At 54.7% G+C, this 139,655-nt stretch overlaps 4 protein-coding genes across 14 annotated transcripts in view; all 4 read right to left on the reverse strand.

Annotated features, from left to right (window-relative positions):
• Positions 1-1,602: 1,602 nt before the first annotated feature.
• On the reverse strand, positions 1,603-40,312 carry FUBP3 (far upstream element binding protein 3). Of its 7 annotated transcripts, none has more exons than XM_054283961.1 (19): positions 40,214-40,312; positions 33,160-33,265; positions 27,109-27,159; positions 26,600-26,630; positions 24,992-25,041; positions 23,422-23,493; positions 22,662-22,719; positions 19,935-20,097; positions 18,981-19,079; positions 17,000-17,104; positions 16,507-16,609; positions 15,785-15,885; positions 14,439-14,580; positions 9,784-9,944; positions 9,025-9,098; positions 8,444-8,520; positions 4,845-4,916; positions 4,033-4,160; positions 1,603-2,942 (listed from the first exon to the last, which is right to left on the reverse strand). In XM_054283961.1, the coding sequence occupies exons 1-19, from the start codon at positions 40,304-40,306 to the stop codon at positions 2,934-2,936; spliced, it is 1,695 nt and encodes a 564-aa protein (XP_054139936.1). In that variant the 5' UTR covers positions 40,307-40,312; the 3' UTR covers positions 1,603-2,933. The 7 variants fall into 7 exon arrangements, with proteins under 7 accessions (XP_054139936.1, XP_054139935.1, XP_054139938.1 ...); XM_054283960.1 differs by having other exon boundaries at positions 26,600-26,633; XM_054283963.1 differs by lacking the exon at positions 27,109-27,159.
• A 13,108-nt stretch (positions 40,313-53,420) lies between these two features.
• On the reverse strand, positions 53,421-81,492 carry ASS1 (argininosuccinate synthase 1). Of its 5 annotated transcripts, none has more exons than XM_054284145.1 (15): positions 81,330-81,486; positions 78,785-78,896; positions 78,285-78,353; positions 77,875-78,063; positions 75,802-75,858; positions 75,318-75,392; positions 72,347-72,417; positions 71,936-71,966; positions 67,644-67,734; positions 65,741-65,825; positions 64,489-64,553; positions 59,703-59,834; positions 55,713-55,869; positions 54,163-54,228; positions 53,421-53,677 (listed from the first exon to the last, which is right to left on the reverse strand). In XM_054284145.1, exons 1-15 carry the CDS (start codon positions 81,383-81,385, stop codon positions 53,623-53,625), a joined length of 1,311 nt encoding a protein of 436 aa, XP_054140120.1. In that variant the 5' UTR covers positions 81,386-81,486; the 3' UTR covers positions 53,421-53,622. The 5 variants fall into 5 exon arrangements, with proteins under 5 accessions (XP_054140120.1, XP_054140122.1, XP_054140123.1 ...); XM_054284147.1 differs by having other exon boundaries at positions 81,334-81,390; XM_054284148.1 differs by lacking the exon at positions 81,330-81,486 and adding an exon at positions 79,463-79,711.
• A 940-nt stretch (positions 81,493-82,432) lies between these two features.
• On the reverse strand, positions 82,433-119,067 carry HMCN2 (hemicentin 2). The gene is made up of 79 exons (XM_054284116.1): positions 118,814-119,067; positions 117,866-117,936; positions 116,902-117,060; positions 116,640-116,762; positions 116,376-116,547; positions 115,940-116,046; positions 115,597-115,717; positions 115,235-115,507; positions 114,965-115,109; positions 114,577-114,698; positions 114,217-114,489; positions 113,998-114,139; positions 113,304-113,431; positions 112,504-112,617; positions 112,242-112,391; positions 111,456-111,650; positions 111,162-111,257; positions 110,694-110,818; positions 110,225-110,369; positions 109,991-110,103; positions 109,621-109,777; positions 109,285-109,447; positions 107,506-107,633; positions 107,289-107,397; positions 106,903-107,072; positions 106,267-106,362; positions 106,003-106,179; positions 104,919-105,038; positions 104,594-104,755; positions 104,109-104,384; positions 103,434-103,601; positions 103,176-103,289; positions 102,914-103,000; positions 102,219-102,404; positions 101,667-101,834; positions 101,175-101,288; positions 100,920-101,062; positions 100,577-100,727; positions 100,135-100,353; positions 99,137-99,250; positions 98,882-99,072; positions 98,596-98,692; positions 98,195-98,356; positions 97,698-97,811; positions 97,461-97,592; positions 96,855-96,992; positions 96,604-96,763; positions 96,190-96,314; positions 95,913-96,099; positions 95,674-95,771; positions 94,726-94,998; positions 94,437-94,627; positions 94,280-94,361; positions 93,919-94,055; positions 93,667-93,802; positions 93,323-93,470; positions 92,952-93,079; positions 92,712-92,868; positions 92,503-92,624; positions 91,724-91,888; positions 91,228-91,335; positions 91,017-91,151; positions 90,320-90,454; positions 89,491-89,678; positions 89,002-89,215; positions 88,713-88,847; positions 87,851-88,041; positions 87,684-87,765; positions 87,286-87,555; positions 86,469-86,618; positions 85,720-85,857; positions 85,489-85,610; positions 85,158-85,395; positions 84,976-85,038; positions 84,760-84,888; positions 84,340-84,660; positions 83,616-83,735; positions 83,271-83,397; positions 82,433-83,151 (listed from the first exon to the last, which is right to left on the reverse strand). The coding sequence occupies exons 1-79, from the start codon at positions 119,040-119,042 to the stop codon at positions 82,809-82,811; spliced, it is 12,177 nt and encodes a 4,058-aa protein (XP_054140091.1). The 5' UTR covers positions 119,043-119,067; the 3' UTR covers positions 82,433-82,808.
• A 5,953-nt stretch (positions 119,068-125,020) lies between these two features.
• Positions 125,021-139,655, reverse strand: part of NCS1 (neuronal calcium sensor 1) — an 18,116-nt gene continuing 3,481 nt past the window's right edge. The window contains exons 2-8 of the mRNA XM_054283887.1: positions 129,823-129,847; positions 127,776-127,914; positions 127,202-127,280; positions 127,001-127,089; positions 126,629-126,706; positions 125,743-125,859; positions 125,021-125,109 (exon numbers count right to left, since the gene is read on the reverse strand). Coding sequence (XP_054139862.1) covers positions 125,761-125,859; positions 126,629-126,706; positions 127,001-127,089; positions 127,202-127,280; positions 127,776-127,914; positions 129,823-129,847 — 509 coding nt within the window. The 3' untranslated portion in view covers positions 125,021-125,109; positions 125,743-125,760. The remainder of the gene's footprint in view (positions 125,110-125,742; positions 125,860-126,628; positions 126,707-127,000; positions 127,090-127,201; positions 127,281-127,775; positions 127,915-129,822; positions 129,848-139,655) is intronic.

The following is a 139,655-nucleotide window of genomic DNA, read 5'->3' on the forward strand; positions in this document are numbered from 1 at the left end:
TTGCAGGCACCATCTTAATGACAGGCCAAATTTCAAAGGCTTGCAAACTATTTCTTGTGCTGCTGCCCCACCCCCTCAATAAAAGGTTGCATCAGAAAGAGATATTTCCATAATTTATAGTAGGGGCATTTCACTGGGGAGACTCACTCATCTGTACTTACAGATACATTTAAGAAAATGCATCCTCCCACAATCCTACGCCATTTACGACTATTGGCACAATCTGTAATCCTCAGTCTTCAATTAAGGGACACCTTAGGGTTCATTATCACACAATTGCTCCCTGTGAACCATGCCAAATGCTGTTTTGGCACAGAGCTTGGAAGATGAATTAGAAGGAAGTCTTCTCGGTAATGCCCGCTCCCAATTCCCATCAGCAGCCTTTATGCCCTCCTCTAGCCATTTTTTCCCCCCTCTCCCCTCTTTCCAAGTGGCTTTTACTATCCCATCTTTCAATGTCTCTCTTGATTCTCTGGAGGTATATTTAGAGATGCTACATCTCCTTTTCTTCCGGCTCTCAATGCGCCTCCCGCTCCCAGCTCTGCAGATGGGATCTTCTTTCCTCCCTTCCCCCGTCACAAAGCCCCACGGCTGCCTGGGAGCAGGGGATGGAGCTGCCTTAGGCTGGAGGAGCTCAAAACTCACATTTTACAAGAAAAAGATCCCTGAAGGAGCTGCAGTTATTGCCAAACTTGGCCTGGGCACAATTAATGCCCTCCATACCTGATAAGGTCGGAGCCACATCCCTCCCATCAGTGCTGCTCCAGCAACCCCCGTGCAGGGACGGATCCTGATGGATTCGGCCACGAAGTTGGGGAAGAGCAACAAGTCCAGAGCCTTAAAAACAGGGGCTGCCAACTCCTAAGCAGTAAAACCTTACAGGGCTGCAGAGGAAACCTCCTGGTGTTAACACAGACCCTTCTGGCCCAAACAGCAGTAAACACAGAAACTTCTCTGGGAATCCTCGGTGTCACAGCACCAGGGCGATGTGACAGTGACAAAGTATTACAGCGACTTGAGGTGGTCGCTGGGGTGAGAGAAAGATGAGAATCTTGTTTCTTGATCAGAAGGCTGGATTTATTGATATATGATATATAATACATTATAACTATACTAAATAGAAATAAAGAGAGAAGTTGCAGAGGCTGCTAAGCTAAGAATAGAAAGAAAGAATTTATAACAAAGTTCTGTATCTTGGGAATCTTTCCCCGAGCTTGCTCTTGTGATTGGCCCTTAACTAAAAACATGAAACATGAACTAATCACAGGTGCATCTTATTGCATTCTACAGCAGCTGATAGCAATTGTTTACATTTTCTTCTGGGGCCTCTACTTCTTAGAAAATGCAGAAATCTGAAAGAAAAGATTTCTGTGAAAAACGTCTGCGACAACAAAGTTTCTCCAGAACAGCACCAGAGTGATGTAACAGTGAGAGTTTCCCCAGAACAGCATCACGGGGATGTGACAGTGAGAGTTTCTCCAAAATCAAAGCTGATCCTGCCCTCAGTGACCACCCCAAACTCCCCGGGACGCGGCGCGATGAGCGAGGAACAACGGAGTCCAAGAGACGGGAAATACTTGGCCCACAAGACACCTTGTGGAGATTTTATTATATAGAGTGTAAAATGCAACTGTCAGTCAAATAAAAAGAACACTTTTTTTTTTTTTTTAACACCATGCTCAACATTATCCAATCGCGGTTCTTTATAGTTAGACATTTCAAGCATAAGGAAAAATAAGGAAAGAACCCAAGAACAGTAAATTCAGTACATTTAAAAACGGAATGTCCCGGAGAGCAATTAAAAATGCAAGAAAAAATAGCTTCAATTCCGTTTTTCCTTTAAAAATACACTGTTATCTGTACAAGAAACACTACAGTAAACATCAGAAATCATATTATCCCTTTTATTAAATCAAAATTATTTAGCGCATACTGTGGTTAATACTAGATTCATTTATTTCTCTAGGTAATTTGACAAATATTAGATAAGAAAATATTTAAAAGAAACGAAAAAGCAGAAAACACCTTGGAATTAAAAAATAGTTACTACCTTTTATACGGTTTTAAGTTCCACAGTGTTTGTTAAAGGTACTAATAGCAGATTCATTTTAATATTAAAAATAACAGTATTTATATTTCTGAGAGCATAGAAGAAGTTTTTTTTCTTTTTTTTTTTTTGTTTTTCTTTTTTTAAACAAGCTTGGAGGTCTTAGATACATAAATGCAACTACCAATGGAGACATGAAAACATGTATTGCTAAAAAAATTAACACGTTCTTATATTACCCCTTTAGACTCTAGAAATTATACAAACCCTACAAAATGCCCCCCCAACTTGCAAACAGTAACTGTTTCAAATACAGAAATCATATCATTAATTACAATACATATCATAGTTCAGTTTTTTAAAAATGCAATAAAATCAAAGACAGCCAAGATACAAGAAATTAGAAGTAAAACATTTAATGAATTTACATATTTAAGAATATTTAAATACTGTTTAAATTTTTTTTTTTCTTTTTAAGATTTGTTACATACCACCTAAGACTTCCAAGCCACTCTTTCTGTTCCAACAGAAAAGATCGAAAATTAAAAGGAAAAAAAAAAAACACACAAAAAACCCACATGTTGAAATGTCACAGCTCTGGGGTGCGTTTTGGTGCCTGCAAATTCTCTGGCTTCTCTCCAAAAAGAATCCCGGAGGTTTTTTTTAATATAAATTTGGAAACAAAATTACCACCATGTCCATACGTTTAGTACATTACTAATTGTTCCTGATTCTTAGGAAAGTTCAGTATAGATTATCCTACAGCTAGTGTTTCACAAACAGAAAAAATCTTCATCAAAATGTTGCAAATCTAGAAACCTCTGTTACAAAAAGGTTTTCTTCCACAACGATTCCAAGGAAAAAAAATTGCCACGAGGACCTTGTTCTACTGCTCCTGGAAAGAAAAAGAGAGAGGAAAGGAAAAGTTACAGAGCAGCAGAAAATGATCCAAGCTGCCGAGCACAGGTCTGTCCCCGCTGCAGCTGAGCGGGAAACAGAGCTCAAAGGATGCTCTGAGCTGCCACCGGAGCCCCCTGCCCCAACGCTGTCCCAGAGCTCCGCTGCCCCCACCAAACAAGATCCCTCTCTCTAGCAGGGCAGGCTCGGGAGGAATGAAGAGAAGCCCTTTCATCATCACCGCGTCCAGGTCAGCCCTGGCCAGCGCCCGCGGCAGCGCCGGCTCCACCTCGCTGGGGAGAGCAGGGAGAGCAGGGCTGGGCAGGGCAGGGAGAGCAGGGCTGGGCAGGGAGAGCAGGGCTGGGCAGGGCAGGGAGAGCAGGGAGAGCAGGGCTGGGCAGGGCAGGGAGAGCAGGGCTGGGCAGAGCAGCTGCTGGGGCTGCCGTCCACAGCAGCCTCTGCTCCCCAGAGCCACAGCTAAATGTGGAGCAGTGGAGACAAGTGTCAGACCACAGCAAGGTGCCCCTGTGCTTTGCACAAAGTTTTTGCCACTTTGTTTGCTCCATGAAGCACCGAGTGTGATCAGGATAAATCTCACACAACTCTCTGGTGCACTGAGTGACAGCTGAGGGGAGGTTTCACTCAAAAGCAGGTTAATATAAATTATCTTTCAATGGTTTTGGTCTCTTTTTGAACAGGGAGATAGTGAGCACACAGCTCCTGTCGCAGCACAAGAAAAGGCAGTGCCTGCACTCCCAGTTCAGTGCTGTGCTGCCTCACCAGCCTGGATTCATCATTCCTTTTACTTTAATTCCCCGAAGTCAAACAACTGTCTGGGGTCTATAAGGAAAGGCTCCCAGGAGAAACAAATAACCTCCCAGTCCTCTCCTAAAAAACCCCTCACCCACCCTGTACAAGAAAATAAGACTTTAGTGTTGAGGCAACGCTTCTGTGATCACTTCCTCAGCCACAAAACATCTCTGCTTCACCATGGGAGCCTGAAGGAGAGTCCCCACACTAAAGCAAGGCCAATACACCCAACTGACCAAGAGAAGGAGCAGAGGGGTTTGGGGAAGGTGAATACAGACCTGGCTGTGGGCCTGAGCCTGCCCTAGTGTCTGCCCATAGTAGGCAGCCTGCTGTCGGTAATACTCTGCCCAAGCCATCGTGTAGTCCGGCTGGGAACTTGCCTGAGAAGCAGCACTGGCAGCATGACCTGGAGAAAAAGAAGAAAAAAGGAGGATATAAGCAATTCCAGAAGTCCAAGCCCAGGCTTAGGATCTCCTTTTGCCAAGCATAATGAAGAGCCAGCCCCCTTCCAGCTGCTGCAGACTCCTGACAGGGCGACACCGGCTCCGCTGCGTGGGACGGCAGGATGGGCTCCAAGCTGACTGTGAGGGACAAGCCAAGAGCAGGCAGAAAGCACCCAGAGCATCCCTGCAGCTGCAGGGACAGCCTGACAGCCTGCACACCCCTCATCCTCAACGGTGCAAAGCCTCCAGCAGCTCCATGTCAAAGCAAGTCCAGAGGTCGGGATCATGCACTCGGGAACACGGCGCAGAGAGCCAGGCCTGTGACCTTCCACGAGCTCTCCTACCCTCTCACAACCCAGCTGCAGCTCCCTGGGTTCTGCCAGCAGCAGCTCCTGCGTGCTCTGTGTTCCCCCAGCCAGGCTGGCTGCAAGCAGGGGCACGAGGGGCTCGGTGGGAGCTGCTCTCCCGAGACGCGACAGCACAACCGAGAGCTTTCCTACATGCACCATCACCAACAGGGCAGGGCTGGGGGCATCTGCAAAGGACTGGAAGCTAAAAACGGCAGGGATGGAGATGCAAGTCATCAGATTAGAGTTAACTCCTTGTGACAAGAGCTGATTCCTCTCCAGGAAGCCTGTTTCACTCACTCTGTTTTTTGAAATACTCCTCCCATGCTTTGCTGTAATCGGGATGGCTGTTCTGCTGCTGGCTCTGTTGGCCTGTGCAAAGATGACAACAAGGGGCACGTCAGTATGGAACAGGTGACAGTTTCCAGCCAGTGACATCCACCTCTCCACTAGACAGGCCCTGGGTCTACCCCAGCTGCCCAGACTTGACACTTCAGCTTCCACTTTTCTACAGTGTTGGGCATCTTCAGTTCAGGGGAAGCTGAGGAAAAGCTTGAATTCCTGATCTCACCTCATCTGCTGAAGGGCATGAAGCCAAATGTCACCCTGCTGGGACCTGCTCAAGCCAGAGCACGTGGTGGGAGCTGCCCAGCCTGCAACCAGCTGAGACCTGTCACCTCCACAGAGCTGCCAAGGGAACAGCCATGTTTTGAGTCACTCATTGATTTCTCAGGGTCTGCATCCTTCACCCCTGCCCTTCTCAGTCGAGCAGAGCTGAGGGACCTGTGAGCAATGCCCCTCAATACACCCTGCACACACATGAGCCTCCACAGCATGACCTGCACAACTCTGGGGCAGCCACTCAGCTCCTGACTCCTCAAGGTGCCATGAGCCCCGCACAGGGCACAGCCAGCTCCACTGGCCATGGCCAGCTGCACTGCCCAGGGGGCACAGCCCAGGCATCACTGAAGAGCAGCCACAATATCCCAAACAGCCACCGCTGGCTCATGGTGTCATATCTGGGCTCCTACTCCTCCAAGGGAAGCGGTGCCAGCGTCTCCTCAGAGATTCCAAACCTTGGGCTCCACCCAGCACAGATCCCCCATTTTTGAAGCACTAAGGAACCTTCAGCCCAGCACATCCAAGTGCCACAGCAGGGAGAGAGGAAGGATCCCTGCCCTTCCCACACTTCCCTGGACCCCAGCAGGAGCACAGAGCCCTCAGTGAGCCACAGGACACACCAGCAGCAAACACGGCACTGGAGCTGCAGAGAGGCACAGCAGGAGTGGGGAGCACGAGCACTGGGGACAAGGAGAGAGCAGGGACAGAGGACACGGGTGGAGCAGAGCTCTCCCCGTCCCATCCCAGCTCTGTGCACAGCCCAGCCCGATGCTGGCCCAAGGGGGGCTTTGAAGTGGGGGGAAGGGGAAAATAAAACACTGCAAGTGTGAAGTGGGTGGAGGGAACAGGGCAGCAGTGTCCTGTCCAGGGGCATAAAAGCGGGTTAAAAGACTTGACCAACGCTACAAGTCAGGACCTTTGCAGGCAGAGGTCAAGGCTGCCTCAACTGTCCACCTGCTAATGCCAACAAAGGACCTCCTTCAATGCCTTTTCTTCTCGGAGAATTACAGTCCACAGCAGGCTGAAAGGACACGCAGCTAAATGCATTTCACAGCAAAATGTTTCCCCAGCCAGTTAATTTATTTAAGATGGGGGAAGTAATTAAAATCTAAATACATGTGTAGGGGGTGGGGGTCTGCCCCTCCTCCCACAAGCAGGGCACTCCAGGCTGTCCCCAGGACAGCAGTGCTGTGACAGGGCTGACAGAGCTGTGACACACAGGCTGCACTCAGGCCAGGGACCCTGCACAAGGCTGTTTGCACATTAAAAACTGCAAAAGCAATTATTTACCTATTTCTACAACAATCCTCCTACACCTTGGTGAGTTGCACCTGGGCACCACTGCAGCAGAGAACAGTGGTGAAGGTTCTTAAAGCATTTTATGTGCGTCCTCTCTGCTCACCCAGCCCGCCTACAAACAGGAACAGGGAGCATCCTGAGCACACAGGGAACTGGAGAGCCAACATCTTCCATCAGGTTCAACTGCAGAAATAAAACACCTGCCTCCAAAAGGCAGCAGAGTGGGACTAAACCCACATGGGGAAGGACAATGGAAGGACAAGCTCCAGGGGTTTTGGGAGCCACCTGAACCTGACAGTGCCCAACTGGAGTATGAGCTGCATTATTGGTCATCAGGGGGCTGTGCTTCCAACAGCAGGCTCCAAAGCCAGGAGGGGTGAGCTGAGACATGATTATCTGCTGCAGGAAGGGAGATTCTTCTCTCTCCAGGGACTGCTGGGCAGCATGAGGGGATGTTTCAGGAAGGTGAGGAAGAAATTAAATTACCAAGGTGAGTTTCTAAAGGCACCTTGCAAGGCAAAGAGCAATGCAGTTTTGTAAGCATTTATTCCAAGGAATAGTATCTATGGAAGATAAAAGTTAAATATTTTTGTGGAGCTTTCCCTACTGCATTGACTGCTCTGCTTCCCAAAGCTCAGGGAAGTTCAGAGCCCTTGGGGATGCAAAGCAAAGGAGCAGAGTAACAATTTCTCCTGTAAAACAAATTAGTGAGAAAATACTCTTCTTCAGTACCATACCATTCCTGTACACAAGAAAAGTCCATCACTGCATTTTAATGTGCTGAAACCAGAACAACTGCTGACCTTCTCCAAGACCCTAGAGCTCAAAGGGAAAGTCATCATTTCTGGCTGTAACTGCTCAGAGGGAGGATTCATCCAGAGTTTAACACACACTTCCCATGCAGGGTTCCCATGTGCCACCACAGAACACAGTTCAGAAGTGAAACAAGTTAAAGCAGCATTGAGATTTCCAAATTTCACATATTCACAATAATGAGTCATAAACACTCAAAGGTGATCAGGGTTACAGGGAATCACAAGTGCAATTGCAGGCATTGTCCCTGCAATGATTCCTTTATCTCAGGCACTGCAAAGGGTGGGAATTTATACCAAAATTGAAAATCTGCTTCATTGCTAAATCAGCCTTAGCAGTGAAAAGGATCTGCCATTAAACCCCTTTAAAATTACCCCTCCACACACCTTTTAGTGCTTAGCTTTAGTTTATGAGACCAGACAATTAAAAAATTTGTATTTCTTAAAATATTGTGACTGCAAAGGTCCTTTGGACATTATCACCATCACATGAGCTTTGAGATCCCCAAGCAGACATGAATCTGCTCTGCTCAGGGCAATCCATTCCTCAGCTGTTGGAGACACAGGATGATGCAGCTGCAGCATCACCACCAGCATTTACCACTTGAATTATTCTGAAAAGGCAATTCCCCATTCCAAACTGCTCAATTTTGACTCAGACTTTCAGGAAGAAATGACCAGTACAGGAGCCCTGCCTAACCTTCTTTCCATTTCCTGCATCCTTCTCCCCTGTTCTCCATCAGTCTGGAATCTGAACAGTGAGAAAAGCTTGTAAGGAATAATTTAATAAGAAAATAAGCAAGAAATTATAAGGTCTAGAACAAAGAGATGGGAGGGCTCAGCACCTGTTAGGGAGAAGTGTGGTTAGGAAGTGCTTGCCTGGAGAATCCTGGGAGAAGAGAGCCACAGGCAGGAATGTTTTTGTAAAGAGAGGAACAGAGAGCAAGGACCAAATTTCTACCCAAAGAGCAGAAAGAAGCAATAAACACTTAAGCACACAAAAAGCAAGTTTTCCATGGCCTTCAGCTCGTTCTGAGCTCAGCCACCACCACGTGCCTCCACACACCTCTTCTGCTCTGCTCAGGACATTTCGGTCTCATGGGTGAACCTGCCTTTTGCAGAGACTGCAGAGGGAACACCAACCCTTCTCCAGGCCCTGGTACTTACTTGGGACTTGCTGTCCAGGCTGCTGCCACGTCTGGTAGGTGCTGCCCCAGCCCTGTGTCATGAACGCCTGAGGACCACTGCAGAGGACAAAAAGCCATGCTCAGGTAGACAATAAAATACTTACCAAGGCACAGACATGAAGCTGCCCAGAGAAGAGAAGCTGTCACTTATAGTCAGCAGCTGCTGATCAAACAGCAACATGGGAGCAAAAGGAAAGCTGTGCAGGTGTGAACTGCTATGTCCTGCCTTGCTATCAGTCTGTTCATGAAGCCAAGGTGAAGATACATCACACTGAACAGCACTCCTTGTGCTCTGTGCAGGCTTCTTTCCATGCTCTCACTCCTATCACTAGAGATAGGAATTTTGGAGATGCCAATACCTACCTGTGCATCATTTAACAGGTGAAATCTTTGCTGTAGCCAAGCTTAAAGCATTGAGCTCACTTGCTTTTGCTTCTGAATGCTCAGTCTTCAAAAGGCTCCACTCACACCCCACCCCTTCAGGGCCCTCCACCCTTCTCCCAGCACCTTCTAGCTCCCAGCCATTCCCCCAGCCCGTGGTGAGGAGATGCAGCAGCTTACTTTTGATGAGGTGTAGCAGGTGCTTGGCTGAAGGGACTTTGACCAAATCCTCCAGGTCCACCCATGCTCGTACCCTGCCACAGAATCCACAAATATTTAATGCCAGCTCCAAGTGCAGGATGGAGGCAGCTACTATGAGTAGTAAGAAAGGAGAGAAGACAGCCTGGGACACGTGGATCCTGAGGTTGGTGTCAAGCCTTCTCCTCTCAATTCAGCATGAAGGCAGCTTTTCAGCTTTGCCATGCCCCAGTTCAGTGTTTTCCATACTTTTTAACCAAAGTCTCCTCATTCAGTAGTACTGCAGCATGACTTCATTAAACTTCAATACCACAGCACTGCATTAAGTGTAAGCTAAGTCATCCTGAACTTACAGAGCAAGCTGAGTGTTTTACTTTCAGGATGATGCTGCCAGGACTGTGTCATTCTCACACAGTGACACACTTGTCTGCCTTTCAAAAAACCTCCTCTGACAGCCTTTTCATACCTTATTATTGCTGTTCTTCCCTCTCATCTAGCTGTACACACTACCCAGGATTATGTCAACAGTCAAATCCTTCTGGGACCACAGCAAAAATTAACCAAATGGATGCTGGAGGGCCATCCAGTTCAAGCCAGCTGCTAAGAGGCAAATGGTTCTGAAGCTGAACAATGCAAGCACGTGCATTCTGTGCCATCCTGTGAGTCCAGGCCTTCAAGTACCCAAGAGTTGCAACAGCAAGTCTGAAAGGGACAGAGCAAGAGAGCAGGGATGGAACTTACACCAACTTTCTCATCTATGAGATGTCTAGCGAGCTCGATTTGCTGGGGGATCCCTCTGATTGTGAATATTCTTACACCAGGGTCTGTGTTTGGGGGTGGGTTTCTCTGCAGCTCCACGTGTGCTCCTGACTGCTGATTTATGCTCTTGATGTTCTCACCACCTGAGGAGAAGAAAGCCAAGACATTAGAAGGGATATTCAGCATTTTTTTTCCACAAAATCATATCAAAGTCAGGTGTTGGGAACGGATTACAGCTTCAGGCACCTTCTGTGTGCCTCAGCAGAGGTGGGCTGAGGATGGCAACAGCAAAAGAATCTGCAGTACCTGAGCTCACGCTGCTCCTTTAATCTACTTCACAAGCATGACCTGAAACCTTGAGCTCTAACAGTTTTTGGGGTCATGGATGATGCTGCTTAAAGAACACACAAGCCCTGCTAAGTGCCCACTGCCAGGGTCCCAGCAAGATGCAGCATGACTGGGATACACTTTGACAACACAGATGCAAAACCTGCACTGACTGAATTCCATTGCTTTAGCACAGCTGTTCAAATCCTCTAGGAAATGAAATGAAGGTCACCTGCAATCTAAACATGCTGGTTTTTCTTCTTTTTTCCATCACTAAGGCAAAAAGCCACCGGCCACATAACAAAGCTTAAGCTTTCTCCCAAACATGAGCTGTTTGACAGGTTGTTGCCTTAGAGCAGCCTCTGCTTACAGAGTTTGCTATTCACCCTGCAGCCACACATCCCTCCACGATTCCAGGCTGTCTCCTGCTATTTCAGAGTTAGCTGTGCATGCAGTGAACATGTCTGGCTCGTTTGCCATCTGGATGCACAAGAGCACAGGAGTGCTTCCAGCAGGATGCAGCAGGGCCAGTCAAAGTGGATCTGATTTCCTCAAGACCTGCTAGGTCCTGGTCTCTTCATGAAATTTGCTTAACAAAAGCCTCAGCCAATGTTACAATGGTTCAATTCTTCTTTTGGAAGCTCACACAACTTACAGAGCAGCTCCACTCAACTGGAGAAATTAAAGGGTGTGGGGAAGGAAGGGGTTTTACAAGTTTTAAAATCACAAACCAAAAACTCACCAGCTCAAAGGATAGACAGCAAGCAGCACAGAGAGCAAAGGAAACTAACCAGGGATTTTTATTTGGTTTTCATTAAAAAGAGCCTCCAAAAAAGAAATGCCTCAATTTTGCTCACATTTCCATCTCTATACATCCAGCACAATTTCAAAACAAACTGTGGATGTTGCAGACACTTGTTCATTTCATTGTAATGGACTCGTGACCTTTTTAACATTTTAAAGCCTTCTTGGGGAAGGGAGGAGGAAAAGTTGCCAAAGGGCAATTAACTCTTTCTAAATGAATTTTTGAAGATGCATTTAACAAAAGATAATCATGTCACATCCCTGGGCAGACAACAGGGATTGTACTGTGCAGCCAAAAGCCAACCCACTTACTTTCAGTCAAGCATGGGAAAGGAGCAAGATGAAGTTTGAAAACCAAGAAGGTTTTTTTTTTGTGTCATGCTTTTGTCTGATGCAGATTTGTTTGAAGCTCTGTTTTTTACATATCGAGGTGAGATCTGAATCAACAGCCATTTCATCTGCTCAGTGAAAACAGAGGACCCTTTCAGGCAACACAATTTGAAGGAGTGGCACAACTTCTTTACTGGGTGACAGAGGCACAACCAGAGGTTGCTACTTGCACTGCAGACTAGCTTCTCCTTCCAAAAGGGGATTAAAAATCGAAGCATTCTCAAACTGGAAGCAAGGAGAATACAGATTTCAAATCATTGCCCCATTTAGCATTCAGCACCAAGCCCGTGGTTGTTGGGCCTGCTTCTACAGCAGCTCCTCTACACCACACAGCACGAGTCAGCTGCCTTTCCAGGTTTGGTGGGAGACTCCAGAAGGACTCAGTGCCCTTTTGCTCTTCCCCTGCAGCCTGGTACAGGTGGAAGTGCTCCCTCCAGCCAAGGCAAGCTCCAGAGGATGGAAACGCCGTGACGCAGCCGCGGTGCCGGAAGGAATCCCCTCCCCACGGCGAGGTGACTGCTGGACACATGGTGCCTGTCTATAGAGCATTCATCCCCTCCATTCTTCCACCTGACGGGGGGCAGGAGTGAGCCAGGAGCAGCCTCCCTCCCGGCTGGATGTGAAATCCTAAAGCAATTAATCAAACCTGCTCAAAGGCCGGCCTGACAAGAGCCGGGCCGGGCGCGGTATCTGTCAGGATTGCCGTATTTATCATGGAAATCCAGGGGGGCCCAGGCAGTCAGAGGCTGTTTCCAAGCACCACCAAACACAGACAGACTTTGACATGTGTATGGTGCTCGCCTCCACCCTTCCTCAGGGCCTTTGGGAAAGAAAAGCTGCACCTTCCCACCCTTCAGGGGGAAAAGCCATGCGCAGGAGCTGCAGGCCAACTCCTAAAAGCTCACACTCCCAAGCTGTGATGCCCACAAGAAAAAGGCACCAGGTCTTTAGTCATGAATGCTGCAGAATTGAGCTGAGAGAGACTTCCCAGCCTCCCTTTTTTCCCAGATTCTCGAGTGCTTACCAGGTCAGGTCACAAACACCACACCTGGGTGCTCAGGGCACTTGGGGCAGCACTCTTGGCTTGGGTGCTGATCTCGAGCCCACAGCCCTCAGCCAGATTTTACAGAAAAGGCCAACAGCCCCATCCTGTACTCACACCCAACAGCTGGGAACTGCTCAGAAACTGCCAGGGAGTGCAAAGGTTTTGTAATTGGTCACAGTTAAGAAAGCCCTACTAAGATCCCCTCTGCCCTGCACTGCCCCACAGGCAGCAGGGGTGTAAATAACAAGAGCTGCCTGTCTTGCATCAATGTGTGGAGAGTGCAGCACATCCATGCTGGTCCAGACCCCAAAAGGCAATGCTACAGCCATCACTCACTTGACAAAAGTGAAGGCTGCAGCAGCCTAAGAGCACAGGCACTGTGAGAACACCGATTACAAGGTGGTATTACAATGCTACCAGCACTCAAATCACCATACAACTAGTAATTAGTCACTCCAGAAAGCTTCTGATCTGGCCAAGTAAGAATCCCTATTTTGCTGTTGTGGAAACAAAGGTAAAAAGCCACCCTTCACCCCCCAGTGAGGCTGTGCCAGGCCTTGCACTTGAATGCTGGGACATTCACTCCACTACCTGCATTTACCTTTTCAGCACACTGTGCTCTCTGTAGTCACAAATACTCCACTTCAGTGCACTGCTGAACAACAAGTGACCTTTTCTGATCCTTTATTAAAGATGACTAATGGATACAGCAATAAAGTTTCATTATAATTTGATTTTTCTGTACATGTAAGTCTCACTCGTGGGCTTAAAATTTACTTTGCTTGATCTTTTGGCCAACTGGACTGTTCAGTGAGGACAAGCATAATCACTGCAATTTCTGCATAATGGAGAAAGCAGGTGGTTTTTCATACTGAAAAAAAAGTTTTCAGGTTTGTGAACAGGCCTGTGGCAAAAAACAACATCTGAAAACAAATGCAGCTACAGGGCTGACCTGCCCATGTCTCTGGTCATCCAACAGGGCAGGAGCTCAGGGTGCTGTGGGGACAGCCCATGGCAGGGAACAGCAGGGATGTGCAGGAGGGAGAGAGGCCACAACAAGTCTCACTACAAGCTCCCTCCTGCCAGGAACACTCAAAGCCACTGAAACTTGGCCCAATGCCCTCAAGTCTCTGCCTCCTTTTCTGCTGTAGCTTATCTATTCCTATTCTATTCTCTGCTGAGGCTGAAAGCCAGCTGTGATTACTTAAACACCAGTTCAGGCATATGTCATTCTTTCTGAAATAAACAGACAGAAAAATGAAACACTGCCTTAGATAGGTCAGTGCATGAGCTCAGACACATCCCAGCAGTTCAGAGCCAGAGAGTTTGTCTGCTCCTGGCTCTACCCTGAGTCCTGCCACTGCCCCACGTGCAGCTGCTGCTCTGTGACAAACTGAGTCTGCTGCTGATGCTCAGTTTCATAACCAACACCAGGGGTGTTCTGATTGAGAGGATGATTCCTCATCCATCTCCTGAGCATGGAGAGATCCACTGGCCAAGCAGCCAAGGGGCCTCCACGGCAGTGAACACGCTCAGCCAAGTGGCACAAGGTGCACCAAGCTTCTGTGCCAGGTCAGGTGCCAGCAGAGGCAGAGAAATCCTCCTGCTTCACTTCATTCATCACCCACTTCAGGGGCTGGAAGCAGCTCCTGCTATTAGCACACCCAGAGACCTTCCATTTCCTCACAGAGCTCTCACAGAAATCCAGCACCATGAAATGACTGCTCTGCTTGTCCCTGATAAACTGTCCTTCAAACGAATTCTCTGTAAAAGGACTCCACAAATGAACCTGCCTTTTCTCAGCCAGCTGCTTGTTATAAAACAAGCTTATTTGACAGCTCTGCATTAAGAGCCTCTCTTACAGCTTGTGAACAAGGGCCTGGAGAACACAATTATGAGTGAGAACACCACAAAGACAACAACAACAACAGCTTATTCCTATGCTGCATTCACTGGGCACTAAACACTACAATCACAGAAAACCCCAAAGCTTTGCTGTCAGGCAGCAAGAACATGACCATCCTGAGAGAGAAGGATTGCAAGCTGTGGTATTTGAAGCCACCAAACCCACCTTTGCCTATAACAAGGCCACACTTGTCAGCTGGAACAGTGTAGGTGATTTCCTGCACGCCCCCAGGTGCTCCAACACTCCAGTCCCCACGGCCACGACCTCTTCCTCTGGCAACAGCCAAGTTCCCAAAGCCATCTCGTTCCTGAGAAGGAAAAACATGTGCATCAGTGTTTTTATGCTGGCACCAATGCTCATTAAAAACAAAATAAAGCCAGGTCAGTTAAACTCCCTCATAATCAATGGCATTGAACTGAGATATTGCTGGACCTCAGTTTCACAGTCAAGGTTTTGAAGCGCTCTAGAAAGATGCCAAGTAATGTAGGTTGCCTTCCTGATTCAGGAAGGTATTTTTATTTTTAAATGCATGCCTTTACATCTGCTGAAATAAACCTATAAATAAGCATCAACTACTAAAGGACTTTCAGTTTGTGATGGGGGTCTCTTTAGAGCAAACAATGGATCTTGGCACTGACACACACAAAAGCTGCTTTCCAACCCTTTCAAGTGTCACCCTGCTGGAATTACTCAGCAGAAATGCACATTTTCCAAAATTTCCAAAGGAAGCTTTAAGTTCAAAGGCACTTAAAGGACATACCCATTTTGGGTAAGTGATTTTTCCAAAAGCAAATGCCATGGGCAGTCAGAGACTATCATGATATCACAATATTTAAGTGAATCATTACAGCAAGTTACGAAATCAAGTATTCAGGTATTGGGGCCAGAAGAGACATCAAGATGGACAAATTACAGGCCTTGTTGGACAAATTATGCTCAGGTTTCTGAAATGGCCTAAAGTTTTAATTCCTCATAGTGCAAAGGGAATATACAACCTCCTTCAGGAGTCTGCCCTAGTACTTCACCTTTCCTGCTCTTGTGCAATGCAATGTTGGTGTGTCTCAGAGCACAGTGACACAGTACCTCAGCACTCAGCACCTTCCTGTGCCTCCACCAGACCAAAGGGCTGGAGGCTGAAGATGAGGCTCCACTGAGCACTGGCAGTGCTCTGCTGTCTAAGCAGAGCCCCCAGTCACTGTCTGATGCTGATGGACTCCATTCCATCAGGTCACTGTTTCCAAACTTAACAACAACTAAACAGGAGATAGATGTAGAGCTATAATGATGCCTCATAGGCCTGGGAATAAAAGGCCTTCCCACAGCTCAGTTAGCTCACATTGCATTAAAAGAACTTTATCATAAAGAAACAAACCTCAAACCCAGCAGCACCAGGCAGCAGAGCTGGGCTCGGTATGCCCTACCATGGGAAAACTGGACACTGCTGCTTTTCAGAAGCTGGCCTCCATCCCTCCATGCAGCCCCCATTCCCAAAGAGCACTTGCAGAACCCACCTGTGCCGTGAGGATGAGCTCACTGATGATGTGTGCTGCGTGCTGACACCGGTCCGGGAGCCCCATGACCTGCGCGACTCTTTCTGCGCTAATCCCATCATCTGTGGAGAGAGGTGGCAAAGACTCAATTAAAAGCAGAAAACATCCACTCACCAACAAAAGCTTCCTTGCAGCACCAACACTGCTGGCAGCATTTTCACACCACAGAACTATCCCAGGAGCTACTGCTTCCCTCCACCTTCAGCCCCTCTTCCCTGGACTGCAAGAAGACAAAACCCAGCCCACACTGCAGAGGGAACAACACTCAAAAGAAAACACTTTCAAATGTCAAAAAGCTATGAAAGAGACTGATATAATTTTAAGAGGAAAAAAGGCAGCTTTGATAGGTGATCAGACAGCCAAGGACCCAGAGAAAGTTACTCAGAATTAATCAACTCCTGATCCCCAAAGGCTTTAATGTCCTGAAGGAGAATTCTTTAACAGGAAATAAAAGATTTTTGTTATTTTATTTATCACTCAAGACATGACTGTTGTGACATCTAATGTTGCTGTACATAATCTTACTCTCTGAAAACCAGGAAGTGCATGAGGAGGCAGCACATCACATTTAAATGGGTTTCAGAAAGAGACACAATGCACCTGTAAATGAGGAAAGCCTGGCTGCTGGAACCCAAAAGTGGAACACTGGTCAGAAAGCAACGGCTCTCCATCCTCACACAAACCTGGTTTAAATTGAATCCTAACTCCAGCATCATTCTGAATCTTTTTGATCATTTCTCCATTTCTTCCTATCACAATTCCAACAGCATACCTGGGCACAGAGACCTGATGGGAAAGGCAAAGGAGTATGAAAGTGCAGAGAACTAGACTGAATGACTCTGATTTTACAAGGAGATGCTCTTAACTTTGAGGGTGGGCCATGTTAGGCAGCTCCAGGCTACAGAACCGCATCTCTTGAGAAAAACAAACACGTGGCCACAAATTCCTTCCCCACTAAATGAACTCTGCACTACAAGAATGCAGCTTCAATTATAAAGTGCCATCTGGGAGTCCACGAGAACTCCTCCTCTTTGCAGAGCCAGACTCAATTCTTCTGGCAAAAACAGAACACAACACATTAAAAAAAAAAGCTTACAGGTTACAAGTGCAGTTGGATGACTCCCCCCAGTACCCATCCCACAGGGAGGTTAGCAGAGCACTGAGAAGCAAACGTACCTCTATGCTGCCTCCTCCCATTCTAGCACTGAAATCACTGCGCACGCCTCGGAAGTCTGCCTGATCTTTCTCTCGGATGATCTCCAGTACCATTTCCCTCGCTTGCTACATGGGGAAAGAAGTTACAGTTAGCTTCAAATTCTTCTGCTTGCCCTCCTGGTGTCAGGGCCTCAACATGGGGAATGGTCAGGCTTCAGGCAGGGGGGTCTCCATCTGCTGACAGGAACAGCAGCCTGATTTAGGATTTCTTTTACCACAGTCTGTTCTTGATGGCATCCTCTATGTCTGACAAAACCTGCCAGGCGCACAACTCCTGGATGCAATTGCTTCCTCCAGTTTTTAAAAAAGGTCCTTTAACTTTTAAAATGTCTTTGGAAGTGGATGCCCTTTCCTACTGACAGAACTGACACCAATACAAAAAGGTAGAAGCTGGCAGAGGTCATGCCCACTAAGAGCTACAGAGCACATAGCAAGGAGGCTGCTGGGCAGCACTGAGCCCACTGACTCTGAGAAGTTAAACCCAAGTCTGCAGCAATCCAGCAAGACATTTTCTGAGACAAATGGATATTTTTTCTACCTACTGACAGCACTCAAGGCCATTCATAAGCCCAGCTAGTGAAAGTCTACCCTGGAAACTAGCCAACAGTATTCACCAATAAAATAAAAAAAGCCTGTATGTCAAATCCCAGCATTTGTTTCTCTCTACTACCAGTCAAGCTTTTGACAACTTGGTTCTATTTCCAAGCTTGAGGACAGTGGTGAATCTCTCTCCTTTCATTTTTACATATTTCCCATGTCCTCAAAGTATTTTTAACAGAAAGAAGCAACTCAAAGACATTTCAGAGATGCCAAGACAGAAATATGGGTGATGGAGAGATTTCAGAAGGATTTGAGGAAGTTAAGAAACACTGTTGCAGCATCTACAGAATCCCACCAAACCCAAGGATTCCTCACACTTCTTAAACACTTCCTAAGTGTGCTCAGCCTTAAGTGCCTCAATGATCTTCCAGCCTGTGCAGTCTCCATGTTCCCTTGAATGGAAGATGTGACAACAGCAAATCTTGGACAGCAGAAGCCACCTGGGAAGTGGTAGCACTGAGAGTATGATTTGGTTAAAAGTAGCCAGACTGTCTTTAAACTCCTTTTGCACAGTGATACCTCCACAGTAAGAATTTCAAGGAGAAAAAAAATTAACTCTAAAACTTGCAATAAGAGCTTTGAAAAATACTACCCAAACACTATGCCTGAGCAACATCAACTGTTGTAGTAATTTATGATTAGGGAGATCCTATGAAACAGAACTACTTCTATTGGAGACAGGAATGCTAAGCTAGATTTAAGTACTTAGCAAGTTATGAAAGGCACTTGCTGAGAAGTGGAACAGGCTGTGGCTGAACTTTATTGTTCTAATTCAGGTGCTCCCATCTCACTATAATCTCCCAGTCTGCAGCGGATGGGGGATTTTCTCCAAACCACAGGTACATCCACATCTGCAGAACCCTGGCACAAGGAGACTGAGGCACCAATATTAAGCAAACCCCTTGGTTTCAGGAGTTGTTGTGGGATTGGTTTTTAATTACCTGCGTCGATTGGCTGTCTGAGGTAATTTTGTGAAAGGTTTGCTGTCTCAAACGTGTGATTCAGTCAGTCACTAAGAACCCATTTGCTTGAGTGACACAGAGCTCTCTTTGATTTTTTGTCACACAGACTGGAGAGCATTTCAAAACCACTTTCTCTAAACCCTCCCCCTCATCTCTACTCCTACCCATGTGCAGTATTTATGGAGTGACAGCTCCTAAGTCATGCTGTAAAACAAACTCTGCTGTTTCAACTTGCTCTACTCAACCTTACAGAACAAACAAAACCAGGAAAGATGATTACATTTACAGTTGAATTTGACTCCATTAGGTGCTCACAAATACAGTCAGGTTTGAATTTCTCCTCAGTTCTCTTGGGGAACCAGTTTGCTTTTGTTACATACCTGTACTTTAAATGCATCTCCAGTAATACGGAGAGGTTTATCTGCTCCAGTAGGCAAAGGACCATCTTGGATCATAATCATTTTCACACCTGTTCGCTCCTGAAGAAAAAGCACAGAGCAATTTTCTAAGCAGAGTCCCTAAAACAAGGGACTAGATTTTGGTCATTAAACATTATGAAGGTCAAACCAGCACCGTTACAGAACGTACAAATTCAGGATCAGTCCTAGAGTGTAAAGGACTGCCAGAAACTGCACTGCTCTTGAGGTTCTCAAATAGCTGAAATCCTTGCAAGAACAACCCCCTCCACCTCAACTGCTGACTTTCCAGCCCTTTCCAATATGTGTAGCTGTCTGCATGTAACAGTTATTAAGTGACCAGCCTCCAAACTATATGACAGAGGTCTAATAAGGGCACTCAAAACCCCTCCATTTTTGACCCTAGGTGTTTTGCTATAACCCTCTATTCTTTAAAAACTTGTACCAGATGGAGGAATAAAGAACGTCCAGGAACACAGTTTCTACATAACACAACACTTAATTAGAAAGGGGTGGGATGAGAAAAAAAGATGACATATGGCAGCTTTACCACAGACCAGCAACAAAAGAGAAGCAGAGCACTCTACAAGAGCATGGCTGGCATTAAAATACTGCAGAGCAGAGCAGACATGGCCCTTCCTTGGCTACAGGGATCCCCTCCTGAACAGCACACACCAAGTGTTATCTACAGCACATGGGTTTCTGTCGCAGTTCTGGCAAAACTCCACTACTTGTGTAGCTGGGGCCACACCGATTTTGTAACACGAGATTGGATTTGAGCCCAATCTCCGAAGGCAGAAGAGTAGTCCCTGCTGGAGAAGGTTAGAGCATTCAAGGCTCTCCATTTCAGCCTGTTCCAGTGGATCTAGAGAAGCTGCAGTAGGGAAGAGAGCCCTCAAGGAAATGCATCTTGCGCACCTGCAACTGTTTTATTGTTTCACCTCCTTTGCCGATGACTAGACCCACTTTGGATGCCGGGATCAAAATCTCCTGAATGGTACTGTTGCCATCAACATCGTTGTGAAAACCAGGTCCGTTGCGACAGCGATCTACAATCTGCCCCAGAAGCCGTTTTGCTTGTCTTGGGAAAAGAATCGAGGGAAACAACCATTAGACAACATTGCTCCACGAGACCAAGAGACCAGGAACCATCGGAATGGAGAGGAGAAGTGGAAAGATGGAGGAAACCATAGTCAGCACAATGTTTGCCCTTTTTTTTAAAATAAACTCTTTGATGTCTATTTTCCCCTGTCATGATTACTTATAAGCAGTTTGATTTTTGAAGGGGAAGAGAAAAGGAAGAGCAGCAGCATGCTCTGACCTCTTAGGAAGTTAAGGACAATAGCTGAACTACAGCATTCGGGATGCTTGCTTCAAATGAAGATGCTCTAGGTTTTAACTTTTCTAACACATATACAATAATAAAACTCAAGCTCTGGTCTCCTTTTCAGTCAAGACAAAAAGACACACACTGCTCTGATACTAACACAGCCCATGGATTAACCATTCTCTGATCAGTCACAGGCAACTGCTTTGCTCTTCTCTACCTGCTCTTACCAGCAGCACCAGAACACTGTCCTAACACAGCCTCTGCTCCAAGCAGTAGGTGCTGAAGCTACACCACGAAGCAAGGCAGGGATACTGCAGCAGCCACCAGTGAAAGACTGGGTTCTTCTACTCCTGGTGAGAAGAGACACACAAAGAAGCATTTGGGAGATTAAAGATCCCTTCTCTAAAATCTTTAGCATGTCAGAGCTAACTGACAGGGTTTCCCTTCATCTTGAAGACTCCTATACCAGCACATCCCATTCCTGCCCTTGTCCCACAACCCTTCTGAAAGCAGAAGAAATTCACTGGTTCCCTGACAGCCTAATGCAGCACCTTCCCCTCTCTCCACTTCACACCAAGCCATATCAGGCACGCTAAGGATGACTGAATTCTCTCTGGAGATTTGAAGAACCAGTGCAAACTCATCCCTTCAAGCAGACATTCCCCCAAGGCAGCTCAGGGGGTGGTGCTCTGAGGCTGCACTCAGAGCAGAGCACTGCTTGCCCTTGACTTTCTCACAACAAAAGGGAAAAGGTGGAATTTCTGGAAGCCTGCTTCAAATGTTCTGGAAAAGTCCTGGGACATTTTACTTATCTGCCTTCATATTTTGTGCAAAGTTTTTTTAGTGACAATATAGAGACCACAACAGTTAATACACAACATATTTCAGATCAGAAGGGGTCACTTGGAAATTAACCCTATAAGTTTGTCACTGGACATGAATAAGGAAAACATTCCTCACAAAACCTTTCTCAAAGAAGTCTGACACTTAGAATGGCTTCCTTACTTAATTTTCTTTTTCTACAAGTAGCCTGAAAAAAACAGTTCAAACAACCAATTTGTCAAGAATTTTACCACAAAATTAAATTAAATTTCAATTAATTCCATGTCCATGTTCTGTTTCACAAATTTAGCAGTCTCACTTAAGATTTACTCGTATTTTATTTAAAGACAGCATTGGACATGACTACCTTTAACTGCTTATTTCAGAACCACAAAGTTTTAACTACACTTCTCCCCCATTTTCCCACAACTGCATCTCATGAAGCATCCCAGCTTTTTATATTTTGCTCCTGTTCTTAAATATCCTTTGCTAAAGGGGGAAAACCACCTCAATATCAGCAAGAATACACTGCCTACCCTATGAGTTTGCCAATTATATTTGTTGGGGCTCACTGCTTGCAGTATTATGGTAGAATAAGGAGATTTAAGTACCCTTAGATCTCTTTAGGAATGGAAGAATGATGAGTGTCTTCTCTTTAGAGAGACAATCTTTGCACCAATGTATTTTCAAACGCAACTCAAAGATTTCCAGATGGATTTTAAAAAACCCACCTACCCAAAGGCTGGGGAGAGAAAGAGCAGCTCCATATGTTAAGTGTGTTCCTGTAAGCCTGAGGATCCTGGATCCAGTTCCAGCAGGAGGTCCTCAACTGGTTTGTGAGAGTCTCAAACTCAGCTCCTGGGAAGGGGGAGGGAGGAAACACTGTCCCTAAAGTTTCTATAGGTCTAAAGATAGAAATCCCTGCTGGCTGGCCACGTGTCTCTACCATGCAAGGAGCAGAGAATCAAGACTTGGGTTCAGTCCTTTGCTTCTTGTTGGCAGCAATGCAGAGACAAGCACCCAGCGGGCCTCATGCTGCTCTGCAACAACACCAACACCCCCAGGGTATCCTGGAGTGGCACCCACAGGCTTTGGAGGCCTCATGCAGCCCTTGTTCAGCTGGAAGGATGCTCATCTCAATAGGAGTGGGGAAGCGAAGGGGAGAAGAGAAGTGCCCTTCAAGAGCTTAGCTCAGTATCCTGGAAAGCTGCAGTTACTAAACTGCATCCTAGGTGCCCTAAGAGCAACCTCACCCTGAGGAGGGGAATTCCAAGGAAATTTCTGCAGAGGAGTCAAACTGCAAGTGGAAAAAAAGCCTTTGAGGTGCACAGTTTAAAGCATCAGACCAAGAGGTTCTATGCTCCAGAGACCCTCAAGTTTCTCTAGGCCAACATTTGCTGGTGTGGCTAATAACCAAGTAGCACCACTGACAGAGCACAGCATTAGGGAGAAGAGAAAGAAGGAAAAAGGAGAGAAATGAAATCAGAACTCACTCAATGCTCTCTGGTGTCCCAGTGAGTACACAGGGCCTCTCGGGCATTCCACCACTGTCTGCAAAGGAAATAAGGAGAAAACTTGTGATACATGGAATTAAAAATGTGGCAGCTATTTCAGTGACCATGGAGCACCAATGGAAGCACCTCCCACCTGCACACATAGCATGCTAAAGAATCCAAAGACATCCAGGATCAACATATTTTAAATTATTTACTGGATGTCTGCATTCTTTTAAAGCCTTCCCCACCAATTAAAGGGAAGGGTAAAAACTCGGATAACATTGATCAGCAGGGAACAGCACAGTCTTCCCCAAAGCAAATTGGCACCAAATGATCCCATTTGGATGAATGTCTCATTTTTATGATGCAAAGCCAGCTGTATGGAAAGCTGCTGCCAACCCTGCTGAAATGGACTCTACCAGGAGCTGGAGCTGACCACACCAGTCAGAGGCAAAGCACAGAGCTGAGCAAAGTGAGAAAACCCAGCAGCTTCAGGTCTGAGAACAACATGGATTGTTCATTTGCTCTGCAACCACCTGCTGGTTAAAGGCAGCTCCCTCACTGTTCCATTCCCAAACCACCTGACCAACCTGTTTTCTACCCTGCTTGAGAGGTGGGTCCCACAACAGCTCTCCCATGGCTGTGGATCCATGCTAATGGTGATAACACACCCTGAGCATGGAAAGTGCCTGATCTAATGCACACAACACCCTCTGACATCAAAACCTGCTCACCCACCACACAAAGAGGGGCTTACCTGGAGCAATTTGAATTTTGCAGCCAGACTCTATCTGGATCCGTGAGATCTGCTCTCCTCCCCTGCCGATTACTGCAATGAGTGCAACAAGCATCAGAACAAACTGCTTTTCCTGCAAACTGCAGAGCATCTTCCCCCTTTTACTCTGCTGCAGCTTTTCATAAAGGAACAGTTTGACTCCAGGATTGCAGAAGAGCATCCACAGCATGACCAAATTTATCATAGCAGAAAAACATTAAAATACTGCTGAAAGTTATTCTATTTGCTTGGAAAAACAAAACAAAAAAGCCTGTCTTGCACAGGAATGGAAAGAAATAAGCATGAAAGAAATAAAGCACTAGTCTGGATGATGCTAGGAGAGTAATTTAAGTACATTTTGTTCAGTCTGAACCAATAAGCCAGTTATTTGGAGTACTAAAGAAGGTAAAGACTTGTTTCTTTATAATTCCTATTTTACTGCCATTTTTGAATGGACATGCTATTTGGCTGTCTGCACTCAGCCAGAACCACATCCTGAAATGCTCTATCAACCTCCAGGGAACACAAATATCCCTCTCCCTTAACTCTCAGAGTTAAATTGCTGTTTCACAACAAGACACCCAGAGCACAGGCTGTGCCAATCACCATTCCTACCCTTCCCAGACTGCAGAAACAGCAAAGCTTTGAGTCAACCAGGCATTCCTGGCTCAGGATGCTCCCAAAGAAGCATCTCAGCTGTGGGGCTGCATTCCCCTGAATCAGGGTGAGACAGAGGTGATGCCTGCAAGCTCCCCTCTCCCAGGGCTCCATGTATAGCACCAGGAGTGGCAAATGAAGAGGTCTGGCAGGAGAGGAGGGAGCTTTTCCTCTGCAGGAATTTGAGTTCCAGTCTTACAGAGTCGGGACAAAACTTGGCGCGCTATGGGGTAATTAGCAGGGCCTGTTATTTTCCTCTTTACTCTCCATATATCAAATTGGAAGGGATACACAGAGAGGCAGCACTGGAAGAGTCTATGCAATCACTGCAGTAACACATCAGCAGGAGGTGCCATTGAAAGCCAGAGTAATGATCATTAAGAGGAAGAGAGAAATTAGGATCAAGCTTGAAAGAGAACAGCATCAGGAATGCAAATCTAGGAAAAACTCTGGTCTGGTTGTTTCCCTGCAGCAGATGTGTAAGGAATTTAAAATTCTGTTTAACTTGCCTTTGGTCAACTCATATTTTAACATTTAAATGTTGTTTTCTGTGCTCAACTCTCACAGTTTTGCATACTCAAAGTAAAATGCTGCAATGAAGGGAAATAAAGTCACTTTTGACTTGTTTATGTACTGTGCTAATGGGAATTTAAAAGAGAAAATCACTAAAATGCCCAGGAACTTGTACCAAACATTCTTGTTCTTATTACTGGGACACCAAGCTTTTCCATGAAGTTTGCATCTGGATTTTAAACACAGACCCTCTGTTCCCCATGAAGACAGCATTAAACAAGGCTTTTCCAAGGCTAATAAACACAAAAACTTGTGTCAGAATCAACAGCATTCCTGCACAGGAAACACATCAAGAAGCATCAAAAGCATCCAAGGTACTTACTAAATCCAACCATTTTATCAGGCACTTTGAACTCTTCTGTTATTACAGCCCTAAAAAAAAAAAAAAAAGAAAAGAAAAAGGAAGAAAATCCCAAAGTCATTACAAAGAACAATTTGGAGGAAAATACAGCCCTGCCATGGAGCCTGGGCTCAGCACAGGGGCTCTGCACTCACAAGTAAAAGCACATCACTGTTACAATTCTTTGTTTTGGAAGGGATCTCTGATGGTCACACAATTCCTCCTACGCTGGATCCATTTCCAGTCTGTCTCTGGTACCTTGAATGGAGCTGATGGAAGAAGCTCCTTCTGTCATTCTTGCTCCAGATAGATTTAACAAAAAAAGCACAAAGTTTCCTCATCACTGAGCGTGGACCTTCCAAGCAGCAGGGTCTGCCCAGAGCTTCTGGGTATTCTCTTCCCAGGAGACACCAACCACAGCCAGTCCTGACATAAATCCCCCTTCTCATATTCACAGGTTTGGTGGTTTGGGACTCTTTTTCACTCGCTTGTCCTTATAATTCTTTTCCTTGGAATTGTCTTCAATTATCCTCTGAATTCTTATTATCTCTAGACTTCCATATCTATTGCTCTTTGGACATTTTCAAAACAAATCACTCAAAGCAGTTTCCTAAGACCTGACTATAGTCAAGTAGAAAGAAATTAACTTGGATTGTTTTTTTTGTTTAGCTTTTTCTGTCTTAGAAAAAACACAACACCATGAACATGGAATTTGCAAATATGCATTATATACAATTTGCTCAGCAATCTAAAAAGCAATTAAACATCTGCATTGTAAGTTCAATGCAGGTTTTGTGGGCAGATATATTAAAATATTCCCATTTTTTTGCTTTAGATCAGTCAGGAAAGGTGTAAAATACACATTAGACTTGATTAGCTAAGTTGCAGATAAGTACTAACACTGCCTACCCCTTTCTAGGATGCTGTAGTAGGACATTAGCTTTAACTTAGCCATTAAAAATTTAAGGTTCTACAGCCTTATGCACATTGTTTGTCCCTTCTGCTGAGGCCCCAAACAGCTGGTTAGGATGGAAATGCACTACCATTCACCTTCAGGCTAATCCAGCTTTAGAAATGTTCTTCCCTTAAAAACAACACAGAAAATTCTCAGGAGCAGGATTTGAGAAAAACTGAGAATTTTACATTTTTATTGGATGCTGAGACATGCTGGATGACAACTCCTACTTGTTTCAGTCTTCCCAAACCCTCTTTGACAAAGGAGTCATCCCAGGTCAAATTACACCAACAAAACTAAATAACAACAACAGTTACATGTGTCTGTTTGATACTTCCATCTTTTACCAAAATACCAGATCTTTTTTCACTTTTTCTGCCTTGCCCCTGCCAGGGCAGGGGAAGGGAAAGGAGAGAGAATTTCTTTTTTTCAGTCCTGTAGATTTGCAGAGACCAAATCCAAGTTTCACATCAACTCCTCTTTTTTCAACAGAACAAACAAGCCAGGCTGTAGAAAACCCAAGCTGACAGTTTTTCCACATTCTCAACCTCTGACTTTCTAACACTACTACAGATGGTGGATCAATAAACAATTAGAATTGATCAATAAATAATAAAACATAACCCACTGCTTACCTTTGATGTACCAGGGCCCCTAACTGGTTACCTACTGTGGCAGAGAGAGAAAAAAGGGAAAAAAAATCAAAGCATTAGCACGGATAAACTAACTTCATCCCTATAGAAAAAGAGTTCTTACCGTTTCATCAAAAAAGAAAGAAAAGCAAAACAGTAATTTAGGTTCAGTGGCTGAAATGAATGCGTTATGTGCTACAAAACAGGAGGGGATTTCTTGATCAACACACAGCACAGCCCAGTGTCCAGCTGAACACAGGATAGGGAATTGATCCGTGTCTCCCCATGCTGAGAGTCATGGGAGAAAATCCTGCCTGCCCAAATCCAAATCCCTGCAACTAACCTCCCCCCTTCCCAAATTAAACCCAAAGTAGTAAAAAAAGGGAAAAGGGGGGGAGGGAGGAGGAAGGAGAGAAATCTGAAGGAGACCAGTGTGCATTAATAAACAAGAATAAAAGCCAAGCAGCCTCAGAGATTCCCTCAGTCCAAGCATTGACAGGGCTGGCACATACTTCTCTCAGTGTCTCTGATCTGTGCTCCATGGAGCCCACTTACACGGAGACCTGTTAAAGGAATAGGGCTGTTAAATAACCTCGTGGCACCCAAACACTGTTTCAACCCCACAAAACACATGTTCTTCAACACATTCCAGGCATTTCTGCCATGCTAGCTGGGGGTCCAGCCATGATTAGCAATTATCTCCCTACTGACAACCCTGAGACAGACTTCTCCCCCCGCCCCAACAGATTAGATCGTTCTTCCAAATGTTAACGGGGAAAATATCATTAGACCAACTCATGCAAAGTAGGAACACGAGCCCTGCTGGGCTTCCTACTGGACTTAGCCTGCAGCAAACCAGCTAAAACCCAGACCATTTGGTGCTAACAACCAGTTGAAAGATTATATTGCATGCCTGGAGGGCACAGAACAAAACAAATGAAACTGGCCAACATGTGAGCTGTGAGAATAAAGATGCTGTTTCAAACTACCTTGCAGCAAGCTGCACATTCTTTGACCTGAAATAAATTGGCAATCAGCTGGCAGGGATAGAAAGTGGATGCATCCCACACTCACTAAATCTGGTAGAAAAATGCATCAAGTTTGTGGCCAAACACTTTACTCAAAGAAAATAGACAAAGAGAGTCAATAGTGTATTTCTGCTGCGTGTCAATACCTCCGTGATAGTTCAGGACCAAAATATTGACAATGTTTCTATTTTATTACTCTCTCCAGCTCAGCGATAAGACAACTGCTGTGTTAATTGACTCATTTAGTTTGTCTTTGCATATTCTCACCCTGAATATGAAAAGCTCTAATTTGATAATTGTGAATATTGCAGTTGAAAAAGGTGGGTGATGTAATGGGGAATATTTGCTCTGGCTGATAAGCTTCTACCACAGAGCTGAGCAAATACAACCAAACTCAGAATATTTCAACTCCATGCAGTAGGTCTGGTGGTACTGGTGTAGAGTGGGGCTGCCACAGCCAAGGCCACTCATTATCAAGATGCCAGAAAGAGTGGTTTTAACCCTGCAAAGGCTGTATTTAAATCTCCACTTCTCATTTCAATTCACCAGAACTGCTCCCTTAGCAATCTGTTCCGCTGCAGCCGCTGCCCACAAATTATGAGACAGACACACATCCTATAATCAACTCCCCAAGTTCATGCAAGGAAGGGAAGAGCCTTCATTTTGTAACACAATCCTACACTTGAAAAAGCCAGCTTTGGAGGGGAAACCTGGACCAGCACAGGGAGTTAAATCAGTCAGGGAATTAATGCTTTAGATGCAGGTAGCAATGTCCCTCCAACTCATTCTGAGTTGCAGATTCCAGAGTAAGCCATTCATCCCCACAGGGAGATATCAGCCTTAATGCATGTTTATTGGACAAATTAGTATGGAAAAATTATGCCACAGTAAATGATGTGAGAGACCATTCCTTCCACAGTTCACAGATAAACTGAACTTGAAGGCAAATGGAGAGAAATGGACATTATTTACTTCAAGTCATTCATGATTTCTCTCTGTTTTGAGGGGGAAAAAATGATGTGGCTCCCAGTTCCAACAAGCTAAAAGTCCATTCCCTCTCCAACATGTCCATTTTTCTCTGAAAAGCAGGGACTGACAGAGAGGCAGGGCTGGGGCAGCCACAATTCTGAAAGCTGATGCACCATTCCACTGTCTCCCTTCACACCGAGGAGGGGGCTGAACCCTGACAAGCCACACACATATTTCCCCCTTTTACATCTATTCAGTACAATTTAACTGTAACTGCAGTCATTTTATTGCAAATAAGGAAAAATACTGAATAAAATCAGCACAATTTCCTATTAATGGCACCTGCTGGTTGATAACTCTTCAATCTGCTTTACGCTTCACCTTAACTGAATCCTACCTAACAGACACTCAAAACAAATGTGGATTTTTCTTCCACCCCATAAAACAGAGCAGTGCCTCCCACTAAATTAATGTGCATGATGGGAATATGCAATCTCTTCAGGAATATCTGCATGGCTAGAATAAAATCAGAGCAACACATCTCCTTGAGAGCAGTGGAACAGGGCTGCTTTTCATACTTTAGAGCCAAAATGGGATCATCATAAATATTAGAAAGCTACAAAGATTGTTATCCTACTTCTCATCATTAAATATTGATAGGTTTTTCTTGAATTAAATAGTCAAACCCTAATAATTTTTGTGTGTGACTTCACTGCAAATCTTTGGAGGTTTTTTCCTCTCCCTTAAACCATCTCATTTTAAAAAGTGACCATCTGTAAAGTTACAATTTTGAAGAACAGTGGCATTTTGTGTATTAAATAAAATCTTTTGCCAAGAGATCTGGACTTTTGCCCTGGTCCTACTGCTGCTGCAGATCTGTCAGAGCATCAGTACTGACTTCCATCAGCAGTAAAGGATAGAATTCCCTTCTGCCCATCACTATTTTCATTGAAAACACATTGGAGGGAAAGAATAAAATACTCTGTACAGCAGGATCATGTCGTGTTTGAGCCCTTGGTTCTATTAAAATCAAATTTTATTACACCAGAACAAGTCATCTTCAGATCTGGATGTACCACAGGAGCTCTGGGAGGAGAAAGGAGTGGAGAGAGGGAGGTGAGGCTTCTCCAAGGTCTCTCACCTTTGTTTTCCCAGAATCAAAGGGTGCCCCAGCCTTCAGCTGTAATGCTGCTGCTTAATCCCATGGATCTCCCAGGACACTCCTTTAAAGCAGCCCAAACAAAGCGCAATGCTCTGTCCATCAGTCTCTTTGCAGCAGGCTAGACCCCTGCTTCCTTTGAACAAAAGGAGGCTGCTTCTTTAAAGGTTATTTGGCATTAAACAAACTTATTAATCTCTGCTGATAATTAGAGGGACCTTTTAATTACATCAGAAGCCGGGGCAGCAGTTGGCCCTTAACAGGTGGGCTGGGGTCTGTCCCAGCAGCAGCCACAGGCAAGATGCCACCAGGTCTGTCTGCAGCTCACACTCACCTGTCCCCACAAACATCAACCCCTGCAAGTGGCCACAGAAATGCCAGCTCTGACTTCCCAGGAGCAGCACAAATCAACCTGATCCCTTCCCTGCACTACAGCTGTTTGCAGGATTACGTTCAAGTTGTTTCCAGAAAGGGAAAAAAAAGAAGCCAGGGGAAATAGAAATAATCAGTCTCAAGGTCCATCTAACACCAGAGCCAGGTTACCAGGGCTGATCCTGCTGCTCCTCAGTTCAGATGAGGGTTATGTTAAAGGTAGTGCAAAAAGCACTCAGACATCCTGGTTTCTGATATTATAATAAATCTGTTTTTCCTGGAAATGCTTGAAAAGCAGCTGAATTTCTTTTGATCAACACATTGACACCTGTCTTAAGGCCACTTCCTCAGCTGGCATCAGGCAGCCACAGCAGCAGCTGTTTACAAAAACAGATGGGAAGAATGAGATTGTCCTGAAAGACAGACAGTTCTCCTGTCACCTTAAACACTTCCTCTGCAGACAATTTTTTCAGCAGTATTAGGAACAGAGATAATTTCCCAAGAGCTGCATGGGGATAAGGAAGCAGTGAGACCTGCACCCAGCTGTGAGCATGCAGGATACAGGGAAATTTCCCACCAGATTTGTTTCAAACCCATCCAGAGGAGTAGAATGTATCCAAATTCACTACAATATGCACTATAACATTTCTAAAGCATGTGTAACAACATAATCACTTCTTGACAACAACACCTCCAAACTGTGCTTCACGGACAAGCAGAAAATGGAGACAAGTGTGGGCATGAAATTCCAACACCCCTTGTTGCAGCTAACAGAGAACCAAAGAATCATCCATATAGGAAATGCTTTCCTAATTTAAGTGTCCTATTAAAAGCAACTTCTATCTTCCAGATGTTTAAAGCTAAATCTGCATTACAGACATTTAATTACACAGCAGCAAGAGCAGGTAGCCCAAGAGTAAGATATGGATCACACCACAAAGAGGTACAGAGCAAGAAGCACCCACAGCTTCAGGTAAAGAACAGCACAGGAGGATCCCACATGTAGGGAGGAACCCATCACACAGCTGCATCTCAGTACAGGACTTACTAACACCATTAGAAATAAAACCCAACATGACCCAAGCTGAAAGAAGTGCTACAACCCTGACAATTCCTGCTTCTTTGTTAAATTCCAGCCCTTTAAAATATGACTTCTGTCATTTCTCACCTTCTCAAAAAACAGGTTTTTGGGAAGGGAGTTGGACAAAGCTATATACAGATGTGTATGAACAACCCAAGGGCAAACACAGCATTTAAAAACAATTACAAACAAGGTCCAGTGCTGAGGACAGGGTGAGCAGAACAAGTGCTGATGCAGGAGTCAGGAACAGCCACTCTGGGAGGCTCTCCCAGGAACAACACCCAGCCATGGAGTTATCTCCAGAGCACAAGAAACCAGCAGCAATGCACTTTTCTAGCCCAGACTCCACTGTATTGACAGGCTGTGTGTCAACACAAACAGGCTCACCACGTTCTGGGGCTCACCAGTACAAGTTTAAGTGCAAAGTCCAACCTGTCACTGAAACACTACAACCAGCTCACGTGGTAGGAGTTCCTAAAACCCATTTTGCCAGGAGGTCAGAGCTCCAGTCTGATGAATCAGTGACAAACACAGGCAGGGTAAATGTTGTGAATGACAGGCTCCCAGAGGGCTATTTTTACTCCTTTTCACACACAGCCACATCCCAAAGCTCAGAGCTGTTCAGCATTCCCCAGCACTGCCCAGCTCCTTCCCCTGCAGAACCAGCACACACCAGCAATGCCAGACCTCTGGCTCCTCAACAAAGATACAAAATGTGGGGCTCACCCAGATAAATCCATTCTCTCCTGAACCCCCAAACCAAAGGAGCAGCAGCAATCTGTTGCTCAAATGGAGCCAAGAGCAGAGAACAGAAGTGGGGGTGGCATGTGTTCAGAAAACAGTAATGGTGGCAAGCTCCACATGAGAGAAGCTTCTCCCCATGCAGCACCATGTTTTTTCAGACTGAGGAGCAGACATGCAGCTATTTTCAGCCTTTGTATCAGACAGAAAAAAATTCTTTTCAAAATGAAGTGCTAGGTAGCAGCTTGGCTTATCTCCTCAGTACTCCTGAACATGTTCATGGGGGAGAGGATCACCCTGCAGGGCTGTGAGTGTCAGGAAAAACACCAGAGGAAATAACAAAAAGGAAGACATAGCCATGCTTTTTATTTCTTCACAAGAAAAGGTGAGCTCTTTGCATCTGTACAGCAGCAGATAATACAGGTTAAACACTTGTAACAATGCATATCATTAGATTTATAAAGCCTAAAAAACTATTTTTTGAGTTCTAACATTTTTTGTTAGAACTCTTGTTCCAATAAAGATAAGAAACTAGTGGCTTATTTTAAAATTATAACAATTCATACAATATTGACTTATGACAGTTACCAGTTATGTTCCTTGCAATAAACCATCCTTTGGCTATGGCCAATTTTGAATTCTTCAGATTTCAGAATTCTCAAATGATAATGGAGAAAGCAGAGCTAAATACTGGATGTTTCCTTCCAACTTGAATCACCTTACATAAATACTTTTTCTCCTTAAAATTCAAGTAAAAAGCAACCAGAACTTGACAGCAACTCAGCTCCTGGGCTGTGATTATTGTCACAGGTGGAAAGGAACATGTGTAATGCTGTCCCTACACATTCCCTGCTCTCAGAAAAGAAGGGCTATCAGGGAAGAACATGTGCTGTGTACACCTGCTGCTCTCAATGTGGGCTCCAGAACAGACCCAATGAACAAATCCTCCTCCCTCAACTACCACAGACCAAGATTTAAATGACACAGTTTGTTTGCTGATTCCCACAGGTCATGAACCACCAAAGAATTGCTTCACATTAACACTAGTGCCTAAGAACACTGTGCAATCCAGGTAAGAGTAAACAGCACAGGGCATCTTGTATAAAATCTCTACACACAGAAGGCTGCATTTTCCATCCTTAAAACGTAACTGCCTCCATAGATGGATTTCAGGAGCTGCATGCACAAGACTGACTAACCACAGGCAGCTTACCTCCATCATCCAGGGGCCGTTTCTGCACTCCATAACCGTAGACTGAGGGGTCCACAAGTGTTGTAGAATTATTCAAGTGAGGAATATCTCCAATTTTAGCAGCAATCTATAAAAAGGAGATAAAAACATTATCAGCCACCACAACTAAATACTGTTTCTCCCAATAAAGTTTTGACCCCAGGCCAATTTTCTCTCGGGTTGTTACTATATAGGTGGATTTGTAACAAGGTGCTTCATTTGTAAAGCAAACAGTTTTCTGCTTGCTTTTAATATTTGCTTAATTAAGATCATATTCACCCAGTTCCTCTTCCTGATCATAAGCAGCCCTGGAACATTACATTCAGGATTATTTGCTCAATGGACAGCTGACAAGCTAAATCTTGCTAAGAAGAGGGTTCAAACTAGCCCACCAACTTTGTCCTGGAGCAGCTGTGTGGGAGGACTTGTGCTTCCTCCTGCATCCATGCAGATCCAGGCACACAGAAATGCACTCACACCCATGGGGGAGCAGAGGAGAGTGCAAACACAGCACAAGGACAGGTTTGGGAGCTCCCTGTCAGAGACTGGATCACTCTTGTTTGCTGTGTGAGGAATAAGCCAGTGGGCAAACTATCAGTGCAGAGCAGTTTCTATTTCCTGCAGTGGTCAGTGCAGCACAAACACAGCCAACGCTGCCTGTGCCTCCGCTTCCAAGCCTTGCACAAGGGAAACTGCATTCCCTGCTGAGCCAGGACACAAGGAGCTCATTCACAGCAAAGAGGAGAGGCAGGTGTCACAGTGAGGGGACTGAGGTAAGCAAATAAACTGAGACACACACCTAAACACCACTCAATGCAAGAGAAAAGTGAAGCTCATCTCCAGTGACATCTGGGGACAGCTGTACAGGTGGGTGCTGACAACACAAGCTCTTCCAGCTGCTCTCTGAGCTAATTGATAGAAACCCACCCCAGAAACAGCCAGGTGCATTCCCTGGGTGCTGCAGCCCATCTCACCCTCACAGGACAGGCAAAGTGCACTCTCACAGCTCCCCTTGCCCACATAAAGTATTTTGCTTTAAGCAAGCACAGAACAAAGCACTTACAGAACAAATATCAAGTACACTGTATGCTACAGCACTTGCTTCCTTGTCCAGCAAAAATAAAATAATTTCATCAAATCTTTACCAAGAGACTGATCTCACTCCATTATAACTGGGTTTCACCAGGGAGTAAGGAACAGGAGCAGATGAAAGAGCATTTTACACAGAGATGTTTTAAATGACCAATATATCTAAAGATTTCTAAAATTTGCATTTCACTGCAACAGAAAGACATCTCCAGCAGCTCTGGTTGTTGACACTATCTTCTGCTGAAGTGGAACAAACAACTGCCCAAGATGCAGAACCACAGGGCACTGGAAAAAAGCTATTTGAAATAATCTAGAAAGATTGAGGGCATTGCTTTTAGAAAGAGAACAGCAAACATTCTGTTCAATGCCTTCCATGAAAAGGGCCCCAAGTTTGGACCATTTTCTCCTTATAGTCCATCCTGTCTCGTCTCCTTTTGGAAAGTCAGAAACTTTGCTGTGTCAGGAATGTCAGAGCTAGAGAATAAAATCTTCCACTGGTACCAGCTGCAATCCTGTAGTGCAGCTTTCATGACAAGCATTTTGTACAGCAACATCTTCAATCAGTCCCCAGCCAGCTGGTTCTGAAAGCATTAACACACCTTGTCCTGTGCAGGAGCGAGGGCCAGGTGATGCTTTGCTCTTCTGATAAATGTTGTAATCCATGGATTCAGCCCTTTCCCCTTTCCCTCATGCTTGGGATGAAGAGAATTTCAATGAAATACAAAGAGCAGAAATGTTTTCTGACTACTTCAATGCTGAAATGTAAATTTTAAAATTTATTTTACAGCAATCTATGAACAGCTTTCATACAGTAACTTAGACCAAAAAGAACAGTGTCAGGTATAACACACCCTGACATTTAATTTCAACACCCTATTCAAGAACTCTTTCTGTCAGTGGTTATTTACCATGATTTACAAGTTATGGATGATCTTTTAGAGATGAAACCACTCAGCACACACTCCAGGAAAATCAAAAACCAGTCTGTGGACAGCAGAAGCTGCTTAGGAAGGGAAGGCAGCCTGAAGTACAAAGTTGTTCAGGACCTTTGCTGGCACCAAGGCTGTGTCCTCCCACCTCAGGGAGCTTTGTGAACCCCAATGATCACCCTGGCACAGAACCCTCCAAGTAAAGGGCAAAGCAAGAGTGTTAAAGCAATTTTTACATTATCAGCTTTTAGGATATTTTCCTTTCTCCCCCCCTCTCCCTTTATTTAAACTTGTGCCCTTATCTCTAAAGCCTCCCAGCTGCCACTGGATTAGAGGCAGACAATGGTGCCACCCCACCACAGCAGGAAAATGCACCCTGCAAAATGAAAAGCTGAGCTTTCCAAGTACATGGAGCAGCTAAAATACATTTTAACACCTCATGTTCAACTTTAAATGGGAAGCTCAGATTTTATGACAAGTTCAGCAGGGAAGTAAGCACAAAAAATTAGGACATGGCAAAAGCAAGCAGCCCCAGCCCTTATCTGCCTCAACGACCTTGAGTAATGTACTGCTGTTAGCCACTGTTTTTGTCCTGCTCCATGCCAGCCTTAGTTTTTTTTCCTCCTTTTTTCTTCCACTAAAACCCAATGCATCCATTTTATCAAGCTCTGAAATACACTGGGGAAAAAGCATCACTGTTTCTGCATCCCAAAATAAAGCTCTGCAACAAAGACTTCAAAAAACAACACAAGCCCCCAGCTGCAAATAGCACTGAAAGCCAAGAAAATCAAATTAATCCATGAAGTTATGTGAGAGATACAAGTTTTCCTACACCTTGCACTTCTGTTCTCCTATACATTTAACAGCCAGAAAAATGACAATACAAAACACAGAGTTAATACAAAACCACTTCTAAACATGGAGCTCCTTTGCTAGGCACACTCAAACACAAACATCTGCAGAATTTCAAGAGAACAGGCCCAGCTTCTAGGAAAAACCTCTCCATGGTGCCCTGCAAAGAACAGCAACAGATAAAATCACCAATTCTAGGTATTAGCAGGGTAAAAAAACTCAACAAGGCACTGTCATCTGACCCTTCAGACTATTCTGGTCCTTGTGCTGCTCCTCCCATTCCCTCAGCAGAACACTTGAGTTGGGCAGACAGACATTTCTCCAGAGCTCTGCAGAAAGCAATAAAACCATCCACAACCATTCCAGCTTCTTGTCACAGGTGTTTTTCCTAAGTACCAGAGTAATTGGCAAAGCCTAAATCTACTTGAAGATGTCCTGAGAATGGATTCTGCAAAGGGGTAAAGTTTGTCCAAGACCCCTCCATCACCACAGAAATTAAAGTCAGAGCCTGATACAAGGAAAGATTTCAAACACAGCCTGCTGACTCCCAGTCAGTCTCAGGATATTCCCCATTTTTGAGGCAGCCAGGATAGCGCATCACAGGCTCACCAAGCCTCAGCCTCTCCTCTCCAGAGCATTCCCAGAACCCCAGCAAGGCACTGCTTGGTCAATAAGAACAAAACTTAATGGCAGTCTGAGAGAAATTCATTTTAGTCCAAAGTACAAGCAGCTCTGCTTATTTTCTGACCCCACTATTCAAAAGGGGAGCAAACATCCTCTCTCTCTCTTCCCACCCCAAAGCCAGCCTGCCTGGGAGCAGCTGCACAGACCTGTCCCCACCTCAGAGCCACCAATCCACTGGGGACATGGTGCAGAAGATGCAGGACAGAGCAATCCAAAGTCCCAGCACTGCCTTGAAAAAGTAATTATTCATAAATCCCAAATATTTCAGAGTCCACAAAAAATCCAGGCAAGTCCAGCACAAATGCTGAAAGCAATGCAAGGTAATTTCTTTCAAATATATTCCAGGTTTCTATTTTATATTCCCATAATCATCTCACATCCCAGTGGCTCTGAGGAATGCAGTTTCCTTGAGTCAGGGAAGTCTTCCTTGTCCTTGTTCAGATGTTCAGAGCCAAGCTCTCTATTCCATAGCCTGGTTGTGATGTTGTGTGTGGCTCTCATGAGAACTGAATTTAGCAAATTTGATTCCTGGTCTTGCATGTGACACAAAACCTTGAAAGGTTCCAACATCAAGGCAGGGATGAGCAACCCATAAAGTAAGAAGCTGAATTTCTTTCCTCTGTTCCCTCACTCCCTCAGAGCAAAAGGAATACTCCAAAAAGGCCAAAAGCTGTGCCAGATCAGTACAGCTCAGGCAAGCACAGCACCAAACCCTTGGTGAAAGCTCTGCCATCACCTCCAGAGAAATATTAGGTGCAGCTGCATTTCCATTTTCCCCTGATTCTCAGCCAGGAAGGTCCATCACAGACTGCAGGGTGCTGAGGGAAATATCCATCACCTGAGCAATGAGGAGCATTTTCAGTGACATTTGGCAATGAGTCACTAGTGACAACCTGGTTCTGTGCAAGAGAAAACCACCTGCTCTCTCACCCAGCCTCTACAGAACTCAAATCTCAATTTATAATTTAGAACTCAAACTCAAATTATTTTCACTGGGGAAGGAAACATTTCAGCCCTCCAATAGCTCCTTTCATCCCACAAACCCTAACAGAAAAAAAAAAAATCATATTCAACAGGCAGCAAACAACTCACTGCACAAAAATGTAGGACACTGCTCTCCCACAAACACGTGCAGAGCCCACATTTCCCAACACTCTTGTTGCCAGGCTGAGACAGCCAGAAGGCTGCTGCTGGAATCTTCCAGTTTTGGGCTCATGGAAACCCTGCAGGTACAGAATAATTGCAGCAAGTATAATGAGCTTAAGAACAACCCAGAATTATTTACTGTTTATTATTCCACCTCCCTCATGCAGGGTTGGGGTCTCTCAGACTCCCCCTACAAACAGGATGAGAGCAGTGAGGCAGCTCCAGCTCAGATCCATTTGCAGTTTGAGTTCAGTTTGTGCTGTTTGAGCCCAGGATGCTCTGAGGCATCACCAGTGGTACACACAGAAGGGTTTGGGGTGGGAGGGACCTCAAAGCTCATCCAGCTCCACCTCAGAGTCACCTTCCACTGTCCCAGGTGGCTCCAAGCCCTGTCCAACCTGGCCTTGGACCCTTCCAGGGATGGGGCAGCCACAGCTGCTCTGGGCACCCTGTGCCAGGGCCTCACCACCCTCACAGGGAAGAATTTTTTCCTAATATTTGATGAAATGTCCCCTCTTTCAGTTTGAGCCCATTCTCCTGATGGAAGAATCCAGTCCCTCTGCAGCCTCCCTGCAGCCCCTTCAGATCCTGGAGGATGCTGTGGTGTCCCCATTGCACCTTCTCCTCTCCAGAGAGCCCCAGCTCTCCCAGTCTGGCTCCTCAGGGCAGCTGCTCCACACCCCTGACCAACCTCATGGCCTCTTCTGGACTTGAAACACTCACAAAACAATTCCAACCAGCTGCACTTCAACAAATAATTATTTTCTTTTACATAAATGAGTTATTCAGCTGCTAACAGGTGCCAGCATTATCAGATATTTAAATAAGATGTTTTTTTGCAAGGAGTAAGATAGAATCAGGTCAGACAAAAGCAGCTGCAGCACCAAGCACAAAACCCAGTCTGGCTACTCAGACATCACATTTCAAGGACAGGGGCTGCAAGAAGCAAGGCCTGGCTCACCCTGCAGCAGCTCACACCCACCAGCCTGTGCTGAGAGGGAAATCAGTGGCCCCAGAGCAGCTCCAGTGTCCTGGGAGGGGCAGGGCGTGGATCTGCAGCACCAGGTGCCCCTGGGCAGGCTGCACACAACAGGGACTGGCTGCCCCTGATTCCCAGGGGAGCTGGGAGTGAGGGGACAGCACCCACAGAGAGCACTTGGGAGGTTTTAGGGTCCAGCTTGGCTCCCTCAGAAGATTGTCAGTGAAATGACAAAGTCTGGGCAGCAGGAGGGGATTTCTCCCACCTGGAGAGAGCAAAGTCAGGGTCTTTGAGCAGCTGCTCCTGGCACTCAGCTGTGTCACAGCTCCTTCATGTGCAGCCACAACCTGCTCAGAGATGAAACAAACCCCTGAGGCAGACCTGCAACAGCAGATGGGAACAACAGCCACAGCACCCGTGCTGGGAGCAGCAGCTTCTGGTTCTGCAGCACCTTCCACAAACCAAGGAGCACAGAAATACCTGGAATAGCCTGTGCTGAAGGCAAGGGTGGTGATTCCTGCAGGGCTGGGCACTTGCACTGAAACTTCCCATTTCAGCACTGAGTGAGCTCATGGATTCCTCAGGGAGCACCTCAGTGCCCCCTCCTCTCTCCCTGCAGGGAATGCCAAGCTCCTGCTCTGCCCAGGGCTGCATTCACAGAATCAATCAGCTTGGAAAGGATCTCTGAGGCCATAGAGACCAACCTGACTGATCACCACCTTGTCCATCAGAGCATGTCACTGAGTGCCACATCCAGGGTTCCCTTAAACACCTCCAGGGACGGGGAATCCACCACCTCCCCGGGCAGCCCATTCATGGCTAATTCCCTTTCTGTGAAGGGATTCCATGCAATGCCCAACTAAACCTCCCGTGGCATGGCTTGAGACTGAGTGCTCCTGTCCTGTCGGTGGCTGTCGGGGAGATAAGTCCGACCCCAGCTGGGCACAGTCTTCTCTCAGAGAGTGACACTGTGACAGTTTCCCTGAGCCCCACCTGGGGACAGCCTCCTCTCAGGGAGTGACACTGTGACAAAGTCCCCCCGAGGCTGCTATTCTCCAGGCTGAGTGCCTCCAGCTCCTCACGGACACCCAGCCCAGCCCCTTCCCCAGCCCCTCCGGCCGCTGTGAGACCCGAACCGGCACCGCCTCAGCCCCGCCAGAGCCTGCGGGCCGCCCCCTCCCGCACAGCAGCGCTGCCGCCCCGGCACCGAGCACGGCCGGGCTGTCAGACCCGCCGCCCCCTCAGGGCTCCGCTCTCCCGGCACAGGGGCAGCGGCCGTGCCCCGCCTCCGCTCCGCGGCCTAGCGGCGCCCCGCTCCTCCTCCCGGCCGCCCCCGGCCCGCCGGCCGGCGCCTCACCTGCCGGGCCCGGTGCAGAGCGTCCACGAAGCCCTCGGGCTTGATCCCCACGGGCGCCGCGCTCTGGCTCTGCCCCTGCGCCAGCTCCGCCATGGCCCGCGCCCGTCCCGCCGCTCCACCCGGGGCCCGCGCCCGGAAAGGGAAGGAGCCCCCCGCTTCCGGCGGAAGTGCCCCGCGGGGGCGGGGCCGCGAGGGGGCTCGCGGTGAGGGGCGGGGCCGCTCGCGCGCCGTGGGGTGGGGATGGGGGAGAGGGGCGGGGTCAGGATAGGCCACGCCCACAGGGACCCCCGGGACCGCCCACGGGACGGACCTGGGACACTGAGGGGACAGGGATGGGACACCGAGGGGACAGGGATGGGACACGGCGGGGACGGGGATGGGACACCGAGGGAACACGAGGGGAACAGGGATGGGACAGGGGTGGAACACGGAGGGGACACCGAGAGGACCGGGGCGGACAGGGATGGGACAAGGATGGGACAGGGATGGGACACGGCTGGGACACCGAGGGGACAGGGATGGGACACCGCGGGGACCGGCAGCGTCGCTTTCCCGGACCTTGCTCTGACCCTGCCATCCCCTCCCTACCTGTGCCAGCCCGGTCCAGCCCGTCCCCACCTGGGACATTCCGTTCCTGACCGTGCCATCCATCCACACTTGTGACATTCAGCTCCTGACCATGCCATCCCATCCCCTGCTATTCCATCTCATCCCTGCCTGTTCCCTCCCATCCCTTCCGTGCCATCCCATCCCTACCTGTGACATCCCATTCCTGACCGTGCCGTGCCATCCACACCCGTGCCATCCCATCCCCACCTATTCCACCCCATCCCTGCCTGTTCCCTCCCACTCCTGCCCGTGCCATTCCATCCCTACCTGTTGCCATCCTCTCCCTGCTCATGCAATCCTCTCTGTGCCCTCTCTGTGCCTGTGCCATCCCATGCCAGGCTGTGCCCTCACTGAGCCCCTCCCTGGAGCACGCTTCCCATCCCACAGCTCCCATTCCCTGCCTGCTTTGGTCCATGTGTTTGAGGTTCCTGACTCTCATGGCCATGGCTGGACAGTGCCATGGTGTTGGTGACACTTTTTGCACAAAGATTCTGGGCATGGGCAGCTCTGGAGGTGCCCCCAGGTCTGGTCCAGCCCCCTCTCCTGCCAAGTGGAGCAGCAGGAGGCTCTGGGATGGTGATGCAAGGACCAGTTAGTCAAGGATTCATGCAAAGAACATGCAAAGCTTGTTCCTTGAGCAGGGCCCGACACAGCCCTTCCTGCTGCTTTTTGTGAGTGTCATTTTTGGGTGATACCCCCCAAAATGCTGCCTGCCCCCAGCTCCTGGCCTGGCAGGGTTTGTACACAAGGTTCACTGACCCCACAGCCCATTTCCCAAAGCCCTGAGTAGGAAATTCAACACCTGAGGGACGTCCCACAGAGCTCTGTGCTCCTCCTTGGCTGGGTCTTGCTCTTTCCAGTTCTGTGCATCCCATTTCTGCCTACAGGAGCAGGAATTGCTGAGCTGATGGAATGATCTGGGCTGCAGAGTCTGCTCTGTCACCTCCCCACAGCAGAGGGCTGGCTTCTCATCAGCCTTTCCTCCTCTCAGAAGCTGGGGTCATTTTAAGCAAAGAGTCCATTTGTTTTAGGAAAAGGGACACAGCCCATGGGGGAAGGATTTTAACCACAGAAAGGTTTGGGTTTGGGGTGGGGGGACTTCAAAGCTCTGCTGGTTCTACCCATTAGACACCTCCCATGAGACCAGGTGGTGAGCAGAGCTCTATCCAACCTGGCCTGGAGCTCCTCAGCACCTGAGATGATCTCCACAGCCACCCCATCACCTTCTGAATGTGCTGAAGGCAACACCTCCAACCATGCCCGGGCTTTGCTTCCTCCTCTCTTGGGAACACCCAGAGATTTTGGATTCGGGGAATTTTCCCCTTCCTGGCTGGGAAGACCCAACGTGCTCAGCACCAGCTGCCCCTTTTCCCCAGGAACATCCTGGGTGGGGGATCACCCCAACAGCCCCACTTGCCCTGTTCTGAGCAGGATCCACCCTGTGAGCCTCCAGCTAATGCCAATCTCAAAGTGGCTGCAAAGGTGACCAAACCTGCAGCATAAATCCACCAGCACTGGGACACAGGCAGGGAGAAACTGGAAATTTCCCTACCAGACCCAGAGTGGTGCTCAGGGTTGTGAGAGCTGAATTTTGGGATCCCCAAGCCCTGGTAAGAGATGGAAAATCCTCCTTGGCACTGGGCAGGAGCAGCTGAAAAGGACCAGGCTGCTGGGAGGGTGACAGCCAGCCTCAACGCTGGAGCTGGCAAGAAGAAGACATCAGGCAGTGATTGAAAAGAGGGAAATTACAGGCCTTAAACACTTCCAGAAACAAATTTCTGATGTAAATCTTCCTTTTTGAGGAATAAAAAAATAAAAAATAAATAAAAAAAGAGCAAGGGAGTGATTCTACGCCTCCATCCCCAGCTCCCCCCTCTCGAGGCACACACACACCTTTGCACACACACACTGAAATTAGTTGTGACAGCTGAAATTCTCCTCTCATCGGATGCTGTTTGACAGGGTACTTAAAAAAGGAGGAGGGAAAGGGAAAAAAAAAAAAAAGAAAAAAAAAGGAGAAGAAGAAGAAAAAGGAAAGTGGTTTGGTGTCGCACGGGGGAGGCAGAAGGGGGGTGATGTGCTGGGGGGTTTCAAGTGATACAAGACGCATAATTCAGCCTTCTTGGATTGCAAAAGCTCCTCTTACCTAAAGGGCCTGCTGCCTTTATTTTTATCCAAATGGCTCAATTACTGCAAAGCCCCACAGAGAAAATTATGGATGTTTGCCTCTATTTTTCTCCCCTTGTCTCGACAACTGTAGATATTTTGTTTTCCTTCTTTCCATCTCTTTTTTTTTTACTCTTTTTTTTTTTTTTTTCCTCCCTTGTGGTGGTGGTGGTGGTTGTAGGGGGTAGAAAGTGGCTGGGAATGAGGATGGGGAGATGTGGGGGTGAGGGTTGGGGTGCTGGCATGTGGTGGCCCTGCCACCATCACACACCTTGGTGCTCTCTCCATGTCCCCTGTGTCACCTCACACCTTTGGCCCCTCACATCCCCTTCTCCCCCAGAGCCCCCACTCTTCTCCCTTCCTCCAGCCCTCTCTCCCTCCTCTCCTTCCCCCTACTCTCCTCCCCACCACCCCCTCCCTGTGCCTCTCAAAGCCACCATAATAGCAGCTTGTTTGGCACTTCACTTGGTCTCAATGAGAAAATTCCCCTCTCTCCCTCTCTTTGCCTTCGTTATTTCCAAACCCTGCAATAGCTCCTTTGCTCAGGGCTGCGGGAAGTGCCCATTTTTCAACATTTTTCTTTGGCTTATGTTTGTCATCCTCTGAATTACCGCCCCGGGGAGTCCAGTCAGCCCGACACCGGGCCCTGCTATTCACACCTCTCCTGCTCCTTGAGATCATGTAGGGAGAAATTAGTTATTTATTTCGAGCACCACTGCAATGCACTTCCCCACACGAGTGTTTGTTTTGATCCCCTGCTGGAAGAGGAGGCTCCACGGGGAGCGCCGGGTCCGGCTGGAGATGCGCTGAGGGCAGGGCAGGGTGTGGGAGGATCCAGGCATTCCCAGGAAAGCTGTGAGCACAGAGACCCCCAGCATGCTCCCCTCACCATGCCGAGCTGCTTTTCTGCAGCTGCTGAGAGTTTCCAGGTGATTTTGTCCCATCAGGAAATCTGTCTGTGGTTTTATCTCTGGGTCCTCTGGCACAAAGGGATCATCCCACCCTGATGTGGCAGGCAGTGTGACCCAGGAGCCTCTGGCAAATGCTGGAAGATTGGACAGATTTTGTGGCTGGAAGAAGAAATTCTGCTCTGACACACTGGTCATGGTCGTTGTCCCCAGCCCCATTCTCCAGCTGTTCTGCCCCATCCTGTCCCCATCCTGGCCAGCCCTGCATCAGCAGCCAGCCTGGTGTACAAGGGCAGCACAGCCTGGGAAACATCCTCCAGCTCAGAGACAGCCCCAGGCGATGGGAGAAGGGAAGAACCATCCTTGGAGATGGTGATCCACCTCCTCTCCTGCCTGTGCCAGCTCAGGAGCCAGTGAGCTCCCATTTCAAACCAGGTTGGCATTGCTGTGGCTCCACAGTGAGGATGCTGCCAATGCTCCTGAGCCCTCCTCCCTGTGCAGATGCCGTGGCCAGGCACAGGCAGCACTGGCACAGGCAGCACTGGCACAGGCAGCACTGGCAGCTCTGGCACTGGCACTGGCACCATCAGGCTGCAGGGAAGGGGCCCAGGGAGCTGCAGCTTTAAAGAAAGAAGAGGAGCAGCAGGGAGGACGAAAATGCAAAATTGGCCCAGTGGGTAGAGCTGCTATTTAAGTGCAGTTGAGAAAGGAGCAGGAGGAATTACAGGAGAAATGATAGTGTCCTGACAGCTGCCATTTCCCAGCACCAGCCTCCCTAATGGAGTCCTAATGTAGTGGTGGGCTCCTCGCTGACAGCCCAGCCCTGCACAGGGCTCGTCTTTGTGCTGCTGACAGATGGGACAGTCCGGACACAAACCTGTAATCCCTGATTCCTGCAGCTGCTTAACCCCTTCCTCCCCAGTACCCACCCCTGACAGGTGTGGGGTGGGGTCTGACCAGCCCGCAGGGACCCCCATGGCACAGCAAGGGAATGGGAATGGGATGGGGATGAGAATGGGGATGGGAATGGGAAAGGGGATGGGAAAGGCGATGGGGATAGGAATGGGGATGGGGATGGGAATGGGGATGGGAAATGGGAAAGGGGATGGGAATGGGAATGGGGGAATGGAAACGGGAATGGGGATGGGAATGGGGACGGGAATAGGGATGGAAACGGGAATGGGGATGGGAATGGGGAGGGGAATGGGGATGGGAATGGGGATCGAAACGGGAATGGGGATGGGAATGGGAACGTGGGATTGGGAACAAGGATTGGGATGGGAATTCAAGGCAGCTGCCTGCATCTCCTGCCTCATCCCTGGGCTGCCGCTGGGGCAGAGGCTCAGCCTGGCCATGGAGCCAGAGCAGGCAGCAGCTGAGTCCCTGTGGGTCACTCTGACTCTGCCCTGTGCCAATGAACTGCGCAGGTGAACGTGGGCAGGTGAGCAGGGGCAGGTGTGCTCGGTGCCCGCAGGGAGGGCTCTGGGCTGCCTGCCCAGCACAGCGCCCACAGGCAGCCTTCCCACTCCCTGGCACTGTCTCTGAACCTCCTTGCCTGCCTCAAATTAGCCCCAAACCCGGGTGTGATTGGGTGGCTGTGGGATAAAGGTGTGACAGCTCCCCACCCCCAGAGCAGGCGGCAGTGAGCGCACGCTGCTCCTGTCCCGCTCCCCAGGATGCCGGGGGTGGCAGCAGCAGAAGCTCTCCAAGTTTTTCTGCAGAAAAATAAATGCAGATACTGCACATACTTGTGTCTCTCTGGGGAGGGGAAGGCTGGGTCCCCTGGTTGCAGAGGGGGAGATAACCATCCTCTGATCTCTTTCCCATATCCCAAAGGGCCCAAAGGATTCCTTGGGAGGGATTTTTGGAGGCAAAGGTCCAAACCTCTCTGCCTCCCTTCCTGCATTGAAGCATCTCTGATTTGCACCCTCTCTGCCCTCCATCAGGTACCTGGATCTCCATCCCCTCCAGTGAAACCCACTGGCATCCCTCTAAGCTGCAACAAAGCTCTCTCCCACCAGCATGGGGCAGCTCTTCCAGCCTCCAGAGTCACAGCCACGGAGCTAAAGTCACCGGTCTGGCAGGGTGGCACCCACCTCATCCCCCCAGAGCTCCCATCCCACTGCAGCTGCCTGCTTTCCTTCCCAGGAAGGAATCAGCAGGTAGGACAGAGTCCAGGGAGCTCTGCTGCAAACATCTATTCATCCATCCTGCTGCAAAGCCCCACTCCTGGCTCTGTGACCATCCTCTCCAAGCTGTGGGGAATAGAAACATCCCAATCCCACATCCCTCACCACACCCTGCAGAGCAGCTGAGGCATCCCAGGCCCCATCCTGGTGGATGCTGGAAGGAATCAGCAGGAAGGACAGAGTCCAGGGAGCTCTGCTGCACCCATCTGTTCATCCATCCTGCTGCAGAGTGAGGGCTGAGCAGAGCCCCACTCCTGGCTCTGAGGGGGAATGGAAATGGCTCTGGGCATCCTCTCCAGGCTGTGGGGAATAGAAACATCCCAATCCCATATCCCTGCCCCACCACACCCTGCAGAGCAGCTCAGGCACCCCAGGGCCCATCCTGGTGGATGCTGAGGGTTCCCACCACCACTCCCTTGGTCCCTGGCAGCATCAGAGCCTCCTTGGCAGGAGAGCGCAGCGCGGGCCCTCGGCACAATTAGCCAACAAGTGGCTGTTTTGTGAGGGATTGTTGCTGATGTGTTTTAAGTGGCTTTCTGAGTGGAAAATGTGAGGCGCTGGAGAGGCCGGCAGACAAAGAGGGGGATGCATTAGGTTTTATTGGTCTGCCTCGCACACATCTGACATCACTCCACGGAGCAAGTTCTGCCTGGCTTTAGGGGAAAATGAAAAATAAAGCAAGAAAAAGCGGCCGAGGGTGCAGGGGCGGGGGAGCGCCGGTGATTCAAGCAGGCAAGTGCGGGCTTAATAGCAGGAGACACTGGAGCAAACTGTGTCAACCAGATGGGACCCGGGTGCCGCGGGAGGAGAGGGGAATTAGCCAACCCCGCTTTGTTCGCGCAGAAAGCGCGGCCCTCTCCCCCCAGGAGCTGCCTCCATGTGATATAATACAGCCCCTTTCAGCCGCTAAGCTGGCCAAGGACAAAAGTCACCAATAAATAGCGAGAGGGCCAGGCTGAAAGCAAAAGGCAGAGTTGCCAAGAGCTCCCTGCTTTTCTCCTCGGGCTGCCCTGGCGGCTGGCGCAGGCACGCTGGGCATGGCTGTGGGGTGGTTTTGTGGGACAGGAGGGGTTCTGGAGGTGTGGTGCCTTCAGCAGGGCTGGTGATGGAGTGTTGTTCATGTGTTCTTTGCCTTCATTCCCTGAGCCGAGCCCTAAAATCAAGAATCCTCATGCCTTGGGCATTCCCAGTGTGCAGCAAGAAGGGCTGGAGGCTGCTGTCCCAGCCAGGGCTCTCACTGCTTGGACTTATTAAGTTGATGATCATCCTTTACTGTCACCTCCAGGCTCCTATAAAAGCAGTCCCAGCACCAAGTAGAACAGTTCCAAACCCCCTCCACCAGGCCCAAACACCACAAGCAAGAAGCAGATCCTCCAAAGCAGCCCCACCCCTGCTGAAGCCATGCCAGCTCCTCGGGTTTTGAAGGCAAAGATATCCCAACCACTGTGCCCCAGTGCAGAGAGTGAGAACTGGGAGGAGGAGACCTCAGTGGTTGAGCTCCACCCCTGATTTGGGGTCTTCCTCCCTTCCCAATCCCCAGAGATGACCCAGCCCAGCTAAGCATTAAACCAGCCATGGGGCTGTGCAAGCAAGCAGGATCCCCACATCCCCTCCTTCCCCTGGAGGGATCCTCCTTGCCCCTGCAGAAATATTGATCCAGATAAACCAGGGAGACACATTAGGTGCCCCGGGGAGGGTCAGGAGATCAGCAGCTCAGCTGGGCCCCTGCTGCCCACAGGGTCCAGCCTTGCAGCACCAGGATGGGCAAGGGGAGAGCTGAGGGCCTTGGGAAGCTCCTTCTGCCATGGAAGGGGCCAGGGCAAAGTGCTTTAGCCAAGGGGAGGTAAAACAAATCGATGAGGGGCCGCTGTGACACGCTGACCCTGGCGCTGGGTCCTGGTTTTAATGTGTGACAGCAAAGCAGGGTGGGGGGCTCAGAGGCAGATGGCTGAGGGGGAGGTGAGAGAGGGTGGGACAGGGAAGGGCAGGAGCTCCCAAACTGAGCAGAGGCCAGCAAAGCCCCCAGGGAAGGAAGAGGAGGTGGGAGAGGGGAGCTTGGATGCTGACACGGAGATGGGTGATGGCTCTGCCATGAGCAGGGTGCTGCTCATAGCCAAAGATCACTGTAGTGCTCCCCTCCTGCTGCTGCACCTGCCTGGTCCAGACCAGAGGGGTGCCTGAGGCTTGCTCCAAACCCATTTCCAGATGAGGAGAAGCATCCCTGCTGAATGAGGTCTCATCTCTTCACTCCCACCCCCAGGGTGCTGCTCACAGCCAAGAGTCAGTCCAGTGCTCCCTTCCGGCTGCTGCACCTGCCTGGCCTAGATCTGTGGGGTGCCTGAGCTGAGACACCTCAAGGCTTGCTCCAAACCCATTTCCAGGTGAGGAGAAGCATCCCTGCTGAATAAGGTCCCGTTTCCAGCCCTCATCTCCTCACTGCCACCCCCAGGGTGCTGCTCATAGCCAAGGATAACTCCTGGTGCTCCCTTGCTGCGGCTGCACCTGCCTGGTCCAGGCCAGAGGGGTGCCTGAGGCTCGCTACAAACCCATTTCCAGGTGAGGGAAGCATCCCTGCTGAATAAGGTCCCGTTTCCAGCCCTTATCTCCTCACTCCCAGCCCCAGGATGCTACTCATAGCCAAGGATCACTCCATTGCTCCCTTCCTGCTGCTGCACCTGCCTGGTCAGATCTGTGGGGTGCCAGAGCTGAGACACCTCAAGGCTTGCTCCAAACCCATTTCCAGATGAGGGAAGCATCCCTGCTGAACCATCCCTGCTGAATGAGGTCTCATTTCCAGCCCTCACCTCCTCACTCCCACCCCCCGCCAAAGCCAGAGCAGAGGGCAGGGAGGCACCAACGGCTGCAGATCCTGTTACCTGCGGCCAACAAAACCTACCTGTCCCTTCCCAGCCACTCCCCCTGCCCCCTCTGCGGGGGGACAGAGCAGAAGGAGCCCCTGGCCCTCCCTGAGCATCCTCAGGTCATTCCCTGTGATCAAGTGACCAGATGGACGCTGGGCTCTGAGCGCAGCCCCCTCTGTGGGTCCCTTGTCCCTCCCCGAGCCGGCTGAGCTGTGAGGCTCTGTCCCCCCGGGGCAGCCTTTGTCAGGGCCGTGCAAAGGGCCCCTGTGTCCCTCTGATCCGGCCCCACAGCAGCGTGTCCCCAGCCAGAGCATAAAGCTGGCTTTCAGGGACACAGCATTGGGAAAGGAGCGAGGGAGCTCCTTGTTAAACGTGAGACAAAGCCACCTTGTTAAGGGCTTTACAAAGGCCACCATCTCCCCCCTGCCTGGGAAGATCAGGGCTGGTGACTCCCAACCTCACTGCGGGGATGGCTTTGCCCTGGAAGGATGGGAATGCTGAGCAGCCGTGCTGAGCCGCAGCCCTGTGACCTGTGCAGAGCCCAGGGCACCCTCTGTGCTCCCATGGACCACTGGAAGCCACATCTCAAAAGGAAAATGGGAGCAAAACACTCATCTGGGGAATCCTGTGGTTTTCCCAAGAGTAAACCTTGTCCCTACTGACTAGCAGTGTCCCTGCTGAGGGGATGTCACCCAGGGCTAGGGAACACCATCTGCACACAGTGATGAGACACCGAGCAGCACCACAGGATTTTCTGTCCCTTTTTTGGGAGAGGTGGGCCAGGGTCCCCTCCTACACACCCCACAGATGGGAAATGGTGCCCCAGGAAGGGATGTGATATGGGCACAACCACACAAGACCTCCCTGCTTCCCTCCTTCAAAACACGTTTTTTTCCTTGCATGGACTCAGTGATGCATTTCTTTGCCCAACAAAATAAAGTTTTAGCAAAAACCCTGCAGCCCCACAGCTGCTCTATCTCTCTAGGAATTTTCTCTTAAAATCCATCTATCCTCACTGTCTTTTGCAGGAAAAATCCCTGCCCCAACAAGGTTAGCACAACCTTTGGCTTGACTTTTGTGGGCTGTGATGGTCACTCAGCCTCTGAGGGGCCTCCACCAAGCCCTTGGGCTCCCCAGTTTACAGCCCACATCTGGGGGCTCCACACACCTTGGTCTGAGCCCCCAGGATGTGCTGCACACACCTGGGCATTGTTCTGAGCTGTTCTTGGCAGTTCATGCTCAAATCCACATGCATAATAAACCTCACACCTGGTAATTACCTCAGAAAAATGGGAAAATGGATTATGGCACTGGTATCCAGCAGGATGTGGTAGCCAGGGATGGCTGGTCAGCTTCAAAAAACAGAACCCACAGAGCCCAGAGCCCATCTGGGTGTGATGCACAAGGGGAAGGGGAAGGGCAGACCTGGCTCTGCAGTAGTCCTGAGGGATGGGCAAAACAGGACAAGTTCCAGCTGGGGAGTCCCACCAAGCAGCAAGTGTGATGCCAAAGAAGCCAAATTAACAGCAAGAAACTGCCACCCTTGCTCTTCCCTGCCTCCCTCCCACACGTGCAGGTGGCACTTTGGGGGTCCTCATCTCTTCTGGCATCATCCCCACATCCTTCTCCTCTTCTCCCTGGGGAAATGCCACCTCTGGAGAACACATCACCATCTCTTCTTCGACCCAGCACCTGTGAGCAGCTCTGTGGTGACACTGGGGGTGCCAGTTCCTCACTGGGAATCCCCAGCCCCGGCTCTGTGCCCCATGGAGCCGGGCTGCAGGCAGCTCTCCCTCCCCAGGACCGCAGCAAATTGCAGTGCTACAGCTTTAAAGAAGTGTGTCTGCTCCTTGGCAGGGCTGGTGGCAGCGGGGAGAGCCAGAGGACACCTGCAGAGATCCCGTACAGCTGGGGAAGATTAGCCTTTTCCACTAGACAAGAGCCATTACCATGTTCCAATATACCATCACTTCCGCTAGGAGAGCCTGCAGATGAGATATCGATTGCAGTGACCCAGGCCAAGCCCTGCACCAGAGCCTGGGAGGGTGGCAGAGCAGCCCCATGGGGTGCAAAGAGGGGCTGCACCTTCCCAAGGGCATCCCCAGGGTTGGCAAGGGGCTGCAGTGGTGGGTGATGCTCTGGGGGATGCTCAGGAGAGCTTCAGATCCCAGCAGTGACCCAGGTCCCTCCCCAGGGTGACTCTGGGCTCTTCCCAGTGCAGCTCTGCCCTGGCAATGGGCAGCCCCCAGCCCATCTTCACTGCCCTCAGCACCCTCTGGGTGTTGCAGAAACAAGCTTTCACCTTAAAGGCCAAAATATTCCCCCAAAAACCTCTCTGCTGAGGAGATCCAGGTGGTTCTCACAGAGTGCTCCTCACCCACTGCTTTTCCCTCCTGGCAGTCCCAGTCCCTGAAATACCTCCCTGAGACACAACGGGGTGGAAGGACACTGAGAAACCACCAAATCTTGTGAACTGGAAGGGCTGACAGCAATTAAGGCAGCAAGGTAATTAAATGTGGTGTCTGTCTCACAGCATCCTCTCATTGCAGCCCCAACAGGAAGCACAGGCACTTTGGTGGGTGTCCTCTATGCATTGAAACCAAGATTTCTGAGAGTTTTTCCCCTTCTCCAAGACTCACACTGGGTTTGACTTGGCTTTTTGAATACACTGAGCTCTGCCTTACCAGCACAACCCACGTGCAGCCCAGTTGGAAGCAGCAGCTGGAAGTTGACACGTGATACTCCTCCAAGGCTGAGGTGTCATGGCCATCACTGCCTCTGAGAGCATCCCAAGGAGCTGGAGCTGCCATGGTGGAGCCAAAAACCTCTCTGGACACTCCAGTGGGTGCAGAGAGACAGGATCCCCTCAGATCTGGGCTCTGGGGTGAGTGCTGGAGGATATTCCAGGACTGGGAGTGCAATGGCTTTTTCCAGGTGATGATTTAAGCACAGCTGGCTCAATGAACCCTCACTGAGCTTTTCCAGCATTTCTCAAGCTTTGGAGCACAAGAATCTTGTGCCAAGACACTTTGCTTTGTTGTTTTGTTTTGGGGTTTCTCCCCAAATAAAAGACATCAGCTCCCCATTGCACCAAGCTGTTTCAAACTCCACTTTTCCAATGGAGTGCTTTACCACAGCCAAGGATGGGCATGAGAGGGAACTCTCACAGCTTCCAGGGCTGCTCACTGCCCCATGGGCCAGCACAGCATCCATCCCTGGTGTGGGGAAGGGAAGCAGCTCTGTTCCTGTGGTTTTGTGGATGATTCCTCAGGTGAGGTTCCCAACCCTTCCCCCAGCTGAGAAGGGGCTGCTGTGGGGTGAAAAGGGCTCCACACTGGGCTCCCAGCCAGGCTGGCTGCTCAGCACAACCTGCTGCCCACCAGCCCCACTGGGGCCATACAGGACCCCATGTGCAGCATGGACTCGCTGCTGGAAGCAGTGGGATTGAGGGAATGGGGTGTCCCTGCAGAGCATCCCCACCTCCCCACAGCCCACAGGGGTTGGACAGGCTCCACCAGCCCAGAAAATCATTTCTTTCCTTCCCTCCCCTCTCCTGACAGCCCTCTGCTGCTTTCTCCTCCCAAGATGGTCGCTGCCAGTAATAGCAGGGAAATTCACATCCAAGCTGGGAAAATAACATGTTATTTTCCCAGCTGTGATGTCAGAACTTGTCACACTCACTGGCTTGGCAGCAGAGTGGGCAGGGCACGCCTGGACGTCCCCAAATGGCCACTTGGCCTGATTGTCCCATAGGGGCTGTTAAAATGTGCCCCTTTTTGGTGGCAGCTCTGCTTTTGCTCCCCAAAATGCTTCCCTTCATGTTGGGAAGCCCCACATTGCTGCTGCTGGGCTGGGGCTGCCACAGTCAGTGCTGTGCTTGGTGCACCCCAGCTCCAGGGAGCATCTCTGCTCCTCTCCTGGGGTCCCCAATGTGGGGACATCCCAACCCGTGTCCTTCCCCAGCTCCAGCACATCCTGAGTGTTTGCATAGTTAGGAAATCCAGTCCTTTCCTCTTTGCTTTCCCTCTGCTTCCACCACACTCCAGGTTTCTCTCTCTGAGCCTCCCAGCCAGGCGTGAGCATGGGGACCACAGGGATCTGCAGCACTCCAGGCATTCTGAAAGAGGGATGCCCTGCCCAGCCTGGACCCAGCACTCCTTTCCTGCTCACCTGCAGCACCACCAGAGGGTGTTCCCTGCATTTTCGCCTTTCCCGAGTCTGCTCTTTAAAACTCACCAGAACGCAGCAGAAAGGATCAAGCCCTGTAGACAGACCCTTTAGCACAACTACAGCCCCTGAAATGCCTCTCTGAGAGGCGTTTCCCGCTCCCCACCTTCCCCAAAAGGTACCACCAACCCCCCTCGTCCTTCGCAGCCACTTAACCCATCACAAACCCACAAAGCCGGGCTGGGGGAAGCAAACAAACGAGGCAGGAATAAAGCGATGAAGCCCGGCTCTCAATGCCGGACCTGTGCATGGCCGGGGTTTATTTCTTTCCCCACTTCTCCTCCGATGGACAAACACATTTTTTTTCCCCCCCTGATTGCATTTCACTTGCAGCCCCGTAACAAAGCCGTCACCTCCGCTCCAGGGAGACGAGTTACAATTACCAATTGCCACCACAATTAGTGCTACTTCTTCCAGAAATTAGAAAGGGGAGCGGGAGGCATTGATTGCTATTCATCCTGCTTTACGGTGACCTTGCTCTGGAGACGATGATATTCCTTCAGCCTGGAAACCGGGATTGGAAAAAAAAATAAATTAATTGTAAATTAACAGTAAGAACACACATTTCCTTTCAATTAATTTAAGCAGAATGAGGGGGCGTGAAGAGCAGGCGTTTGTTAAGGCCTGTACAGTTTAATTATTTTTTTTTCCCCCCACGAGATAATGTAATTAATCTTAGAGGAGTCGGGGGGACACGGAGCATCGGGGAGAACAAAGCAGTTAACAGGCAAAGGAAAAATTAAGAGCCCATTATGTAAATTCAGCGTGTTTTACAGCCCTGGAGTTGGGAGGGGTCTGAGAAATAAGTAAAATAACGAGGCTGGCTGTGCTGGGGAAGGCTGCAATTAAACAGGGCTGGTACTGGCGGTGCTGGTGGCGCCCCACTGCTCAGGGGGGGCTTCCAAAGGGGGCTTGGATCACCCCCAGAGCCTGACTGAGGATGAGGGGAGCCCCAGGGTGCTGGGGAGGGTCCCCCTGGACCCACAGACCTGAGGGAGTTGATGTTGATGAAGCCGGTGGCATCAGCAGGCTCGTAGTCCCCTTGCACGTTCATGCTGCAGAGAGAAAGGCTCTGTCACTGCCATGGGACTCCCAATGGAATCAGGGCTGCCCTTTGGGATGGGAGAAAGTGTGAGGGATCCCAGACTGGCTGCTCTGCCCTGCTGCTGCCCCCTCATCCACTGTGGGGGGCTCAGGGCAGGGTCCCTGCCAGCCCCTGCGGAAGGGGCACACGGATCTGCCATGCCCAGGCTGCACAGGCCCTGCCAGGGACACTGCCCCAAAATCCCTCCTTAGTCCTTCACTGTATCATCACCCTTCCATCATCATCACCCTTCCATCACCATCAGCCTTCCTGACCACGTGCTCTGGCCCTGCCCAGGGATGCTCACCCTGTTCCAGAGCAATCCTACAGGTTTGGCTCTAGAAAAGGGATGGGATCCTGGGCAGGAGGCACTGCCCCAGGCACAAACAGGGCTCCGGGCAGGCAGGGACAGCCCCACATTGGTGTGGGGGTTCATGGACCTGGCAGTGATTCCTCAGAGCACATCCCCTTTCCCAAGGCTGCAGCCACCCACTGAATCCCAGCTCCAACAGTTTCCTACATCCCCAAAGCACACGGCTCATTTCCCAGAAACCACAAACCTTAAAGCAGGAAGTGGAGGGAAATAAAGAAGAAAAAAATTTAAAAAAAAAGAGTTTACAACGATTTTACCTCCCCTGACGGGCTACAGAAAAACCTCTGTGCTTTTATTTTTGCTCATTCGAGTGGTTCTGACCTGCTCTATAATTACGTTACTTTCTACCTACTGTGCAGAGGCATTTCCACACAGCTCTGCCTCTCACAGCTTTCTCTCGGGTTCCTGTGACGCCGTCACTCAAAGGCTTTCAAACCAGCGATGTAGAAATCAAAAAGAAAAGGAAAATGGTTGGAGACGCAGGGAGAATAAGTGCCCCTGCTTTTCTCTCCCTCTCTCTTTTTCCTCCGTCCCACCCCCCTCCATCCTCCCTTTTTTTCTTCCCTCTTTTTTTTTTTCCTTTTTTTTTTTAATACTTTATTCACTTAATCTCTCCAAGTGAGAGTGCAAAGCATAATGAAGGGTTGGGACGGATTATTAGGAGCTGTTGATTTTGAGGGGGAGGGAAGGGGGGAAAAAAAGCCAGAGAAGAGAAAGAGAGAAGATAATTTGACTCCGACTGATCTAAACTCATTCGGGTGTATTTATGGCTTATAAAGTGTTTAGAGAGATTGAAAGGAGTTGAGGGAGGGCTGAGGGGGGAGCGAGCAAGCGAGAAAACAACACGAAGAAAAAGGGAAAAGCCAGAGGGGGGGAAAAACCCCCCAATATTGACTTGAAACATGGCTCATGCTTCAGCTGTGTCACCTGTGCCAGTGGGGATGGGATGGGATGGAGAAGGGTGGGATGGGACGGGATGGGATGGGATGGGATGGAGAAGGGTGGGGTGGGGTGGGATTGGATGGGATGGAGTGGGAAGGGGAAAGGGAAGGGGAGCTCACTGTCACTCCTGCCCCACTCACCTGACCAGCTCCTCGTTGTAGAGGGAGCGTGGGGACTCCCTGCCCAGGATGTAGACGTGGCCCTTGAAGACAGAGAGGCGCACGGTGCCCACCACGGACTCCTGCGAGCGCCCGATGCACTCCCGCAGGAACTCACACTCAGGGCTGTGCCAGAAGCCTGAGGACACAAAATGGCATCAGCCAGGGGCTTGGGGAAGACCAGAGGGACCTGGGACCCCAGGGCAGCCTAGGGTGGTCCCCAGGGTCCCCTTACAAGGCAGAGCTTGGGTAATTTCCAGGGGAAGGGATGCGATTGTAGAACTGGGCGAGGAAATGAAATGTTGGGACACACAGGTTGAGCCATAAGGGATGGAGATCTCAGGTGTTTCCCTGGGATTCACACACAGGCTGAGCCATGAGGGATGGAGATCTCAGGTGCTTTCCTGGGATTCACACACAGGCTGAGCCATGAGGGATGGAGATCTCAGGTGTTTCCCTTCTCCTCGGTGGCCCTCAGGATGGGAGAAGATGATGGAACAAACTAGGAATAGGCCATGGGGCCGTCCTTGTTCCAGCTCTGCTGGGCAGGGGTGATCATGAAAACAAAAAGATTTGTTAAGTAGGTATGAAATTGCCACTCAAACACCACCATCTTGGGAAGGCCAGGTGGAAATAGATGGACAGAGAAATGGGGGAGGATCAGCTCCCAGCCCCCCAAGAAAGGGATGAGCCATTCTGGGATGGGCAGAGTAGGGGTCTGCCCCAAATGGCACACTGTGCTCAGGGGGATGCAGCCCCACAGGAACCCCTCACTCCCAGCAGCTCTGGGAAGGGAAACCCCCTCAGCACTGGCTGGCTCCAGGGGAGGCAGCATCCCCTGGCAGCCCAAATGCCCTGAGCTGAAGCCCAGGTTGGGTGTTGGGGTGATGTGCATCACACCCCAGCCCCCCAAACACATCCTGGGGGAGCAGCTGGGGCACTGCAGGTGCATGGAGGGGCCATGCCCTGCCTGCCACCCCCACGCCCCTCCTGTCCCTAGGCAGGGTTATTAGCCAGGGAGCCCTGGGAGACCCGGAATAAAGCCTGGGAGATGCAGAAGGAGATAGAGGTGGAGGAAGAAAGAGCCCATTCACCGCCCTCTAGGCATGCCCCGCTTTTATCTCTCCCATCTCACACCGGTGCCCTCTCACCTTTCCCTTCCCAGCTGGGCTCTGGGGCCGAGGCCATTAAAGAAACAAATAATTTCTTTTGTTGTTTGGCCTGAGCAGCCCCTAAGCAGGGCTGTATCCTGCAGCCTTGTCCCTGGGGTCTGTGTGGCCCTGCTCCAAGACACAGCACCAGGGTCCTCACCACCAAACCCACCTCTCTGAACTGATCCCCCCTGCTCCAAGGCACAGCACCATGGTCCTCACCACCAAACCCACCTCTCTGAACTGATCCCCCCTGCTCCAAGACACAGCACCACGGTCCTGCAGCCCCTCACCACTAAACTGATCCCCCTCAGCTGCTCTACACTGGAGGATTTGGGCACCCCTTCCCAAAAATCAGCACTGCCATGCCAATAGCAACCCCACTCCTTTTTTTGGTCCCCACCCTCCAAGTACAACTCTTCAACTAGCAGGATTGATGTAAAAAAAATCCCTGTAAAAATAAAGCCCAGACACACTAAAATAATAACCAGCTGCTTAAATCCTGCCTCTGACAGCTCCAGGTGGGAGGAAGCGTCCCCCCCTCTCCCGACCCCCCACTGCAGGCACTGGAAGCGATCCCCCTTAATGACCTCTCCACCATCCTGCCCTAATCACGGCGCAGGCAGGGGGACAATGGCATTTCCGCACCTGGAAAGGAGGGAACAGCTTCAAAGCCACCCCTCCACAATGGGATCAATAGGAACAGGGGGAAGATAAACACTAATTCTCCTAAAAACGGGACTGGCTGCAATAATGAGGTGTTAAAGGAAGGTGAGCTTGAAAGCCTGGCCTCGGGCATGGGGACCCACGGGTGCTTTTTGCACCTTGCTGGGGTTGTTCCTTGGATTTAGGGTTGGGCTGGCAGGGGAGTCTTGGTCCAAGATGGGAATCCCTGGGGATTCAGCACGTGGAGCCAGGGAAACAGCATCCTCTGCCTGGCAGGGGTAGGTAGGGAGAATTTAAACCATGGCTCCCTCAGTGGCTTTTTAACCTGGTGCTGCACAAAAAGGAATAGGTTAGGAATAAACAAACAAATAGGTTTAAGCCTGAACTACAAAAAAAAAAAAAAAAGTTAAAAGAATGGCAGGCCAGGTCAAAGTCTAATAAAAATGGCCAGAGGCAAGAGTGGCACTGGAGAATGAATGAGAGCAGGGGCTGTGATCCAAAAGGAAGGTGACAAAGGCTCCCCCAGCTCCTGACAGGGCCCTAAAATGTGATTTAAGCAGCAAAAGGGCTCAGGCATTAAATGCCAGCTGCTGAGGAAGATGCAAGAGTGAATGTCCTTGGAGGGGAAGGTGACAAGTGCCACAAACTGCAGGGGAGAAAAGCCTGACCCAGCCCTACTGATCTGCTGCTGCCCAAAGCCTGAGCTCCCAAAATCAGGTTATTTCAGGGTATCTTCCCGTTGAAAACCCCAGAGGAATCATCCCATCCCAGTGGTTAGAGACCCCTGAAGTGATGGGAGGAGGAGCTGGAAGGCTGAGAAATCAGTGACTGACAAATGTTTGGCCATGGGACTGGAATCTCCTGCTGTGGGGCCTGCAGGGGTGACAGCTCTGAGCACCCAGGGGTGGGCAGAGAGGGTTTGAGCCTGCTCAGGGCATTCTGGGTTAATCCTACTTCCTTCAGCTTAGCACCAGGGCCTGGATCAGGGTGGATCCATGGAGCAGCCCCCAGGGCAGGGCTGGTTCTCCCCCCAGAGTGCCAGGACAGGGCACAGGGGAAACGCTGAGCTGTGACCCCCTAAACTCAACCCACGGTCTGGGGCTGTGGCTGCTGCACAGGAGGGAGGACACAGAGCTTCAGTGCTGGGTCAGCCCCTGTCCCCTCGTTCCTCATGGCTCCAGCCCTCTCCAGGCTGTGCTGTCCTGTCCCAGAGCAGGAGCCCCAACCCGCAGTGCCCCTGTGTGGGCTGTGCACCACATAGCACGGCCAGGACCCTCCAGTCCTCCAGAGAGAGCCCCCTGTGCCACACTGCCAGGGCACAGGGACACTCCACAGTCCCCTGTGCCACACTGCCAGGGCACAGGGACATCCAGAGCCCCCTGTGCCACACTGCCAGGGCACAGGGACATCCAGAGAGAGCCCCCTGTGCCACACTGCCAGGGCACAGGGACATCCAGAGCCCCCTGTGCCACACTGCCAGGGCACAGGGACATCCAGAGAGAGCCCCCTGTGCCACACTGCCAGGGCACAGGGACATCCAGAACCCCCTGTGCCACACTGCCAGGGCACAGGGACATCCAGAGCCCCCTGTGCCACACTGCCAGGGCACAGGGACATCCAGAGCCCCCTGTGCTACACTGCCAGGGCACAGGGACATCCAGAGCCCCCTGTGCCACACTGCCAGGGCACAGGAACACTCCAGAGCCCCCTGTGCCACACTGCCAGGGCACAGGGACAGTTCTCCAGCTCCAAATGTCACAGCAGGGTTTGAAGCCTAAAGTGTGAGTGCCCCATATCCCAGATATGTGAGGCAGAGGTGGAAGGGGTTGGAAGTGAGAGCTGGGGAAAGGTGACACGAGAGGGGACAAAAGGATGGTGAATTACCATCCAAATGTGCTGGTGGTGGCACTGGGCTGGGAGAGATGCCATGAGCAAGCCCTCATGGAATATGGCATTGCCTCCCAAAGAGGCACAGAGCTCCCTGGGCAGGAAAGCAGGCACAGTGTGGGGCTTTGCCCAGCCCAAATCCACATTTCTCCCCAGGAGCAGCCTCAAAATCCCCAACTCAGTTTCACTACCGATAGGACCTGTAAGCTCCAGCAGGAAGGAGGGGGATGAGGAGGAGGCTGCTGTGGCAGGACTGGACTGCACCTACCATTGTACACCAGCTCTGAGAATTTCAGGGAGAGCCCCTGCTTGATTTTCCTCACTTCCCGGTCCATGGTGAAGGCCTCGATATCTAAATGTGCATGGTACAGGATTGTTCCTGCTGGGGTCTCATAGATACCTAGCCATTTTTCCAGGCAGGGGGAAAAGCAGAAAAAGAGAGAGAAACGAATGAGACCAAAACTGTCAGCAAATGACAAAAAATAATGACTTGGCTGACAGAAGGAGCCGTGGTCGAGCGCATTCAGTCTCAGCTCGCTGTAAAATGCATCTGTCATTATATTCATGCTGGGGCCGAGACAGTCCACTCCGCACCTTGCGGAGAAAATTTCTAGATTCCCCTCTTTGAAGAGGCACTCTGACGAGGCTAAATGACAGGGTTTGGGAACCGATCCCCCCACCCATCCGTGCCCAACGGTCTGCAGCTGAAAACCTGTAATTAGCAGAACGAGCGGGGCACAGGCATGGGGAGCGCGCAGTGCCCTCCTCTCCCCGCGGCTGCCGGGAGCCAGCGAGGCTACCTGGGGCTGCCAGGGCAACTCCTTCGGGCTTGGCAGGGCCCCCCCAGGCCCTTCCTGCTGCACAAGGCCTGGGGATGGAGGGTGTTTAATTATTTTGGCGTGCTGCTCCTTTGTTCTAGCCGTTCGAGGCTTGTTTTGTGCGTGGTGTTTAAAGGCGAGCGTGGCCAGGCGGTTCTGCCGTCCATGGAGGTGGAAATATTGTGGGGAAATGCTGAGCTGGTGTGGCTGCGAGTGTGTGGTGGGAAAGGCTGTGAGCTTTAAAGGGTTGTCTCCTCCAAGCCCAGCTCCCATCTCCTGCACCATTGATCCTAAATCCATTTGGGGTCCAAAATGCTCCAGGCAGTGGTGGGGTCACACTCTGAGTTCCACAGCCAGGGCTGTGGCAGCAGCCCAAGGGTCTTCCATCACACCTCATCCCAAGCCAGGGCTGTGGAACTCAGGGTATGACCCCACAGCCAGGGCTGCTACAGCAGCATGTCCCTGTCCCCTGCCTGCCCACAGCAGTGCTGGGCATCTGCTGTGGTGCAGTCCTGGGAATGGCAAAGGGAACAAAGTCCCCACTGAAGGGGATGTGTCCCCAACCAGCCCCAGCCCCAGGAGAGGCTGAGGGGAGCCCACAGGGCTCAGAGCTTCACCAGGCTCTGCTCTGCTCTCTCAGTGCCCTGGAGGGTGGCACAGGCTCAGCATGTCCTGTGCCAGCGTGGCCACAGTCCCACAGACACAACAGGAGCCACAAGGGCAGCAGCCCAAGGCTCCTCCATCACACCTCGTCCCAAGCAGTGCCCATGATTTCAGCATCCTACAGGACCACAGCCTGACTGTCCCAAAGGAGAGCAGCCCCTCCTCTGCAGCCACCCCAGTGATGGTGCAGCCCAGGTGCTCACCAAACATCCATTCCTTCAGGATGTGGGAGCAGACAGCCAAGTTAACACCAAACCCCATGGGCACAGCAGTGACAGGGGCACAGGGAGCTGCTCCAGCCCCTCACTGTGGAGCTGAGCCCACCACTAACACAATTGAAACAATTACAATTAATATTCCCTCTCCTTCCCCTTAGGGCTATTAAAGCCAGTTGGGCTGAAGATTTGGGTCCATGCCTTGACCCCCACCTCCTGCCACTCTGGGGGTGCTGGGAGACAGGACCAGAGTGTGTCAGCTGGGGCAGAGGGGAGGGCAGCTGACAGCCACTCTCCAGCCTCTGCCGAGGAGACAAGAGACACCTTCAAAGTGACACTTGCGCAGTCTCCAAGTGTCTATTTTCCTCTCCCCATGTTTACAGGAAAAAGACAGAGGTGTCAGCACTGCAGCCCAACGATGCTTCAATCACCCCATAATTACTGCTAAGGAAGGGGGGACGGGAGCAGGGGGGACAGGGAGGGAGGCAGCGAAGGAGACAGCTGCCGCTACTTAAAATTTTCTAATTTGTAACCTCGGCTGTCACTTCACCTCCATCGGAGCAATTCTGCTGTGCTGAGTGCAGGCTGTCACTCCCGACGTCATCCCTGGGACAGGAAGGGATGTGGGGAAGGACAGGGGGATGCTGTGCCCATGGGAAAATGCTGCCCAAATTTCCACCGCTGGTCCAGGGCTGAGGTTGAGCCATCAGGCCCAGTTTGGTGCTCATTGAAGGGAAAGGGTTTTCCACTTTCTCCTCCATCAGCTCATCACATCCAGAGGAGGAAAAAGGAGGGAGCCAAGGGGAGGAAAAGCCCCAGCCACAGGCAGCGCTCGGCTTTTGGCAGCGGCCGTCCCCCTCCTTCCCTCTTCCTCCCCACTGATTTCATTTACCTCACTTAATTAGCCCCCCTTCGGAGTTAAAAAGATAATTTGATAATGAAGATGTGAGCGGGAGGCAGAGGCAGGGCCGTGCCCCCCGGCCCAGCCGTGCCCCCGACCCTGGCACCCCGTAATTAGCCACCCTCCTGCCACTAAAACAAATAGGGCAAACCCGAGTTAATTGGGCTTGAAAGGCTGCGAGTGGTTCCGTGCCCCCTCGCCCATTAGGCCTTAACGAAGTCCAATTAGGAGCTTAGTAAAAATCAATGCAAATGAATTTTTCCTCTTCTCTCACTTCCTGGGACTGGGAGATGAGGAAGAGGAGGCACCTTCGCTGCCACCTCCACCACAGGGAAGGCTCTGGCCATGCTGCTGCTCGTGCCTCAGTTTCCCCTGCAGAACCCCAAATCTGCAGGGCAACCTCACACTGCTGCGGTGTAAAGGATTATCTCCTCTAAGCCCAGCTCCCATCTCCTGCACCACTGATCCTAAATCCATTTGGGGTCCAATATGCACTCAGGTCACACCCTGAGTTCCAAAACCCTGGAGGAGAGCAGGTGCCCACAGCCCCCTTCTGTTCTGGCCTGCTCCATCCCACTCTCTCTCTCTCCTGCAGAACACATTTATGGGAGGTTTCTCTTAATCCCAAAAAGCCAACCAGGGGCAGGATCCTGCTCAAAGCAAGGGGGGGGCTTCCCCCAAGGTCTCATCCCCACAGGGAGCCACCCCAGGGTCTCCTCTCTGCAGGGCTGGCCCGGTCCCGCCGTACAGGAGCGCGGCAGCGATCCCTCAGCCCCAAATCTGCGGGGCAACCTCACAGGAGCTGGGCTTGGAGGAGACAATCCTTTAAACCCCAGTAGTATCTCCTGCACCACTGATCCTAAATCCATCTGGGGTCCAAAATGCTCCAGGCAGTGGTGGGGTCACATCCTGAGTTCCAAAACCCTGGAGGAGAGCAGGGGCCCACAGCCCCCTTCTGTTCAGGCCTGCTCCATCCCACTCTCCCTCTCTCCTGCAGAGCACATTTATGGGAGGTTTCTCTCAATCCCAAAAAGCCAACCAGGGGCAGGATCTTGCTTAAAGCAAGAGGGGGAGGCTTCCCCAAGGTCTCATCCCCACAGGCAGCCACCCCAGGGTCTCCTCTCTGCAGGGCTGGCCTGGTCCTGCAGTGCAGGAGCGCAGCAGCGATCGCTCAGCCCTAAATCTGTGGGGCAACTTCACACTGCTGGGTTTAAAGGATTCTCTCCTCCAAGCCCAGCTCCCATCTCCTGCACCATTGATCCTAAATCCATTTGGGGTCCAATATGCACTCAGGTCACATCCTGAGTTCCAAAACCATGGAGGAGAGCAGGTGCCCACAGCCCCCTGCTCCATCCCACTCTCCCTCCCTCCTGCAGAACGCATTTATGGGAGGCTCCTCTCAATCCCAAAAAGCCAAGCAGGGGCAGGATCCTGCTCAAAGCAATGGAGGGAGGCTTCCTCAAGGTCTCATCCCCACAGGGAGCCACCCCAGGGTCTCCTCCCTGCAGGGCTGGCCCAGACCCCCCGGTTCCCTGGCGCAGCAATCGCTCGGCGGTGTCACACAGCAGACAGACGTGACAGATAAATGGGGTTTGGAGGAATTATTAAATGCTGGAAGGGTCACTAGAGCGTGTCAGTGGCTCTTAAAAAAATAAAGCAGATTTTGACAAATTACTCAGCATCCTGAATGCAAATGCACAGGCTGGCGTGTGTGGGTTTGGGTTGGTTTTTTTTACTTCCTTCTTTTGGTTTCAATTTGATTATTCAAACTCAGATCAAATGATTTGGGGTTTTGTTTCTTGTTCTGTGGTGGGGAGGAACACCACAGGCTGAGTCTTACCAAAATTTTTGCTGCTGTCCTGCGCAGAGGGCAAGTTTAAAGAAAGGAAGCATCTAATTAAGCATTAACGAGATTTAAAACAAAAGAGTTGGAGCAAGGAGTTGGGAAATGATGCTGAGCCATCTCCTTACTTAGTTTTGCACAGGGCAGCTTGCTGCCTCCAGAGGTTTCCAATGAAATTGATCCCAATGGAAGATCAATATTAGGAGACATAGATTCAAAAATGCATGGATAAATCAAATATTTGCTTTTTTAAAAAAAATCAAAACAGTAATTTGCATCAGCTTCCTGTGGTTTGTATTGGAGAGTCTGGCACTATCCAGGACCTTCCATGAGCATATCCTCACACAAGCTCTGAGCCTGGTGTGTTTTCTGTGGGGACAGGTCTCACCTGGGGGCACTGGGACCCCAGGCTGGTGCCAGCAGTGGCAGTGAGTGGGAAACTGCTCTCATTAAAGAGCAACAAAGAGTCCCTGTCATGAGGAAATCTCGGCCAAAATCTGACGGGGAGGGAAATGCTGAGACTGCTGGTGTGACCTGAACCAGAGCACCCCAGCATTACTGAGCACCCACCATGGTTTTCCCATTTTTTTGTCTTTTCAGGGCCGTGCTCTCACCTCTGGACTTCATCCCCACGAAGCGATTCTCCACAATGTCGATGCGCCCAACGCCGTGCTTGCCCCTGTCAGGAGAAGGGAGGTTGCTGCAGTCCCAGCCCCACTATGGGTCAGAGGGGTGGACAATGGGGAAAAACCCCAAATGACAGCAGGCCAGCCTCTGGGCAGCACTGCTGAGCAGCAGCAGGGACAAGGACAAGGCAGGTGACAAGGAAATGGATTTTTCTCTCCACCGCTTGTCACTGGGGCTACCAGTGCTGCAGGCAGCCGTGGAACTTTGGCCACTGGGAAATAAACTGGTAAGGAGACAGGACATGGCACAGCTCTATTCCCAAAGCACTTTTAAAACCACTTATTAACCATTTAAAAAGTGAATAAATTTGAAAAATTCATTCCCATTCACCACCTGGAGGATGAAGGCACAGAGGAGGACAGCCAGGACTGGGTGGCACTTAGGAGGAGTGAGCGCCCTTCTGGGTGCCCTCATGGGTGCTGCTGTATTTTTGGGCAAACTCCTGAGGATGGTTCTGTGCCAGCAGCAGCAGAAACCAGGCATGGGGTGGCACATGGAAAGAAAACCCCAAAGGAGCTGCTGCTGTGGAGACAGGAATAGAAACGGGCAGTGAACTTGGCCAGCAGGTCTCCATTCCCCAAAAAAGTCAACAAAAAGGACGCTGAGCCCTCTCAGGGAGACAGGGCAGGGCAAGATGTGAGAGCAGGGGGTCCAGGACTGAGCTGGGACAAGAAGTAAAGGCAGGAGCATGGCAGCTGGGGCACACAGGCAGCCCAGAGAATGCTCAGAGGGCTTTTTAATCCTCCTCACGCCCAGTGGGCAAAACCCTGAGGTGTTTATACCCTTGTGCTCCTGGCCTTGGTGCCCAGCTCTGCCTGCTGGCATTTATGGCACAACTGGCACCATCCCATCGCTGGCCACCATCCCTGGGCTCACCAGGACGTGAGATCCTGCTCCCACCCTGCTGGGTGCCCTGGGGATTCTGCCCTGTCCCCTCTGCTGGCCGGACAGGGTGGCAGAGGGGTCCCACCCCACCATGGATGTCCTGGGGATGCTGCCCTGTCCCCTCTGCTGGCCGGACAGGGTGGCAGAGGGGTCCCACCCCACCATGGATGTCCTGGGGATGCTGCCCTGTCCCCTCTGCTGGCCGGACAGGGTGGCAGAGGGGTCCCACCCCACCATGGATGTCCTGGGGATGCTGCCCTGTCCCCTCTGCTGGCCGGACAGGGTGGCACTCACGCGATGTCGTTCAGGTACACAAAGAGCTCCAGCGCCGAGGAACGGGTGGCTCCGTCCCCAGTGTTGGTGACCTTCACTGGGACACCTGCAGAGGCGGGGACAGAGGATGGGCAGCATCAGCCGGTGTCAGGATCCCCCCGGAACATCACCCCGTGGGCGTTAAATAGATGTGACAGATATGAACTCTAAATAACTTCTTAAAAAGGCATATCCAAGCTGGTGAGAGGGGGAGGCGAGGGGAGGGGGACCCACCTCGGGAGAGGAGCGAAATAAATAAATAATAAAAGGCCATAAAAACGTCACCCCCCCCCTCTTTTTCCTCTCTCTCCTCCCTCTCTCTTTTTTTTTTTAGGGCCTGTGAAATTGCAACCAGGCCCTTAACTAATTGAATTTCACGCTCCGCAATTGTCTTACGGCGCTGCACCTTCTGTCCCACCAGCCCTTGCTGGGGAGGGGGGACAGAGTGACAAATGTGTGTCCCCCCCTCCTCCTCTCACCAGCACGGGGGGTGTCTGGGGGGGACCCCCAGCCCGGGCTGCTCGCACACGCACGCACACGCACCCCGCGGCGGGGCGCTCCCCGCCATGAATTCATTATTGCACCTTCTCTTTCTTTCTTTACCCTCTCCTTAATTTTTTTTGGATTTTTTTTTTTTTTTTTATTAAGGGCACCGGGCAGGAGCAAAGCAGAGCGGGGTGTTGGTGGTGTTGGTGATGGGGTAGGGGGGAATGCTGAATAGAAAGAGGCATTTTTTTCTTTAGCGGTGTGAAATGAGCAATAAATGTATTAGGAAGCTGACAAGGGGGCTGCGGAGCCCACAAAGAAAAGCGGTGCGGAGTTGGAGGCTTAATCCCCCCTCCATCTGCCCTCCTCATTACCATTTAACGCACTATCAGTTGCCAATCAGCCTCAATGCCTCCCTTTCTAGTCTTTATTATATAGGCGCCCGCAAGAGCCCTGTCTAGTGATGGGGGCTGTCAGCTCCCCCCCAGCGCCCCCCCCTTAAACCCCCTATTTTCCAGGGGTTTATAAACTCAGTTGTAAATTGCTATTAAATGTAAACTCGCGGCAATAATGAACCTTAAGCTGCTTCTCGGCGTGGGCCCCCCCAGCCCGCGCCCTCCCCTCGCCCCGGCTCTTTCTCTCCTCATCTTCCACCGGGATATTGGCCGGGGTCCGCTCGGCGAAGAGCCGACAACGTCGGGGCTGTTGTTGCTGAAAGCTGCTTAGCCTTTGAAATAGTTAATAATTAGATTAAAACTTCAAATAAATTAACTAGGGGCTGAATGGGCTGCCGGGAGGGGGGCTGCTCCTCGCAGGGGGATCGTTATAATGGAGCGGGGAGGGGAGGGGGCGTCCCCTCCCTGCAGGGTCTCCCCCCAGCCTGTGCTGGGCTCTCCACTGCTGCCAGGGTGGGTGGTGGCACGGGGATGGCTGGGGCTGGCAGAGGTGGAGATGCTGCCCGGTGTGCCCTGCTCGGTGCTGGGCCCTGCCTTGTGTCCCCGGGATGCAGTGGAGCGTCCCCAGGGATGCAGTGGAGCGTCCCTGTCTCCTCCATGATGGCATCACCAGCCAAACCCTGCCGAGCAGCTCCCCAACTGTTACCTGGCCAGCATCACCTGCATGTCCTCAGAGCCACCTGCAGGACAGGGGACCCTGTGCCCGCTGTGCCCTGATGACAGGTGAGGGAGCTCAGATCCTTTTCCACCCTCTGAGGGGGTACCAGAAAGCCCCCGAGTTCTGAGCAGACTCTGCACACCTCAAAGAGCCCTGGTGTGCTGCTGCACCATCCTCTGCCCCAATGGCAGAGTCAGGGCCACCCATCTGCCAAGAACCCCAGTCCTGGTGGGAAGTGGGGCTTGGGGACCCAGGGATGAGGGCCTGGCAGCAAGGAGGCTCTTACCCCTCTCAAACTCGATCTCCAGCACGTCTGGGGTGTCAGGAGACTTGGCTGGGTCACAGGTCTTGGTGTAGAGCCCGGGAGGAGCCTGGTTCTGCAGGAGAGGGAGAGAAGAGGGACAGTCAGTGGCATTGCCATGGCCAACACTGCTGGCAGCCCCAACCCCAGAGCACATCCTTCATCCCAAAACACATCCCCCATCCTAGGGGGTCATCCCCCATCCCAAAGCACATCCCTCATCCCAAAATACATCCCCTCCAGGGGTGCATCTCCCATCCCAAAGCACATCTCCCATTCCAGGGGGGCATCCCCCATCCCAAAACACATCTCCCATCCCAAACCACATCCTCCTGCAGGGGTGCATCCCCCATCCCTAAGCACATCCTCCATCCCAAAACACATCCCCCATCCTAGGGGGTCATCCCCCATACCAAAGCACATCTTCCTATCAGGGGTGCATCCCTCATCCCAAAGCACATTCCCCTCCAGGGGTGCATCCTCTATCTCAAAGCACATCCCTCATCCCAAAGCACATCCCCCATCCCAAAATACATCCCCTTCCAGGGGTGTGTCCGCCATCCCAAAGCACATCTCCATCCCAGGGGTGCATCCCCCATCCCAAATCACATCCCCCATTCCAGGGGTGCATCCCCCATCCCAAATCACATCCCCCATTCCAGGGGTGCATCCCCCATCCCAAATCACATCCCCCATTCCAGGGGTGCATCCCCCATCCCAAATCACATCCCTCCTTCCAGGGGTGCATCCCCCATCCCAAATCACATCCCTCCTTCCAGGGGTGCATCCCCCATCCCAAATCACATCCCCCATTCCAGGGGTGCATCCCCCATCCCAAATCACATCACTCATCCCAGGGGTGCATCCCCCATCCCAAACCACATCCCCCATCTCAGGGATGCATCCCCCATCCCAAATCACATCCCCCATCCCAAATCACATCCCTCATCCCAAAGCACAGGACCAGCACGGCGCAGCACCGGCGCTTACCGGGGGCCCCGGGAACAAAGGGGTTGGCAGAATCAGCCAATTTTTCCCCTCAACTTGATCTCATCTTTCCCTCCGCCGCCCCCGCAGCTGGAGGCGGGCTGGCTGAGCAGAAGCAAGTCAGGCAGGGAAAAGCAGGGCGCGGGCGGGCCCCGCACAGCCCCGCAGCGGCCCGGCCCATCCGGCACTGACCGAAAACGCTGATGAGGCGGCCTGACCCCAGCAGGTGCTCCCGGCACACCGGCTCTTTCATGCTGTCCCCGGGGTTAATGCACACGGGGGAAAATAGAGCAGCAAAGCAAAAACCCATTTCAGAGCATATCAACCTTTATGTATATATATATATATATTTTTTTTTTTTTTCTCTCTCTCTGAGATTTATAGGGAAGAGGCGTCTTATCTCCATCAGAGCCAGGCCAGCAGAGGCTCGGGTGCCGACGGTGAATTGCTGCAATTGAAGTGCGTGCCAGGAGGGGGGTGGGGGCCGGGAAATGTAATATAAAAAAGCTTTCCGTCCCGGAGAACAAATGCTTTGCAATTTCACATGGCCTCTCAGCACTCACCCATGATGCGGCTGACCCCAAAATACTTTCAGATGTGTGTTTGTAAACTGCTGCCTCCAGAGGGACTCCCCAGCCAGCCACAGCTCCAGGAGGGGGAATGGGGGCACAGAGCAGCCAGGGTGCTGCAGCACCATGGAGAGTCAAGCAGCCTTTTGAAGGTTTCAAACTGGTATTTCCCCACTAACCCAGAGCCACAGCTCTGTCCAACTGGGTTATCTCTGGGCAGGGAGGCCCTGCCTGCACTCACCCACCCAATGCCTGGCCCACGCTCTCCCCGTTCCTCTTTTCCTTTTTAATCCACAATTCTGCTCACTTAATCAAACAATGAAATAGTTTGGGATAGAAGGGACCTTTAAATGTCCCTTTTCCTCCCTTCTCTTGCATTCCAGCAAGGAAAAAAATGATAAGGTATAAAGCAAGTTAGGAAAAAAGCCCCATAATAATCCACCCAAAAGTGACTGCTTTTAAAAAATTTAAGCTTTTTAAATGGAAAAGTAATTTCCCTACAGCAGAAGTTTTCATCTAAAAATTTTCCAGGCTGGCAACAAGAATTTTAGTGAAAACTTCAAGTTTTTTTTTTGTCCAAATATATTTATATTTGCTGAAGCACTGCCAGCCCCTGAAGGAACCCCACACAGCTGCAAGGGAACCCCATCCCACCCTCCAAACTGGGGGGACCCCTTGCCTCACCCCAAACCTCGGGGTGCACATCCCAACACCAATCCTGGCAATGCAGACACAGCCACCCAAGCACCCCCTGCAGCAAACCCCTCCTCAGCTCCCATTTAATGCCATTTTTGTCCCTTTCCTTCGTTTTAAGGGACAGGCACCGGCAGGCAGGCTCATCTCCCCCGTGCCCCCACGCACAGATTACACGGGCTGTGGATTTCAATTTTACATCGTCTGGCCTTTCCTAGCCCTGATCACACTTATTAACTAGATGAACCCGCGAGAGATGATGAAAAACTTTGAGTTCAAAAGGAAAAGGTGGAAGGGGGTGGGAGAAAAAAAGACCGGAAAGTATTAAAAACTCTTTACTAAACATTGGAAGTCAAAGTCAGGTAGTTTCCAATTTTCCGAGCCAACTATGAAAACCCCTATTAAATAAAATAACTAAATAGAAATAAAAGTGACATTTGGCTTGCATTCCATCATTACGGTGCGAGTCTGTCCTCTTTTTATTCTCTCTCCTAAAAGCACAGTTCAAATGACAAATAGTTTGTTGCAGTGTATCAATGCCTCCTATTTATCCCTCCCCGCAGGGGGGCTAGTCCTGCAATGTCATCTTTAAAGGGAAGAGAGGGAAAAAAAGGGGGGGGGGAAAAAGGGGGGAAAAAAAGGGAAGAGTGTGTGGAAAGTGAGAGAGGGAGGGGGGAAGAAAGAAGCAAGAAAAACGGGGCAAGAAGAGAAGAAATTGGAAGCAAATGGTCCATGAAGTAAACCATGATGCAGAGCTATCGATGCCGCAAATGGTTTATTCATCCGGCTGATATTGTTGTGCCCGGGACTGAATGAACTCTTTCAGAGTGCCATATGAAGTTAAAGCAAGTAAATTTCTATCTTTCTCCACATTAGCTGCCTCATTGCCCTTCAATCGGGCCTCACAGAGGCAGAAAATAGCTCAACCATCTGCTTTCAAATCCCTGCGTTTGGCAGGTCCCGGGGGTCTGGGGAGGGGAGCCCGCCGTGCCTGGCACCCCGGATCCTGCCAGGGCCACCTTGTGCCCAGCACCGCTTCCCGGGCCGGGGACAGCAGCGACAGGGACAGCAGCGACAGGGACAGCTCTGGGAAGCCATCCCCAGCACAGTCACAGGGTGAGGTGCCCGAGCAGGGGATGCTCCGGATGGGGTCAGGGCACAGCTCAGCCCCGGGTTTAGCAGAGCCCGGGGAGTGCGGGGACAGAAGAGGCGCTGGGTGCGGCCGATGGCTCGGGATAGGCGCGGGTCAGGCCCGTGCCGCCTTCAGCGTGACCACCCATCCCTGTGCCAACCACTCTCTGTAAGGACACCCCACGGGAACCCGGCTGGGAGCCACAGACACCCCTCGGGAGGGCACCAGAGGAGGAGCGGGACCCCCTCTCCACCTTCACCCTCCTCTTCCTCGCTGCCCGCCGCAGGCACGCGTCAGCCCCGCTGCGGGAGCGGCTGCGGGCACGGAGCTCCAGCGGCTCCGCTCGCTCTGCGCCCGCCTTCCCCTCCTCTCCCGGGCTGTCTAATTAGCCCTGATGGATAGTTTAAATAGATAGCTTAAATAGATAGTTCCAACGGCGGCCGGGCCGGGCACCCGCTGGAGCGTGAACGGCGCAGGCAGCGCCAGGATGCAGCACCGCGGGCATGGCCGGGGATGTGCCGCCGTCACCGGCCCCTGGTCCCTGCTGGTACCAGAGCTGGTGGCCCCATGGGCGCCCACAGGGTGTCCAACACCACCACCCATCTAACGGGAGGTTTTACCCCCATGGAGAGCGAGGAGGGCTGGGCGAGCTGCAGGGGACACCGCGAACCTCTGCCCGCCGCACCAGCACCGCATCTCACTGCTCCTTTAACGCTGCACCGCCACTCTGTCCCCTCCGGTGTCACCCTGGTCCCGTCCCCTGTTCAAGCTGGCAATGAACGCGCCGGGGGCGGTGGCGGAACCTCCCCGGGCGGCCCCGCCGTGAAATTTCCAATTAGGCTGCAAACACACCCTGAGACGCCCCCGACCCGCGGCTGCCGGGATCGATTGATTACCTTGGGGTTCTCCAGGATCCCGGCTTCGTAGCTGCAGCAGGCAGGAAGGAGGGAGAGAGAGGTTATTGCAGCACCTGCAACTTTGCAACCCCAAAACCCACCGGGATGAGACCCCCGCTCCCACCCACCCCATGAGGATGGACATAAGAACATGTTAAGGATTTCCAGAGGGTTTTAGCAGCAGCCCTGAGAGGAGAGCTGGGCTTAGGAGAGTCCAGGAGATGAATGCTGCCATGTGGAATGTGGACAATTAGATAGAAAGGGAGGATGGAGGATTTGGTGTGGTCAGCATGTGGAGGGGCAGCCTGGGGCAATGGATGTGCCTATTCTGGACATGTGGGTTGGAGGGGATTTGGGCTGCAGATCCCAGGTCTTTGCCTCATGAGAGTCCCCACCTGCCCAGCTCCTCACCTGATGTGCATTAGGTTCTCATCCATGCTCCAGGGTGTCTGAGGCGTCACAGGCACGGGGATCCCATGTTTCTGCCAAGAAAGGGAGAGTGGGGGTAAAACAGCCTGCAGGGAAAGCCAGTCCTCATCGAGGCTGGTTCCCAGCAGGATCAGCCCCAAAGGCACAAAGGCACAGCCCATGGCACCAGCAGGGCGGCACAGAGCAAGGTGCGCTCCCATGTCCCTGAGGATCAGCTGCCACTACAAGGGCCAGCCCAACAGGGACATCAGGGACACAGTGTGGCTGGGTGGGGGAGAATGGCTATCCCAGCCCTGCCAAGGCTGAGGAGGGGCCCCAGAGCACCCCGTGAACCCCAGAGATGGGGACCCCAAACCCCAGAGATGGGGACACCAGCACAGGTGATGTCTGCTTTTCCCAGTTCCAGGCCAGGATGGTGCAATGCTCTCAGGTGTGTGGTGGGATTGTTGGGATGTCATTTGCAGGATCAGGAACTGAATTTGATGAACCTATGGGTCCCTTGCAGCTCAAGGTGTTCCATGATTCTGCAATTCCCCCAGCCAGGCTTCTCAGCAAGGGGAGGTGACACTGGGATCCGTGTCCCCAAACCCACAGGATGCTCTGGAGCCTACAGAGGACAATGCTGTGTCATGAGGGGACAGCAGCACATCCTCACAGTCTGGTGCAAACCCTTGGTGAAGCAGACACACCCCAGGCAGGCTCAGTGCCCAGGGCACCTTGAACATGCCATGCCCAGGGACATGTGGCCCCAGAGCAGCTCCCTGGCCAGCAGGATGTACAGCCCCGAGCCCAGCTCCCTAACGAGGTCACCAGCCTGCCATTTATCCACTGACACTTCAATGGGGGAAATTGCCTGTGAAAACGAGGTGAATACGTGGGGGAATTAGCGGGAGAGGTGACGGCAGCAAGGCTGAAACAGGAGCCAGTGGGGATGTCACCCACCCTGCAGGGACACTGAGTCACAATGTGCTGGCTGTGGCATGGCAGGGATGGGGACAGCAGCTCTCACTGAGCCTTGATGTGTCTGTACAGCCTGGGCAGCTCTGGCATTGCAGTGTCACCACAGCAGGGCCTCAGTGAAGGGCTCAGCTGGGAACAGGAGCAGGGGCTGAGGGGACATTTCTTTTTTGGCCAGTAACAGGGGAAGGAAATGCTCATGGCTGTTGCATCACAGCCCTCAAACCATCACCTGAGGTGGGAACAGGGTTCTGAGATCTCCTAATGCTGCAGAGGGACTGACTCAGCCCTGCTCCTGGGGGGACATGGCCTCAGGCTCATGGGTCCTGATTTGCTGGTTCCCCACCATAATTCCAGCATAGAGCCTGCTGAGACCCCCCACTATCCAATCTAGACCTTCTCTGGCACAGCTTAAGGCCATTTCCTCTTGTCCTATCTTCTATTTGTGAGAAGAGACCCAGCATTGGCACACCCACCTCACCTGGGGTGTACAAATCCATCTTCCAGACCTGAACACCAGTGATCCTGAGCAGCCTTGTGCCCTCTGCCAGCCCTCTCCTGGTAACTGGGAAAGCCAGTGCTCCCCAACCCATCCTCACCCCATTTCAAACAGGATCGTCCAAGTCCAGACCCACTATCTACAGAGCCTAGGCAGCCTTTGCAGGAGCCAAAGGTGCCAGAACCAAAGAGGGATTTTGTTCTCAGCTTCACCGGCTCTGCCAGTGGCCAAGCTATTCCTGGGGCAGCACCCAGGAGAGTTTGGCTGCTCTCATCAAGGTTTGTGAGAATGAAGCAGCCACTGCACAGATTTGCTGCCAGAGCAAGGCTGGGTTCAGCCCCTGGGCAGCAAACCCATGGAGAGAGCTGTGCCACAGTGAAACAGAGCCTCACTTTCCCTGGCATCAATGGAACCCAAAATCATAATTTTCCAATTCCCCCAGCACCAAGGTGACACATGCATGTGCTCAAAGGACCTGGCCATGCATCCCCCTCTTCTCAGGATGAAAAAGAAGGGAAACCACTTTTTTTTTTTTGTTACAGATAACCAAAGACTGAAAAGTACTTAAACCCTCACCCACAACCTTTTGCTCATGGAATGGGGCCCCAACCCATTTCATTTCCCTTCCTCCCCCTTCCCAAACAAACAAAACAATCCCCACAACCAAACAAAACCCCCAACCCCAAAACACATGTTCCATTTTCCATATAATAAAACCACGGTGCTCTTAATAACTCCCCTATTTGACAATTTGTTTGGCAACATATGGAAAGCTCTCGTAAACTCTCCCCTTCATAATACAGCAGCAGATGGCAAACACAATCCTCAACACACCACGCTCTCCTGGCAGCCCTAATGGGCTCAGAGGGCTCCTCACCCCACGCCACATCCCTCCAGCTCCACACCTCTCCTTCCCTGAGATTACCCAGACAGCTCCAGTGGCAGCTATTTAAAAACTGAAGCAATTTTCTGGTTTGTGCACAGAGCTGACTTTTCCCTTTTGATTGATTGAGCTGAGTTGTCAAGCATTTCCATGGAGTCGCTAAAAAAGAAAGGTACCCTGGTGGGCACATAAAAACCTGATGCAAAACTTCTAATATGTTTTATTGTAACTTGTACTTCAAAAAGGAAGGGACAACAAAGGTGAACGTATTTTCTTTGTCTGTTACACAAGTCAGGGAGCTGGGACCCGTTTCCTTGGAAAGAGGGTTACAATTAATAGCCAGGTAATTATGGGGCTTTTAGAAAGGAAGGAGAGAAAGAAATAGAGGAAAGGGGGGTGGGGGGAACTCTGACCAGGAGGCTCCTGAGTGGTGCTGCAGGGATGTTGTGCAGGGTGTGCTGCTGTCACCTGCCAAGCCTGGTGAGCGTCTTGCGGTGGCCCTGAGCATCCCGTGGTCACTCCAACAATCCCAGGGCTACCCTGAGCTTCCACAGCCACTCTGAGCACATTTTGGCGCCCTGGGCACCTTGTGGCTACCCCACACCCGCTCCTACCTTGGCATACTCCATCAGCTCACGGCGGCCAGGAAAGCGCTGGTAAAACTCAGGCAGCCTCCACGGTGCTACAACCTGGCAGGAGAGCAGGAGATGAGAATCCCCTGCCCTCTTGTAGCCCCTGGGAGCCAAGACCAACAGGGTGTTGCTCCCCAGCTGAAATTTAATCTCCCAGCACAAGGTGGGAGTAAACCAAACCCCGGCCCTAACCAGGCACTGGATGCAGAGGGAAACAGGCAGCATTGATTATCCAGCAGCTGCCTTGGTGCTGTCTCCTCTGTGGCCTCGTGGTGTTTGGGGTAAAAATAGGTCAATTAAGGATCATTAGAGCCCCCTGAAATGCCAAAACGTGGCTGCGTGCAGCTGGTGGCTTGTTAAAGTGAGGCAGGGCCGTTTGCAGGGGTGTTAAAGCAGAATTGCCAGCAGCTGCAGAGGGCCAGGAGCCCGGCAGTGGGGAGGCAGGGGATGGGTTTGGGTGCCTTACCTTGATCTTGGGACACAGGGCATAGCAGCTGAGCTCAAACCGAACCTGGTCATTGCCCTGGAACAGGAAAGGAGGTGCTGAGGGGTCACCCCAGCCCAGGGTGTGACACACACACACAATCACATTCAGCCTCTGAGGAGCTGCTTGGCTCCAGCCACAGCTTCCCCTGGTGGTGTTGAAAACCTTGGGCACAGAGGGCAAGGATTCTCCATCCTGATCATTCCTGGTCCATCTCCACGACTGGTTTGGACCCCAAGCCACCTTTCCTATAGCTCTTGGCGTGTGTTCACACCAGATTTGGGTATTTTTTCCCCCAAAGACATCAAAGGACAAAGAAGGAAGAGGGCAAGGTGGGGGTAAGACCACAGCGAGCAGAGGGATGCAGAAACTCATCATTAAACAGCTCCAAACCTCCCTTTACCTTAATTGTCCCTTGCTGATTAGATCCCACTAATGAGTCCAGGTAGCTGGGAAGGGGCAGGGAGCAGCAGGAAGGCTGGGAATTACGAGCACTTCCAAGGGAATAGCACTCACCGAAACCAATGTTCCACCCTCACCACGGGGTGTAAGGACCCCCATTCCCTGCCGTGGGCCTGAGGATACATTTACACCGGGCTGGGCATTCCCACAGGACTATTACACACATCCAGCAGAGCACTCAGCTCCCTCCCGGGCCCGGCACTCTCCATCTGCTCGGCAGCAGCGGGACCCACACCCCAGATGGTCCCATCTGAGGCTCCGCAGCCGGCTCGAGTTACCGGCAGTCCGTCCGTCCGTCCGTCCGTCCCTGCCCCTGCCCGCGGCTTAATGGCTGAGGGAGTGCAGCCACCGGGGTGCCCCTGTGCCGTGGCTTGAGAGGGAGTGAGCTTTTTGGGGTGCTGGAAGTGTCTCAGGCCAAACCATGACACCCTGCCAGCAGGGAGGGCTGGTGGCACCTGGAGCCGAGGGGACACCGTGGTGCTGGAGGTGTGTTAATCCAGGGCACCTTTTCAAGAAAAGCTTGGTGGGGATAGATAGGATGGACAGAAAGGGGTGCAGGGACCCGATTGCAGCAGGGGAGAGTAATTCCGGGTATGTAGCCCCCACCCCATCTCCTGAGTGCTGGCAAGCCCCTCGGCAATCTCCTGGCTGCATTTAACATCCCCTATCTAGCAGGCTCCCCACCATGGGGACCCCCAAACCCAGTGCGATCCCCCTGGGGACCCTGAGGACCTGGCCTTAGCCCAAGGCAGGGGCTGTGGGAGGAGGAGAAGGAGGCACCCGGCAGGTCCTGGGTTCACCCTCGCCTGTCCCAGGTGTCCCGGGAGTGACCCACGGCCACGTCCCGCAGGTCCCACGGCCCCACCGCGGCCCCCGAGGGGGATTCCCCCTCCCCAGGAACGGGCTGGCCCCGAGCATCCCCTATCCACGGTCTCTGGCTGCCTCTAGCGGCAAAGCGTCCTCCCTGCGGCCGGCGGGGACCGCGGGGACGGGGACAACTGGGATAGGGACCGGCACAAACGGGATAGGAACAGGGACAGAGACAAGCGGGATAGGGACTGGCACAGCCGGGATAGGGACAAAAACGGGGATAGGGACCCCATCAATCGGGATTAGGGACGGGGATAGGGACTGGTACAACGGGGATAGCGACAGGAACAACCGGGACAGGGACTGGCACTACCGAGACATGGACAGGAATGGAGACAGGGGCCGGGAGAGCTAGAACTGGGGACAGGAATGGGGACAGACTCTGGGACAGTCGCAGCAATTCCAGGACACCCCTAACCACGTCAGGTTGTGCTGGCCAGGAGTCTCAGCTGGCTCCTGGCCCGGGCAGCCCCAGCATTTTGAAATCCTTGCCAGACACTCAGCTGTGACTCCAACCTTCCCAACAGCGAGACGGAACCGAAATTGGGCACAGAAATCCCAGAAGCGAGGAGGAAGTGTTGAAACACGGCTGAGTTTTGCACAGATCCCCTAAAACACCCCATGCACCCCTCCTGGCACCCCCAGCTCGCCCTGCAGACCGAGCAGCTCCCCCAGTCCAGCACATTGAGCCCTCCCTGCTCGGTGCCCGTGCCCCCTGCTCACCTTGCCCGTGGCCCCGTGGGCGATGTAGGCAGCTCGCTCCTGCTGGGCGATGCCCACCAGCCCCCGGGCAATGCAGGGCCGTGCCAGGGCCGTGCCCAGCAGGTACCGATCCTCGTAGAGCGCGTTGGCCTGCACTGCCGGCCAGATGAAGCTCTCCACGAACTCCCTGCTGACGTCCTCGATGTAAACCTGCCAGCAGAGGGACCCTGATGGAAGGGCTGCTGCAGGGGAAATCCACTCCGCAGTTTTAGGAACTGTGCAGCAAAAATCTCTTTGCTTCTCTTTTCCTAAATGGCACTATAAGGCTTTGGGGCAAATCCTCTGGAGAAGGATTTCTCATGGGCACAATCCCCTCTCTGGGGTATGTGAGACCCCCATGGTGGGCAGCAAGGGCAGGGACACTGTGTTACCTTCTTGGCCCCCAGTGCCAGTGCTTTCTTTCGTGCTGCCTCAAAATCTTCCTTCTGCCCAATGTTGGCCTGGAAAGGAGTGAAAAGAAAAAAAGACTCAGTGTGAAACAAGGCCACAAAACCCAGAGCAAGTCCAGTTTGGCACAGGGCATTGAGTGTGGTATGACAGAGTCCGTGGTGGCTGCACTTGAGGACACCCAGGATGGGCAGGAGGGGAGTTCCACCCCCTGAGGTGGATATCTCAGGGCCATGCCCTGCTCTGCCAAGCCCCTTGGCTCTGCCCTCCTTCCCTGCCTTCATTAGCACAGGGTCATTAGCTGGCAGGGACAGGCTGTGCCACCCAGGGCTGGCAGCTCAGCAGAGCAGCAGTGAGTTGGGCCATGGTTAACCAGTGTGAGCAGGGTCACATCCACAGCACACACACACAGCAGGACCCCCACGGCCCCCCCAGACCAATGGCCCAGCACCCCCTGCACCCCCAGGGACAGCGCAGAGCTCACCAGGTAGGCGATCACATCGTAGCCCTGCTCCTTCAGCCACACCAGGATGCAGGAGGTGTCGAGCCCCCCGCTGTAGGCCAGGACCACCGTGCCCTTGGGCTGAGCCATGGTGCTGCCAAAGCAAAGGAAAAGGGGGTCATGGAGCCCCTCCTGCCCTTACTGCAGCCACCAGCCACAGCATCAGGAAGGATCAGCTGAAGCAGGGAGCCAGGGCAGGGCTGGGGGCAAGGGGAAAAGCCACAGCACTGTGATCACGGCCAGGTTGTGGCTCTCAGCCAGGGAGGACACCCTGCCTGTGCACCAACCTGTGCACCCTGAGGTGGCTGGACAACGGAGGAGCCCAGGGCGGCCAGGAGGGTGGTATGGCTCTTACCTTTTCTCCATGCTGGCAGCCCCAGCACAGCCTGCCCCACGCTCTGCACGTGCCCTGCAGTGCTGGGGAGGAAGGGCTCAGGCACCGTGGCAGAGGCACAGCTCAGTGCCCTGCTCTGGCACCCCCCAGCACGTCCTGCCCATCTGCAGAGCTGCCACAGGCTCAGCCCCCTGTGCCCATCAGGACTGCAGGGCTGAGGGGTTTGGCAGCATCTAGAGCCCAGCCCAGCCCCACGTTTAATTAATGCTTACAGAGCATTTATTCTAATTGTGCTACAGTGGTTTCTGCCAGCACCAAACACCTACGTGGGGATTCAGCACCTTTCACCCTCCAGCCAAGGATACCGAGGACTTCAGCCAACAACAGGAGAGGTGAAGGGCGCAGCAGCCTGGATCTCAGGAGGGTTGGGGCTCCCGGGCAGGAAGGGGCTCTGGACTGTCCCAGCAGTCCCCGGGGACAGGAATGTCCCCAGGCTGTGAATCCCGGGGCCCCACGAGGAGGCGATGCCAGCTGACCCTTGGCCAGGGCAGGCGGACGTGGAGCCGGCCAAGCCCTGTCCTGAGCCACTTTCACAGCGCTGCTGCTGCTGCCAAGTCAGCACAATCCTGCTCCTGCAGCCGCTCTGGGCCTTGCCCGCCGCTCCGGGCCTTGCCCGCCGCTCCAGGCCGTGCCCGCTGCCCTGGGCCTTGCCCGCCGCTCCGGGCCGTGCCTGCCGCTCCGGGCCGTGCCCACCCAGCATCTCTCCCAGGATGGATGGGGTTATACCAAGGTGTGCTGCAGAGCCAGCATCCCGCGGGGTGAGGCTGGAAGCCAGCCACAGGCAGCTCTAAGCTGCTGTTCCTGCCGGGTTCTCGCTGAGGAACAGAGCTCTGGCAGCCCCGGACCCTTCCCCGAGCCTGCCCGTGCTCGTCGGGCCGTGCCACGCAGGCAGCGCCCGGTGCCCGGGCTTGTGCAAGCAGCATTTCCCTGTGCCAAGCTGGGTCCCTGCCCAGCGAGCTCCAGCCGCCCCTTCCTCACGGGGCATTTACAGGAAGGCAATCGCACCCAAAACGGCCCAGCCCAGCCCTGACGCTGCTCCTGCGGCTCCTTTGGAGACAACTTCCCTCCTTTAGTGCCAAACCCATCCCCGCTGTGGCCACCAGCATCGCTGCTGTCGTTGCCAGCCTGAGTAAGCAGCTCCGAGAGCGGGCACACTCGCTCTACCAGTGGCCCAGCAAGGCGATAGGGAAGGGAAATTCCTCCAAGTTTTGCCTGCTCAGACCCGTCCCGATGTCGCAATGCCCGAGGGGCCGGGGGGCACTTTGTCCCGGAGACGCATCCTGCATCCCAGAGACGGGGTGGGAGCAGCAGCGCTCCCAGCTCGGGAAACACGGCTGGTGCCAAATCTGCCTGCCCAGGAAGGGAGAGCCCCGAAGTTTTGGTGGCAATAAATCAGAGCAAACAAAGCTCGGCGAAGGGGAAGGCGGCGGGACTTTCTCAGCCCTTGTTGTTATTCCGTAGCGATTTCCGTGTGAGCTGGGGCAGGGATTTATTTTGCTGGAGAGGCTGGGGCTGCCCTGCGCCAAAGGAACACGGCGCTTTCGGTTTTAAAACCAAGGAATAAACAGAAAGAGGCGGGGGGGAATAAAAAGGCTGAAACTTTGGTGAAGAGAGGAGCCGTCTTTGCCAGCCGGGTTGCTGCCTGTGGGCTGGGATGGAGCAGGCAGGAGGGGCAAGAATAGGGGCAAAGGCAGGCAGGAGGGACAGGGACAGCTTTTCCAGCAGGAGAGGCATGTGCTCAGTGCTGTTGGGCTTCTCTACTTCGTGGAGGTCCCATTCTGCCCCCCAAAATCCCCAGAGCAGAGAGGGCACGAGGAGATACCAGCTGAGGTCTCAGTTCGCTCCCTGAGATGGCCAAGGGGACCCTCAATGAAATGGGACTCACTTGGAAACTCCCCACTTATCCCGAACTGAGCTGGGAAGGGTTTGACTGCAGTCTGCACCGTGCTGGGAAGGGGCTGGCAGCCCCCTGCCCTGCTCCACACCCAGGGCTGGGGAACACCCGTGGGTGGGTGGAAATGGGACAGACAGGATAAGGGGACAGACAGGATGAGGAGACAGACAGCATGAGGGGACATCCCCCAGGGCAAAGCCCCCCTTTCCCCTCTCCCCCCGTGCCGTGCCCACACTCACTCACTCACTCCCGGCGTCCGGCTGCCCTCGGTGCTCTGGGCCGGTGCCTGGAGCATCCTCCCCCTCCCGCTGCTCCTTTGTACCGGGCTCGGGCGGGCGGAGCCGCCGCAGGACAGCCCCTTCTTGGGCACCGTCCCGGGAGAGGCCCGGAGCTCCTCCTGCCCCGCAGAACCGGGGGAGAAGCTGACCCTGAGATGGAACCAGTGCCCAGCCCCAGCCCCTGCAGGGCTGCCCTGGCTGCTGCCACAGCTCTCCCACTTCTCCTGAGCTTCTCAGCAACCTCCACAGAGCACCCATGGAGCCTCCTGCCCCTGAGGAGAGAGAAAATGGGGACAGAGGAGAGATGGCAGCACCTGGCTTTCCTCCCCAGACAGCAAGGAGGGGAAGGTTGGGTTTATCTGAGCCTCCATCAAGAGGAAATGCAAGGGCCAGGGTAGGCAGGAGGGGACAGGGCAGAGGGCTGTCCATGGGGCCAAACTCACCTTTCCCCACTCACACAGAGCACCCCAGAGCCACAGCAGGCCTGGCTTTGGAGGACAGGAAAGCTCCACCCCAAAGGACAGAGGTTTTTAGGGGAATCTCAGACAGGTGCAGCAAGAGGCAGCTCCAGGGACAGGGTCTGACCACGGAAGGTGCACAGCCACCATCAGCCCCCATGGCCCAGCCCTGGTGGCTGTGGGCTCACATCTCCTGGGGCCAGCAGCCCACATCCCACACCCCACACCATCGGCTGGGACTGAAATGGTGTTTTGGGAACTGCCTCCATGTTCACCATGCGCAGAGAGGCCACGTCCTGCTCTTGCTGCTTGAGGGGTTTGACACCAGGGCAGGATTAGACCTTCAGGGCTGGACATTGGCCTTCTGGCATTGCTACATCCAGACATCCTCCCCTTTATGGGCCAAGGCCAGGCAGGGAGGTGTCCAAGCCTTGGGAATTCTCCCACACACTGAAGGAAGCTGCTTTCTTCAGGCACAGCTAATATTTAGCCACAAAACACCTCTATAAATCAATAAGAGTGCACAGAGACCAAATGGATTAAACAAACAAACAAACAAAAAGACTATTTCAGTTTAATAATGGTTAATGCTGGGGTGTCCCACACCCTCCTCAGCTCAGGGAATCCTTCCCTGCTCCCTGGTGGGACCCTTGCTGGCCACTGCCACCCAGTTCATCCTCCCACCCCCACATTTGGGGACTGACAGTGGCCAAGGCCATCCAAACACACCCAAAGCTGTGTTTGCTCTGGGATTTGGGACCTGATTGCAGAAGATTGGTGGGACATCTTATCCCCCATGGGATCCTGACTCTCCTGCTGAGTCAGGGCCCGGCCCTGGGTGAAAGGAACACAGCTGAGAGGGGCAGGGCTGTCTGGGAGGGACACAAGAGGTACAAGCTCAGCATTCCCTGAACCGCTTGCCCCACCGATGGGGTGGGGAGGGACAGGAGGAGAAATGACCCCCTCCTGCCCCTGGGCTGTGTCAGTAAGGGTAGGGCGAGACGGAGATGAGGAGGAGGAAGGTGCTGGGCGCTCGCTGCCCGTCCGGGAGCAGCGCCTGCACCTGCAGCCGGTGTTGGCCGGGCTCCCGCAGCGGCCGCGCGGTGGAGACGATGCCCCGGCCCCGCTCGCTGCGCAGGGCGAAGGGGCTGTGGGGCTCCGGCTCCAGCAGCCGGAACACGGGCCGGTGGCGCAGGGAGGAGGCCGGGGTGAGGCGCAGCACGTCCCGGCGGGCAGCGATGCCCAGGGGCAGGGGCAGCAGCTGGTACTGCAGCGTGGGGGGACCCGCCGGGCCGCAGAACGGGGGGCAGCGCCCCACGCACAGCCTGCGGGAGAGATGGGCAGTGTGGGATGTGGGGGGTGTTGGAGAATGGGCAGGACACTCGGGGGAGTGGTGGGATGGGCAGAGCGGGATGGGCACTCCCAGCCCCACAGCAGGACTCACCCCGGGCTGGAGCCCCGCCGGTACCCAGCCGGGCACGGCACGTCCGTGCAGAGGGCACCTCCGCGCGTGTTGAAGCACATCTGGCTCGGGCCACACTGGATCGTGCCCTCTGTGCACTCATCCACATCTGCAGGGACACAGGGGACAGCTCTGGGGTGGCTGAGATGGGGGTTCAATCCCCAGCCCCCCCACATCTGCCTGGACACTGAGGCAGGGAGACATGAGCACTGACAATGGGGATCTGGGAACAACCTTCCTGAGAAAGGAGAAAGACTTGCAGCCCCAAAGAGGTGACACCCAGGGCACCATGGGGACGGGGCACCCCCCTGGCACCCCTGCACTGACCGTGGCAGGTTTTCCCATTGGACAGCAGCCGGTAGCCAGAGGGGCAGAGGCAGCTGTAGCTGCCCGGGCTGTTCCTGCACTCGTGCTGGCACTGGTGCGGTGTCTGACACTCGTCGAGATCTGTGGGAGGAGAGGGGTGAAGGCAAGAGGGGAGGGTCAGTCCCCTCTGGTGCCACTGCCCTGGGCCAGCCTTGTTGCAGACATCTTTCATGAAAAATCCTTTCCTGGGGATTTTTTCCTCCTGAGAAGCTGAGAGGCCTCAGGAATAAAATGTAAACATTGATTATCTGCTGCTGTGGAATGCAACAGGTGGATCTTTGATTGGCCCATGTTAGATGTTTGTAAATAATGGCCAATCACAGTCAGCTGGCTTGGACAGAGAGCCCGAGCCACAAGCCTTTGTTATCATTCTGTCCTATTCTATTCTTAGCTAGCCTTCTGATGAAATCCCTTCTTCTATTCTTTTAGTATAGTTTTAATATAATATATATCATAAAATAATAAATCAGCCTTCTGAAACATGGAGTCAGATCCTCATCTCTTCCCTCACCCTCAGACCCCTGTGAGCACGGTCACACAGCCTGGCTCTCACCTCCCCTTCCCAGCCCAGCAAAAACCACAGGGCACAAAGCGATGGACAGGGCAGCAAGGAGGACACCAGGCACCTTTTGGGGACAAAGTAATCTCTGAACTCCCTTCAACACCCTTCCCCAAGCACGCTCACCAGTGCAGGTGCCATTCCTCCTGACGTAGCCCGTGGGGCAGGGCGGGCCCCGGGCTCCCCTCGCAGCATCCTTGGCCACACGGCGCAGGGCCAGCTGGCTGTACCGGGACCGTCCCCGCGGGCGGCTGCTCGGGCCCTGCCGGCCCTGGGGAGTGTCCCAGGGCTCGCTGCTGGCCGTGTCCCCTCCCTCCATCCCCGCGGTGCCGCAGCGCCCGCCCGGCAGCACGGCCTGGCCAGCGGGGCACAGGCACTCGTAGGAGCCCCGCAGGTTGCGGCACTCGAAGGCGCACGGAGGGGGGAAATTCAGGCACTCGTTGATATCTGGGGGAGGAAAGAAGTGGGGAGCTGCGGCTGGATGGAGGCATGAGGCTGGAACAGGGCAGTTGGGGTGACCATGGGCCCTGAGAACCCAGCTCGTACCCAGGCATGGCCAGCCCGTGCCCAGCGTGCGGTAGCCAGCGGGGCAGGAGCAGCTGTAGGAGCCAGCAATGTTCTGGCAGACCTGGTTGTAGCGGCAGGCATGGGATCCCTCGGTGCATTCATCAACATCTGGGGACAGAGAACACCGTTAGGGGGACAGGGAAGTGCCACTAGGTCCCCTTGCCATCCTTGTGCCCCCTCAGAAAGCATCCATACCCATGCAGTACAGCTGCCCGGGGTCCGGGGTGAAGCCCAGTGGGCACTGGTCTCTGTCAGCCCCTGTGAAATAGAGCAGAGAGAATGTGACATGCCACTGCAGGGACATGGCCTTTGCACCCTCCCAGACACCCAGAATGACCACAGATCTCCATCCCCACACTTGGCACTCCCCTGTTCACCTGCATCGAGCCAGGCACGGAGCTGGAAGCGCAGCTCCTGCTTGGCTGGGTCATAGGAGGCTCTGATGGCTCTGGCCCGCAGCTGCTGCACCCGGGGGGGCTGTGGGCCCACGGGGGGCTCGAACACGATGGTGTGGTTGCAGTGGGCACGGAGGAGGCGCCCATCCCGCAGGAAGCTCTGCACCGAGCCCCCCGAGAGCTGCCCCGCGCCCGTCCGCACGTAGCGCTCGCTGAAATCCTGGGGAGAGGCAGGGAAAGGGTCGGGCCATGCACCCCAGTGCTCCCGGCACGGCAGCCGTAGTTCCATGGGGATAAAGGGCAGGGGCAGCACCTGCAGCAGCAGCACGGCATCGCCCAAGCCCTCGGGCACGGAGCCGCTGATGACGCTGTCCAGCCGCAGAGCGCCAGCGCCGCCCGCGCCCCGGGCCCGGTGGGTGACACGCAGGAGCTCCCCTGCCAGGGGGGACAGCGATCAGCACCCACAGCACCCCACACACAGCTGCGCTCTGGATCAGCACGGTGCATGGGGGAGGTGGAGGCTGAGCTGTCTGGGACCCCTCACCTGTGGCAAAGTGCAGCAGGGACTCGTGCTGGAAGGTGCCCCGAGTGAGCAGGAGCCCGTTCTGGGCTGCCCCGCGGGGCTGGGCCAAGGACCAGTAAATGGGAGTGATGATGGTCACCAGCACCCGCATCAGCGGCCCTGGGGATGGGGAAGAAAGGGTAGAAAGGGTGTCACCATGGAGCCAGCACCCTCCTGGGGCACCCAGGATGTCCCGTGTCACAGACATCTTTAATGAAAAATCCTTTCCTTAGGATTTTTTCTCCTGAGAAGCCTGATAAGCCTCAAGAACAAAATGTAAACAATGATTATCTGCTGCTGTGGAATGGAACAGGTGCATCTGTGATTGGTCTCATAGAGTTGTTTCTAATTAATGGCCAATCACAGTCAGCAGGCTCGGACTTCTGTCTGAGCCACAAGCCTTTGTTATCATTCTTTCTTTTTCTATTCTTAGCTGGCCTTCTGATAAAATCCTTTGTTCTATTCTTTTAGTAAGGTTTTAATATAATATGTATCATAAAATAATAAACCAGCCTTCTGAAACATGGAGTCAGATCCTCATCTCTTCCCTCATCCTAAGACCCCTGTGAACATGGTCACAGTCCCATCCCTCCTTGCTCACAGTGGAAGGTTTGGGGGAAAAAAAGTTTGATTTTGGGGAAAAAAAAAGGAAATAAAAACATTTCCCCCAAGATTTACATCTGACAGAGGTCAAAACTCTTACAAGGGTGAGGGTAGAAATGTCCACCCACCTATGGCAGGTGGGATGCTCCCAATACTGCTCTGGAGGGTGCTGGTGCTGGATTCAGAGTCCCCCAACACGCTGGCATCAAGGCTGGACACACCGAGCTCGTGGCCATTGATGACACCAACCAGGCTGCCCCGCACCTGGTGCAGCTCCCCTGGGCCAAAGGGGATCAGGGTCAGGTCAGGCAGCAGCGCTGGGACTGCACTCCCTTGCCTGGCTCCCCTCTCACTAATTTGCATGTCAAAAAAAATCTCATTTTCTGGAGGTGAAAGCAGCCAGAGCAAGGCAGGCAGTGTCCCTGCCTGGCTGCAGCAGCCCCCAGGGACCCCGTGGCTCCAGGCACAGTGCCACGTTGACAAGGGATGTTGTGAGTGTGGCCCTGTGCCTCGTCACACCGACAGGCACTGACACCCCCAAACCCTGCTCTGTATCAGCCTCAAGGCCCTGGCAGAGCCCCAGGCTTTTATTTGCTTCTCCAGCGTGCCTGGCAACGAAATGCCACCAGCCACACAAGGGCAGACCGGGCACTTCCTCCAGCCTGACTCTCTGCTCCCGAGGGGCAGCAGGACAGGATGTGTCTGTGCGCTCAGCAGAGCCCCTGGGAGAGGGGAATTCAATCACAGCAAAGGCAGGAAGGCTGAGGAGAGGCAAGTGAGGGAGAGGCTGCTCGGGACAGGCCCTGCTTGGGCTCCAGCTGGGCAGCGCAGGAGAGGAGAGGACAAGGCAGAGTTTGAATCTCGGGGGTAGAACCAGCAAGGCAATGTCAGGGTGGAGGTCTCAGCCTGCAGGAACAGCCCTGCAGGGGCAGGACAGGCACCCACCTCGCACATCCAGCGAGGCGTGGGCGGCAGCAGAGCCCAGGGCATTGCGGGCCAGGCAGGAGTAGCTGCCGGCGTCACGGTGGGTGACAGAGGGCAGCAGCAGGGTGGCATTGGGCAGGACACGAGCCTGGGGACCCTCGGGCAGGGGCTCCCCGTCCCGCTGCCACTCCACGGAGGGGGTGGGCTCGCCTGACACGGCACAGTGCAGCAGCACCTGCTGCCCGGCAGGGACCCGCAGCTCTGCTGGTGTCACTGTCACCACCGGGGCACCTGGCAGGGAAAGGGTGCAGGTAGTGATGCAGCACTCCCCACAGGGCAGGGGGAGGTGGAGGGGCTGAGAGGCGACATAGTTAAATGCAATCCCTTAAAATAAGGGTGTAGAAGGGGCCAGCACTCACTCTGCAGAACGAGGGTGACAACTTTTGCTGCTGTGCCCGCGTCATTCTCCGCCACACACCGGTACTGCCCCACATCGGCGCTCTACAGGACCAACAGCATCAGCACAGCGTTTGCTTTGCCAGGAAAGCACCCTGAAATGTGCCAGCACCCCCTGAGCCCCGCTCACCCTCACAGCACGGATGGACAGAGATCCATTCTGCAGCTGGTGCAGGCGTCCATGGGCCACCACGGGCACCCCGTCCTTGCTCCAGCGGATGAGGGGCTCGGGGTGACCCTGGGCGTGGCAGTGCAGGAGGACATCACCTCCGGAGCGCTCCACCTGGTACGAGCTGGCGTCCCCCTGTATGACGGGTGCCTCTGGGAAAGGGATGGCAGAGGAGAGGGGCTGGCCGGGCATCGGAACTCAGTGCATCCCTCCGGGAGCCCAGAGTTGCCAAGGACCCTGCCAGGGTGCTCAGAGACCCTGACATGCAGCCCAGAACACCTGGGGATTTGATTCTGACCCCTGGAGCAAGTTACCAGCTTTGTATGAGGACCTGAAAGTCACAGAGGTTTGAATGGTGTGATAATAAGATTATCACAGGGTGAAAATGTAGATTTGGGATTTTTTGTATGGGGGTTTTGGGGACAAGATGGAGGAACTTGGGCATGTCCAGCCTTTCTTCTTCTTGTTCTCCATTTTCTGCAGTGATGTTGGCACTTCGGGATTGGTTTAGAGTAAAGTGCACTGTCTAACACAGGTGATAGGTATTGGGAATTAAGAGTAAATATGTTATACTTAGTTTGTAGTATAAAAGGACAACACCAACTTGGGGGCGGTCACAGTGCCTGTGGCTGCCCTGCTGAGCAGATCTCGGCTGGGCAGAAAGAAAATTTTATAGATAAGAATTAATAAACAACCTCAAGATCGAAAAGTGAAGAGTCCAGACTCGTTCTTCAGTTGCACGGGCCGAAACAGAGACATCAGGGCAGCAATTATCAACAGCAACCCGAGAGCCGGGCTCCCCGGTTTCCCTGCCAGCACCTACCTGTGACAGAGACGAGGACAGTGGCCCTGACGGCCCCGGCGCTGTTCTCGGCGTGGCACACGTAGGTGCCGCTGTCCGTGGGCTCGGCCGCCTCCCGCCGCAGGATGCTCCGCCCGCCGTGCCCCGAGGCGATATCTGCGGGGTGCAAACCCCAAAAAGGGGCATTGGCCATCAGCTGGCTAAACCCTTCATGGCCAGGCATGCTGGCATCCCGGGGACACTGAAAGGTGGGGCCAGGGTGGCACCGGGATGGCATCTCCCCCAGGTTCAGCGTCCCCTGCCCAGGTACCAGTGAGGAGCTGCCCGTTGGCCATCCAGGAGACGCGGGGCTGGGGGCTGCCCGCGGCGGCACACAGCAGCTCCAGCCTCTGGCCCCGGCTCAGGGTGATGTCTGTGGGCAGCTGGGTGAAGGTGGGCAGGGTGTGGATGGACAGGGAGAGCCGGCGGACGGCCCTCCCAGCGGAGTTCACCGCGGTGCAGGAGTAGCTGCCAGCATCTCCTTCCTGTGTGAGGATGAGAGGGAATCACCTTGAGTCTGGGCTGAGCTACAGCTCTGTTGGTTCTTGTGCACCTAAAAAGTCACAGTTTGGACAGAACCACTTTTCCCAGCCCACATTAACAACCTCACACTGCTCCAACCCTCAGTTTGCAACACAGGACTGCACAAGGCTCTCCCTCTACCAGATGCGTCCACAATCAACCAAAAGCTCTTCAGCAGCAGAAGCCGCTTGTTCCTCATCACTCCAACCTCTCAGCGGCCCTGGGGGTCGGTGCTCACCTGGACATCCCGCAGCAGCAGCTCCCCGGAGGGCAGGACCGTGGCCCTCCCGCCCCGCAGCAGCAGCGCTCCCTCCCGGCTCCAGGACACGCGGGGCTCGGGGACACCGCGGGCGGCGCAGGGCAGCAGCACCTCCAGCCCCTGCAGCACCTCCAGCTCCAGCGGGCCCGCAGCGATGGTGGGGGGCACTGTGTGGGACAGAAAAGCGGGGAGAGCAATGATGGGGGCACTGGATGGGACAGAAGGGCAGGGACAGCAATGGTGGGGGCACTGGATGGGATAGAAGGGCAGGGACAGAAATGGTGGGGGGCACTGGATGGGCAGAAGGGCAGGGACAGAAATGGTGGGGGCACTGGATGGGCAGAAGGACAGGGACAGCAGTGATGGGGAACACTGGATGGGACAGAAAAGTGGGGACAGCAATGGTGGAGGGCACTGGATGGGGCAGAATGGCAGGGACAGCAATGATGGGGGGCGCTGGATAGGACAAAAAGGCAGAGACAGTAATTGTGGGGGCACTGGGTGGGACAGAAAAGCAGGGACAGCAATGGTGGGGGCACTGGATGGGGCAGCAATGGCGAGGGGCACTGAGTGGCACAGAAAAGCAGGGACAGCAATCGTGAGGGGCACTGAATGGGGCAGAAAAGTGGGGACAGCAATGATGAGGGCACTGGATGGGGCAGAAGGGCAGGGACAGCAATGATGGGGGGCACTGGGTGGGGCAGAAGGGCAGGGACTTGCTCACAGCTCGGCAGCCCCGTTTTGCTGTGGGGTGCTGGGGAGGGGCTGAGCAGAGCGGGGAGCAGCGGGGCTCTGATGGCCGCTGTACCTTGCACAATGAGCCGGGTCCGCCCCGCAGCGGTGCCCGAGGGGTTGCGGGCCATGCACAGGTAGGTGCCGGCGTCCTCCGGGGCTGCTCGGAGGAGCCGGAGCTGCCCCCTGGGAAGCACCTTCAGCCCAGAGCCTGGCAGAAATGAGGGACAGGATGGGGCAGCACAGCTGAGCCAGGGCACACATGGATGATGGGCAGGGACTGCTTTCCCCACAAAGGTGGCTCCTGCGGCCGCCACACCCACCAAGGACAGCAGCCAGCAGGACCCATGCACAGTGATAAACCCCTGGCACCTCAATCTCCCCCTAGGTAAAGGCTGGCAGGTGATGCGAGTTCTGCCAGCACCAGGGGGCCGGCAGCAATGGTGGGGGCCACTGGATGGGGCAGAAGGGCAGGGACAGCAATGATGGAGGGCACTCTATGGGGCAGAAGGGCATGACACCCCCAAACCCTGCTCTGTATCAGCCTCAAGGTCCTGGCAGAGCCCCAAGCTTTTATTTGCTTCTCCAGCGTGCCTGGCAGCGAAATGCCACCAGCCACACAAGGGGACATGGGGCACCTGGCACTTCCACCAAATGGACAGCAGCCAGCAGGACTTACGCACAGTGACAAACCCCTGGCACCTCAATCTCCCCCTAGGTAAAGGCTGGCAGGTGGTGTGGGCTTTGCCAGCCCCCAGCCCACTCCTGCTCACCTCCAGCGATGCCAACACCATCCTTTTGCCAGGTGACCTCCGGCCGGGGGATGCCTGTGGCCTCGCAGGACAGCACCACGCTGGCATTGACCATCACCATCACCATGCCGGGCAGGGGCTTCAAGGCAGGGGGCTCTGTGGAGGCAGGGAAGTGCCACCCCGGGCAGAGGGCTCAGGACCCGCAGCAGCAGCAGCCCGGGGCTGTGTTTACCGTGCACCGTGAGCCAGAGGTGCTTGCGGGCCGTGCCCGCGGCGCTCCGGGCCGTGCAGGTGTAGCGGCCGGAGTGTGCAGGCAGCGCCTGCCGGATCTCCAGGGCTCCTGCAAAACAGCAGCAGGAGAGGGGAGGTGGCAGCAGGGCTGGCAGGGACCCCTGTCCCCCCCAGGCTGTGCTGCCCCATGCTGTACTGTCGCTATAGAAGGTGAAACAGCACAAGTGCACACTGCTGTTCTCAAGGTGAAGAATAAAAGGGAAGTTTCTTTTCTGACTCTAACATTTATAGTTTTCTAAGAGAGACAGCGGATTGGAGGGTGACAGTGCCACCTCTCCAATGACACTGGACAAACTAACAGTCTATCAACTTTCTCTTCCTTCATAAAGGAATGCAAAACAATGAGTTATTTACAGAAAATGGGTGGGAAAGTTCACTACAAGAATGTCCACATCAGAAGGCTTAGAAAATCTTAAATAAACAGGGTGACACTGTACCTCGGGGCAGGACGCGGTACCCTCCTCCTCTGGTGCCCAGCTGAGCTCCCCCCTTGCTCCAGGACACCGTGGGAGGGGGCACACCCGAGGCGTAGCAGGTGAGGACAGCAGGGGACAGCCGGGTGACAACGACATCCGTGAGGTCATCAGCGATGCTGGGGGGCACTGCAGAATGGAGGGAGGGAGGTTGTCACAGACATCTTTTATGGAAAATCCTTTCCTTAAGATTTTTTCTCCTGATAAGCCTCAAGAACAAAATATAAACAACGATTATCTGCGGCTGTGGAATGCAACAGGTGCATCTGTGATTGGTCTCATAGAGTTGTTTCTAATTAATGGCCAATCACAGTCAGCTAGCTCAGACTCTCTGTCCGAGACAAACTTTTGTCATCATTCTTTCTTTTTCTGTTCTTAGCTAGCCTTCTGATGAAATCCTTTCTTCTATTCTTTTAGTATAGTTTTAATATATGATATATCATAAAATAAGAAATCAAGCCTTCTGAAACATGGAGTCAGATCCTCATGTCTTCCCTCATCCTGAGACCCCTGTGAACACGGTCACAGGAGGTGGGCAGGGTTGCATGGCAAATGTTGAAGAGGATTCTGTCTCTGTTCTTATGGACATGAGTATTTCTCTTTCCCTCCTGTCCACCCCCAAGCCCAGCTCTTGGGTGGGCATCCACCCAGTGTGGGGCTGGAACACACCCAGGTCACAGCCAAGGTGGTGACAGACCCTGGGAAAGCCACTCTCAGCAAGACCCCCAGCCCCAGGAGCTCACCATGCACAGACACGAGGAAAGCCTTTCGAGCCTCCCCAGCAGCGTTGGTGGCGATGCACTCAAACCTGCCCTCGTCCCGGGGAGTGGGGCTGGAGATGAGCAGCGACCCCAAGGACTGCAAACTGTGCGGGCAGAGCACACATCAGCATCACCCTGTGCCCCAGGGAGCAGCAGGAGGGGCAAACCCCACCCTAGAGGGGAACAGGTACCTGTAGGCGCCGGGTGGGAGGTGCAGGCTCAGGGGATGGCCATCCTTCTCCCACCTGACGTGGGGCTCAGGGGACCCCCAGGCGTCACAGCCCAGCGTGGCTGGCTGCTGAGCCAGCAGGGTGAGGTTGGAGGGCCCAGGTGTGATGGCAGGAGGGACTGTGGGAGGGCATGGCAGCCATGAGCAGCGCTGGGTTGCGGAAGGGGGAGGCCAGGGGGATCCATCTGCCTCTCCCGCTTACCCAGCACGTGCAGGTCCAGGCCTCGGCGGTCAGAGCCAGCAGGGCTGGATGCCATGCAGAGGTAATGGCCCAAATCCTGGGCCTGGACAGGGTCAATTTGCAGGGAGCCACCAGGCAGGAGCTGCAATCTGAGGAGGGAGAGCAGGTGAACCTTGTGAGGGCTCTGCATGGCCAGGCTGCATCACACAGGGAGCAGAAGTTGGGAAGGTGACAAGTGCCATTGTAGCCACATGCAGCTCTTGCCCTAAGCTGGTGTGAGGACAGAGCACAGCAATTCACAGGGTGACTGGCACGCTAATCACCTATTGCTGTGGAGGGTGGCACGATCTGAGAGCCATCTCTTGGTGCCACCAACCCACAGAGGCTCATACCTGTCACTCGCGGGCAGGGGCAGCAGCTGGCCGTCCTTGCGCCACGTCACCCGGGGCACGGGCCACCCCTGTGCCCGGCAGGGCAGCACGGCCGAGGTATTCAGCAGCACCTTCACCTCCTGGGGACCCTCCTGGATCTCGGGGGCCACTGTGGCAGCACCCAGAGACAGCACCGAGAGAGTGGGACAAGGCTGGGGGAGGGAGGGAGCCAGCACAGAGCAGCCCTGGGGGCTGGGGGGTGTCCAGCCCTGCCAGCCCTTCACCCAAGAATAAGACAACCCTATAACATCCCACATCCTGGATTTAACTCGGGGCAGGGAAAGGCAGGGAAAGGCAGCACTCACCATGAACCCTCACCCGGCCACGCAGGTCTCTGTCCCCAGGGGTGGCCCTGCAGCTGTACTCGCCACCATCTGCAGCTGTCACCTCCAGGACCTGCAGGAAACGCCCCTGGGCCAAGAGCTGCCTGCGGGCATCCTCCTAAAACCACGGTGAGCCCATCAGCAGGGACCCAGCATCACCCCCAGCACAGCCCCGTGCTGCTGGTGACGGTAGCCAGGCACTGACTGTGACTGTCCCTGTCCCCTCACAGGTACCTGCAGCACGGAGCCCTCCCGGTGCCACTCGATGCTGGGGTGGGGCTCAGCACCCTCTGGGCACTCCAGGAGGAGCTGCCCCCCTGGCACAGCCGTGATGATGGGGATGTCCCCGGTGCTGGCAGTGCTGGGGGGTGCTGTGGGACACGGCCCAGGGGGGTCAGGGGGGGCTGGGCACCCCCATCCCTGTCCCCATCAGTCATGCACAGGCCCCCAGTCTGCAGGACCAGCACTGGGCTCCAGATCCCTCTTTTGGAGCCCACACCAATCCCAAAAAAAGAGGTTCTGCTCTCTGGTCCCCCAGGGGATGGAGCATCCTGCAGCCCCCCCTGCTCCTCGCTGCTCTGAAGGATCACACTACCTTGGATGCTGACATGGAAGCTCCTGCTGTCCTCCCCTGCAGGGCTGGTGGCCAGGCAGGTGTACAAGCCAGCATCAGCCACCTGCACAGCCAGGAGAGGGAAAAATTGAGGCACAAAAAGAAAACCCAGGCAGGGATAAAAAAGTGGAACTCCTACCTCAGTGCTGTCAATGTGGAGGGTGCTCTCATTCCCTGTCACGAGCAAGGGCCCTGCCAGCAGCTGTCCATCCCTCTCCCAGGTGACAGTGGGCATGGGGACACCTGTCACCACACACCTGAGCCCTAGAGGGGTGCCCACAGCGATGGACATCTCAGTGGGATGGGACCCAGCCTCGACACGGGGTGGCTCTGCAAGGCACACAGCAAAGCAGGAGGGCTCATCCCCTTACTGCTCTCAAAAAAATGGCTAAGCTGCCCTTCCCAAATCCCAGAGGGATGGCACGCACCCATCACCACGAGGTGGAAGGCTTTGCTGACCTCCCCCACTTCATTCACCACCAGGCAGGAGTAAATGCCTGCATCAGCTGGAGCCACAGCCACCAGGCTCAGCTGTGGGCCCCCGGGCACCTGGGCCCTCTGCTGCCCCAGGGGCTCCCCGTTCTTCAGCCAGGTCACTGATGGCGCTGGGGACCCGGTGGCTTTGCAGGTGAAGGTGACATCGGAGCCCTGGGCCACCATCTGCTCCTCGCTGCTCTCGGGGCTCTCCAGGACAGGGGGCACTGGGGGGAAAAGGCAGAGAAACCCCGGGCACTGGGGGTGGGTTTGGCCACTCCCTGCTGTCCTGCGTGTCACAGACATCTTTCATGGAAAATCCTTCCCTTAGGGTTTTTCCTCCTGAGAAGCTGAGAGGCCTCAAGAACAAAATGTAAACAATGGTTATCTGCTGCTGTGGAATGCAACAGGTGCATCTGTGATTGGTCTCATGTGGTTGTTTCTAATTAATGGCCAATCACAGTCAGCTGGCTCGGACTCTCTGTGCGAGCCACAAGTCTTTGTTATTCATTCTTTCTTTTTCTGTTCTTAGCTAGTCTTCTGATGAAATCCTTTCTTCTATTCTTTCAGTATACTTTTAATATAATATATATCATTAAATAATAAATCAAGCCTTCTGAAACATGGAGTCAGATCCTCATCCCTTCCCTCATCCTCGGACCCCTGTGAACACGGGGTGAACATGTGTCCTGGGACACATCTTGGGAGCAGCCAGAGGTGGCTCAGCCCTCCTGCAGGATGCTCTGGGGCTGCTCCCAGGCTGGTCCTGCTTTGTTCCCACCCCAGCAGCGGAGGAATGGCTCAGGACTGCTCGGGGATGGGTGCAGTGCACAGAGTGTGCTGTGCCAACACAAGCAGTGCCCAGGTGCCCGTGCCGTGCCCTCCCAGCCCCCGCCCCGTACCCTGGATCTGCAGGACGAAGCTGCGATCGGCCACCCCCGCCCGGCTGGAGACAACGCAGGTGTAGAGTCCAGCATCGGAGAGTTGAGCCTGGGAGATCCTAACGCGGGATGGGACACGGGGATGGGGAGGGGACATCAGCTCCGGGTGAGCCCCTGCTCCCCAGGGTGGCACCTGAGGGTGCAGCAGTGCCCGAGCACCAGCCCCAGAGCCTGACCATGGCTGCAGGGTCCCTTCTCACCGGAGGAGGTGCCCAGCCGAGAGCAGGGTGACACGAGGGGACAGGCGGAGGGGCAGCCCGTCCTTCAGCCAGCTCACATGCAGCGGAGGGGACCCCCGTGCCCAGCACGGCAGCGTCACCGCGGCCGACAGGACAGCGCGGGCCACCTCGGGCTCCTCACCGGCGCCTCTCTCGATGGCGGGAGGGACTGGAGAGGGGACACGGGGGACACGGGGGCTGCTGGGGCTGTCGGGGCGGGCTGGCCCCGGTGCTCCCTGCAGCTCCCAGCCCTGCTCACCCAGCACGTTCAGCGTGTGCAGCCGCGTGTCCTCGCCCAGGCTGTTCCGGGCCAGGCACGTGTAAGCCCCGGAGTCAGCGGCTCGGAGCCCCTCCAGGAGCAGGGCGCTGCCATCCGGGGTCACCCTGCGTGGGGAGGGCGCGACAGTGACCCTGTGCCCATCCCGTGGGGCACAGGTGCTCTGTTGTGCCAAGGATGAGGACTCTGGGCACACTGCAAGCTCAGGGCATCACCTGGGACTCTGCCAGGGTGACAGTGGCCATCCCAGACTGCCAGGTTTACCCCAGGATGACATTCTCCCAGCAAGGAGTCGGGATGAGCACATCCCACAGAAAGCAGCACAGCTCACCGTGCCTTGCCCAGCAATTTTGGACATGGGACCACTGAGCCCCTGGAATGTCCCCCCAGACTCACCGGGCGTGTGAGGGGGGCTGCAGCCCCAGGGGCCGCCCGTCCTTCAGCCAGGAGATGTGGGGGGTGGGCTGCCCCTGTGCCCGGCACTCCAGCCTCACCCCGCTGCCCTCCAGCACGCTGTGCTCACTGGGGTCCCCCGCGCTGCTGATCCGGGGGGGTGCTGCACGAGAGAAAGGGAGGCTGAGGAGGGCAGGGGAGGAAGGCTCAGCTCCGAGCTCCACAGGGAGCAGGCAGCCTCGGGGAAGCCCTACCTCGCACCAGCACCACGAAGTCCTTGTGTGTCTCAGCCCCCTGTGCCAGGCAGGTGTACCGGCCCTGGTGGAAGGGCTGCAGGGGGCTGAGCAGGAGCTGGGCCCCCCCGGACACCAAACCCTGCTCTGGGCTCATCTCTGCAAAGAGACAGGGTTGAGCAGTGCTCCCCCACTCAGCCCTCCCCAGGATCAATGTCAAGCCTTCCCCTTCCCCCCCCAGACTCAGGTTTGGGGACAATGTTAAAGCCAAGCAGGGTTTCTGCAGAGCTCACTGCTGGAACTTTACCGGAGAAAAGAGCCACTAGTTTGGGGACAAACCCCTGTCCCAGCAAGCACCCCAATGGCTGGTACCCAGAGAGCTCACCCCCTGCATATCCCTCCATCATGCCCACATCCCATTGCTTCGAGCCTCAGGAATGAACCTGAGATCTCTGAAAAGCTTGCAGGGAACAGGCCGGACCCTCCATGCTCTGTCCCCTCCCTGTGCAGCCTGAAGGTCTCTTGCAGCGGGGTTAGAAGTTGGGAAACTGAGGCAGGGCTGCATGGAGGGGAGCAGCAGGGAGGCTGGGGGTGGCAGGCTGGCACAGCAATGCCCTGCACACACACCCAGCGGGTGCCCATCCTTCAGCCAGGTGACAGAGGGCACGGCCACACCGCTGATGTGGCAGCTCAGCACCAGGGATGTCCCCATGTCAGCCTCCAGCGTCTCCTGCTGTGGGTCCTGGGTACCAAGGGGGTCTGAGGAGGATGAGCAGGGACAGGGGTGTGAGACAGAGCAGGGCTCACTGTTGGCTCCTCAGGGTGGGCTCAGGGACAGCTCCTGGCTGAGCCCTCACCACTCACCGTGGATGGTGAGGATGAAGCTTTTCTGGTCCTGGCTGGCCACGCTCAGTGCCATGCACGTGTAGGTGCCTGAGCTGGAGAGCTGCAGGTGAGGGAGCTGCAGCACCCGAGAGTCTGGAAGAGGCAGAGAGCAGGGAGTCAGGAGAGCCTGGAGCAGAACCAGGGGACTGATCCCCCAGCACCCGGCCAAGCTCCATGCAAAAGGAGTCTGGCCATGGAATTCCCATCTTTGAGGCCCCAAGCCTTGCTGTGGCCCACAGGAAGGGGCACTGAGCTGCCAGGAAGCAGCAGCGTGGAGCTCTGCAGGATGCAGCCCTTGGTGCTCTCCAGAGGGGATCGCTCAGCCCTGTGTCACTAGTGTGTCATTAGTGTGTCACACAACACAAAGGCTGAGCTGGACACTCACAGGTAGCATCCAAAAAAGGGGGATTAGGGGACCTAGAGCTCGTTATCAAGAGCTGAGGCACAGGCAATGGTGCTGGCTGATCCCAACACACCTGGGGTGACAGTCCCCTCCTCTCCGAGCCGCAGGACGTGGCCGTCCTTGTACCAGGTGATCGCTGCAGCCGGGTGGGGCTGGATGTCACACACCAGGGAGACGCTGCCATTGACAACGCCATCGACCTTCTCGGGGTCTGCAGCCACACTCCAGGGAGATTCTGTGCCCAAAAAACAGTGCCAAAGGGGAGACATCATCATAGAGGTCAATGCCACCCCAGGAGGAAACACACACCGAGCCTTTGGCCTGCTCAACCTCCTCACACAGGGCAAGCATGACCAGCACAAGGGACAGAGGCAGCCACGCAGCTCCAGAGCCACAGGGAACTCCAGTTGGTGGAGAAAGAGGAGGAGGAGGAGGGCGGTAAATCAGTGACCCAGGGAAGGGGAGATGCCTTACCCTGCACAGAGAGGGCAAAGTGCCTCTCGGCTGAGCCAGCCGGGTTCTCAGCCATGCACGTGTAACTGCCAGAGTCACCCACCTCCAGCATTGCCACCTGCAGAGGGGGACAGGAACCACTGAAGGCTGCCCCAGAGCACCACTAGCTGGAGGGATGCTGGGGCTCCCATGGGAACCTTGGTGAGACCAGAGCCGCCACCTTTAGGAGGAAAGAATGGCCCATCCCCTCCATCCAGTGTCTCCTGGTCTCTCCCCAACATAGCTACCTGCTTAGGGGAACACCAACCTGCAGGACAGTGCCTCCCTCCAGGAGCTGGTGCCGTGGGCCAGCCTCTATGGGGACATCATTCCAGAGCCAGGACACCGTGGGCTCTGGGTGCCCAGTAGCCTCACACTCAAACTGGACAGTGCCATTGACAGTGGCCGTCACCTCCTCCTCCTCCAGGTCCTCTGTGCCACCATGGATGGCCGGGGCAGCTGGAAGCAGGAGGTTATGGGGCTGCCAGGTGGCTCAGCCCGGTGTCCCCATCCCTGTACTCACTGAGCACCTCCAGCTCGTAGTGCAGGCGGTCCCGGCCCGCAGTGTTGGCGGCCTCGCAGGTGTACCTGCCCCTGTGCTCCTCCTGCACCGCCTGCAGCTGCAGCACCCGGCCCCCTGTGACACAGGACAGGGCTCAGGGTCTGTGGGATGTCCCCCAGCCCTGCCCTGCACAGCCCCAGGGACTCAGAGGTCCCACGGTGTCAGAACTCAGCGCATCCCTCCAGGTATCCAGAGCTGCTGAGGACCCCACCGGGGGGCTCAGAGACCCTGGAACACTGCCCAGAACACCTGGGGGTTTGATTCTGACCCCTGGAGCAAGTTACCAGCTTTGTATGAGGACCTGAAAGTCACAGAGGTTTGAATAGTATAATAATAAAATGATCATAGGGTGAAAATGTAGATTTTAGGATTTTTGGTGTGGGGGTTATGGGGACAAGATGGAGGAACTTGGGCGTGTCCAGCCTTTCTCCTTCTTGTTCTCCATTTTCTGCAGTGATGTTGGCACTTTGGGATTGGTTTAGAGTAGAAGTGCACTGTCTAACACAGGTGATAGGTATTGGAAAGTAATTGTAAATATGTTATATTTAGAATAGAAATGAACTGTCTAACATAGGTGATAGACATTGGGAATTAAGTGTAAATATGTTATACGTAGTTTGTAGTATAAAAGGACAACACAGAGCGCCTGTGGCTGCCCTGCTGAGCAGATCTTGGCTGGGCAGAAAGAAAATTTTATAGGTAAGAATTAATAAACAACCTCAAGACCGAAAACTGAAGAGCTCTGACTTGTTCTTCAGCTGAGCGGGCTGAAACAGAGACATCCTGCACATCTCGGGGCAGCAATGAACAACCAAAACCCGAGACCAGGGGTGCCGTGTGTGGTGGCAGGAAGGGGACAGGCTCCATCCTCCTCCATGCTGTGGATGCTCTCAACCCCAAGGCTGTTGCAGGACCACCCCCAGCCCCCAGAGTTGGGGTTCACACCCTCTGCCCATTACCTTGCAGCATCAGCACCCCCAGGCCGGGGGAGAGGGGCTCCCCATCCTTGTACCAGGTGAGCTGGGGGGGTGGGATGGCACTGGTGTCGCAGTAGAGGGCGGTGGGCTGGCCAAGGACAGCCTGCCGGTGCTCTGTCACCTCCCCATCCTGGTCCTCCTCCCGATAGAAGATCTCAAGGGCTTCCTTGGGGCCCGTTTGCTGCTGGAAGATGGGGGGCACTGCGGGGACAGGCTGTGGTCAGCTGTGGGGAGCAGGGACATTGACCCCCAGGTGCACCCACAGCATCCGCCCTCACTGCAGCTCAGGAGATGTTTGTTGCTTGCCAGCAGGCTTAAACTTTTTCTCCTGCTCACCTTTCTGTGATCCCACAGGTGACCCTGAGGACCCCCTGCCCTTGCTGAGACACCCCTGCTCTGGGTGCTGGCTCTGCCCAGGGCTCACCTTGGACGTGCACAATGAAGTCCCTGTCATCTTCACCCACAGCATTGGTGGCCACACAGGTGTAGTGCCCCGAATCTGAGACACCAGCAGCTGAGATCTGGAGGACCTGCCCCTCACTGAGGATCTGGATGTGTTCAGAGCTTTCCAGAAGCTGAAGGAAAGAAAGAGAAGGGCAGGAGGAGGATTACACATCCAGGAGTGGGGCAGAGCCCAGCCAGCTGTGTAAAGGGTATTTTCCCTCTCCCATCCAGCTGGGGCAGTCCCAAACCCAGCAGCTCCTCTCTGGTCACAGCCGGACAGTCCCAAACCCAGCAGCTCCTCCCTGGGCACAGCTGGACCTCACCTGCTTGTCCTTGTACCAGAGGATGGTTGGCTGGGGCACAGCCCAGGTCTCACACTCCAGCACCACCGTGCTGTTCACCCTGGCTTTCACCTCCTTCACAGCAAATTCCCCCAGAGGATCCTCTCTGGCAATCCAAGGAGGAACTGGTGGGGAAAGACAAAGGGAAGCAAAAGGCAGCCGAAGGAAGCAGCGCTGGGCTGGTTGCAGTGGTGGGGTCACTGCAGGAGTTAGGAGGGATTTGGGGAGCTCCCTCACCCAGGACCTTCACAGCATAGCTCTTCATAGCCTCCCCGTCCTCACTGGCCACGATGCAGCTGTAGGTGCCCGTGTCCTCCTCCTGGGCATTCAGGATCTGCAGCCCGTGGCCACCTGGGCAAAGGGGGAATCCTGAGAGGGTTCTGCTCGCAGCCACAGCTCTCTCTCCCCATGCAGCACCAGAAGGCATCTCCAGGGACCTGCTGAGCACCTGCAAGCCTGGCTGGAAGGGGCTTGATGCTCTCCTAGAGCCCAGTCCCAGGCTTATAAAAACAAGCACTGAGGAGGCTCATTATTATCAGAGGATGCAGCACTTGGAAGAGCAGCATCCAGCTGATCCCTGAGCCCTCAGGTCCTGCAGGATGAGGATTTCTCACCATCCCACTGTGCTGGACCCCTGCCAGACCAAGAAAAAGCCCCACACCCACTCCCCAAGGCATGCACAGCAAGGAGACACCACAGCCATGCAGAGCCAGGGGACAGCAGCAGTACCAGGGAGCAGGAGGACATTTCCAGATGCTTGGAGAGGAACCTGGTCCTTGAGCCAGGTGATGTTGGGAGATGGGTATGGCGGGGCCTCGCAGAGCAGGGAGATGGGGTTGTTGATGATCACTGTCACCTCTTCTGCAGCAGCAGCACCTTGAGCAGAGGTGGGACTGGCTGCAGAGACGTGGCTGGGTGTTAGATCAGCACTGGCACACACTTTGGCTTCCCAGTGCTTCACTCCCCTACCAAACAGCACGATCCAAGTTCAGGGAGTTGGAATTGACACAGTTTGTGCCAACTTCAGACTCTGCCCCGTCCTGCTGCCCTCCAAAACCACAGAGATCCAGGAGACACATCCCCCCTTCCACAAGCCACCACCACAGATGGATCCTGCACTGAGCAGCTGCTTTCTGCTCCTCCAGGAGGTCTCACAAGGGCTCTGGGACAGCTCCATGCCACACTTTGGCTGCAGGACCAAGGGATCCTCCCCACCTACATTAAAACCCACAAAGTCTGCTCACACCTGAGACCCTGCCTCCATCCAAAGGCATCTCATACCCAGAACATCCAGCAGGTAATTCTTGGTCTGATTTGCCACAGAGTTGGAGGCCACACAGGAGTAGAGACCAGCATGGGCCAGGGAGGCTTGGGGGATGTGGAACAAGGAGCCATCAGGGGAGATAGAGAAGGTGCCAGGGAGAGGCTGGTTGTCTTTCATCCAGGTGATCTGGGGTTGTGGGCTGCCTGTGAGGGATGGAAAATGGGTTTTGGCCTTTGTGTGAAGTTTTTCCATGTGTGAGCACAGCCTGGCTGGGGTCACTGTCAGAGCTTTTCTGGAGAGCAGAGACATCATCCCAAATCAGAGTTATCATGACCTGGATCAGGATTTTAGAAGCTGCTGGATGAGCCAGCAAGAAGAAAGAGAACTGTCCTGAGTGGGAGGTGATTAATTACTCCCATCACTAAAGGAGAGATGAGATTAGAGGAGTTTCAGCTCCATTTGGGAAAGACTGGATCTCGCACTGTGGAACAGGCTCCCCATGTGGGCGTCCCCTCCCCAGCGCTTCCCGGACAGCACAAGCGCAGAGCCAGGGACCATCCCAGCAGAGCTCTGAATTTCAGCTGTTTCCATGGCTCTGTCTGGAGCCATCCCTTTGTTCCACACCCCAAAGTGAGACTCGGGTCTGCCCCTGAGCCCCATCGCCCCCTTGTTTCCTTGTTCATGCCACCTCCCTTCCCCACTCGATGCTCACCTGAAGCCAGGCAGGACCAGGTGACAGGGTGGCCCTCGGGCACCTTGAAGGTGTCTTCTTCATCTGCATCCTCAATGTGGGGAGGAACTGGGAACACAAGCCCCCAGGGACTTCAGCAGCTGGCCAGCTTGGCCTCTGAGCTCACATCCTAGGGGCTCCAGCACACCCAGCATGTCCAGTCTTAACTCATGTCTGTTCCTGCTAGGGTGGAGCTCTGAAACACCAGCAGGAATCCTGCAGCAGACAGAAGAGCCCTCCTTACCTAGGACCTGCACGTAGAAATGCCTCCTGGCCTCCCCAGCTATGTTGCTGGCCAGGCAGGAATAGTGACCACCATCCTGGGCTCGAGCATGGGCGAGCCTGAGCAGCCAGCCCCCTGCAAGGACAGAGCAGAGGGGGCTCAGGGATCTGATCCAGGCACCAGCACATCCCAACTGTGCTCCTCTGGGGCTGCAGCTCCACCATGAGTCTGAGCTCATCAATGTTGGGGCAAAACACGTTCCCAAAGCAGACCTCTGACCTGAAAGCAGCTGTGTGTGCTCGCTGGGGGTGACGGGAGAGCCATCCCAGAACCAGGTGACGCTGGGCTGGGGAATGCCAGTGGCCTCACAGGTCAGGGTCAGGGATCCTTGCAGGGAAACGCTGACATTGGTTGTCCATCCTGATCCTTGAATGAACTCAGGGGGAACTGGGGATGCAGAAGAAGATGGACATCCATTTGCAAAGCAAGCAGGACATCAAAGGAGCAAAGCAAGGAGGGGAGAACTGGGTGAATCTGGTTTTTCCCACCTTCTTGCTCTGTACAGCTTTAGGACACAAACCCAGAAGGACCATTAGCATCACCTGGAGATGGTGACTCTACAGGTGTTTGGGACAGGTGACCACAGCAAAGATGTGCCACTCACCTGAGCCCAGACTTACAGGCTCACACTGGGATGGCCACACAACCTCAGAGTTTTTATAAATCAAGTGACCTTGACCCATGAGTAGTAGAGGACCTTATATGAGATGATCTGCTGTGATGGCTCTGGAAAGGAACTCCTGCCTGATGGACACAGTTCTACAGCTATTCCTGAAGCATAACCCTGGGACCTGCCACTTGCTGGGTTGTCCAACACCTGCTGCACATCAAGTTACTCCCCATCACCACCCTCCTCATCCTGCTTCACCCACCAGCCCCATCCCACGTCCTTACCATGCACCACAACTTCAAACTCCCTCTGCTCCTGCCCCTCTGGGCTGGCAGCCAGGCAGGTGTAGTATCCTGCATGGGCCAGCTCTGCCCTGGGGATGTGCAGCCTCCTGCCCTGCTCCGTGAGCAGGAGCCCATCCCCAGCAGCCACGGGCTGCCCGTCCTTCACCCACGTCACTGCTGTGCCCATGGCCTCGCACTCCAGAACTGTCTCACCACCCTCGATGACAGAAACCTTCCTCAGGGTGCTGCTACTGCTGCCCTGGAGCCTTGGCAGTGCTGTGGGCAGAGGGACAGGGGTGGAGAGGATGAGCAGCAGCTCCCACATCTGTGCACAAATGGAGGGGCAAAGCTGACCCAGGCAGCAGCATCCCTTCCAAAATATCCAAGGCACCTGGAAATGGCTTTAGGATCCAGCTGGACCTTGCATTGAGAGAAGTTCCAGCACATCCACTCACCCCCACAGGTCTCAGATGCCCCACACTCACCTTGCACCTCCAGGTGATGCTCCTTGCTGCTGCTGCCAGCAGCGTTCCTGCACTCACAGGTGTACGTCCCCTGGTCCAGCAGCTGCACCTTCTCCATGTACACCACGTTCCCTCCTGGGGACACCAGCTTTGGGCTCCCTGGCTGGCTGGAGAGGGGCTCACCTGCCCAGGGAAGGGGACAGCAGCTTCCCCTCAGGCTCCCAGCAGGACAAATCCCTACCCAGAACCTGGATTCTGCTCAACAACAAGTGCTCCTTGCTTCAAGGAGAACAATGGCTGGGTGAACCCATGTGGAGAGACATGAGGCTGAGGAACAGGGCCCTACCATCCTTCCACCAGCTCAGGGTGGGCAGGGGCGTCCCGTGGCACTCGCAGGACAGCTGGACAGGTTGTCCCTCCAGCACGGACACGGCCTCGGGCTCCCGTGAGGAGAACGATGGAGGCACTGCAGGGATGAGAGGAGCAGCTCAGTGATGGCACTGGGCAAGAGGAGAGGGGCAACTCCTCACTGGAGCTCCATCCTGCTGGATTCACACCCCCTGCAGCCCTGCTGGCTGCCACAAAACCCCAGTGACATCCCTTGCCCTGGCTCCATGTGCAAACAATAATCTTGTCTCTCCAGCCAAGCGAGGGATGCTTTTAATTGCACGTGGCCAAGAGCAGAGGATGACCAAGCATCCCACAAACAAGCCAAGGTCAGGTTGGCCAGACACAACCTTATTAGGCAGCCCTGCTCACTGGGAAGGTTACCCAACTCTTTCCATTATCGGGTGATGTTCTCAGCTGCTCATAAATACAGCTGGCTGCAAAATGGTAACTCCTTCCCATGGGGGACATCAGTTTGGAGAAGAAAAGCCTCAACACCCAGAAACCCTTGGAAAACAAAAACAGCAGAACCCAAACAATGCACCCGAGCCAGGACGGCAGACGTGCAAACATTTCCCTGGGAAGAGATTGCAGGAACAAGCCCAGAGCAGGAGAACTGGATCTTCTCCACGCCCTGGCCTCCTGCCTGCAGGACTTCCACCAGCTGGAGCATCCCTGGGAAAAGCCAGGGCCTGGCTCAGCCCCCGGGGCTGTGGACTGGCTGAGTGGTCTGGGAAGATGCAGGGATGCTTGGATCGAGGCAGAAAAAGCATCCAGTGCCTGTCTTGGAGTCACCACTGAGGCAGGTGGGACAGAAACATCACCAGGCACTCGGGGTGCAAAAGGGACAGGATGGGTCGGTGACCCTGTATTGGAGACCTTGAAATACCCATCCATGGGGCCAAGGCTTTCCAGGATATCATCTGGGGATTGTACGAGTGGAATTGCAAATGAGCCGTCCTCCAGGGATGTATCCTGAGGGCTGGGCCAACCCCACCGGTCCCACACGGTATTCCAGGGGGAGCCCCCACGGCTGCACTCACCGGTGACCCGCAGGCTGTAGCGGAGCTCGGCCAGCCCGGCCGCGTTGGAGGCCACGCAGCGGTAGCTGCCGGCATCGGAGAGCCGCGCTCGGGGCAGCTCCAGGCGCTTCCCGTGCCCGGACAGCGCCAGCCCCGCTCCGGCCCAGAGCCGCTCCTGCCCCTTGAACCAGGCGATGTCTGCAGGAAAGCAGGGAGCCGAGCTTGAGGAACGGCACTGCTGCCCCAGGGGTTCAGGAGCAGGAGCTGAGGACAGGATCGGCTCACCGGGAGCGGGCAGCCCCGAGGCCAGGCACTCCAGGGATGCTGAGCTGTTCTCGGGGATGGTCAGATCCACCGCGCTGGGCTCGATGTTGGGAGGCACTGCAACCCAGCGGCGCTGTCAGCGGCTCTGTCTGCCTGCAGCCAGCACAGGGCAGGGCCCGGGGCACAGCCAGGCTCTCCCAGGGCTCCTGGCACACACCAAGGCCTGGCACAGCATCAGCCGGGGCACAGCCCGGTCCCTGCTCTGGGAGGGGACACATCCCCCCATGGTGCCACCACTGCTGCCCAAACCAGCCAGAGGTTTGGTCCCTGCCACGATGAGACATCCATTCTTCCCAGGGAGGGATCTCTGCTCCCTGCCTGGTTTCTCACCTGGCACCTTCAGAGCCACATCCTGCTGGTGGAGGGGAAATGGGGCTGGGGGAGGACCCTCCAGGAGAAAACACCACTCAGGGATTTACTGTGGTGCCAATGCCATCACCTCTCAGCTTCATTGACAAAGGACAAGATCCCAAGAGATCAAACCAGTGACACAGCACCTACCAAAAACTGGGCCAAGAACTCCCACCCCTTTGGGCAGCCACGTTCTTCCCAACACATGGAATAGACAGCCCCCCTCACCGCAGACCCTGCACTCACCATGCACTGAAACCTGCACCTCTGCCTGGGCCAGCCCTGCCCAGCTGCTGCCCTGGCACACGTAGAGCCCTTGGTGGCCAAGCCCCACTCGTGTGAGCAGCAGAGTGCCACCATCCTGGGACACCTCCACGCCATCCTGCCCGTCCAGAGGGTGCCCATCCTTCAGCCACCTGCGGGCAAGGGGACAGGCAGCAACCACCCACACCCTGTCTCTGCACACCAACGGGGTGCTGGCAGCAAGGGCTGTCCCCTTGTCCCCTGGAATGGGACTGGCAGTGCCAGCAGAGGATACCAGGGACAAGGAGAAGGAATGGATGCCTCCACCCTTAGGGACACCCCAACCACCCATCCTGGGGGCACAGGGAGCTCAGCACTGCAGCACTCACTGGATTTGGGCTGGGGGGATGCCCCTGGTGTGACACTGGATCCTCAGGGAGGTGTTGGCTACAGCTGCCAGGTGCCTCTCCCCATCACCAATCCACAGCTGGGGCGGAGCTGGGGGAGAGGGGACCTCAGGCTGTGCCCACCCTCGGGCCCTGGCACAGGGATGTGACACAGCCAGGGCTTTGGGGGCTATGGGGCACACGGGGAGGGTGTTTGAACCTTGCACGTGCAGGCTGTAGCTGAGCGAGACGCTCCCCGCAGCGTTGGTGGCCGTGCAGGTGTAGAGGCCATTGTCTGTCACCTGGGGCTCAGCCAGGTGCAGGGATCCTGAAGGGAGGACGCTGAACCTTGGGGGAGAAGGAACAGGAAAGCTGGATGGGAGAAACAGCCATGTCATCCATCACCCAGCCCTGAGCAGGACTGAGGGCTCAGAGCTCACCGTGGCCACCTCCCACTCAAAGAGGGTGGCACTGTCACAGATGTATTTACGGAAAAATACTTTTGCTAAGATTTTTCTCTTGAGAAGCTGAGAAGCCTCAGAAATGAAATGTAAACAGTAATTATTTGCTGCTGTGGAATGCAACAGGTGCATCTTGGATTGGTCTCATGTAGTTGTTTTTAATTAATGGCCAATCACAGCCCAGCTGTCTTGAACTCTCTGGTCAGTCACAAAATTTTATTATCATTCTTTTCCTTTCCTTGCCAACCTTCTGATGCAATCCTTTCTTCTATTCTTTTAGTATAGTTTTAATATATAATTTTCTTTTAATATAAATAATAATAAATCAGCCTTCTAAAGCAGAGTCAAGATTCCCATCTCTTCCCCCATCCTGGGACCCCTGCAAACACCACCACAGTGGCACAGCTGCCCATGGGGGCAATCCCCTTTGCTCAGCCCCTGCACGAGCTCAGCACGAGGCAGCACAGGAGCCCAGGGGGATGCAGGAGGACCAGGGTCCCCCGAGAGCACAGCCCCTGCAGCTGGAGCTGGCCATGCTCTCACTGCCAGCCCCATCTGTGCTCCACAGACATAACCTCATCTCAGCCCACGGCTGCGGATCCCTCCTGGTGTGCTCCCATCAATCACCCAGCATGGACACGGCAGCTGAGATGGGGGGAGCAGAAACAGAGGGACAGGGTGTGTGAACAGCCAGGAGCAGCCACGGCAAACCAGACATGAACAGCAAGGCAATATATGCCCCAAGAAGAGCAAAACCAAGATGCCTTCCTGCTTCCCCAGGCCACAGCAATCCTCAGGGACAGGTAAGAAGTGTTTAACCCCAAGATCAGGACCTGTGGCTTTAGGGATCCCTTTCAACATGGTGCCAACTTTTGGGGAAAGCATTGGAAGACCAAGACACCAGCTAACCCAAAGAATGGTTGGATATGAGTTTACCCTCACCCATCAAATCACACAAACTGACTGTCTCATGGCTGTCATCAGCTTCAACACCATCAACAAATTGATTTGCCCCTCCAGAAGTCACTCACTGGAACAAAACTGGCCTAAAACCCCCATCCCAGGGCAGACAAAGCCACTGCTGGGCTAAAAACTGTGTTTGCGCCAAACCTCGTCCCAAGAAGCATCAGGCCCTGCTCCAACACTTCCCACAGGGATCCACCATCCCCAGGCACATCCTTGACCTTGTGACAGCACCAGGCAGGAATGTGCAGGAAGGCAGACAGACAGACAGACAGCAGGCTGAGGAGCTGCACTGGAGCTGCCTTTCCTTCCCAGCCCCACGTCCAGGGTAGGCACATGAGTGATGGGAAGCAGCTGCTCGGTCCCAGATGTTTGGAAGGTGGAAGAAAAGCCTGGTGCTCTCCAAGGAGAGCAGAGCCAACGCAGCCCTGCTCACTGCCTCAGCTCCTGCACTGCCCACAGCATGCCAGGGGTGCCCTTCACATCCCTCTGCCAAGCACCCCAGTCCCTGCATGGACCTGAAGGGACACAAAACCCCAGGAGATGGTGGCCCCAGCACCCAGAGCCCTCCTTACCTGGTGCTGGTGCTGGCCAGGGGCTGGGGCTCCCGGCTCCACACCACCAGGGGAGGGGGGACCCCTTGGGCCTCGCAGGGCAGGGTGGTCTCCTGCCCCAGCACTGCCAGGATGGGCACAGGCTCTGCTGTCTGTGATCCATTCACGCTGATCCTGGGCTTTGCTGCATGGAGAGAGAGCACAGCTGGTGCAGGGACACTTCAGAGCCCTCACTGCTCCTCTTGCCATCCTCCAAACCCATCTGGCACCTGGATTGGTGCTCCAAGGAAGCCAGGAGTGCTCCCAGGTCATTCTCTCTCCCTGCCAGTCCCCAGTGGAGCTGTCCTGAGCACTCACTGCTGATGGAGAGCTGCATCTCCCGGCTGGAGAACCCTGCTGCGTTGGTGGCTGTGCAGAAGTAGGTGCCAGCATCCCCAGGGGACGATGAAGGGATCAGGAGGGTCCCATTGGGGTCGAGATGGTAGTGTGGGCTCGGTGAAATGGGCTCTGTGCCCTGCAGGGGAAGAGATTCTCCCATGATCATCCCAAAGGCAAGAAGAGAGCTCTGGGCACGATCTGGTCGCAGCTCCCCAGGGCACTTGGTGGCACCTCCCCAGGCAGCCACAGCCACTCTGGAGAGCTACACCCTTCAAACACATCTCCCTGAACCCAAGGGTGGCCTCAGCTGGGCTCGCAGGGGCACACAGCCCCCTGTCCTGTCCCCTACCTTGGCCCAGGTGACAGTGGGGGGTGGCACGCCGGTGGCATTGCATTGCAGGGTGACAGCAGCTCCCTCGGTGGCAGTGACCAGAACAGGGCCAGGCTCGATGCTGGGAGGAGCTGGGAAGGAAGAGAAACCTCATCCTGCATGGCCAGGGCCACGTCCAGCACAGGGAGCAGAGCACAGAGAGCACTGCCCCGTGTCACTGCCAGCAGGGACACCCAGCTCCCTGTCACTCACCGTGGATGACCAGGGCCACGTCCTGCCTGTGCGAGCCCAGGGCGTTGCTCACCTCACAGGTGAAGGTTCCTGCATCCCCCTGGGACACCTGCTCCACGTGCAGGCTCCCGTCAGCCCGCATGGAATAGCGGCCACCGGGGGCTACCTGGACATGGGGGAGAGCAGGAATCAGGACAGGTGGCAGGGTGAAACACCAGCACATCCCTGCATCTCTGGGGCACATCCAGAAAGGATTCTTTCACCAAAAAGCACTGAGAATTAGGATTTTCCATCTTAAAAGTCCAAAAGCCTTCCCCAAACGAGTCCTTGAGGTAAACCCACGGTGCCTTCCCAACACAAACGCTCTGTTGGATTCCTTCACCGGCAGCTTTCACCCCAAAGGCTGGGGGACCCATGCTGCAGTGAAGCCCCCTCAAGGGGCAGGTGCCCACCCACCCAGCCAGGGTGCCAGCAGGCATGGAATCCTCACCATGTGCCCATCCTTGAGCCAGCGGCGGGCGGGGAAGGGGCTCCCAGCCAGGATCACACAGGGCAGGGACACGGGCTGGCCTGGCAGCACACTGACCACAGGGGATGCAAGGGCTATTTCTGGGGCTGTTCGAAGAGGGGAAAGGGAACCAGCATTAATCAGTGATAAACTGGGCAGGAGCACTCAGGAGAATGGAGGTAGATCAGCTTTCTCCCAAGGTCTGGATCCTGGCTCAGCATAAACCAGCTCTGATTCCACTCCCCAGGGATTTGGGGATATTCACTGCAGTGTGGGTCCATGGCAGCTCATGAAGCCAAAGAGGGCTTGGAAGGGCATTGCCCAATCCTGCCCTGGGGTCTCTGAGTGTTCACTGTGGCCAGCTCCGGACCAGAGACCTGCTCTGCTCTCTGCCCTCACCCCTGCCAGCACTCTGGGATGGACTCACGACCAAAGCACAGGAACACAAACCCTGTCCCGTGACTGTGAGCTTGACCTCTGCCTGGATCTTCCCAAATTCATTCTGGGCTTCACAGATGTAGACGGCTTGGTCATCCAGCGAGGCACCTGGAGCACAGTGGGGAGAAGCCTCAGCCTGGTGGGGCTGGAGAGCCCTGAGCCAGCTCCAAGGCAGGGACCACCCTCCCCTGCCCCATCCCATCTCCAGTGGGGACAGACCCCTCAGAGCGGGATTCTTGCAGGCTGTTGCTGCACACCTTGCACGAGTTAACAATACAAATAAATGCGTGCACACTCAGCTCTTACTGTCAATGAGGAGCTGGGCAGTCTCCAGCTGGCTGGAAACCTCCTGTGGGCCCTGCCAGCCCACCACAGGCTTCCCGTCCTGCCGGCTCCAGGTGACCTGGGGCAGGGGAGATCCCTCCACACGGCATGGCAGGCTCACTCTGTCCCCAACCTGGACCTCCAGGTCGCCCAGGGGCTCGGGAAAGTGAGGGGCAGCTGGAAGAGAGAGCAGCAGAGAGAGGGCTCAGGCAGGCCCAGCATCCCCACGGCTGAGCCTGGAGAAGGGATGGGGCTGCAAAACCAATGAGCTGGGTGCCCTGACAAGGTACAAGACCCACATTTGGTGCTTTTCCAAAGCTGTCAGAGCCTTTGCTGTTTCCACCTCTTCCAGTTACACTCATCAATCCTCGGCTCAGCAAAACAACATGCACTTTTCCATCTTTAACTGCTTTAAACCCTGCTGCCCTCAACACAGAGCCTTTCCTCCTCCTCCTCGTGCTCTTTCATCCCTTCTACCTCCAGCAAAAGATTTTCACACACACAGAAGTCAGCCCCCACCTCTGCCTAATCCCGCTGAATGCACTTTGCATCCTAAACCCTCATGTCCCCGTGCAATAAAAACTGCCTTGTCTTTTCCCACTTGGTGAGCCTCCTGCATCGTCCCAAAGCTTGGAATTCCTGTGCCAGGCACCAACACCTCCCTGCTGGGAAGCCTGGGAGAGCAGCAGAGGGGAGCTGAGGCACAGAGGGGAGCTGTGGAAGAGGCTGAAAGAGGCTGGGGGACTCACATCCCACAGCAGCACTCACATCCCACGCGCAGCACGGTGCTGTCCCAGGCCGTGCCCGCCTCGCCCAGGGCCCGGCAGCCGTAGAGCCCCGCGTCCTCCTCCCGCACCGCCTGCAGCCGCAGCACGGCCCGCGGGCCGCCCGCCGGGAACGCGGCCAGCGCCTGCTGCCCTGCCGGAGCCAGCGCCACACCCTGTGGGTCCCTGCCGGGTCACAGCCACGGGGGCGGCCCCGCGGGGCAGGGGAGGGGTGCCGGTGTGCGCCCCCCCTCCCCCGGGCTCACCTTTGTACCACACGATCTGGGGTGGGGGTGCCCCCGACACCCAGCACTCGAGGGTGACATCCTCGCCCACCAGCACCTTCAGGCTGGGCGTCACTGCCAGGATGGCAGGGGGCTCTGCGCCGTGGGGACAGGGGACTTGGGTCACCCTCTGCTGCTCTGGGTGCGGTGCCATGCAGCCCAAGGGGACCCCAGAGCGCTGGGTGCAGTCCCCAACACCTTTATCACACACATCCCCATCCCCAATGCCCTTTATCACACTCAGCCCTATTTCCATTGTGCTCACCCCCAATTCCCTCCATCACACACAGCCCCATTCCCACTGTGCTGTCCCTCAATGCCTTTTATCACTCACAGCCCCATTCCCACTGTCCTGACCCCCAACACCCTTTATCACTCACAGCCCCATTCCCAATGTGCTGATCCAAATGCCCTCCTTCACACACATCCCCATCCCCAATGGGTTGTCCCCCAATGCCTTTTATCACACTCAGCCCCATTCCCACTGTGCTGTTCCCAATTCCCTCCATCACACACAGCCCCATTCCCAGTGTGCTGACACCAATATCCTTTATTACACACAGCCCCATTCCCATTCTGCTGACTTCAACTCCCTCCATCACTCACAGCCCCATTCCCACTGTACTGACCCCCAATTCCCTCCATCACACACAGCCCTGTTCCCTGTGTGCTGTGCCCAACACCCTCCATCACACACAGCCCCATTCCCATTCTGCTGATCCCAACACCCTTTATCACACCCTTTATCACACATAGCCCCATTCCCAGTGTGCCACCAGTACCAGTGAACTCCAGGGTGACCACTTGCTCATCCCAGCCCAGAGTGCTGCTGGCATAGCAGCTGTAATTCCCTGCATCCTCTGGGACAGCAGACCTGATGTGCAGGGTGCCCTCAGCATCACTGAAAACCCTGCAGCAAATGGGAGAGAAAGGGAGAAAGGAGCCCTGTGGAAACAGGGATGATGGAAAATGTGTGGATATAAATGAGCAGGTTTCAGGCCATGCTGGGCATGTGGTGGATGTGGGTCAGCACTCAGAGCCAGCTGCTGCAGGGAAGGACTTTGCTTTGAAGCAGGGAAAAGCACTGAGAATTGGGCTTTTTCATCTCAAAAGCCCAAAAGCCTTCCCCAAAGTGAACCCCTGCACTCACAGCCCGACACAGGCAGGAGTTGAAAGGCAAAAAGCAGCAGAAATTAAGGAGAAGTACAAGGTGTATTTTGAGACCTGAGCTCACACCAGGTGTGCAAAGTGGGGACAGTGACCTGGATAAGGCAGGACAGCTTAAAAATAAATATAGGAAATTAAGGCCAGCAGCATGCCAAGCATCTCAGGAGCAGGGGCTGGGATTCTGCAATGCCTGCCTCTTCCCAGAGCTATGACAGCCCCAGGCCTCCCTCCCTCACCTCACACATCCCTGCAAGGGAGCCCCATCCCTGTGGGACACCAGGATGGAGGCTCCTGGCTCCCCAGGGTTACCTCTCATCCTGCTGCAGAGGCCAGCCCCAGTGCCTCCAGGTGGTTTGGGGCTGGGGGTGCCCCCCAGCCGTGCAGTTCAGCCTCAGCTCCTGGCCCCTCCTGAAGCGCCGGGGACTGGGGTCCACCTTCACCCAGGGCGCCTCTGCACGGGTGGGAGCAGGGCTCAGCCTCCAGGTGCCATCACCATGGGGCAGGGTCCCACACAGGGGCACAACCCACCCTGGATGAAGAGCCACAGCGAGGCAGTGGCAGTGCCACCGGCGCTCTGTGCCACGCACTCGTACAGGCCCCCGTCCCCTGGCTGCACGTGGCTGATCTCCAGGGAGCTGTTCTGCAGCAGCCGGGCCCTGCCAGCCCCTGGCTGTGCCACCTTCCCATCCCAGCTCCAGGTCAGGTTGTAGGGCACGTCCCCCAGCACCACACAGGACATCACCACGTCCTGGCCCGGTGAAGCCGTGATGTTGCCCGGGGTGATGAGACGTGGTGGTGGCTCTGCAAACAGGGGATGGATGCCTGGGTGAAAGGAGCCCGTGCCCAGCCATGGGAAGGGCTCCAAGGCTTGGCACAAGCAGCCCCCACCTGAGACAGAGAGGTAGGCACGGGCCCGGGACACGCCGACCTTGCTCGTGGCCGTGCACTCATAAAAGCCTTCATCACCCTCAGACACTGCAGGGATCAACCAGCTGATGTTCCCTGAAATCCTGCAAAAAGGGAGAGATGAAAATATGGATCACTCCCACCTTGGGATGCTGTGCCACCATCCTGGTCCTACTCCCTGGGGCTTTTTTTCCATCTGAGTCAGGCAGAGGTGCATCCCCACTTGCCATGGACCTGTCCCTTGGGATTTTCCTCTTGGGATGCTCAGAACCTGAAGGCACTCACCAGCACAAGCAACCCCTCATCTGGCACAGCTCAGGGACCCACATGGGACCCTCCTGGGGCTCACTGGGCCATACCAGAGGCTCACCTGAAGAGCTGCTCTTCCACAAGCTTCCTCCTGCCGCGGCTGAGCTGCAGCTGGAAAGGGATCTCACTCCGTGCAGAGCAGGAGATGAGCTGTGGCTCACGGCTGTAAGCCTGGATATTGCTGGAGATGTTCACTTTGGGCAGACCTGGAAGGGGTTGGGGGTGTGTAGATGTACAGCACCCTTGGGAAGCAGGATGACCAAGGAGAAACCACAGCAGAGGCAGCGCCGCAACCTCTGCTCCCTGCTCAGCACCCGCGGGCTGCACTCACCGGGGACCACGCTGGTGTAGGTGACCCCCGAGAGGCGGTGCAGGGGGTGGCCCTGGCCATCCTCACCCTTCACCTTCAGCAGAAAGTCCCCCGGGGGCACCCAGAGCGGCGAGCCCACCCAGAGCTGCGCGCTGGGGCCAGAGGAGGAGTTGAGGAGCGGCTGCACGGGCAGCGAGAGCAGGACATGGCCCGAGGTGTTGAACAGCTCGATCTCCTGCAGGCGCCCAGCTGGCCTCAGACCGCTGCAGTTCACCAGCACAGAGATGGGCAGACCTGCAAAGGGGAGGGAAAAAACACCAGCCACATTCCCGGCTGCAAATCGCCCAAATGCGGCACCCAGCCCCGGGCAGCACCACCCTCACCCTGCACCGGCCGCTCTCCGCGCTGGACGGCGTCAAACTCCGGCTGCGTGGAGAAACTGGCTTGGAAATTAACATTGCTGATGCCCGTGATCCTCAGGGAGTGGCGGCCGCTGCTCCGGGTCTGGAAGCAGATTGAGAGTCAAGCGCTGAGGGAGGGAAGGGAGAGGAGATGGGAAGGGAGAGGAGATGGGAAGGGAGAAGTTGCAGCTGCCCCTTTTATCCTGCTCACACAACTTTAACTGCTTGGCTGGAGGTGGATGGGGATAGTCCGCACCTGGAAAAGCCTGGCAAGCTAAACATCATCAGGGAAAGGCAGGGGATGTGCAGTCTGCCAGCAGCCTACCGTGACCAGCCACATCCCTGGCTCGTAGGGCTCCAGGGCCACCACCATGGCTGAGTTGGGGATGCTGAGCAGCTCCTTCAGACCTCGGCCTTTTTCCAGGACCTTTCCTGTAACAGAAATTAATGTCTCAAGTGGGCAACTCAGATGCATCCCCTGGCTCCTACAGCAGCTGGGAATCACCTCCCTCAGGGCTCAGGGCAGTGCAGAGCCCATCACAGCTCACAGCCAGGGAAATCCCTCAAAGGCAGAGGCAAAGCCAGCCTGGGAGGGGAGCGGGGAGATGTGCTGGTGTTCACTGAGAACTTTGTAGCTCATCACCTTTTCATTTGAGTTTTAGGGCAGGGTTTGGTGAACCCCTTGCTGCTTGTCCTCACCTGAGGTCTTTGTGGGGGCTAAAGCCCCAACCCCACCTTGTTGTCCCTCTCCAAGCTCCTACCTGCTGGATCCTGGACCCTGATCCCTGGGGCAGGCCCACTCAGGGAGATGGTGACCTCCTTCAGGCTGGGATCAAAGGGGACCTGCCACGTCTTCTCCCCACCATCCTCGTGGTCCGTGGACAGCAGGTGGACCTTGGAAGCCTGGATGGCCTCTTCCACCCACTTCAGCACCTGCAGGCAGTCAGGGGAGGGTTAAACCCGGATCTCCCATCCCAGCCAGCACAGCCTCACTCCAGCACAAGGGGCCAGGTGTCCCCACTGACCTCTGTCACCTGCTGCTTGTCCAGGTGGAAGATCTGCCCGGAGCTGGTGGCGGCGATGCGCTCGTACACGCGGTACCCGGGGTGGCTCCTGTCCCCGCAGTCCCCGGTGAGCACAAACACCACCTGCCACAGCAACCCACGGCAGGGACACAGCTGGCATCCACCAGCACCCCAGGACATCGAGGGGTGCAGAATTCCCCCAGCCAGGGGTTTTATGGCTGTGTTTCAGCGATGCGGCTCTGCAGGAGCCCGGGCCGCTCACCTGGCTCTGCTTGTGCTGCAGCAGCCGCAGCAGCTCCTCCTGCTGCTCGTAGTCCTTGGCCCGAGCATCCGAGAAGACGTAGATGAAGGAGCCGGGATGGGAGATCTCCACGGCCACCCTGATGGCACCCACGCTCATCTCCGGGCAGTCCCCCCCGCCCTGGGGGACACAGGCGGGGACGTGGCACAGGCACCGGGACACCCGGCAGGATCCCCCCCGGGGGATGCTCAAGGCCAGGAACAGCCCCATTTTACAGTGGGATGGAGCTGCAGGGACGCTGAGGATCACACGGACCCGGCCCTGCCTCACTAATTAAAGCACCCATCTGGGGACCCATGCTCACAGAAGCCACTGGCTTCCCACAGATACCTTCAGTGGGCACATCTGTGCCAGCCAGCCCAGGGAAGCCTCAGAAAGCACCAGCTCCCACCTTCCCAGGGCTTGGCACCCCAAAGGGCTGGGAAATGGCTGTGTCCCCATTTGCAGCCTCAGCATGACAGTTCCTGCCAAAACAGCTGCGTCTGAAGGGAAAAGCCACAGGGATTTAGCAATTCACAGGAGGCAGGGCAAGAGTGGGGATGGATAAAGCAGGATTAAGCTCCCGGGGAACATTTCAGCTGGCAGAAAACAGACAAAGTAATTTAAAATAATAATAATAAAAAAGACAGAAATTAAAAACTCAATTATCAGGCAGTGGTTGTAGAAGAGATTTTTGGTTCCATGGAGAGTATGTGCAAACGCTTCTGGGATCAGCATAAGAGGTGTGGACTGGGAATTCTCTGCCCTGTTGCAGGACTCTGGGGCACAGCACCAGTATCACCCATCCTCTCCACCCCCAGCCCTGTGTGCAGCCCCCAGCCAGGCTGGCTCAGCCTGAACCCCCATCACACCTGTGGGGGATGCAGGGATTGCCCCCAGAACCCCCCACCATGCAGTGCCAAGGATGGGGGCTGGGTTTGCCTACCTGGACATGGAGCTCCCGCAGGCGCTGCTGGAAGAGCTGGGGGTCCGTGGTGAGGGTGACAGGTCCCACCTCTGTGAGCACACAGATGCCACCACTCAGTCCCCTGAGCCCAGCACCAGCTCCTTCCAACGCCACCCACACTGCTGGTGCTCCTGGCACCTGTGAGACTCAGGGTCCAGCATCTACCCTGGCTTGGCACCAGCAGAGAGGTGGCTTTGGGCAGACCAGCCCCTGTGCCCACACTGTGATCGCTTTGGCAGACTATTCCCACAGCCAGGAATTTCTCCTGACATGCTGGGTGGTCCCAGACAGGATGAGCTGCAAACCCTGTGCCCTTTTCTACTGGGGAGGCTCCCAGCAAAGCAATGCAGGAATCAACTCACTGCCTCTGCCTCCTTCCCTGTCTGGCTTCACTCAACTCAGTGTTTCTGCTGAAAATAAAGCTTGGGTCCCTCTCTCCTTGGAGGAGGCCAGAGCTTTTTTGGGGAGTAGCTGCACTTACATGAGTGTACACAAATAGGACAAAAGTAGGGGTGAAAGAAATGATTCTGGTATCACAGCAAGTTACCAAAGCCTCTTAGCAAGTGGTGTTTTTACTGAGGTGACCTGGAAGCTCGTTGTGGAGTTGGACAGAAATTCCCCCGTGGTTACTCCAGGGAGATTGGAGCAGGATGGAAGGGGAAGAGTCACCCACAACAAAGTGTCAGCACCCCCGGGTTTAATACAGAGAAAAACAACCCACCCTGTGCCCACAGGATGGCTTGGGGACAGGAGCCCCAGCCCAGCTGCTGAGGTGCCATCCCCACCACAGCACTCACCAGGGCATTAAAAACAGGGAGAAGGAGCAGTGCAAGCACTTGTGAAGTGCAGGCTTCAAACACAGACCCAGCCCAGCTCCCTACAGCCCCATACCTGGCAGGACACACCCTCAGCCTGTCCCGGACCTACCTGGGTCATGGAAGGGCACCAGGGCGTAGTTGCTGATGGGTTTGGTGCTCCTGCTGCGCGTCCGCTCCAGGATGCGGGAGGCGCCGTCCATCACCTGCACCAGGTCGTCGTACATGGAGCCGGTGACATCGAACACGAAGGCCAGAGTGGCCCATCCCGGGGGTGTCTCGGCCGCACCGAGGGCCAGCAGCGTGCAGAGAGCCACCAACGCCCCTCCGTGGGGCGGCATGGCGGGGGACACGCTCAGGGGTCGGGAGCGCCCCTCGCTGTCCCCGCAGAGCCGCGGGGACCGTCCGGCAGCAGGGAGGGAGGGACGCGCTGTGCGAGGGGCCACACGCGGCGGGGACAGCGAAGGGACCCGGGCGGGGAACGCCCAGCCCTCCGCAGCTGCGGACCTGCTCCTCCAGCGCTCAGCTTCTGGCAGGGAGCAGCGAGCGAGGGAGGGAGGAAAAAGCGGAATTTTGGAGCCAGCGACGCGGCGGGGAGGTGGGTGGGAGTTGGAGGGAAGAGGGATGGGGATACAGGGGTTGGGAAGCAGAGCCTGCAGCCCACGGGATTGTCAGAAACGCTGCCCTGACCCCCTGGCTCAGAGAGACCCTGCTCTGCTGGGGTTAGGGGAGGACACGGGGGTCACAGCTGAGCACCTGTGAGGAAACCCTGCCAAACCCCAGCGGGGGAGAGGCAGCTGTGAAAGGACCCAAACTCCCCCTTTCTGGGCAAAGAGCCCTGGAATGGGGGGTCTGCGAGGGGGCTCGGGGGTCAGGGGGCTCTGTGGGGGCTCAGCCACGCAGCCACCCCACGGACAGGGAGCAAAGAGCCCGCAGAGCACAGACAGAGCCGGGCCAGGGCTGGGCTGGGCTGGGGCAGGCAGCCCTTGGCCGGGGCCGGCAGCGCTGAGCTCACGCTGCTCCGCTGGGATGCTCTGCTCTTGCTCAACTCCCCCGCAGCGCAGCCAGGGCACAGCCACGGCCAAACGCCCGCTACAGGTGAGGCTGGGCATGCACCTCCTGCACCCCCACGGTAGCCCTGCTCCTCCCAGGCACAGGAGATGGGGGACCTTGGAGATCACCCGTCTCAAAACCCCCACTTGGGGATCACCCACCTTAAAACCCACACTTGGGGATCACCCATCTCAAAACCCACACACAGAACAGTGGGGCCGCCCTGTGCATTTCTTTATCCCCAGCTCAACCTCAGAGCAGGCAAGGAAATCCCCTTCAGAGCAGGACAATGACACTTCTGCCCCTGGGGCTGTGCCAGTGGCCTGTTCCCCTCCTGTCCCACAACCAGCGCTTGCACGCCCCCAGAGTTTGCACTCCCAGCCCCACAGTGCACCAAACCTACCTTGGAGCATCCCCAGCCTGCATGCCAGCTCCATCCTGCACTGCTGGCACAAACAACACCCAACAGCTTCTCCTCCTCACCAAATTAATCCCAGCCAGCCCTTCCCACACCCACCAGTGCTCCCAGTCCCACCTGTTAGCTGGGCTTTAACCCCTTCCCTGCTGGGGGTTAAGGCACAGCTCTGGGTGACCAGCGTGGTTTGGAGCCTGTGCCTGCCCCTGCCCAGCCCATGGCACAGGGGAGGAATCCCTGGGAGCTCCCACCATGCGCTGGCACAAAGCACCCCTGCACAAAGCCCCCTGCACAAACACAGCCCCCTTGTTCAGACCATTAGGGCATCTCCTCCGGCCTCCTGAGAACAATTAGTCACCAGCCTCGTTAGGGGAGCAGACACGGGGCTGTGGCTGCCAGGGAGGCCTGGCAGGGCTCGTTTCCAGGAGAGCTGGCACAGCAGAATGGCCAAGGCTGCACGTGAGAGGCTGTGAGCCCCCTGAGAGCCCTGCCAGGAGCAGGGGGCTGCCAAGGGGCACCGCCAGGCACTGGGACACGATTGTGGAATATTTGTATCAAGATTCCTCTGCAGGCACTGTGTGCCAACAGTGACCCAATGGCTCCCAGCCCGCTGCATCAGTGAGGGGGCTCAGAGGGGACAGGGACAGAGCCCATGGGCACATGGCTGTGTCTTTATTGCACAAAGAAAAAGGGGTGCAGGCACTGTGTGAGAATGGGACCCAGCAGGGAAAGCTGTGTCTGGGTAAAAGGAGGTGGGAAGAGCCCTGTATGGGATGCCTGGAGCTGATTCCTGGCAGCTCATCACAGTGTGGGCACAGTGCCTGCCCACAGAGCTCAGGGCATCCCCATTTACACCTGTGCTGGTGCCATCACTGCCCTGGGCTTGGGACACAGGACAGTGGCACCCCCAGCCCCACCGGGTGCCAGGGCATCTTTGGGGACCCCCATGATCCCCCCCATATCCCACAGCACATCACAAAGCACTGCCACTTTGTTACTGTCATTAAGCTTTTATTTCCACTGTCACAAAGTTCCTGGGTTTTGTTTTGTTCTGTTATTAAACTGTTTCATTTGCTTGGTTTGCTCTTGAATTCATCTCAAGACAACGCAGCGGGGCATGCAAGCCGAGACACACACAGGCTTCATCTCCACAAACAAGGCTCTTTGCTGGAGCTGCTGCTTCCCAGCCCAGGGCTCTGCCACCCCCTGGGCAGTGGCACAGGGCACCCAGCCCAGGGCTGGTGGCCAGGGGAGCAGAGAGAGAAGGGAAGGATGGTTTTGCTGCAGCGCTGCTGGAATAGGCAGGGCTGAAATGTGGAACTGAGACCCCAAAACTGTGCACTGATGGGGCCATCAGCTCCCTGCTTTGCCCTCAGCCCTTGTTTCTGTCCCAGCCAGACCCTCCCCTCCAATGCCCTTGGGGAGGACAGGTGAAAGATGCTCTCACTAAATCTCCTCCCTGGATGGGGACAGTGAGCCCACCCAAATGACCCCCAGCCCTAAATACCCTAAATACATGGCAAGGGGGCAGCTCTGCCACTGATTTCAGCTGCCCCCACGCCATGCCTGGCCCTGCTCCAAGAGGGGCTCAAACCCAGATCCCAAAACCCCAGGACAATTCCACCTCTGGGAGCTGCATCCCAGTGAGGAGCAGTGATCTGGGCTGGGATCCTCCCATCCCACAGGAATGGGGTGTCCTGGTGGCACAGGAAGAACCACCAGGCTCCTGTGAGGGAGGGTGAGATGCAGCTGGCACCTGGCACAAACAGGGTCTGGGGTCCCCCATGAGCAAACACCCCCCTGCACCAATCCAGTGGAGAGCGCTCCTGGGACCAGCCTGGTCTCATTAGAAATTGCATTAATTAAATTAAGGGAAAAACCCTTCTCTTCTCTCTCTCCTGGGTCCTGGTTTGTGCTGTGAGGAGAGGGCAGGGGGGAATCTGCCCCCAGAGCCCCCTCCCACGTTCTTGCTCCTGGGGGAAACAGCTCAGCCCAGCCCAGCCCCAGAGCTCAAGGAAAGACGGACACAAAGCAGCAACAGTCAGCACACAGACAGAAAAGTGAAAAGAAAGGAAAGTACAAACATGGCATTTAATGGGGCAACACTGACAGGGACAAATGAGAGGGGGGCACATGCCACAGTGACCAGGGCTGGAGCCTCACCTCTGCCTGGCTGTGCTGGGGCCCCCTCCCCATGGCCAGGGCCCTATTTGGGACAGGCACCAGGAACCCGAGCACAAACAGAGACAAACCAGGGCTTGCTGCCTGTTCCATCGTGAGCAGGTGTAAGACAAGGCTGGGATTACAGACCCACTGACAAACCCAGCGTTCCCTGCACTGCTCCTGCTGTCCTGCAGTGCCCGGTGGGTCCTGCCAAGCCCCGTGCCCACAGCCCTGAGCCATACCCAGCACAGACCCCACACTGCTTTCAGAGGGGAGGGCTCACCCCAGCCACTCCACTGAGGGGAAACTGAGGCACGAGGAGGTTAAGGCCAACATTTCCAAGCACGAGATGCTCCAAGCCTTATTCTCAGTGATACCAAGACACTGCAGATCCAGGTGGTGGTCAGGAGGAATTGGGAGCCCTCAGTGCACCCCAAAAGTGGGACAAGGAGCATCCAAGCCAGGGTCCCAAATCCACAACCAAGGGGGAACACTGGGGCAAAATGCAGTGTGCTAAGAGCCCTGGCAGGGCTGATCCCACATCTGTGGGCACTCATGGAGCTCAACCCATGACAGGTCCTCCAAAAATTGAAAGCTTTCCAGGGGAACAGTGTCAGAGTGAACAAGGTTTGTCTTTGCCTGGGAACTCTGTCAAACGTGGCAGGGGCCATCATTCATCAGCAGAGGTGATTACAGCAGTGTCACATTCATTGGGAACATTGATTGGCACCAGGAGGGGACCAGGCTGGCAGATGAGCATTCAACAAGTTGCAGGCACTGCAAAAACCTACCCCAGAGAGTTGCATTTTGGCCACAGAGCAACAAGGAGAAGGAGGTTTCCATGGGAGTGAGTGAGGGACCCCTCCAGAAGCACCCCCACAGTGAAACAGGGGCATCCTCAGGGCAGGAACTGCAGCAGAGGCAGAAATATTGCACGTGGATGTGAGGTCAGTCTCCTTGGGGATGGGAAAGGTGGTTTTTATGGGCATCAAGAAGTTCCACAAGCACAAAATCCCAAAGCTGGGGAGTGGGGCTGCTCGGTGAAGAACCAGCACCCCTTGGCTGGGACACCTGTCCCTGCCATGCCAGGAGGACTCAGGGAGGCACCACCTTGTCCCCTGCATGGTGAGACACTGTCACACTGTCCCCCACAGGCAGATGTCACCTCTCCCTGCCAGGGGACAGTCCTGTGTCTGGGCTCAGCCACAGCAGCTGGGACACAGCTGGGTGGGAAGGTGCTGCTGCCATCAGCTGGGCCAGAGATGGGAGGGGGAGGCCCCAGGGTGGCTTCAGGGGTCCCGGAGGCTTCTTGCACTCTGCTCCTGAGGGAATGCACAGCTCTCCTTTTCACAAATTTCCGTTCCTCCAGCAGAGATGCCAACTGTGCCCCACGGTGCGGGCTGAGCTGGGGGCACATCCCAGAGGGGAGCTGGGTGCTGATGGAGTTTGGAGGGGCCCTGCAGGCCTGAGGCTGCAGCTCAGTGTCCCCAGGTGTAAATTCCCAGCCCTTTGCCTCCTCCAAGGTGGACACAAGCAGCTCCATTTGGGGTCACAGCAAATCCTCCCACGTGCTATGGGAGTGGTGGGGTGAGGAGCACCCTGAGCTGTGCTCAGCCCAGCCTGGCACTCCCCTGTCACCCTGTCCCAGCCAGACAGAGCAAAGCTGCCCCTCCAGCACACAGGATGCTTCACAGCCACCACCAAACACCTTCCCACCATTTGCAAAGCAGAACACAGCAAAGGAATCTGCCTGAAAGCAAAACCCAGCCCTGGGCTCCGTTAATACTTTTTCATGCAGTGAGAAAATGAAGGGAATGAAGGAAACAGGGATGTTCTGGTGCCCAGCAGTTTCCTCACCCTGCCCAGCTGAGGGATGGAGCTTGGTCTGCTCAGAGTTTGGGCTGAGTGAGCCCTCACTGAGCCCCCAGAGGGTGAACAGGAAAATGCAGGGAACAGGGGAACGGGGAGAGGAAAAGAAGCTACAGCATCCCCTCCAAACAGCAGCCAGCCCACGGAGCTCGGGATGTGAGGGGTGGGAGGACAGGGGGAAGGCAGATTTTTGGCTTCATTGTTATTGCAGGCTCCCGGGTCCCCGCAATAGTGTACGAGCATGTAAACCTTACAAATCCTCACCTGGGTGGGTGGACACACACACACGAGAGACAAAACACAGCAGCAACATTTACAACAAATAAATAAGGATATCGATCGTCGAGATAGGCATATAAAAAAAAGCCTCACTTTTTTTTCCACCAGAAGGGGGGGAAAAAAAAACCCAAAAAAACCAACAAAACAAAACCAAACCAAAAAAAAAAAGCACAATACTGTCTCACCAGAAAAAAATAAAATAATAATATAATATATATCCCTAGTGAGCCGAGCCGGGCTGCCAGCGGCGTCGCGGGTGACGCCAGGACTCTGTCCCCCATGGCCGTCGGTGCCTCCCCGGCCGTCCCCGGTACCTTGGGGCTCCTCCCCGCCAGCGCATCCGCGGTGCCATCCGGAGATGTGGGCAAAGGGGGCAGAGGGGCTCGGAGGGGGCGATGCCCCAGCGCTCCCCGAGCTCCGCGCTGCCGCCCAGACCAGGCGCTGGCGCGGGGAGCGCTCGGGAAAAGCGGAGTTTGGCGATGGCAGCGGCTGGTTCGGAGCGCGGAGAGGGCTGAGCTCGCGCTTTGAGGGCACTCCTTGCTCGCAGGACAGAAAGGGAGGCCGGGAGGGACAGGCAAGCTTCGCACGGCGGTGGTCGGATGGCACGGAGAGCATCTTCCCCCAGGCATCTGCAGGAGAGGGGGGGAGAAGGGAAACGGGGTGAGAAGCACGGCCAGAAATCCCTGTGGGCATCTCAGGGCAGCACCATCTCAGGAAACAGAACAGATATTGAAAATCACAAAACTCCAGTGGGGTTAAAAACATCCCACCCCCAGCACACTCCTGGACTGTGATGACCAAAAACACTGCAAGGGACTCTGCACAGCTCCACAGAACACAGAAAGGACCATGGGATGCTCAGCCCAGCACCTGTATGATGCTGTGAACCAGTGTCCCTGGCACTGCCGTGCCAAGCCAGCTCCAGGGCATAATATAATAAGATAAAAGATAAATAAACCATTTAATATAATCTGTCTCTGGAGTGTCCCCATGCCCCCAGCACACCAGCTGCCTCCCTGCCTCCTGTGCAGCCACATCTGCTGCTGAGGGCACGAGCTGTGCCGCAGGCAAACCTTTCCATCTCCGTGGGATGAGGTCTGAGGGGGCTCTGTGATATGGGGAGAAACCCATCAGAATGGGGGCAGCATTCCCCCTGGCTGGGTTTGGGGGGATATCCACGTTTTGGTGCTCCAGCAGAGGAGAATCAGCTGCCTGTGCCTGGAGAAGGTGGGCACGGGGGATTTGGGGCTGCACTCACTCACCTCCGCTCGGCCCCGGGACTATACGAGCCCATCGTAGAGGGAGAGCGCCTGCACGATGGAGGGGTCGGCCTTGGAGCCCTCCTGAAACTCCTGCAGCGTCAGCTTCCCGTCTGCATTCTGCAAAACACTCCTGTCACTGCACTGCTGCACCCAGCTGAGCACCCAGCACGGCCACACCAGCCCATGCACCCTCCCCACCCCGCTGCCCCAGCCTCGGTTTCCCCACTGAGTCACCCATGGAGGGGACAATGCCACCCTGGAGAGCCTGAAATGGGATCCCAGAGGGATGTGGATATCCCACAGTGACCCTGAAATGGGTAAAGGGATCCCAGAGGGATGTGGGCATCCCACAGTGATCCTGAAATGGATACAGGGATCCCAGAGGGATGTGGGCATCCCACAGTGACCCTGAAATGGATACAGGGATCCCAGAGGGATGTGGGCATCCCACAGTGACCCTGAAATGGATACAGGGATCCCAGAGGGATGTGGGCATCCCACAGTGACCCTGAAATGGGTAAAGGGATCCCAGAGGGATGTGGGCATCCCACAGTGACCCTGAAATGGATACAGGGATCCCAGAGGGATGTGGGCATCCCACAGTGACCCTGAAATGGGTAAAGGGATCCCAGAGGGATGTGGGTATCCCACAGTGATCCTGAAATGGATAAAGGGATCCCAGAGGGATGTGGGCAACCCACAGTGACCCTGAAATGGACACAGGGATCCCAGAAGGATTTGAGTATCCCACAGTGACCTTGGCAGCAGCTGGGATATTGTGTTGGTAGGACAAGAAGGCACCTGCAGGAGTCAAGATGCAGTAAAGGGACCTGCAGCACTTCCTAAATCCCTTGGCCACAGGGGAAAAACCCTCAAGCACCCTCACCTTGTCCATCATGGCAAAAATCCGATCCACCCTCTTCTCTGGTGTGTTCTCCTCCTCAGGAAGCTCCACTGTGTTCCCCTGCAGCAGCAGGACAGGGCCAGGTCACACAGCCACCTGTGCCATGCCTGGAGGGTGTCCCCAGGTGAGGACTGTCCCCCCACACACATCAGGACAGGGTACAAGGGGACAACACTGGCACCAGAACCACCCTCAGGACCAGATCCAGACACTGCCCTGGCCATGATGGCCACGATGGTCACAACCCCCCATCAAAAAAGGCCAAAGAAGGAACTGGGGGTGTTTCAGCATTCCCACAGAGCCGAGCTCCAGCCCAGCAGGCCCTGCTTGCCCCATGCCCCCCTGCCCCCTTACCACCATCTGATAAATGGCATCCACAATGTCCAGCATCTCGTTCCTGGTGATGTATCCATCGTTGTCCAGGTCATACAGCTTGAACGCCCCTGTGAGACAGAGCAGCCCCGAGGGGCTGGGACTGTGCCCCACCCTGGGCATGGGCACACACCCCGCACCCTGTGGGGCTGAGCCCAGCAGCAGCCCCTGGGCAGCACTTACACCTCAGCTTCTCGTCCAGCGTGCCCCGGGAGGTGACCGACAGCGCCTGGATGAACTCTGAGAACTCGATCCTGCCATCCTGGGCGAGGAAAGCAGGAAAGGAGGGGTCAGGCTGCTGCCATTCCTGCCCAGCAAAATCCTCCCTGCCCATGGTGCAGTCCTCCCTCCCTGTGCATGGTGCCCTCTGGGGGGGCACATCCCAAAAGGCAGCAGGGACGGAGGAGCGATGCACGTTTATCCCCAGCACTGTGATCCAGCTGCTGGTGCCCAGAACATCCCAGCAGGAGCAGCTCTGGAATTCAGGGGACACCACAGGAACGGGCTTTTGTCAGGGCACCAGAACACCATTTCTCCTTTCCTGCTTTGCCACCTCACTGCCCTTCCCCACACGACTCTCCCCAACTAAAATAAGCACAAGGGCTCTCTCCAGCTGCACCACTGCAATTTCACACCCCAGGAAGCACTGGAATATTCTGCCCCTCCAGTGCCAGGCAGGCACATCCCAAACCCATTCCACCACCACCGTGGGCCCAGCCCTGACCCTTCTGGACCCAGCTCTGGATCCCAGACTTACTTTGTTCTCATCGAAGACATTGAAAACAAAGGTGGCGAATTTGGTTGGGTCTCCGAAGGGGAAGAACTGCTTGTATATCTTCTGGAAGCCGGCGGCATCGAGCTGCCCGCTGGGACAGTCCTTGATAAAGCCCTTGTACCTGTGGGTGGAGGGCACAGCGTGGGCCCAGGAGGGCTCCCCACTGATTTGGGAGGTTCTCCCCAGTGCTGCAGTGGGCTGGAGCTGGGGAGGTCCCCAGGTGCTCCCTGTGTCACTCCCATCTGTAGCCAGGATATTTTCTGAAAAATCCTTTCCTTAGGATTTTTCCTCCTGAGAAGCTGAGAGGCCTCAGGAACAAAAGGTAAACATTGATTATCTGCTGCTGTGGAATGCAACAGGTGCATCTGTGATTGGTCTCATGTGGTTGTTTCTAATTAATGGCCAATCACAGTCCAGCTGTCCGGACTGTCTCAGTCAATCACAAGCCTTTGTTATCATTCTTTTTCTATTCTTAGCCATCCTTCTGATGAAATCTTTTCTTCTATCCTTTTAGTAGAGTTTTAATATAATATATACCATAAAATAATAAGTCAAGCCTTCTGAAACATGGACTCAAGATTCTCATCTCTTCCTTCATCCTAAGACCCCTGTGAACACCATCACACCCATCACCCACCCACAGCACCCCAGCCCTGTGGATGAGGTCCCTGTGGGCACCACAGCGAGGGTGGCAGAGGGGACAGGCAGTGAGTGGCACCAGTGACACCAAGTGATGACACAAGCAGTGAGTGGCACCAGTGACACCGAGTGATGCCCACTGCACTGCTCCAACCTGCTGCCAGCCCACAGGGGCCACAACCAGGCTTGTGTTGAACACTGGGACATGGGAGGTGACAGGGACCCACTGCACAGCCAGGACTGGCAGCGATGCCACGCTGCAGCCATGCCCTGGTAAAAAACAATGGCACAGTGACCACTGAGGTCTGTGAGGGTGGCTGGGCACTGGAACAGGCTCCCCAGGGAAGTGGTGATGGCACCAAGCCTGCCAGAGGTCAAGAAGTGTTTGGACAACACTTGCAGGCACATGGGATTCTTGGGATGTGCAGGACCAGGAGTTGGATTTATGCTGACGCTTGTGAGTCCCTTCCAGCTCAGGATATTCTGTGATAATTTTTGCACCACCACAAATGAAAGCTGCTCAGAAGAGCTGGAACACTCAGCAAGGTTCCTGTGTCCTCAGGTGGCACAGCCCAGGTCACTCCCAGAACCCATCAATGCTTTACCACCCCAAAACCCCTGGGTGCCAGCTCCAGGCTGGACAGGGCTGGGAAGCGCAGCTGGGCCGGAGGGAAGGGGCTCGGTGGCTCCGTGGGTGTGGGCACCGTGCAGGGGGCACGGAGGGAGCATGTGGCACCACATGGGCACCACGTGGGGCACGGGGATGTTATGCAAGCCCTCGCCCAGATCTGTCAGGCGCCCGCTGCAGCGGGACAAGGGCTGGAGGAGGAGGGGAAGGGGGTGGCGAGGTGGGAAAGCGAAGAAGCGCCGGTGACATCTTCTTCATCTGCTGCAGCTATGACTCATCGTGGGGGGGAAGGAGGAGACAGAGACAGATAAAGAAAGCAAACCTTGACTGGTGGGATAGGGAGATGAAAGGGAAGCAGTGGCTTTTCTAGGGCGCTGTGTTCGGTGGGGCGGAGGGGATGGAGGGAGAGAAACTGTGGATCCTACCCCTGAGAGCCTCTGCTGCCAAAGGGACAGCAGCAGCCTCCTGCACCAGGTCACCAGCTGGACAGTCCCCATGTCCCCACACTCTTTGGCTGCTCACACGGGGAGGGAAGGGCCACTAGAACCCAGCCCTTGCACAGGGTGTGCCAGGAAAACCCAGGAAAACCCCTCTGTTTTCTGCTCTCCCCTCTATGAGGCAGCACCTGCACCCCAACACAGGGGCACTGCCCACACCTCCTGCATGTCCCACCCTGCCCTGCAATGGGTGGCTGAGTGCCACCAGCTCCTGTCCCCTGCCCACAGCCCCATGCCCCAGCTCACCCCCATGGCGGGCACTCACCACTGCTGCACCTCCTTCTCTGTGACTGCAAGAGAAAACAGGAGAAAAGAGAAAAAAAGAGACAGAAATTTAGTGCTTTTGCAGTGCCAGCTGTTCCTCTGCACTGCCCATCAGAGAATTCCCTGGGGAATGCTCTGGGGCTCCCAGCAATGAATTCCCTGGGGGATGCCCTAGGGCTCACTGGCTCCGTGAGCTGCCAAGCTTTCCCCATGTGGCAGAAAATGCCTTTGAGGCAAAGCCTGGGCCAGCCCAGGTGGTCCATGGGGCCGGGGCTGCAGGTGCTGGGGACCCCCAAAACCAGAGAGACTCCCTCTGTTGGGCTCAGGGAATGCAGAACAACGATGGAGCATGAAGGGGACAAGCTGATCACGCCTGAGGAGGATCTGGCCCTGCTGCCTCGTCTTCCCAGAGCCAAAACATCCCCAAAAACATCTGCCAAAACATCTGCCTGGAGGCGGCTCAGGGAAGGGACTTGCCTGGCCCTGGCACACTGAAGGTGGGCACAGGGTTGGCATCCCCCAGGTACCAGCAGTCCCTGGATAAACATCCTCAAACCCATCTCAGCACACTGGGCTCTGAAAAAACCCCCAAAATACAACAAACTAGCAAACACACAGCACTGGCAACCCCAAGAGTCCCCACCAAAGGGCAGCTGCTGCAATGAACGATGCCCTCAGCAAAGGGAAGGCTCTGAGGGATGCTGGGCAGGGCTGGCACTCGTCACTGCGTGTCCCAGTGCAGGAGCTGTGCCTGAGCCTCCCCACAGGTGCCAGCAGGTGGGCACAGGGGGGAACGGCCTCTTTTGTCATTTCCTTTGCATCTAAATAGCGATAAAAGAGCCGCGGGTCTGAAAGGCGCGGGGATAATGAGGCGAGTGGAGATGTCAATGTGCAAACGGCCGATAAAAATAGAGACCGAGGACACACCAACAGATGCCAATTACCTTGGATGGCAAGAAAAATAAAGCAGGCAATTTTCCATCAGGAAGATTTGTGACGTGCCTGGCGGAAGGTGCAGAGCTCAGAGGTGAGGGCTGGGGCAGGAGGAGGGCACACAACGGCCCCCACATCACCACCAGCTGGATTCTGGCTCCTGCATCCCTGTCAGCACGAATTTCTGTGCCCAAGGCTGTCCCCACGCATTGGAGGGTCCCTCCAGCCCAGCATAGGGGTCCTGGAGGGACAGAGCCTTCAATTCCCCATTTTCCCTGGGGTTCAGCAAAAGCAGCACCCACAACAGGATGTGGGACAGCAGCTCCCCAGGAGAGGGGACACAGGCACAGGGATGCTCAGCATCTGGGATGAAGGACATGGAGGGCTTTGGCAGTGCCACAGCAGGGATTTGGAGGGATGTTTGGTTTGGGCACACAGCAGTCTCTTGGCAGGAGGGAGGCAGGAAGGACACACTGCACCCAGCAGCCGAGCTGGGGTGGGCTAAAACATCAATCACAGCAGTTCCAAGGGATTTCCCCACCCCAAAAAACAAAAAAAGGCTTGCACAGAAGCGTCCTTCCAAAAGAGAGATGCTGAGTGACATCTCCAAGAGGAGCACACCTCCCTGCCCTCACCTGCATTGAGACACCATGACCTCCACCCTGAGGATGCCCAGGGGATGCCCCAGGCACCAGCTCTGCAGGCCCAGGCGCCCATGAGCACCAAGGAGGGCAGGTGGAAGGAGGAGGATGATGGTGAGCCCTCAGGGCAGGCAAAATGCAGCGCAGCAGCAGCCTCAGAGCTCGGCTCAGCCCCTCCAGGCAAATCGCCTTCTGCTCTCTCTTGTTCGGCTGCTTTCCCCCCACCGAGCTATTCTGGGCCCGGGAGCTGCCTTTCAACTCCAGCAGGAAACAATTAAGAAATTTGTGCTTTTTTTAGTTCGGGAGAAATGCTGGTAATGCCAGCTCGGGAGGGAGGGCCGGAGCCAGCTCCCCTCGTGCCGTGCTGCAGGAGATGTGTGATGCTCCCAGGAGAGGCTTTTCCGACGGGGGAACCGCTCAGGTGCCAGGCTGGGAATCAGCACAGGGCTCCCGAGGAGGGAATTGCTAATGTGCATCCTGGCATGGAGCCACACGGAGCCCATCCCTCCTCCAGCACAGCGGCACCGCCGCCTCTCCTCCAGCTTTGGGTGTGGGGAATGCGTGGGGTTTGTCCTGGGGTGGGAGCGCGGCCTCATCTCCCAGGCCTTGGAAAAACACCCAACTCTGGGTTCACCCCTCCACAGCCACCAAACCTCCTGTCTGACCAGGGGCAGAGTGTTCCCAGAGGAGCCACCCCAGCCCTGATGCAGTGGCTGAGCAGTCCCTGCCTCCCTGCACCTGCTGTTATGGTCCGGGACAGGTGATGACTTCCCGGCTGCCACCTCCCAGCCCTGCTGGGGTCACACTCCAGTGGCACCGATTAGGAATGCTAATGCCCGATTTGCAGCCACAGAAGCCTTGGGGATACGCTACTGAGTGTGTGGCTGTCCCGAGGCTGGGGACAGAGGACACAGGGTGGGGACAGGGCTGTCCCTCTGTCCTGCACTGCCCAGCCGGGCTCACAGGCACTCCCTGTGCTGCATTTCCCTCCCGCAGCATCGATCACGGCGCGGTGCTGAGCCCACACACATCAATTCTCAGCCATATAAACCTCGGCCAGGCGTGCCCCCGACCCCCCAGAGCAAGGGTGTGACCCACAGCAGCCCCCGAGAACAAAGGGGTGACCCACAACAGCCCCCCAGAACAAGGGGGTGACCCACAGCAGCCCCCCAGAACAAGGGGGTGACCCACAGCAGCCCCCCAGAGCCCCTCACCTGAGCATGGCCGGGTCCCACCCGTGCAGGACCAAGTCCCACCCGAGCCAGGGCCGGGTCCCACCTGAGCAGAGCCCTCCACCCGAGCCAGGGCCGGGCTCAGCCGCCGTGCCGCGCTCCGGGCCCCGCCGTGCCGGGCTATAAATAGTATAAATAGTGCCCGTAGCAGCTCGTTAGGAGCAGCGTGCCCCGGGCTGCTCGGGGATGAAAGGCGCTAATAAAGGCAGCGTTATCGTTTGTTACGAACCGCAGCGCTGGCAGAGGCATCGCCGAGCACGGAGCCCCCAGCGCAGCCCCGCAGGCACCGGCCCGGGCGCTCAGCCCCGCAAAGAACGGGAGAACATGGGACACTCAGGGCAGGAGCGGGGACAGGGACAGGGACAGGCACCCAGAGCAGCTCAGGAGCTGCCCCATATTGCCAAACCCCATCCAAGGGCCCTCTCTCTCCGCCGGTCTGTTCCTTTCCTATCCCACCTCAGCGAGAAGGTTTTGGCGTCTCTCTCACACAGGGCAGAGCCTCGGAGCAGCCGCAGCCCCCTCCCCGCAGCTGCCGCTACCTGGCTCCCCCCCCCAGGCCTCTCCCCCACCTCTCCATCAATGCCAGTGGCACAGGCGAGGAGTGACAGCTCCGTCACCACCCGCCCTCCGCGGGCCCCCTCTCCTCCCACCAGCCAGCTGCCACTGCAGCAAGAACCAGCTCTGGTTAATTAGTGCTCAAGCCTGTTAATTTGTGTTCTCCGGGCAGAGAGGAGAGGAGAGGAGGGACCCGGGACTGCAAACCCCCATCCCTGCCCTGCCGCAGGGAGCTCGCTGGACCGCGGGGCGGCAGAACCTGGATCCAAATGGTTCAGGAACCCCCGGTCACGGCGGGATGCGATGGAGGGATGTGATGCTTCAGCCCTGCAGCGGCTTGTTTTGTGCTGGCATCCCTTCCCCTGTGTACAAGGCCTTGTTTTGTGCTGGCATCCCTTCCCCTGTGTGCAGGGCAGGGGTTTGGCCATGCCGCAGGGCTGGACCCCGTTCAGGGCTGGGCACACCCAGCTCAGCCCCGTGTGCCAGAACCAGGGCACGACTCTGTGCTGGTGCAGGTTTGGGTTCCCGGAGGCTCAGCAAGCACCGTCCCCACACAGCAGCAGTGAGGAATCTCCCCTGAGCCCCCACAGGTTCCCCTTTGCCCCAGCTGCCCCTCTGATCCCGCGGGGCACCGCAGCCTTATCAGGGAAACCAGTTAATTATTTCCAGGCACAAAATGCTTCTCTCAGTGCCACAGGGCACTGCAACCATGCCAGCTCATGGGCTCTGCCAGCACCACACACTGGGTCAGTCCTGTGGCATTTATTTCCCCCAGGGAGCTCCTGTGGCTCCTTCACAGGGTCCCCCGAGCATCCCAGTCTGGGGGAGCCGACACAACACCCCAAAATGGGGCTCCCATCGGGATTGGGGCTGCCTAAACCGGCTCGGGGTGCTCAGAGCAGTGCCCAGGCCGGGGGGAATTAAACACCCACAATGGGCGCTCGGGCGTGAAGGAATGGGGCATTTATGCACGAACCAAGTGGGCACCCATGCCTGAGCTAGAGGGGGACTCATGCAAAAACACAGCGGGACATCATGCGTGGGCTAATTGGGCACTCGTGCATAAATTATGCATAATTCTAGGTGAACTAATTGGGTACTCATGCATGAACTGCCCGGGTGCTGCAGCGAGAGTGCGAGGGCCGCTCATGCACGAACCAGCTGGGGGCTCATGCATCCATTTTTTTGGGGGCATTCATGAATTCACAGAGTGCTCATGCACGGATTAATTCAGCAGTCACACGTCCGTTCGCTGGGCACTCCTGCGTGAGCTAATTGGGCACTCATGTGTAAATTAGTGTAATTAGGAGATAGCACACTTGTGCACGTACTAATTGGGCACTCAGGTGTGAATGCATCAGGTGCTCATGCATGAATTAATTGGACATTCAGGCATGAGCTAATTGCAGCCACGTGCGCCAATTAATTGGGCACTCATGCATCAGCAGCCGGGGCGCTCATGCACGGAGCAGCAGCGTGCAATCCAGCGGGAATTCGCTGGGCAGCCATGCATAAACCCAGCTGGGTGCTCGTATGCAAATTATTAATTGTGCGCTCATGTGTGTGTTAATCGGGTGCCCATGCGTGAATTAACGGGGCCGATGCGGACGAGCCCGTCGTGCTCATGCGGCCCCGCACACCCTGCAGTTCATGCCAAACACACTCCGCCCCTCGAACCTCCGAAACACACATTTAAGAAATTTCTGAACGTCAATCTGATACAAACTGCACTCTCACACCATCACAATGTTAATATTGAGCCATTAGGAGCGCCCCGCTCCCTCCTGCCCAGCCTGGCAGGGTGTGTGTGTGTGTGGGTGTGCTCGCCCCGCTGCACTCCAGCCCAGGGTCACAGAGTCAGCATCAGGCTCTGCACAGACCCTGCAGAATTCACTTCTGGTCCCTCGGAGTGACCACAGCTCGGTACAGCAGGCACTCACTGCAGATTTCACACTGCAAACAGGGACACAGCGAGGTCCCGTGGGTTTGCACAGGGGGACCCGGCCCAGGGTCAGCCCTGGCTCTGCAGAGCAAGTTACCTGGGCTAAACTAAACACATCCCAGCCTCGGGGATCATCCCCAGTTCCAGGCCTTGTCCCTACAGAACCCTCAGCCAAGAGCACGGCAGCCGCTGTTGCAGGTGAGTGCAGCACTGGGGATTTCATCCAGCCCCCAAAATTGCCTGGTGCAGAATGGGCACCTCCCTGCAGACACAGCAAGGTGCCCTGCATGCCAGGCCTGGCTGGTTTGGGGCACCTCCCTGCAGAGAGAACAATGTGCCCTGCATGCCAGGCCAGCCTGGGGTCACCTGTGGCAGCCTGGGCTGTCAGGTGGCTCTGTGCAGTTTGGGGCAGTCAGGGGGAAGCACTCAGGGACAGCTGAGCATTAGCACAGGGATCTCCCAGGGCACAGACCCAGTTCCAGCACAGAGCCCAGTGCCCACGGGAGCTGCACGGTGGTGGAGGGATGGGGTGAACTCTTGCAGGCTGCCACGGGCTCAGTCCTCCCCTGGCACTGACCATCAGCCCATCCTGGGGCACTCACAGCTCCCTCAGGTCCCTGTTTGATCACGGTAACTTTTAGGATACACCACACGTCAGCACTTCAGAAATTTGGGTAGTTTGGTCCTGATGATGTGGTGTCATTCAAATTCAGGTTGAACTCCTTGATGATGTCCTAGTCCTGTGATCTCTGCCAGCTCTGGGGCCACCACAGCACCCCTGGCTGGGCTTTGCTCCTGCTCCCCAGGACACAGGGACAGCTCTGGGGCAGGGGCACTAAAACACATCTGTGGCACCAGTGTCACCCCCATGCAAGCAGCTGGAATGTGACTGATGCCATTTTCTTCTGCTCCCAGCTTGTCCCAACCACTGCTCCCCCAGCTCACCCCGTGCCCATCCCTGCTCCTGGGACATCACCCACACACCAGAGTGTCCCTGTGTGGGAGCCCATCCCTGCAACGCGCCCAAGGGATTTGGGAGCAGCCCCCAACACAGCCAGGGCTGGCTGCCTGTCACAGTGGGACATCCCCATCCCAGCTTTTCTCTCCCCATCACACACAGGCATCACCAGCACCTCCAGGACATCTGAGCTCGAGCCTGACAGAGTTATTGGTGCCATTTGTTACTCTGGGACACGGAGCAATGCTCACAGCAGCACCAGGGTGTTTGGCACCCTCCTCACCAGCATTGCCATTAGTGGTCTGCCTTGCTCCCAGGCTGGATAAACAGGTCCATGAGCAGCTCTCATCTCCCCCGGGGCTGGTACCAACAGGAAAGCCAACATGCAGCTGAAATCCTTTTTAGACTTTATTAAATATTTAAGGGCCCGACATTAGGCTTTGGAAATTGGGTTTAGGGAAAAAGCAGAAGTTGTTCTTTGAAGCAAAGGCAGCAGAGGAAGGGCAAAGACAGTGCCTTCATTTGGAAATTAATGAACCAGGCTGGAGCAGCCCCACAGCAGGAGCTGGTGCCTGGGGCAGGTCTATCCCAGGATTGAATCCCAGCTTCCCCACGAGCCAGTGCAGCAGTGCCTGGAGGGGCAGAGGGTTCCCAGTGCTGCTGGAGCAGGGATGGAGCAGAGGCAGCTGTGTCCTGCCACCTGCTTAAATTCACCCCTTGGCCACAGGGATCTCAGTGTGCTCTGGCACTCCAAGGTGCCATCCCCAACCCAAGGAACAATTCCTGCACTGGGCAGAGGAGAAAACTCCCTCCAGACCAGTGTGGGCAGTAGGAAGGAAGTGCCTCTGGCTCAGCCATCACTCCCTGGAGCCATGGGAAGGTCAGGAGGATGCTCAAGGCAAAGCCTTGCTGGCAGCAGGACCACTTCTGCTGCCCTCCTGGTCTCTTGCAGGCATTACTGTGCACTGAGGGGTGACACAGAGACCCAGAGCAGCTCCACCAGGCCCAGCCATCAATCAGAAGATGCTGCAGAAACAGGTGGATGAAGCAGAGGCAGCCCTGCTTCCAGCAGGAGGTGTGGGGAGGGAGCCCTGTGCTGGGGAGCCCATGGCAGTGATGGTGATGGAATCACACAGACCATGCCCAGGGCTCAGCCCCCATGGCAGGGATGGTGATGGAATCACACAGACCATGCCCAGGGCTCAGCCCCCATGGCAGGGATGGTGATGGAATCACACAGACCATGCCCAGGGCTCAGCCCCCATGGCAGGGATGGTGATGGAATCACACAGACCATGCCCAGGGCTCAGCCCCCATGGCAGTGATGGTGATGGAATCACACAGACCATGCCCAGGGCTCAGCCCCCATGGCAGGAATGGTGATGGAATCACACAGACCATGCCCAGGGCTCAGCCCCCATGGCCACCCCTGCCCAGGGCATGGACCCTGGCTTCCCTTGACACCCAGCTCCCCGGGAGATCCAGGAGAACAAGGAGGGGAAGGAGGAACAAAGGGACCCCACAAATGTCACCCCGATATCGGAGTGAGCGCGCCCAGAGGCTCCTCCCTGGAGCAGCCGCTGCCTTTGATGCCTTCAGAGCCTCTTGTTTCACAACCTTAATTATAGCGGCAGCAGCAAAGGTCAGGAGAGTGGTTAAGCAGATCCATTAACATGTCAGGGGATAAATGAAATGTGATTCTTGTGATGCTGGAGCAGCAGCAGCAGCAGTGAGCGCGGCCAGCAGGGACGGCTGCTCTGCTCTGCCGCAGAGAAACCCTCAGGGTGTTGGTCATGGCTTCCCCTGCCCACCCTGGCACTGCAAGAACCTCCCAGAGACTCCTCAAAGGCAGGCAATCCTCCAAACTTGCTGCTGAAATCCCAAAACTTGTTTTGCTTGCATCTATGGAGCCCCAGGTCCATGGGCATGTGGGATGCCCTGGGTTGGATTCACTGGGAGCAGGTTGGGGTTGCCTTGGAGGAGGAGCTGGAGATGCCTCCAGAGCACCAGCACAGCAGGTCCACATCGACCTTGCAGTGAACCTCCACCACAGCAAACCCTTCACAGCTCTGGCTGCAGCAAAACCAGGCCCCAAACAAACCCCAGCCCCTGGGCATCCCTCTGGCACCTCCTGCCCATCCCCAGTGCCCCAAACCAACCCAGCCTTGAATCCCCATCCAGGGATGGGGCAGCACAGCTTCTCTGGGCAACCTGTGCCAGGGCCTCACCACCCTCACAGGGAAGAATTTCTTTCTGATATCCCATCTAACCCTGCTCACTGTCAGTTTGAAGCCATTCCTGTCACTCCGACCCCGGTTAAAAGGCACCCACAGTGACAATCTCACCCATCCCTCACCACTGAGGGATAACGGGTCCGTGGCCACCTGGCCAGCTCACCCTGCTTTCTGCTGGGTGAGCAACCGGAGGGATTTCAACACAAACCAACCTGGCAGAGATACCCAGAGCCTGGGGCCAAACACTCTGGAGGCTAAAAATAAACCAGCAGCAGTGGGGGAGGTACCAAGGTCCCTCCTCTGCTCCTGCCCACTGCCCCAGCCAGCTCATTTCCTCAGCACTGTGGTGGCACGATGGAGCAAAGCCCCAGCCTGGCTCAGCCTGCAAGGAACCAATCCATTTTCCTGGCTGAAAACTGCTGCAATCGTAGAATTTCCTTTCCTTTCCCAGAGAATTCCACCCGCCACCACATTCCCCTGTAACTACAAATCAATATGTTTATAGTTTGCTCTTAAGCTAATGCCCTTTAATTCCCTGCATTACTGTCGAGCAATGGAGCCAATTTTGTGGCTTATTGTGAAAGAGCAGAAAATGATGATGCTGGAGTGAGTTGAAAAATCCACAAAATAGATCACAGTGGGTGGGATGCGGTTCTTGGGAAAAGAGCATCTTCCTCGCACCCACTCTGCAGCCTGGCTGTCGTTTTGGCACCCTCAATGTGGCTCCCACACCTTCACCTGAGCCCCACTGTGGCCTCAGGAGCAGCAGGAGCAGCATCCCCAACCATCCTGACCCCAGAGCCACGCTGCTGCACCGGCACAGCTCTGAGCATGCCTGATTGCTCAGCTATTGCAGCCTCTAAAATAACACTGAGCTGGGTCTGGACATGGGCAACAGCTGTAAAAAGGGAACCCTGAAAGCCAATCTTCCCCAGAATGACTGGGAAAGAAGAGCTAAAAGGTGCTGTTCTGAAACAAGTGCACGTTTTTAAAACTGCTTCATGGTTTTAAGGGTTCCTGGCCTGGGAGTGCTGCTGTGAGCAGGGACACTCAGAACTGTGTTTCTCACCCCACACCAAGTCCTTTCCACCCAGGACATGTTTTGTGTTCCCACAACTTCATTCAGGCTGCAGCCACACACCTCAGGACCTTCATAAATCTCCAGCTGAGCAGAACCCTCTGATTGTGGTCCCACAAGGTTTTCAAACACAATCCCAAATCCCATTGTGGCCCTAAGCCCTGAGCACCTGGCCCAAGTTAAGCTCAGGTTTAAATCCCCATGGAAGAGGGTGTGATCCAGGGAGGATGGTGGTTCCTGCAAGTCTCCACCTGGGACACA

This window comes from Melozone crissalis, unplaced genomic scaffold (genome assembly GCF_028551555.1).
Source record: "Melozone crissalis strain CALT ecotype California unplaced genomic scaffold, PUWL_Pcris_2 ptg000041l_1, whole genome shotgun sequence".
NCBI classification, from domain to species: domain Eukaryota; kingdom Metazoa; phylum Chordata; class Aves; order Passeriformes; family Passerellidae; genus Melozone; species Melozone crissalis.

Bases quoted from the DNA above. Each gene is read 5' to 3' on its own strand.
- FUBP3 (XM_054283960.1), bottom strand. From the start codon at position 40,306: ATGGCGGAGCTGGCGCAGGGGCAGAGCCAGAGCGCGGCGCCCGTGGGG. The intron at 26,634-27,108 runs GTATGTGCCAGC...TCTCTGCCACAG, and splicing joins GATCAGAGACACTGAGAGAA to TAGGTAACCAGTTAGGGGCC. The intron at 15,886-16,506 runs GTTTGTGTGAGG...CTCTCTCCACAG, and splicing joins TAGGATTCAATTTAAACCAG to ATGATGGGATTAGCGCAGAA.
- ASS1 (XM_054284145.1), bottom strand. From the start codon at position 81,385: ATGCTCCAGGCACCGGCCCAGAGCACCGAGGGCAGCCGGACGCCGGGA. The intron at 72,418-75,317 runs GTAGGAGCGGGT...CTTTCTTGGCAG, and splicing joins AGCTGATGGAGTATGCCAAG to AAACATGGGATCCCCGTGCC. The intron at 64,554-65,740 runs GTGAGTGCCACC...TTCTCCTGACAG, and splicing joins GTGTACCTGAACGACATCGC to GGGCAAGCACGGCGTTGGGC.
- HMCN2 (XM_054284116.1), bottom strand. From the start codon at position 119,042: ATGCCGCCCCACGGAGGGGCGTTGGTGGCTCTCTGCACGCTGCTGGCC. The intron at 96,100-96,189 runs GTGAGCAGGGCT...TCCCCTCTCCAG, and splicing joins GCACACGCTGAACGTGCTGG to TCCCTCCCGCCATCGAGAGA. The intron at 93,080-93,322 runs GTATGAGCCTCT...CTCCCTCCTCAG, and splicing joins CCCCTGCCCGCGAGTGACAG to ATTGCAGCTCCTGCCTGGTG.